The 126476-nt window shown below is 45.4% G+C and overlaps 2 protein-coding genes across 3 annotated transcripts; one reads left to right on the top strand and one right to left on the bottom strand.

The window, feature by feature from the left end:
• The first annotated feature begins 40415 nt into the window (after window positions 1-40415).
• STX3 (syntaxin 3) lies at window positions 40416-107087 on the top strand. Of its 2 annotated transcripts, XM_060261224.1 has the most exons (11): window positions 40416-40750; window positions 88389-88469; window positions 89525-89624; window positions 90603-90677; window positions 94351-94418; window positions 96006-96114; window positions 97241-97314; window positions 98084-98218; window positions 100186-100296; window positions 102010-102124; window positions 103722-104158. In XM_060261224.1, exons 1-10 carry the CDS (start codon window positions 40721-40723, stop codon window positions 102097-102099), a joined length of 873 nt encoding a protein of 290 aa, XP_060117207.1. In that variant the 5' UTR covers window positions 40416-40720; the 3' UTR covers window positions 102100-102124; window positions 103722-104158. The 2 variants fall into 2 exon arrangements, with proteins under 2 accessions (XP_060117207.1, XP_060117209.1); XM_060261226.1 differs by lacking the exons at window positions 100186-100296; window positions 102010-102124; window positions 103722-104158 and adding exons at window positions 100407-100517; window positions 106995-107087.
• Window positions 107088-110055: 2968 nt separating this feature from the next.
• On the bottom strand, window positions 110056-115331 carry MRPL16 (mitochondrial ribosomal protein L16). Its single transcript, XM_060262262.1, has 4 exons — window positions 115136-115331; window positions 113380-113448; window positions 110847-110995; window positions 110056-110733 (listed from the first exon to the last, which is right to left on the bottom strand). The coding sequence occupies exons 1-4, from the start codon at window positions 115185-115187 to the stop codon at window positions 110248-110250; spliced, it is 756 nt and encodes a 251-aa protein (XP_060118245.1). The 5' UTR covers window positions 115188-115331; the 3' UTR covers window positions 110056-110247.
• Between the last annotated feature and the right edge of the window lie 11145 nt (window positions 115332-126476).

Raw genomic sequence — 126476 nt, 5'->3', positions numbered from 1 at the left:
GGTTGAAGGAGCTGGGGATGTTTAGCCTGAAGAGGAGGCGGCTGAGAGGCAATATGATCACCAAGTACTTGAAGGGCTGTCATATAGAGGATGGTGTGAAATTGTTTTCTGTGGCCCCAGAAGGTAGGACCAGAACCAATGGGTTGAAATTAAATCAAAAGAGTTTCCGGCTCAACATTAGGAAGAACTTCCTGAGAGAGCGATTCCACAGTGGAACAGGCTTCCTCAGGAGGTGGTGGGCTCTCCTTACTTGGAGGTTTTTAAACAGAAGCTAGATGGCCATCTGACAGCAATAAAGATCCTGTGAACATAGGGGGAGGTGTTTGTGAGTTTTCTGCATTGTGCAGGGGGTTGGACTAGAGGACCCTGGAGGTCCCTTCCAACTCTATGATTCTTTGATTCTATCGGTCAGTTTCATGCTATATATGTATTTTGAAATAGGAGATGAGGAAAGTAATTGCTTAGTTTGGATGCTGGGCTCTTTTGTATTTGTGGGGGGAGTTTTCCTTTTAAATTGACTCTGACCACAAACATTCTAAACGTGAGAATAATGCTGTAGAACTTATTTTGAGGCAGTGGCAGCCTTTTAAAAAAAGTCTGGTCCATCACAACATCTTCTTTTGTTATCTCATTTCTAAATAACAATGGGGGGAATTCAGGCTGCGAAGCACTGATGTCTCTGCCTCCTCTCCAGCCAAGTGGTCAGCATTGATGCTCACTAAATTTTTAAAGCAGTTTTTGGCAGTGTCCCCCACCCCCTCCGCCAGCAAACTCCTTGACTACTGATAAGGGGGGCGGGACACTAATAGCTACCCCGCAGTAAATTCAGCTGGAAGAGTCTCCTATTTCAAAAGGCATACCCAGTGTGAAACTAACCAATCAGGAGAAACCAATCCCAGAACACTACCCAGGTTTTCTCATTGGTATGTAGAGTATATACACCGCAACTCTCAATAGAAATCGGAGAAAGAGAGAGAAAGATGTAAAATGCAGGCACACAGCCCTGTAGCTAAGTCACAGGAGGAGGGGGCTAGAGGGGGGGCCGTAGGAGGGGTGCCATGGGGGTGAGAGCAAGAAGCTGCAGAGGCTGGGGGCCACCCCTCTCCATCCCCCCTCCAGTGTGATTTAAATTGCATGTAAGCTCCGATTCCCCTTCTACCTTTCCTGGAGCTCAGCCTGCAGTGATCAACTTCCGAAGTTCAAAAGAAGACTGATTTGTATCTCTGTGCTCTCTCTCCATTTCCCTGCTTTCCTGTGCCCTTCCCCAACTGGGAGCAGCAGGGAATGCACATGGCTTGTACATGCTGGCTGGGGGAGACATGTCCTGGCCACTCTCTTTCGTTCCTCCCCATCCCCAAAGTACTCTTGATGCCCTTGCAGCCTGTGCAGTCTAGGAGTCTCTCCTCCCACCCACCCAAGAACTTACTGTTCAGGCTCATGGCAGTGGAAAACAAGGCAGTACATGGAGCCCCCAGCTATCGATGGCCAGACTTAGGACTGCTGGGAGCAGGGGGTGGGGCTGGCTGCTCACCGGACTCACACAACTTTTGGAATCTGCCTGCCCACTCACCCAACTTTACTCAGAGTGCTTCAGGGGAGAGCTTGCCGGTGCCACTACCTGCTTCATGTGTTGAGGTAATTGGGGTGAGGGGTCCTGAGGAGGAGGGGGAATCCAATGCTTGGGAAGGGGGCCTGTAAAATCCACAAGGAGGCTGGGCCCTCTGGGCCCCATAGGGTGCTACGGGCCTGCAGGCACAGCATTTGAAGCAAACACAACCGACTCAACTTCAATGAAAATTAGAAGTAAGCTATGTAGAAAGTCAGGTGAATTCAGGGGTAAAATTTCTGAGGTAATATAGATAACTCTAACGTAAAATCGGTACATGCACAGACTTTAGTTCTTGTATTTCAGGCTAATGAGAGTTTCTTAAACTATTCACGGTTACTTAAAATCTTTAGGTTGAGAGGTTTTTGTTCCAGTGTTTTCCCAAATACTCCAGTACACTTTCTTTCTGACTCTTTTGTTTCCCACCAGGCTATTACACTCTTTCCAGTACCCAAACTCCTTCTCTTGAAACACCATCTTGAGTTTTAACTGACTTTTAAGGTGTCTAAATGCAGTTTCTAACCACACCAGATAGGGTTGCCAAGTCCAATTAAAAAAATACCTGGGGACTTTGGGGTGGAGCCAGGAGACATTGGAGGGGGCAGGGAGCCAGGAGCAAGGTTGTGACAAACATAATTGAACTTCAAATTATTGAACTTCATAATTGAACTTCAAAGGAAGTTCTGGTCATTACATTTAAAGGGACCACATGCCTTTTAAATGCCTTCCTTCAACTGGAAATAATGGAGGATGGGCACCTTCTTGGAGGAGAGGCACTGGATGCTATGTTGAAAATTTGGTGCCTCTACCTCAATAAACAGCTTCCAGTGTCATGGGTGCTGGGGGCCCTGCAGAAGAAGCCGAGCCTGCAGAAGAAACTGTGCCCCTGCCACCTGCACCAGTGCCCCTGCCTCCTGCTGGAGAAGATCCAAGCCCCCCTGCCTCGCCCTCTCGGATGGCTCGTGTGCGTGACCGTCTTCGTCAGGACCTCAGGGATCGGAGGAGGGCGGCACGCTCACAAGCAAGACGCTCCCTGAGCCCTGAGTTTTGAAAGGATTCTGGCCCTTCTAGGAGTGAGGGTGCTTGAGTCTCAGCAGGATCCTGGCTGCCCTCTGAGTCAGCAATTAGCCCAAATGGGCAACAGACAGCAGAGGGCTATATAGCTGTGGGCTTTGAGAGAAGGCTTTGTGGAAGCAACTAGTCACTTAGCTGACGTTCTAGCATCCACTTCGGCTTCTGGACCCCCTGACTCTGGCATTGACTTCTGGACCCCCTGACTTCGGCTTCTGAACCTCTGACCTACGATACCTGGACTGTGATTCGGTTTTGGCGCTTTGGACCCTCCTTGCTACCCAGCTACAGACCTTGGACTGCCCCTGGACTTCGCCTGGCCTGGCCTCAACCCGTGACAGATTGCTTCCACCCCCACAAACACCCATTCCACAGGATGGATGCTGAAGCAAGTGGAACTGCAGGACTGCTGGCTGCTCTCCAAGCCCAGGTACAGCAGCTGACACAGGCAGTAGTGCACTTGCAGCAACAACCTGCGGCCAGTGCTCCAGCCAAGTGCCCAGTTCCCCCACCTGACAGATTTGGGGGTGCTGTGGAAGAATTTCCTGCTTTCCTGGCGCAGTGTCGGCTGTACTTCGAGCTAAGAGCTCGGGACTTTCCCAATGACAAAACAAAGGTGTGTTTCATCATTAGTCTGTTAAAGGGGCAGGCGGCCAAGTGGGCCACACCCCTACTGGTTGAGTCCTCTCCCCTGCTGACTGATTACCAGGGGTTTGAGGCCCACCTGTCTGCTGCCTTCTCAAACCCAGTCCAAGCAGCTACAGCCAACTGGAAAATCAGGGCCCTGAAACAAGGCAAATCCTCAGTGGCTCAGTATGCCACCGAATTCAAGCTCCTGGCCCAAGACTTGGCGTGGAATGAGGCTGCCCAGATAGACCAGTTTACCGAAGGGTTGGCGGAGGAAGCCCTGGACGAACTGGCCAGGGTGGAGCAGCCACCCACGCTCCAAGGACTTATCACCCTCTGCCTCCGCATCGATGGCCGCCTGGAAAGTCGCCGCCAAGCCAAGACCAGAGGGCGCCAGCTCCCTGCGCCATGCCACTCGGCTCCTCTTCCATCCCCAGCTAGTACCAGAAACGAGGGTGAGCCTATGCAGCTTGGAGCTGCTCAACCCCGCCTGACTCCAGAAGAAAAGGCCAGACGCCGCACGCAGAATCTGTGCCGCTACTGTGGCACGGCAGACCACTATGCCTCTGGCTGCCCTGCTAAGCATCGGATACCCGGACTTTCGTTGCCACCGCCGCCAAAAGGGCAGCCCCAGGCGTAAGTGGACCCTCCAGCCTGGGGCGACTAGCTGGGTCCTCCGAACAGCAGGCTGATACCCCGGGCCCGTTCCTGCTACCAGTCAAACTCCGTCTGCCCGATGGACGCTGGCTGTTCTTGTATGCCATGCTGGACTCGGGAGCGGCCCACTGTTTTGTAGATGCCGCCTTTGTAAAGCAGCACCAGATCCCAGTGCAGACAAAAGAGATTCCGACGCTGGTGGAGGCTATTGATTGGCGCCTCCTCCGTTCTGGCCCCGTCACCCAGGAGACCTGTCCCATCACCTTCCACGTCCAGCAGCACCAAGAACAGCTGCAGTTTGATGTCGCCCGCATGCCTCGCTTCCCGCTGATTCTAGGCCTTTCCTGGCTGAAGCTGCACAACCCCATTGTGGACTGGGCCCAGCAGGAACTACGCTTCCGAGACCCATGCCCCTATCTGACTCCTCCCACCACTCTAGCAGCCGGCATCCCGAGTGGTGGTCCTCAGCTCCCTCAGAAGTATGTGGATTTCGCCGATGTCTTTGAAGAGACAGGGGCTGATCAGCTGTGCCATTGACTGTGCCATTGATTTGGTACCTGGGGCACCACTCCCGGTGGGGCATCTGTACCCAATGTCGGAGCCTGAGCTGGCAGCTCTAAGAGACTTCCTGGACAAGAACCTGAAACGCGGATTCATCCGACCCTCAACCTCTCCCCTGTCTGCCCCAGTCCTCTTCGTGAAGAAGAAAAGTGGGGAGCTCCAGCTGTGCAATGACTACCGGGCCCTGAACAAGATCACCATCTGCGACCGGTACCCTCTACCACTGATCCCTAAACTCTTGGATCACTTAAAGGGGGCCCAAATCTACACCAAGCTGGACCTCCGCGGAGCGTACAATTTGGTGCGCATACGGCCCGGAGACGAATGGAAGACCGCGTTTGGGACCCGATACGGGCAGTACAAGCACCTGGTGATGCCCTTCGGACTGACCAGCGCCCCCGCTGTCTTCCAGAGGTTCATGAATGATGTATTCCGGGACCTGCTCGACCGCTTCGCGATCATATACCTAGCTGACATCCTGATTTACTCCTGCAATCCTGCCCAGCACGCCGAGCACGTTCGCCAGGTACTGCAGCTCCTATGAGCCCACGGCCTCTACGCCAAGCTGGAGAAGTGCGAATCTGACCTGCATTCCGTCGAGTTCCTTGGTCACATTGTGTCACCGCAGGGAATACTCATGGACCCCAGAAAAGTGGAAGCGGTCCTGACCTGGCAGGCTCCTCAGAATTGCAAGGACCTGCAGCGGTTCCTTGGTTTCGCCAACTACTATTGGCAATTCATTCCGGCCTATGCATCCCTGACCACGCCCCTGACTCAACTACTCCGCCCCAAAGAACCCTTCCATTGGTCCCCAGAGGCCGATAACGCCTTCTCCACCCTGAAGACTTGCTTCGCCACCGGGCCACTCCTGAGATACCCTGACCCCCAGCTTCCCTTTACGGTGGAAGCTGATGCCTCCAACGTGGCCCTAGGAGCAATGCTGTCCCAGCGCGAGGAGCCGTCCCAGCCACTCCAGCCCTGCGCCTATTACTCACGCCAGCTCACTGCTGCAGAGAGGAACTATACCATCTGGGAGAGGGAGTTGCTTGCGATCAAGGCGGCTTTTGAGGTTTGGAGACATTACCTTGAAGGGGCTCACCACCCTGTCCAAGTGCTCACCGACCACCGGAACTTGGAGCATCTCCAGACCACCCGCCGTCTCAACCAGCGCCAGATCCGGTGGTCCCTATTCTTCTCCTGCTTCGACTTCAGGATCACCTACATCCCCCATACCCAGAACCGGAAAGCCGATGCGCTCTCGTGGAAACCGGAATACGCCCCTGCTTCAACTGAGACCACGCCTGCTGCTCCCATCCTGCCGCCCTCAGTGTTTGCAGTCACCTCTACTTCACCAGCACTCGTGGAGGACATTTGTGCTAGCCAGGCCAATGATCCCTGGGTCCAGCAACACCTCCAGGCACTCCAAGATGGCTCAACAGGCGAGTTCGCGACTCGAGGCGGCCTCTTGCTACACCGCGAACGCCTCTATGTGCCTCCTGGGCCCTTGCGGGCAGAAGTGCTATGCCTGACCCATGACGCGTTACCCGCTGGGCATTTTGGACAGCATAAGACCACCCACTTGCTGACACGGGAATTCTGGTGGCCATGAGTTCGCTCCGATGTTGCCTGTTATGTCAATTCCTGTGACATCTGCCGACGGGCCAAAGACATCCCAGCCAACCCCCCAGGATTGTTACAGCCCTTGCCCACACCCTCAGGACCCTGGGATACCATCTCGATGGACTTCATCACAGAACTTCCGCGATCCAAGGGTCAGACTTGTATCTTAGTGGTCGTCGACCTATTTACAAAGATGGCCCACTTCATTCTGTGCCCGAAACTTCCCACAGCTCAGGAGACGGCCCAGCTCTACCTGCAACACATCTTTCATCTGCATGGACTCCCAGCCCACCTAATCTCAGACCGGGGCCCCCAGTTCTCCTCTCGGTTCTGGCAAGCCCTCCATTCCAGCCTGGGTACTCGAGTGCACCTGTCCTCGGCCTACCACCCACAGACGGATGGTCAGACGGAGCGCACCAATGCCACGCTAGAGCAATATCTCCGCTGTTACACCTGTCATCAGCAGGATGACTGGACCACCCTGTTGCCCCTAGCGGAGTTTGCGTACAACAACGCGGTCCATTTATCCACCCAAATGACCCCGTTGGCTGCAACCTATGGGTACCACCCTCGGTTCTTCCCAGCGATCCTGCCACCCACGAATGTCCCCGCCATTGATGCCTACCCGCAAGAACTCCATGCCAGCCAAGACTTGCTCCGAGAGCAGCTACAGCGGGCCAAGGAGGCATATAAACTGGCTGCAGACCGGAAGAGGCAAGAGGGCCCTCCAGTGCAGCCGGGGGATCATGTGTGGCTCTCAACTCCCTACCTGCGCCGGCCTGGTCGGTCTGACAAGCTGAATGCGCGGTTCATTGGACCCTACCCCGTCATGGAACAAGTAAACCCCGTCGCCTTCAGGCTCCAGTTGCCACCCCACCTCCGCATTCACCCTGTGTTCCATCGCTCCCTCCTTGTCCCGGCTGCACCCCCTGACCCAGCTCGACCTCCTTCCCCACCGCCACCACCACCGATGCTGGTGGATGATGAAGAAGAATATGAGGTGCGCCAAATCCTGGACTCCTGGTACCATCGTGGAGGCCTCCAGTACCTTGTGGACTGGGAGGGATACGACCCGGAAGACCAGTCTTGGGAGCCCGTGGACAACCTTCATGCCCCGGACTTGTTGCAGCATTTCCACCCCGACCATCCCGACCTCCCAGGCCCTTCGACGGAGGGGGGCCCTGGGGGGGGGGATAGTGTCATGGGTGCTGGGGGCCCTGCAGAAGAAGCCGAGCCTGCAGAAGAAACTGTGCCCCTGCCACCTGCACCAGTGCCCCTGCCTCCTGCTGGAGAAGATCCAAGCCCCCCTGCCTCGCCCTCTCGGGTGGCTCGTGTGCGTGACCGCCTTTGTCAGGACCTCAGGGATCGGAGGAGGGCGGCATGCTCACGAGTAAGACGCTCCCTGAGCCCTGAGTTTTGAAAGGATTCTGGCCCTTCTAGGAGTGGGGGTGCTTGATCCTGGCTGCCCTCTGAGTCAGCAATTAGCCCAAATGGGCAACAGACAGCAGAGAGCTATATAGCTGTGGGCTTTGAGAGAAGGCTTTGTGGAAGCAACTAGTCACTTACCTGACGTTCTAGCATCCACTTCGGCTTCTGACTTCGGCTTCTGGACCCCCTGACTCTGGCATTGACTTCTGGACCCCCTGACTTCGGCTTCTGAACCTCTGATCTACGATACCTGGACTGTGATTCGGTTTTGGCGCTTTAGACTCTCCTTGCTACCCAGCTACAGACCTTGGACTGCCCCTGGACTTCGCCTGGCCTGGCCTCAGCCCGTGACACCCAGAGCCCCAGATACCTATGGATCAATTCTCCATTATACCCTATGGGAATTGGTCTCCATAGGGAATAATGGAGTGCTCAGCAGACATCCCTCCCACTTTCTGATGACCCTGAAGCAGGGGAAGGGCCTCCAAACTGGGTGGTCTGCTGCCCCCACCTAGGGATTGGGAACCTAACACCAGACCAGGGATCTCTGCACTCTTTAGCGCTATCACCTTGTTAGACTGGGTAGGGAAACACTTTCTCTTTCTACAAGATCTATCCTCTCTCCTGAGAGTCTCCAACTAACTACCCACTGGTCCTTGCCAACTTTCCCCAGTTCTCCTGTCTGTGTTAATTTTCTCTCAGTCAGGGCTGAATTCCAAAACTGTCAGTACTTCATTCTTGTCAGCTAGGGTTGAAATCAGACTGAATTCTCCTCAGTATCCAGTTCAGAAGTCTTCTTTCTTTCTTTCTTTCTTTCTTTCTTTCTTTCTTTCTTTCTTTCTTTCTTTCTTTCTTTCTTTCTTTCTTTCTTTCTTTCTTTCTTTCTCTCTTTCTCTCTTTCTCTCTTTCTCTCTTTCTCTCTTTCTCTCTTTCTCTCTTTCTCTCTTTCTCTCTTTCTCTCTTTCTCTCTTTCTCTCTTTCTTTCTTTCTCTCTTTCTTTCTTTCTCTCTTTCTTTCTTTCTCTCTTTCTCTCTCTCTCTTTCTCTCTCTCTCTTTCTCTCTCTCTCTTTCTCTCTCTCTCTTTCTCTTTCTTATTAAGTTATATTCTCCCCTTTCCCACGAATAGGCTCAGGGCTGATAACAACAAAAGTTTAAACAAAACTTACAACCATAACAATACAGTAAAACAAAACGGTATATATACCATAGGCGGAAGTTTCCATTGGGCACATTCTATAAATCAGTACAGCATAGACCCAAGGGTGTAATAATAAAATAAGATAGCATCATAGCAAGCAAGGGAAGCCAAGCAGATGGAATAAGGACAGCGGAAGGCCCAGCAGCATAGCTCCATCTTACAGGCTCTATGGGATGGCAGTAAATCAGGTAGGGCCCAGATCTCCATGGGGAGCTGATTCCACCAGGCCGGGGCCAAGGCCAAAAAGGCCCTGGTTGAGGCACATTGAATGTCTTTCAGGCGAGGGACAGTCAGAAGATGCAGTGAAGCAGATCACAGCAATCTCCAGGGCGCATATGGGGAGAGGCAGTCCTGCAGGTATGTTGGTCCTAGGCTGCTGTGCTCAGCTGATGCTAACCAATCAGATATCATGGGAAAGGCTGTTACTCAAGGCTGTCTGGCTCTGTGAAAAATTAACCATTCACAGTCCTTTAGCTGTTTACACAGTACTTCTAAGCTATTAAAAACAAAGTCCATCACACAAGGAAAGCACAAATAAGTTGTTTCTGATTGATGGCTCATTCACACATGCACAAAAAACTTATTGTTTTAGCATATGAACAGATCAAGCTGTGTTCTACCATCAAACTACTGGTTCAATTAGACCTTCACTGCAGCAAGTCTTCCTGGTCTTGGGTAGAGAAAGGTATGTTTCAACACCTCCTAAACAGGATCCTTTATTTGGATAAACAAGGATTGAATTTTGGACTTTCTGCATGTTAGATATGTGCTCCTCCACTGAGCCACAGCCTTCCAAGGCTTGAATGTCAGGATTGCCTTTGTTGAAAATATAAATATAAGATGATATAAGAGTTCCCCCTGTAGTGTTTGATCTCTGATTTGCATTAACAGATTCATAGGTACAAGTTAACACTTAATGCTGTTGTAAAGTGAGGAATAAAGTCAGATGTTTTTGCTTATTAGGAAACTGAATCCTGATAAAACAGAAGTTCTCAGGATTATTAGAAAGGCAGACCAGGGACTTGAAATCTGTCCTGTCTTGGGTAGGGTTAGATTCATCTTGAAAAGCTGAGTTTGCAGCTTGGGAGTACTGCTTGGTGCAGCATTCACATCAGAAAATCAGGTGGCTGTGGTAGTTAGGAGTGCTTTCTCCCCACTTAGACTGGTGCACCAGCTATGCTCCTTCCTGGAACAGTGAGATCTAGCCACAATGATCCATGTCTTTTCAAATATATACTGTACTACTGCAATGCACTCTACTTAGGGTTACCCTTGAAGAGTGTTCAGAAGCTGTAGCTAGTGCAGAATACTGCAGCTAGACTGCAGGCTGAAGCCAGCTACCACATGTATGTGAACCCAATACTACAGCAGTTATACTGGCTACCAATCCACTCCTGAGTCCAATTCAAGATGTTGTTTTTGACCTTTACAGCACAATCGGGGGGGAGGGGGGGCGGAAAGTCTTTTGGGAGCAGACGAGTCACTACATGGGCACAGGAAGGGTTTGCACTGATGTACGACCGGCGTCGCCACAGTGGAGGGGAGTTATGTGGGCAAGGGGCCGCCCAAGTGCCGCTCTGCCCGAAGCAGTGGCGCCTGAGGGCTGTGCCCAAGCGTGGGCGGAAGTGAGGCAGAGCACGGCGTTCAGGTGGAGGAGGGGGTGGAGTTGGGGGCATGGCCAGGCTTAGGCAGCTTCCTGAGCAGTTTGGCCCATGACATGCCCCCCCCCGAGAGGTGAAACTTTAAGCAGGCAAAAATAGCGGCGTGTCCCATTGGCACTTGTTGAAACCAAAAACAAAGGTCACCTCCGCCACTGCGGAAGCTCGCAAACCCCTTAGGGAGCAGCATGATTGCCTCGCCAATCCACTTGTGCCTCGGGCTGATGAGCTCCCTTCCCAGCACCCAATCACGGTTTCCCCCCTCCTAGAAATACTTCCGCTCTGACCTCGCACAACTCAGTTGTTAGGGAGAGGAGTGCGTGGCAGGAAGTTCTGCCGGCGAGCTCCCAGCCATACAGACTTAGAGTGAGGGACAGGCAGGCATGTTGGTGACAGGTTTTGCACTGCACGGTTGCTTTGACAGTATATTTGACTTGTGAGGGGGAGAGGGAGGTTTCTCCCCTTGGGCTAACTGCTCTGTTTCCAGGTCTCCACAGGTTCTGGGCTCCCAGAGACTCTGCATGCGAGGACTGTTGCCTATAGCTTGGTAAGTTCCACTGCCCCCCCCAGCCTCCTCCTCCCCTCGCTCTCGACCACTTGGTGTGCGAGTGTCTCTGGCACTTGAATCAGGCAGTGGGTTCTGGCAGGAGGCATTTGCTGACCCCACTCCCCTGTACTGCTGCTTGCTTGCTTCCCTTGCACGGGGTGTGTGTGTGTGTGTGTGGCAGCTGCCCCGTTGCAGGAAGGTGGGTCAGAGACTGTCCCTTTAAGAGAGTGCCCGGCTGAAAAGCAGCCTGCTCTTCCAGCCACCGCCCTTGCAGGTTCTCTTGATCTCTATCTCCATTTTGCAGGTGGGATTCCTACACAGAGGCTTCCACGTGTGTCACTCCACCACCTCCCTCCCACTCATAAGAACATAAGAGAAGCCATGTTGGATCAGGCAAATGGCCCATCCAGTTCAACACTCTGTATCACACAGTGGCCAAAATACACACACACACACACAGTGGCTAATAGCCACCGATGGACCTCTGCTCCATATTTTTATCCAATCCCCTCTTGAAGCAGGCTATGCTTGTAGCCGCCACCACCTCCTGTGGCAGTGAATTCCACATGTTAATCACCCTTTGGGTGAAGAAGTACTTCCTTTTATCTGTTTTAACCTGACTGTTCAGCAATTTCATTGAATGCCCACGAGTTCTTGTATTGTGAGAAAGGGAGAAAAGGACTTTTTTCTCTACTTTCTCCTTCCCATGCATAATCTTGTAAACCTCTATCATGTCACCCGCAGTTGACGTTTCTCCAAGATAAAGGGCCCCAAGTGTTTTAACCTTTCTTCATAGGGAAAATGTTCCAAACCTTTAATCATTCTAGTTGCCCTTTTCTGGACTTTTTCCAATGCTATAATATCCTTTTTGAGGTGCGGTGACCAGAACTGTACACAGTATTCCAAATGAGTCCGCACCATCGATTTATACTGGGGCATTATGATACTGGCTGATTTGTTTTCAATTCCCTTCCTGATAATTCCCAGCATGGCGTTGGCCTTTTTTTATTGCAATCGCACACTGTCTTGACATTTTCAGTGAGTTATCTACCACAACCCCAAGATCTCTCTCTTAGTCAGTCTCTGCCAGTTCACACCCCATCAGCTTGTATTTGTAGCTGGGATTTTTGGCCCCAATGTCCATTACTTTGCACTTGGCCACATTGAACCTCATCTGCCACATTGACGCCCACTCACCCAGCCTCAACAGATCCCTTTGGAGTGCCTCACAATCCTCTCTGGTTCTCACCATCCTGAACAATTTAGTGTCATCTGCAAATTTGGCCACTTCACTGCTTACTCCCAACTCCAGATCATTAATGAACAAGTTAAAGAGCATGGGACCCAGTACTGAGCCCTGTAGCACCCCACTGCTTACCGTCTTTCACTGCGAAGACTGCCCATTTATACTCACTCTCTGCTTCCTATTAATTAGCCAGTTTTTGATCCACAAGAGGACCTGTCCTTTTACTCCATGACTCTTGAGCTTACTAAGGAGTCTTTGATGAGGAACTTTATCAAAAGCTTTCACTCCCTCAGCTGTTTCTGCCCACCGCTCGGAATGGAGCCCTGTCCATGGCGAGACTGCCCAGCGTGCGCCAGGGAGACTTTTGCATTCTGTTCCGGAAAAATAAAGTCTGAGCTGTGCCCTCTGTTGTCTTTCCTGCTTATCATCTGCTGCACGTTCCCTGAGCAACACCCCCCCCCCCCGGTCAGTGGCCTCTCTGAGGGAATGCCTGGGAGGGTGGGCAGACTTGGGGTTTTTTTTGAGGGGACGGTCTATGAGACACCACGCTGCCTCCCATGTGGCTGGACAGGGGAGGGGAATGCCGCCCCTCAGCCTGCCCAGGCTGACAGCCTACCTGACCCCACAGGGCTGTTGTGCACAGGGCACTAAGGGGGGGCTGATGAAGTGGACTCAGAGTTTTGCAGCTGATGCACTCACACACTGAGTTCTGCAGCCCCCAGGGGAGGTGTTCCGTGCACATGGCAGGGGGCGTCAGGGCAACACAGGGGGACTCTGGGTGGGGGGGGGGTGGTGTCTGCTGCTGGGCTGCTCACTTCCAGACACACATTCCAGCTGCTGTCTATGACAGCGAACTCCTGCACTTGATAGTTCCTGCTTGTCTGCCTGCCATTGGCAAAGTCTCTGACAGCTATCAGCCTCTCTGGGGCGCCTCTCTCCCTATCCCTGACTGTCATGAGCCGCGGCGCATGCTCCAGGACTGGCCAATGGGGGGTGGGGGGTGGGTGGGCTGGCCCTCTCCTCTGGCTGCCTCTGCCTCCTTTGCGTGCCTACACCAGTGGCGTTGTCATGGCAAACATCTCCCTTACGGCAAGCTATGCCTCTCCCCTCCCCATGCTCCAGCATGCCGAAGTCCTTAGGAAGTTTACTAGCAGCGCGGCAGCTATGTCACAGCCAGCCGTCACTTATGTCTGGATTAGGCTGCCCAAGTCTTACATGCCTTGAGACCTGGGTCTCTGTAGGACCTTCTTCTCCCATATGTTTCTGCCTGGGAATTAAGATCACAGGGAAAGACCCTCTTGGCTGTCCCATCAATCAAAGAAGCTTCTTTGGTAGATACATGAGAGATGGCCTTTTCAGGGGCAGTCTCATTTTTATGGGACAACCTCCCCAGAGAGATGCACCTGGCCCCTTCACTTCCAATCTTTAGGAGGCAGCTGAAGATAGTTTTATTGGGATAACATTTGATTAAATTACTAGTGGTCCTAAATTGTGATTTTAATTTTTGTTTTTATATATTTTATGTAATCTATTTTATGTATTTGATCTATATTGTAAGCTGCGTTGAGTTCTGTCAGGAAGAAAGGAAACTAATAAATGTTTTAAATAAATAAATACATAAAATTAACAGACGTTGGATTACCTCTTCTCCCCTGCCTGTCCTGCTTATGGAACTGCAACACAAATACTGATAAGGAACTGGACCTAATGCTTGAAGATCAGCCTAAAGATATGTCTAAAAGTGGAAGAGATGATATGGCATGTTGATGGAAATGAGGAACTATGCATATATCTATACACTGGAATGTACTGAATGTAATGTATGCTGAAATCAGTGAGATTTAAGAGCATATGTTCTCCTTTTGGTTTCTATGCTTTTAGAGTACAGGTTTTTTTAAAAAAAAATTAAATGTTTTATTGAGAAGGAAAAAATGTAATACAACAAACAACTGGTAACCAATAGTTTGTAACCAATGATATGAGAAAAGAAAAATGCAATATTAATTTGTCAAATATATCACATTTGAATACTATATGCAATATGCAATTTGCTATATGCACTACATTACAAGCAGCTTAGCCAACAAAAGCTTCCTTAAATTGTATAACAAGGTATTAAGAGTCATAACAACAGTATTAAAACATTACTTTACTGTATATGGGCAAAAAAAAGAGCAATATCTTTCAGTTGAAGTTAAAAGAAAATCAAATTGGTGTAATAAGCGTTCTTTGGTAAGATCTCTTTACAAGATAATTTACCACAGGTGACCAAAAAGCTTTAAATGATTTCTGATAATGATCTTGGTTATATATTAGAGAGCAGCTTGCAATTTTACCATTCAGGAAGAAATCCCACAGTTTATGTTGCCGCATCAGGATTGTGGATGGTGAGTTATCCCTCCATTTTTTAGCTATCAAAGTTTGAGCACTTGCAAGAAGATTAATTTGATTGTTGTTGAATTGCTAGAAGGGTGAGGCCAATTAAAGAGCAAAGCAACATCTGGAGTTGCAGGGATAGAGCAGCCCATGATTATATAAATGTGGTGAAGAACCTTGATCCAAAAAGCCTGAATCAATGGGCAGTTCCACCAGCAATGGATGAAGTCTCCTGCAGAGCCACATTTCCCCCCTAATATTTCATGTTATAGTTTGAAGAAATGCAGTTTAAGCGAGTTGGAGGTAAGTACCATCTATGCAAAATCTTGAAGGAATTAAAACAAATGTTAAAAATGGGGGATGTCAAGCTTGGTGAATTGTATATGCCCTCCCAGTCAGAATTCTGTATGTGATAATTACAGTCCGTTTGCCATGCAAGTTGGATTTTTGCAGGACTGGAGTAAGTTATTTCAATCAGTATCTTATAGAGTTTTAAAATGAGGCCTTTGATGATGCCAGATTGTGTACTGAGCAAGATCAGAGAGAGATCAAAAGCTGCTTTCTAGTTATTTTTAAAGGAAGCTACCATATGGGAGATTTGGAAATATCTAAACTAAGGGATTTTTTCTACTAGTTTAAGTTCTATTTCTTGCTTTGTGAGAAAGTTTCCCTTTTCAATCAGATCAATAATACGTATCTCAGTATCTCTCCACTTGACAAAAGCCATGTGATCTTGCCCCAGGGGAAACCATTGTTGGTTTTAAAAAGTGGTCAGTAACAACTTAGAAGCTACTGAGAGAGGTTTGTATTTATTCCAGACGTTTATAGATACCCAGAGGGAATCAAAGTTTTTATATGAGCTAGGTCGAAATTTTTCTGGAGTCCAAAATAACTCTTAAGGAGAGAGAGGGGAGGCATAAGCCTCTTATATGGAATGCCATCTTGGGCCATTAAGGGAAGTCATCATCTTCAGTACAGTAGCTAGGCTTGTGGCTGTATAATAAAGGGAAAGGTATGGAAAGTCAAGGCCCCCTAAAGTGGACAGTCTATATAAAGTGGCAGATTTTACTCTTGGAGTTTTTTAAGATAAAAAAAAATTGAAGGAAGGTGCATTGCCAGTATAAGCGAGTTTTAATATTGATCCCTATCGGAAGGGCCCTGAATAGGAACAAAAATTTAGAAAGTAGGAAGCTTTTGCACATGCTAATTTTATCTGCCCAAGAAAAGCCTTGTGATGACTACAATTTCATGTTTTTCTAGCTCTTGAAACATGTTGGAAAAATTATGAGTTAATAAATCTTTCATGTTTGGGGTGATGATTATACCCAGACATCTCCACGGGAAAGTCTGCCAATGATAAAGGGGTGATCAAATGATTTTGTTTTTGAGAGCTGAGGAAATACAAATAGGGACAATGAAAGATTTGTTCAAGTTAACTTTTAATCCAGAAACAGCTTTGAAGATAGGGAAAATATCTTGCAGTTTAGATAGTGATTTTTCCAGATTTGATAAAAAAATTATTAGGTCATCAGCATAAAGACTTACAGTGTGAACTTGTCGACCAATCTGGATGCCATCAATCTGGGGGTCCTTTCTCAATAGTATAGCTAAGGGTTCTATTGCCAAGGCAAATAGCAATGGGGACATGGGACAGCCTTGTATAGTGCCTCTGCCCAGAATAGGTTCTGTTAAACAATTATTTACTTGAATTCTGGCCGAAGGAGAAGTATATAAGGTTTTAATTGCTGCTAAAAATTTCGGGCCAAATTTCATTTCAGTAAGAAGGGTTAGGAGGTATGGGATCTCCACACTATCAAAGGCCTTCTCTAAATCAACAGAGTCAAGAATTGCTTCAGAATAATTTTGTGTGCAGTGTGAGATAATATCTAGGGTTCTCCTTACATTGTCCATCATTGACCTATTTGGGACAAAGCCTGTTTCATTAGATTCAATAAAAGAAGCTATGATTTGTTGAAGTCTATTTGCTAGGATATTAGCAAAAAAAAAAATTCATCACAATTTAGTAGGGCAATGGGGCAATAGGACAATAGGATGCTGGGTTCTCTGCATCCTTATTTTCTTTGAGGATAGTAATAATGATAGCCTCGCTCCATGTATAGGGCATTTTCCCTTGCTGCAGAGAGTGGGGCCTTCAAAATATGTTTAAAACATCTATAAAATTCAGGATGGAAGCCATCTGTGCCTGGGGTTTTATTTGGTTTTAATTGTTGAATAGCCACAAGCACTTCTTCTTCCGTGATTTCCTTATCCATCAAAGAAAAGTGCTATTATTTGCTGTGTGTCCGGTCTTTCCTGCTGGGGAAACTTACATGTAGTCATATCAGTATATGTAGCATAAATCAGGGAGGGATATTTTTCTCTCTCCCTCACTGTATTGTATGGAAAAATTATTTGAGAGTTGAAAGGAGTGAGGCAATGTGTACTACACGGCACACATTTCTAACCCTAATCAATACCACTGAAAGAACTAATTTAGTTTTAGAATTGTTAGAAACCTTAAGCCTGTAGCACATCCTGGACAGGCTGGTGGGTGGCAATTGGATGTATTCCTCATGGTCCACATCTTCCACATTTACAGCCCAATCCTGAGATCATCAGCATAGCCCCACCCAAGTGTAAAACTAACGTGGGTGGCGCTAGTCAGCTTCCAAAGGGGAGAAGTTACACTGGGGGGGGGGACGGAGCATAAGTGGGCATGAGAGACAAGCTGTCATTATGGTGATCCCGCCTGTACGTATGCTATTGGCTCACTGCCAAGGTGGAGTGGGGGGGAGGGAAGGGGCAGCGCAGGACCACAGGATTGACCAGTCCGTTGCACGTGACTGGGAGGGGAGGTGGAAGGCCTGTGCCTGAGAGGCTGGCAACCCCCCATGCTCACCCACTGTTAGAGACTCGTGCCAATGGCAGGCAGATGGGCAGAAGCATGTGTCCCCTGGCTAGCCACAAACAAACAGGAAGTAGAAAGTGCAGAAGTCCGCTTCCGAAGACAGCAGCCAGAATGTGTGTATGGGAATGAGCATAGTCCCAGTCTGCCACCAAGTCCAACAGGCAATTGCCCCCCAACATGTACTCAGCAACCCCCTGTGCCGCCCTGATGCCCCCTGCTGCGTGCATGGAACTCCTCCCCTGGGGTCTGCAGAACTCAGAGTGTGAGGCGCCAGCCATGCATCCACTCCATTATGCCCCTTCAGGTTGTGCTATGAGCATAACAGCCCTGTGGGGTCGGGCAGGCTGCCAGACTGGCCAGGCTGAGGGACGGCACACAGCGCAAGGCCACCCTCCCTCCCATGGGATGCGTGGGGTGAAGCCCCCCTCCCCTGTCCAGCCACGCAGGCACAGCGAGGCAGTTCACCATACCCTCTCCTCAAGAACCAGTGGGCATTCCCTTGGGGAGCCCACTGACAGAGTGGCTGGAGGGGGGGAGGAGAGGGGCAGGGTGGAGTGAAGCACAAGCCAAGCAGGAGAGACAAAGCAATTGCACGCATTAGGTTTTATTGTGCTGCAATCAAGGAGAACAGGATCCCTGGTGGAAGTTGGAAAGTCTTGCAGGGCAGGCTGCACTCGGAGGGGGTGCAGGAACAGCTGGCTGAGTGGAGGGGGAGGGCGGGGTTTGCATCGCCACACGAGAGCCGCTCTGTTGAATCCACACCTGCAAAACAGAGAAAGAGACCCATTGCACTTGGGGGTGAAGCGCCATGCCACTGGCAGCCAGGGTGGTCCTGTCCTGACAGGGGCAGCGAGCGTACACCCTCCTGTCCTGGGTTACAGTGTTCCTGGCTTGCTTGTAATTCGACAGCCACAGCAGCTGCAGCATGGGGCTGTGTCAAAGCCAGAGACTCTCTTAAAGGGACAGTTGCTGACCTGCCTCCCCACAGGCAACAGAGCAACTTCCTGCCAGGGATGGGAACAAACAAAGGGCAGGGGGGGGGGGGAACTCCAGCAGCATGCAGGGGCTGGGGCTACCACCACATGCTCGTGTGTGCTGCCAGGTTCCAGTGCCATTTTTCTCCCCCCACTTTACTGGTTCAACTGCCCCCAACATTCTGTGGCAGCTAGAAGTCAATTAGCATTCTCAGTGCTCATTTAGCCGTTTTGTACGGGGGGTGGGGAACCCCTTCTCTTGCATACCCAAGTATGCAGAAAGCTGAGCCATGCTAGTGGACCACCTTGTTTTGCTCCCTGCTTACACACATGAAGCTGCCTTATACTGAATCAGACCCTTAGTCCATCAAAGTCAGTATTGTCTACTCAGACTGAAGAAGCTCTCCAGGATTTCAGATAGAGGTCTTTAACATCACCTACTACCTGGTCCTTTTTAACTGGAGATGCTGGGGATTGAATTTGGGACCTTCTGCATGCCTAGCACATGCTTAACCACTAAGCCATGGCCCCTTCCTGGAAGTATTCAGATTTTTATGCTATTACTACATCACTCCTGGAAGAAGAAGATAGTTTTACAAGATGACATTACTGCTAAAATTATTGTGAAGCAGTTAGCCTCTCAGACAGTTAAAATGACATCTTTACTAAAAGTTATACAAAGTATTTGTCAGCCATCAATGGAATGTTGAGCTTCAGGATTCCAAGGTTGTTCCTGTGCTCCAGGAGGGGAGTGCCATCTGGTACAATGGTTCTCTCTTTAAACACAATCTTCTAGGCCTTTCAGGGGTCCTTTATGGTTTTTTGAAGGATAGACAGATATTACTAAATGGCTAAAAATAAAAGCTGAAAATGTGGTACATTAAATGGGGAAAAAATTGCTCACAGAACTGTTATCATCATGTACTTATCTTCAAAGAGATAACTCTTCAAATTTAAGGAACGTACAACATAATTTCAAAGAGCATAATTTAAAGATAACAAAGGAACGGCTATTATTTTAAAAACCAGCGCTGGGCAGCCCAATCCTGAGAACCGTCATGTAGCTGCGCTCGAGTGTAGAACTAGTGCAGGTGGCTGCGGTTGGCTCCCAAAGGGGAGACGTAACGCCAGGGAGGAGGGGGAGCACGGCTGGACGAGTAAGAGAGAAGCCATTGCCATGGTGATTCCGCCCATGACCATGCTATTGGCCCGCTGCCAAGGTGGGGGTGGGAGGGAGGGACAGAGTCATACCGGACCACAGGATTCGCCAACTCACTGGATGTGACTGGGAGAGGGGGTGGAAAGCCCATGCCTGAGAAGCTGTCAATCCCCTCACACTCTCCTGCTGTCAGAGACTCTGCCAATGGCAGGCAGATGGGCAGAGGCATGCACAGACAAACAGGAAGCACAAAGTGCAGGAGTTCGCTGCCATAGATAGCGGCTGGAATGTGTGTATGGGAGTGAGCAGACCACCAAGTCCAACAGACACCCCCACACACACCCAGAGACCCCCTGTGTCGCCCTGATACCCCCTGCTATGTGCATGGAAAACCTCCCGCGGGGGTCGCAGAACTCAGAGTTCGAGCTGCATCCACTTCATCAGCCCCCCCTTTTGTGCTCTATGCACAACAGCCCTGTGGGATTGGGTAGGCTGTCAGCCCAGCCAGGCTGAGGGGTAGCAACCCCCACCTCCCCTGTCCAGCCACACAGGGGCAGCATGGGCACAGGGGCACACAGGGGTGGGAATGCGCCAGAGGACAGACCAAGGGAAGGGAGCCAGCAGTGGTACAGGGGAGTGGGGCCAGCAAATGCCCCCTGCCGGAGCCCACTGCCTGGTTCAAGTGCCAGAGATGCTTGCACACCACCCGATCTTGCAAGAGGGGAGGGGGAGGACAGTGGGGGTACGCAGTTGCACTTACCCAGCCATGGCCGACAGTCCTTGCATGCTGAGCCTCCGGGAGCCGGGAACTTGTGGAGACCTGGAAAAAAGAGTAGTTAGTCCTAGGAAGAGATGTCACTCTCCCCCTCACAAGTCAAAGATACTGTCTAAACAAATGCGCAGTGCAGTGCCCTGTCACCAATGTGCCTGTCCCTCGCTCTAAATCCGCATGGCAGGGAGCTTCCTGGCAGATGCCCTCGCCACACGCGGCTTTCCCTAGCAAATGAGTTCTGCGAGGCCAGAGCAGAAGTATTTCTAGGAGGGGGGAAAAGACGATTGGGTGTTGGGGAGGGGGCTTGCCCAGGCTGGGCCATGAGGGAATTGGTGAGGCAATTACACCTCTCCCTAAGGGGTTTGCGACCTCCCACGGTAGTGGGAGCAACCTTTGTTTTTGGTCTCGAGTGCCTAGGGGTTACACCACCATTTCCGTGGACGTAACTTTACGCATCTTGGGGGGGCGTGTCATGGCCCAATGTCCTTAGGGAGCTGCCTAAGCCTGGCTGTACCCCAGACTCCATCCCCTCCTGCGCCGGAGTGGCTCGCTCCACCATACTTCCGCCAACACTCGGGCACAGCCCTCAGGCGTCACTGCTCTCGGGCAGGACGGTGTTCTGGCAGCCCCACGACCACATAAGTCCCCTCCACCGTGGCACTACTGGAGTTACGCGGGCACAAATGCTACTTGCATCAACGTAGTGGATGGTCTGCTCCCAAAACACTTTCCGCCCCCCCCTTAGGATTGTGCTCTAAGTGATTGAACTTTTGAGCCAGGGAATCTCAGTCTCATCTACCTGATAGGATTGCTGTGAGTGTGGAGTTGGCAGCGAACATCAGCTTGAACTCCTTGGATGATGATTGTAATAAACATGCAATAGAGATGGTCAACTGCTAACCTGTGGACAGGGGCCTCAAAGCAAATGGAGAAACGTCGACTGAGGGGTGACATGATAGAAGTTTACAAGATAATGCATGGGATGGAGAAAGTAGAGAAAGAAGTACTTTTCTCCCTTTCTCACAATACAAGAACTCGTGGGCATTCGATGAAATTGCTGAGCAGACAGGTTAAAACGGATAAAAGGAAGTACTTCTTCACCCAAAGGGTGATTAACATGTGGAATTCACTGCCACAGGAGGTGGTGGCGTCCACAAGCATAGCCACCTTCAAGAAGGGGTTAGATAAAAATATGGACCAGAGGTCCATCAGTGGCTATTAGCCACAGTGTGTGTGTGTGTGTGTGTGTGTGTGTGTGTGTGTGTGTATATATATATATATATATATATATATATATATATATATATATATATATATATTTGGCCGCTGTGTGACACAGAATGTTGGACTGGATGGGCCATTGGCCTGATCTAACATGGCTTCTCTTATGTTCTTATGTTCAAATTTACTTGAGTTCATATAATTTACAATAAACATTTGCCATTTATATAAAAAAGTTTTATCCTTGTAACAAGAATTCTGTACTTGATGTCACATTTTTCTTTGGGATTCTTAAAGACCTATGTAATGCCCCAACTATACCATAGTCACCATGAATCCTGTGAGGCTGCTAGATAGCACATGCTTCACTATAGCTCCTTTCAGACAATCTGAGGACCCAACTAGTTGATACGGTATTCTTGGGAATGCCCTGGGGACACCACCACCATTTTACTGCTAGAATTCCTTTGCTTTACAAAAGCTGGGTGAGGGACTGATGTTTCTCAGTACTGTGCCTGAAGAGGAAGAGTGGCCCCTGATAACATGAATGTTGGCCATTCTTATTGCAGCCAATACTATTGTTGAAATATCGAAGAGATCTGACAAAATGCCTCACAGCCTCAAATTTGCATGAATAAACATCTGGAAAATTGGGAAACTGCTTACTCAAAGTAATAATTAGAACAGAAACTGCTGCTTGAGGCAGCATGCAACAATAATCTGGAGGAGGATGGAACTGGAATGGTAAGGAATTGCTAAATCATGCTTTGTGCGTACGCATGAAAGTAAGCTTGTCCTTGACAAGATGTGGTAAGAAAAATCTGTGGAAAAGACAGTTACAAGGAGATGGTGTAAGCAAACTTTTGACAAAATGAATTGAATTAAGAACCAAAAGATTAAGGAAATCAAAATATAAGTGCTTGATAGTTCTGTGTCTAAACTTAAATCATAAATATTATCAAATATATGAAAATTTACATATATTTATTACAAGTTCAATAAAACGAATATAGATCCAGGTGGGCAGCCGTGTTGGTCTGAAGCAAGAGAACAAAGTTGGAGTCAAGTAGCGCCTTTAAGACCAACATCGTTTTATTCAAAATGTAAGCTTTCGTGTGCACACACACTTCATCAGACAATGAAATGGGGTACAGTGAGGAGAGTTACATATAGTTGATGGGCAGTGATTAAGCATGCAAAATAGTACCAGGTCAGACTCTATGCCAAAACAGTATAATTAACAAACTGAAAGAACAACCAGCTTGGTTTAGATACGATTTGTTGTGTTGGACAACAGCAAAGTCAATAAACATGTCAGAATTGAAGAGGGATGGTAGAGTGTCACAGGCAATAAATGCAGAGTCTGTTAATTGCTCTATGGCTCCTCAAGGCTGGGTTAAGCTGAGAACATGTTTTTCTGTACCCCATTTCATTGTCTGATAAAGTGTGCGTGCACACAAAAGCTTATATTCTGAATAAAACTTTGTTGATCTTAAAGGCACGGCCAGCGCAGGGGAGTAAGCCAAGTAGGTAGTCACCTAGGGAGGCACCAGATGCCCCCTCTCCCAACAGAAGGCAGGCTCCATGGACTGCACATGCCGCATGGCTGCTTTCACATTCCCCAGATCCCTCAGGAACATGAAAGCGGGTAGCACCTGCGTAATGCTCTCCTCTGAGCCTGCCTTCCAAGGCAGGCTCTGAGGACTGCACTGTGCAGGCACTACTTGGCCGCTTTTACATTTCCCAGGTCTGTCACACAGATCTGGGGAACATGAGGGAGGCCACCCCCAATCCCACCCAGCCTTCCTGAATCCCAGGAAGGCTGACCAAAGTTGGCAAGGTGCTTCAGCAGCGAGTGCAGTTGGAGCCTGGCTCCATGTCTCCGCTCAGCCTTCCTGGGACCCTGGTTCCAAGCATACCCGCTGCCATGCTACCCCCCACTGGAAGTCAGGGGTAGAAGGAAGGCTGTGCCTGGGGTGGCAGAACCCGCAGTACTGGCCCTGCTTAAAGGTGCTACTCGACTCCAACTTTGTTCTATTCTAAAGCAAATATAGGCCCAAGTTATAGCCTCAATTCAGAATAAAATTGTATATTAATCCCAAAGATGGACCATTATTGACTCTGATCAAATGTGTTTTGGCCAATTGGCCTACCTCAGTGGTCAAGCAATATTGTTACAAAATGTATTACAATAATACAGTCAATTCTTAAACTTAGTCCAAGGTGAGATTGTTTTATAACAGGGGTGGGGAACCTTTTTTTCTGCCAAGGGCCATATGGATATTTATAACATCATTCGCGGGCCATAAAAAATTATCAACTTAAAAAATAGTGCTCCACCGAGGGAGAATGATTCAGGCCAGCAAAATTAATGCAAATAATTGTTTTTCTATTTGCAGTCATGTGGGGAGAGCCTAATCTGGCACACGCACACACACACCTGGCCTGCTGCCCTAGGCAAATGTATAGGTCCAGGGCATTTTTGTAGAAAAAGCCCAGCAGGAACTCAGTAGCATATTAGACCACATTCCCTAATATTAGGGTTGCCAAGTCCAATTTAAGAAATATCTGGGGACTTTGGGGGTGGAGCCAGGAGACATTGGGGGCGGAGCTGAGAGCAAGGGTGTGACAAGCATAATTGAACTTCAAGGGAGTTCTGGCCATCACATTTAAAGGGACTGCACAAATTTTTAAATGCCTTCCTTCCATAGGAAATAATGAAGGATAGGAGCACCTTCTTTTGGGGCTCATAGAATTGGACCCCCTGGTCCAATCTTTTTGAAACTTGGGAGGTATTTTGAGGAGAGGCACTAGATGCTATACTGAAAATATGGTGCCTCTATCTCAAAAAACAGCCCCCCCCCAGAGCCCCAGATACCCGTGGATCAATTCCCCATCATTCCCTATGGGAATCGTTCATAGAAGTGCATGATGGCTCTGGGGGTGGGGCTTCCCCCGCCGGCCAGCTGGCTGGGGGAGGGGGAAGCCTGTAAAACCGTGGGATCCCCCTCTGGGACCTGGGGCTTGGGAAGCCTACCTAATATTAGCATATTAGGCCACACCATCTGGGATAATCAAGTGCACACTGAACAGTTCCAGTAACTTTTCCAGGCCCTGCAGCAATTCTGGCTGGCCAGCCAGGTCCTAGGGAGGCTGCCGCACAGTACATCTGGGCCCTGTGATCCCTGCCTGGCCCTGGGGAGGCTTCTGCACAGTGCAGCTGGGCCCCACAATCCTCGCTGTTCAGCCAGGTCCCAGAGAGGCTGCCACATGGCTTGGTTTGGTCCAGCAACCCCCGAGGGCCACACCAAGTGAGCTCGAGGGCCGTATACGGTCCTCTGGACAGAGGTTCCCCACCCCTGTTTTATAATCAATATCTGTGACCTAAGGCAGAAATATAAATAGGTCTCATTTTAGATAATATGCTGCCATGATCAGGTACACATTCCTTGAATAATGGTTCAGTTATGTACCTTTCTGTCCTGGTCAAAAAAAAATTGGATGTAGTTTGGGTGTAAGTGAACTTTTGACCTGCCATTGAAAGAAAAGGAAATATTTTTTCTTTAATGGACCATTTGGCCAATAGTATCTCAGAGAAGCACAGGAAGGGAGAAACTCACAAAATGCCAGTTTACCTGGTTCAGGGTTGCCAGGTCTGTGTTTGAAAATACTTGGAGACTTTGGAAGTTGATCTGACAAAACACCATCATAAGAAACCAACCAGGTATCAACAATCTCCAGCTGTAGCAGGAACAAAGCTAGGTATGACCAGAGATGCTGCCACCTTTCTCCTTGCCATACTCAGGAATACTAAGAGCCAGTGTTCTTTCTAAGCTGAGTTAGGGTGAGCTAGTTCACGGGTTTTTTAGCCTCCAGCTCACACATTTTTGTTTTAGCTCAGGAAGGATGGCCCCAGAGCATACTAATTTATGCAGCAGTAGCCAAATCACTTGCTTACAACTTTAATGCCACAACTTTTAAAGCTCACAGAATAGGATTTTTGCTCACAAGACTCCGCACTTTAGACGGAAGGGGGAGCATTGCCAACAGCTACCAGGGCCCCTCAGATGAAGATGGGCCTTCTCTCACTATGTAGTAGACTAATCCAATCATTATATGAAAACGAATCACCTGACTATTCTAGGTCTATGGTGGGCCACTAAGGTGATCAACATTCTCAGAATTTTGTCCCATTAATCCTCTTCTCATGGTAGTACTAGTAATTCTGGCTTCCTCCCTGCCATCTCTGAGAAGACCAGACATGCGATCTATCTCAGAAGTGACCATTTTGTCACCCTGTAGTTTAGTTGGTATCTTTAATTCTCATAGGTGAGGTAGTATGATGTGCTCTGTGTGCTTTTACATGATAATTGCTGTTGCTATTGCAGCAAGCTGCTGAATGGTACAAACTGGATTGATTCGTAAATGTAACCAGTCATGTATGGTTGGTCTTGCTCTCATTAGAATCCTGAAAAGAACCTATGAACTATTCTGCAAAACTGAGCCCAGAGTAAGATCTTTACCCAGTCTAGGGTCGCATGGTATAGAGTCCACCCTTCAAAGCAACCATTTTCTCCAGGGGAGCTGATCTCTGCCAGCTGGAGATAACTTGTAAAAGTGGGAGATATCCAAGCCCCACCTGGAGGCGATATCCTATACGGAATATTGTAAATAGATCTCTCTCGGAAGGGCTTTCCCCAACGTCTCTTAAAGAGGTGGTGATCTGCCCTCTCTTGAAAAAGTCCACCCAAGACCCAGTCAAATTGGCACATTACCGGCTGGTCTCGAATTAACCTTTTTGGGTAAAATTATTGAGAGGGCAGTAGCGCTGCAGTTACAGAGTTTTCTGTAGGATACTTCCATCCTAGATTCCCACCAGTTCGGCTTCTGTCCAGGCCATGGGACAGAGACAGTTTTGGTCGCCCTGGTGGATGACCTCCAGTGGCATCTGGATCGAGGCAGTTCGGAGGTACTGATGTTGTTAGACCTCTCGGCTGCGTTCGATACAGTCGACCATCAGCTACTGACCCACCGTCTCACCAACACAGGGATCCAGGGGTTAGCCTTACAGTGGCTCTCCTCTTTCCTTTGCGGCTGGGGACAAAAGGTATCAATTGGGGGAGAATCGACTCAGAGATACACCCTTAATTGTCGTGTGCCTCAGGGGGAAGTTCTTTTTAACTGTTTAACATCTATATGTGCTGTTTAACATCTATATGTGACCCCTTGCCCAGATTGCTCGAAGGTATGGGCTGGGTTGCCACCAGTACGCTGATGACACCCAGCTCTATCTACTAATGGACAGCCGACCTGACGACGTCCCAGTAGACCTGGACCAAGCACTGCAAGCTGTGGCTGGATGGCTTAAAGTGAGCCAACTGAATCTAAATCTGATGAAGATAGAAGTCCTTTGCCTGAGTCATGGCAGTCTGGGTCAGGGAACTCCCCTATCAACTTTTGACGGCATGCCACTGACAACGGTGCACAAGGTCAGAAGATTGGGGGTGCTACTGGAGTCCTCCTTGACAATGGAGGCCCAGATAGCAGCAACTGCGAAATCTGCCTTTTTTCACCTTAGGCGGGCGAAACAGTTGGCTCCTTTCCTTGACCAAAGCGACCTGGCAACAGTGATCCATGCAATGCTCACCTCAAGATTGGACTACTGTAATGCCCTCTACATGAGGCTGCCCTTGTCACAAACTCGGAAACTACAGCTAATGCAGAACATGGTGGCTAGTCTGTTACTGGAGCTGCCCAGGTGGGAGCACATACAGCCGGCGCTGCAAGAACTGCACTGGCTCCCAATAGTATACCGGATTCGCTACAAGGTGCTGGTCATTACCTTTAAAGCCCTTTATGGCCAAGGACCTGCCTACCTGAGGGACCATCAGTCCCCATATGTTCCCCAGAGGGTACTAAGATCGGGAAGTCAACATTTCTTAGTGATCCACGGGCCAAGAGAGGCGAGACTGATGTCTACTAGGGATCGCGCCTTCTCAGTAGCAGCCCCCTACTGGTGGAATCAGCTGCTGGAAGAGGTTAGGGCCTTGCAGGACCTCACTCAGTTCCACAAGGCCTGTAAGACCTTACAGTGGCTCTCCTCTTTCCTTTGCGGCTGGGGACATACTCTTCTGGCTTGCTTTCAGCTGACCCTTGAGACCTATAACAGCAGGAGGAATCCAGGAAATAATGATGCCGGGGTAACTGGATAATACCAAAATGTTATTAGCACCAACTGTTTTAAATTGTTTTATTAATAATAATAATATATTTTTAACTGACTGATTCTATTGCTAATGTGAGATTAGATTTTATTACTATTGTTATTATGACCAGTGTTGTAAGCTGCCCTGAGCCTGCCTCGGCGGGGAGGGTGGGGTATAAATGTAATAAACTAAACTAAACTAATTACTCTCAATGATAGCCAGGGAGCAAGAGCAACCTTAGGTGCATCTGGACTTTACAGAATCTCAGCAGCAGAACATAGAGAGTGTGGCCAGCAGGCAGAGCCATGATTATGTGAAGCTGTGAGAAAAGTAGAGAGCAGAGTCCCTCTGTTTTGCATTTACTTCAGTTTTTTCTACAGTAAAATGGATAGGAAAGAGTTAGCTAGAACCTGATTATGGGACGGAGGAGAACTCCACTCCCTAGGCTGCTCTCCTTTTCTGTTTCTGTCTGAAGAAGCTGGTTGAAATATAGCAGATTGTTACACTCAACAACTCCTGTGAGTAAATTGTTCCAATAAGATCACAAAAATGTGGGCTTGCAAACTCTGTATTTTGGCGGCTTTGTGAGTGTGTGTACATGTCCCTTTAAAAAGCCATGCTTGGAAATGCTTCCAAAGCCTGACAAGGAGACTTGTGGGGGTATAACAAAAAAAGAGGATGAGGAAATGAAGACTGTATTCAGAGGAACTGCACTGCTGTATTGTTTTATTTATTTAGGGAATGGGAAAGTCTCCTGGCTCCACCTCCAAAGTCCCCAGATATTTCCTAAGCTGGACATGGCAGCCCTACTCCAGGCCCCATCTGGAGGCTGGCAACTCTACATTTCCAACGCTCAAACAATATTTAATTACACTGGGTAGCATGTATCTCAAAGAGAGAGGGTTAAAGGCAGGGGTGGAGGGAAGGAGAGAAAAACATCAAGGAGACATTACCTATCCTTTTTTTGCAGAATGTTTTCTGGGGTGACATCCCAGCATGCAGCCATCTGATGACCCTAGTGGACCTTAGACCAACATCCATCAGAGGGCTCGGAATTCCAGGAAGAATGACAAGTAGAAATCCAGGAAGCAGTTCAAGCATCCCAAGACAGGTTTAGGGAGCAGAGCATTTGGAGCAAGACTGAGGTGAAGCAAATAAGCTCAGATCCTCGAGATGTCCACCCATGATTTTGAAGGCATCAACATGTTGGAAGTCTGAGGACAAGAGGATGCTCAGGTCAGTTGCAGTCTCCCCTGGACTGGCTTGGAGGGGAGGAGATTGAATGCTTGGATTGGAAAAGAATTGAATAAGAGGTTTTCAAAACAGAAAGGCTTCCAAATAAGAGCAGTAACTACTAGAGAGGACTAGGGCTTCCTGGGTGACAGAACTGGCTGGCTGTTATATTTCTTGCTTTAAATTCTGTCATGCAGTTCTGTTCCTACCTATTCTTCTAGTCAACCTAGTGTCAAGATCCCTTGCCATTTTAGCATAAACTTTCATGTAGGTTGGGAGGAGGTGAAGGAATATGCTTGCTTGCTTTTGCTATGCTTTCACTTTGTAGCTCACAGAAGTAACGATTTCTACCTTGCAGGCTGGCGCGTCAAGGTCACGTTATCTGTCTGCAAGGACAGCATAGCTACCCACTGTCTGCTATGTGAAAGACTCTGGTGAGAAACGATTCATATTATTTGTGCAGGCTTTTGCACTGTAATTAGACGAGCTGCTTAACGACCCTAGATAAGGTATATAAGACTGGTCACTTCATAGGTGATCCAGTTCTGACACTAACTTGGATGCTACTGATCTAGCTATCAATAAATACAACTTTCTGAATAAACTGCAAGTCTCCTTTAATCGAGGATAGTCCCAGAGCTGACACCCAGTTTACTTTATCTTGTGCACACACCTTTTGATTGAGGCTCATCTGATAAAATGGGCAGTAGGAAAAAACTAGAGTCCAGTAGCACCTTAAAGATGAACCAAATCTGTTGTAGGGTATGCCACAATCTTTAAGGTGTTACTGGACCCTTGCTCTTTTCTACTGCTATAGAAAGACTAACATGGCTTCCCATCCTGATAACTTGGAAAAGCTCTATGTTATGTTGGCCATGAGGTCCTGAGAGCCACCAGAAAAAGAAACCTTAGCATGAATGCTGAAATTTTCAAGAACCAAATATCTTTGGGCATCAACACTAAATCAGAGACCAGCTTTATTCTGTATGATCATGATCACTGACTTCTGTTTGCTTGCTTTTCTGTTCTTTCTAGTGCTAGGCGCAAGTCCAAACATTTTGCTTGTGTACCCTGCATACAGGCATCTCTGCAGATGGGGTAGGGTGGATGGTGGAATATCAACAAAAGCTATTTCCCACTCCCTGGTTACAGGCAGCACAGCTGGGATAGACAGATGGTAGCAAACATTTTGCTTGGACCACTAAGAGGAGGATAAAACAAATGTTATACTGGCCTCTCCAGTGCCAAGTTGTATCTGTCTTCTTCTCCCAATATCTCTACACTGCAAGCAGGTAAGGGGAGAAAGAGAGGCCGTTTTCCCACAGAGCTTACCGGGGAGCGACGTCCCTCTTCAGCGCGCAGCGTCTGCGCGGATTTCCCACCAACTGCTCCACATAACCAGGAGGAGCCGCAGCTTTTGCGTCGCTAACATAAACTGGTTTTTAGCGGTTTACATCTGCGACGCAAAAGTTCCGGCACTTCCTGGTTCTGCAGAGCAGTTGGTGGGAAATCCGCGCAGACGCTGCGTGGTGAAGAGGGATGTCGCTCCGCAGTAAGCTCTGTGGGAAAACGGCCAGAGAAACATAGGACCTAAAGGATGAAACACAAGAGAGTTATGATAAAGAAAGATTTGATATCTCTCAACATCCTTATTTTCCATAGAAGTATTTTGGGGTGTGTGAATTTTTGTTTGTTTGTTTGTTTATTTAGTTCAATTTTTAAACTGCCCTCCCCCGTGGGACAGGGCTCAAGGTGGTGTACACCAGTGAAATCTTTATATAATAATAATAATAAAACTTAAAATCATAAAAATGTAGAACAACAATACATTACCAGTCAGATGGCAATGAAACTGCCAAAGTAAGTCACTGCTGCTTGGGGGAGAGGCAGAATAAGTAGGAGTGCCAGCCAGATGAAAGACTGTCGTTGTCCTCAGCCAAATGCCTGGTGGAACATCTCTGCTTTACATGCCCTGCAGAATTGCATTAAGTCCCTCAGGAAACAGATGTTGTTTGGCAGAGAGTTCAACCAGGTTGTGGCCAGGACCAAAAATGCCTTGACTCTGGTCAAGGACAGCGGGATGTCTCTTGGGCCAGGGACCACCAGCAAGTTCATATCAACTGAGTGCAATGCCCAGGAGAGGTGGTCCAAAGACATATGGGACACTGACCATTTAGGGTCTTAAAGGTTAATATCATAACCTTGAACCTGATCTGGTTCTCCAGTGGACGTCAGTGCAGTTCACAAAGCACAGGGTGGATATGTGCCATGCATGGAGTCCCCATGAGGACTCCCGCATTCTGGATCAATTGGAGTTTCAAGGATAGCCCTACAAAGAGGAAGTTACAGTAGCCCAATCTGGAGGTGACCATTGCATGGATTACAATGTCTAGGTCAGGGCAAGATAAGTAGGGGGGTAGTTGCCTGATCTGGCATAGCTGGAAAAATGCCAGCCTGACAACATTTGAAACCTGAGCCTACAATGATAAGGAGGCATCCAGGATCACACCCAGGCTCTTGACAGTTGATGCCGGTGTCAAGAACATAAAAGAACATAAGAGAAGCCATGTTAGATCAGGCCAATGGCCCATCCAGTCCAACATTCTGTGTCACACAGCGGCCAAATATACACACACACACACACACACACACACACTGTGGCTAATAGCCACTGATGGACCTCTGCTCCATATTTTTATCTAACCCCCTCTTGAAGGTGGCTATGCTTGTGGCCGCCACCACCTCCTGTGGCAGTGAATTCCACATGTTAATCACCCTTTGGGTGAAGAAGTACTTCCTTTTATCCGTTTTAACCTGTCTGCTCAGCAATTTCATTGAATGCCCACGAGTTCTTGTATTGTGAGAAAGGGAGAAAAGTACTTCTTTCTCTGTGTATTGCATTGCCATCAAGGGCACACTGTCAAGAGGCAGGAGATGGCACCAGCCTCCCCAGCCAAAGAACTGCCACCTCAGTCGGATTCAGTTTCAACTGCCTCTGCTTCAGCCATTCCACCACAGCCTCCAACTCCTCAGCCAGGTTTGCTGGGGTGGTATCTGACCAACTGCCCATCAGTAGATATAGCTGGATGTCATCAGCATACAGGTGACAACCCATCCCGAAGCTCTGCACCAGCTGGGTGAGGGGGCTGTTGTGTATGTGGACTAATGTTATGTATCATTAGTGTTCCTGCCTGGCTCATTGGAGCCTGTAGGACTGAACTTGGGGACTCAGGAACAATGGGTAGTAGGATCCAAATCCCTGTTGCCCTGCTCCAATCACAGGCCCCCTGCTGGTTTGAACAATCCAATGGTGCCCTAGTGTGGGAACCTTGAACTGTATATAGTTGGCCCTGTTGACCCAGTAAAGTAGTCTTCTAGTCCAGCCTTTACTATGCTGTTACTAATAAAGAGAGCTATAATCACTGCAGCCATGTCTCCTCCTTGCATTGAACCCACAATATTATAGTGGCGACGGAGGTGGGATCCTGGTGAGTGAACCCCGGCAAGCAGCACCGCACCACACATTGCTGCCTCTGCATCCAGCTCTGTGTATTGCATTGCCATCAACATGGCCGCCACACCACACTGCCTGAGTTCGACGCAGCCTGCCCAGACCTATGGGAGACATGGTTGGAATGACTGCACTTAACCTAAAATTGAGGAGGAACTGGATCACCTCGTGGCACAAGGGGTCTTAGAGCCAGTCTCCAATGCAAGGTGGGAAACCCCCATCATTACCCCAGTGAAGCTGAACGGCAGTGTCTGCATCTGTGCGGACTACAAATGCACAATAAATAGGGCCCTGCAGGACCACGCCTACCTGGTCTTTGTGGTCAGCCATGTGCTTGCTTCACTAGTGGGGACCAAGATTTTAAGAAAATTGAACCTGGCCCAGGCTTACCAGCAGCTTCCAGTGGATGCTGCCCTAGCAGAGACCCAAACAATTGTGACGCACGGGGCGCTTTCCAAGTCAAGTGCCTTCAGTTCGGGGTCAATGTGGCCCTGGGAATCATTCAGAACTTGATGAACTCTCTTTTAAAAGGCATCCCCAGGGTCCAGCCGTTCTTCAATGATGTGCCACAGAGCAGCCACAGAGGAGGAGTTTGCCTTCTGCCTCCGCACAGTTCTCCATTGTTTGGACTCGACCGGGCCGAAGGTAAAGAGGGAAAAGTGCCTCCTGGGGGTTCCTGAAAATTGACTTTTTGGGCTATACAGTGGACTCCAGCAGGATCCATCCGGCACAAGACAAGATCTGTGACACACCAGCCCCCACCAACAAGGCAGAGCTAGAAGCATTTCTCGGCCTCTTGAATTTCTACCACACCTTCCTCCTCCAGAAGGCAGCCATGGCCGAATCCCTCCACCAGCTTCTGGACAACAGGACTCCTTGGGTTTGGGGCCGCCAACAAGCTGCCACCTTTCAGGCGGTAAAGGACCTTATAACTTCAAATAGGTTGCTGGCACACTTTGATGAGCAGCTGCCTGTTGTTTTGGCCTGCAATGCCTCTCCCTGAAGGGTGGGTGCCATCTTGGCCCATCTGCTGCCAGATGGCCACGAGGTCCCGGTGGCTTACTACTCAAGGAATTTGCAAAAACCAGAGCACAACTATGTGCAAATTGACAAAGAGGGTCTGGCCATAGTGGTGGGGTAGAAAAGTTTCATGGCTACCTCTATGGCTACCATCCTGGCAGACCATAAACCCTAGCTCAGCCTATTTGCCCCCAACTGCCAGATGCCCCAGATGCTCTCACCCCAGGTCCTGTGGTGGTCCATCTTCCTGGCTGGGTACCAGTACGCTCTCCAGTACTGGCCAGGGAAGGTGATGGGTCATGCAGTTGCCCTGAGCCACCTGCTGCTGCCATGGGGAGACCCTGATCCTACCCCAGCATACCAGATCCTCCTCTTTGAGTCCCTCCCAGACCAGCCAGTTCACACTAAGGACATTGCATGCCTGTCATCCAAGGACTGGATCCTCTCCCATGTTTTGGACTGGATGTGGAGGGGATGGCCCACCAGTTGGGTGGGCCCAGTTTTTACAGCTTACATATCCCACAGGAACGAACTTTCTGTCCACAAGGGGTGCCTTCTGTTGGGGAGAAGGGTGGTGGGGCCCCTGGCCCTGTGTCAGCGAGTCCTAACCGTGCTGCACAAGACCCATCTGGGGATTGTGCAGATGAAGGCGCTCATCCGCAGCTATGTGTGGTGGCCTGGGATCAATGATGCAATTGAGTCTTGGGTTGCCCATTGCCAACCCTGCCAGGAAACCTGACCGGCAACACCTTGCGCCCCAGTACAACATTGGGAGTCCATCCGCAACCCTACCTGCATCTGGATTTTGCAGGACCCTTCCAGGGACAGACCTTCTTCCTCATCATGGACTCACACTCCAAGTGACTGGAAGTAGTTCCTGTGCCGTCAACTTCCTCCTGAGCTGCCATCAGAGCCCTCCGCTGGGTTTTCACTACACATGGCCTGCCAGACACTCTAGTTTCGAACAATGGGATGGCTTCCACGTCAGGTGAGTTCCAAGACTTTTGTGCCTGGAATCTGATAAGACACATCAGGTGAGCCCCCTTCCATCTGGCCATGAATGGCCAGGCAGAAAGGATGGTGCATACGACTAAGGAATTGCTCCGATGCAAACTGGAGAGCCAGTTTGGTGTAGTGGTTAAGTGTGCAGACTCTTATCTGGGAGAACCGGGTTTGATTCCCCACTCCTCCACTTGCACCTGCTGAAATGGCCTTGGGTCAGCCATAGCTCTGGCAGAGGTTGTCCTTGAAAGGGCAGCTGCTGTGAGAGCCCTCTCCAGCCCCACCCACCTCACAGGGTGTCTGTTGTGGGGGAGGAAGATAAAGGAGATTGTGAGCCGCTCTGAGACTCTTCGGAGTGGAGGGCGGGATATAAATCCAATATCTTCTTCTTCTTCTTCATCATCCATGGGGATTGGAAGGCCTGTCTTGCTGAGTTTCTCTTGGCCCAGCATGCCATCCCCTGCACTGCCACCAGCTGTAGCCTGGTGGAACTCTTAATGGACTGGTGATTGTTCATCCTTTTGGACCAGTTGCACCCGGATCGAGCCCTGGACTTACAAGAGCTGCCAGAGGCGTTCCGGGCACCCCACGGGTTTGATACAGGGGACTTAGTTTACAGAAAGAACTTTGGATCCTGGCCAGGGTTGCCAGGGTTTTAGGGTCAGTCTCCTATGAGGTGACCATGGAAGGCAGGTCCACCCTTAAGCAGCACATTGACCAGCTGAGGTCCCGCGTGGCCCTGGAAGGCAAGGTCAAGGACTACAACCCTGATGGCCAGCCAGCCATTTCGCCACCTCCACCAACTGAGCCAGCCAAATCTGAGGCCCTAGCTTCTGCCCCCAAGGCCGAGCCGGTGGCTACCGAGGACTCCAAGTCACTGCAGAAACTCCAGCATCACTGGCCTCTCTGCTCGCCATGCCTGAAGTGGTGACTGCTTCTCCACCCACTCTGGCACTCAGGTGGCCCATGTGGGAGCACTGCAAGCCTGCCTACCTCTGGGACTATGTATGCTTGCGAATTAGGGGGGGGGGGGGGGGAGGGATGTTGTGTATGTGGACTAATGTTATGTATTACTAGTGTTCCTGCATGGCTCATTGGAGCCTTTAGGACTGAGCAACAATGGGTAGTAGGATCCAAATCCCTGCTGCCCTGCTCCTATCACGGGCCTCGTGCTGGTTTGAATGATCCAATGGCACCCTAGCTTGGGAAACTTGAACTCTATATAGTTGGCCCAGCAAAGCAGTCTTCTAGTTCAGCCATTACCATGCTGTAACTAATAAAGAGAGCTATAATCACTGCAACCATGTCTCCTTCTTGCATTGAACCCTGTTGTGTATTGAACATAAGTTACCCAGCTGCATGGTGATCGCTACTAAAGGCGACCCCCTGGGTCCCCGGATGCAGGTCGCCATTCACCCCGCCCATCAAGATCTGTGGCAGGAAGTTTGACCGACCAGGATTGGCCTGGTCAGAGGAGGGGGGTACTGTATATAAGCAGGGCCCGGCCCGCATGTTCCCTCTCTTGTAATGTGCTACTGAATAAACTATGCTGCCTTCAAACCGTCTTGGTTCTCAGTACATTACAAACCCACTATATTATAGGGGCACATATCGATGTTCTTGTTTAACTCAAATTTTATTATAGACTCATTACAATTACTACCTGTTCCAACAGGTAGGTGTACCATAATAACAAATCAAAAACAACACAATTTAAAAATATCTCAAGTGTTACCATTCCACACCACTTAATATATATATATTTATGTCTATTTATATTTTCTATATTTTTATAGCAGAGGAATAATGAAGCTTAACAATGCTAATTTCCCTAACAGCTTTTTAAAACTTAGTGCCACACGCATTCAATATAACTTCTTCTTCTATATCTTGATTATTCCTTCTACTCTCAAAAAAAAAAAATCCATAAAGAATAAATTCTAACAATATATCTCAGTCCCTGGAGACCTTAAAGTTAAGGTCAAAAAAAAAGAAAAAAAAAGAAACTCTTCTTTTTCACCTGGACTGAATTAAACAAGGAGGGAAATTACCCAGGTGCTCTCACCAGCTGTCCCCACCCAGCTCTTAATTCTGAAAGGAAAATCAATAATTATAAATTATAAGTTCTTCAGCTTTTCCCTTTTCTTGTTGCTTCAATTTCTTTTAAATAGAGTCCATATTTTCTTCCACATTAACATCAACTTCCTCAGTACATACACGGGTTGTCCTTGGAGGGATGAGAGGAGAGCATTCCTTTCTCTTATTAACTCTTGATGTTGGAGCAAAAGGAGTTAACTTGGATAATAGTATCTCACCCGAGGCTGCGTCATATGCTGTAAATGAAGTGGAGCCTTTTTGGACACATAGTTTGCCTGATTGTAGCCATTTATATTTAATTTTTAAGTCCCGCAATTTGGCAGTTGTGTCCTTAAGGTCTCTTCTGATTCTTAAAAATTCAGGAGGGAGATCTGGAAAGACCTGAATCTTTAACCCCTGGTAATCCAAGCCTCCTCTCTCCCTAGCCTCTGCAAAGACTCTTTGCCTCATTCAATAGTCCTTAAACTGCACCACAATATCTCTGGTATAAGACAAATTGTCTTCACATACCTTGCCTACACGATATGCTTTTTGGATGAGTGGAAGAACCTCGACCTCCAGGTGGATTACTTCAGCAAGCCAATTTGCCATGAATATATATACGTCCATTTCTGCTTCCACATCCAATTTAAAGCCTCTAAATGTTAGGCACAGCTCCCGGCTACGAAAGTCCACTGCCAAAACCCGTTCCCTCGCCCATGCATCTGTTGTTATCGCTTGAGCTTTTTTCAACGCTTCTTGTGCCGTCAGGGTTGCTTGCTTACAAGAATTCTCTAATTCATCCAGACGCTGACACACTGGTTGAAGTATAGAAGTTATGTCCTCTCGTATTTCTTGTCTTAGTTTAGACATTGCCTGAAACAATAAATTCACCGTGAGAGGACTTTCTGCAGGTGGTTCCTCACATCTCTCCAAGCTTGCATGGGAGGTGGAAGGCAGTTCCAAGAAATTAGTTAGAGGCTGAAAGCTTTTTTCCTTCTGCTTGGTCTTTTTCACCCCTTTCGGAGGCGTCTTTCAAAAGTTCAAAAATATAATTTGAAGGGGTAAAAAATGATATAACTTTGGAGCCAGCTGGGAGAGCGTTAGGCAAAGGCTCCTGACCGGATATTGGTCAAAGCCACTCCCTCCCACATATCGATGTTAAATAACACTAGAGAGAGGATTGCCCCTGGGGAACTCCACATACTAGTGGGTGCCTAGTTGACTACCTCTCTGCCACCCTCAGTCTTCAGTCCTGAGAACATGAGGTAAGCTACTTCAAGGTTATCCCATGAACTCCTCTATTGGTGAGGCAGTGGGTCAAAAGATCATGGTCAACTGTGTCAACAGCTGCTGTAAGATCAAGCAACAGTAGAGGCACTGACCCCTTTAATCCAACTGTTTACATAGGTCATCTATGGGGGTGACCAGCACCCTCTCTGTCCCATGACTGCGGCAGAAGCTAGAATGGAATGGGTCCAGTGCCAATGTGTCATCCAGGAATTTCTGGAGTTGTTCTGCTGCTGCTCTCTCAATTCCCTTACCCAGAAATGAAAGATTCAAACTGGGTGGTAATTGGACGGATCCATAGGATCCAAAGCTGGTTTCTTCAAGAGTGGTACACCACAGCATCTTTCAATCCCTCCAGCTAGCCCCTTGAACCCAGGGAAAGATTAATGATGTCTATCAGGGGGACATATTCCCTCCCCAGCAGCCTTCACTAGCCATGAGGGACTAAGAGGCATATGGTCGGCCTAACAGCACCCAGAATCCTGTTGGCATTGGCTCAGAAGAGTCAGCTGAAGACATCAAAAACAGAATCCAAAGCCAGCCAAGGAGCCTCCAGTTCACGAACTGTATCAATATTGGCCAGGAGGTCATGTCAGAGCAACAAGATTTGCAGCAAAAAAGTTCACAAAAGCTTCACAGCTGATAGCTGAATTGCTAACATTTTGAGTTCTCTTTGTAAGAGAAGTTCGAGACCTAATTACCCTAAGCAACTGTGCTGTGTGTGAGAGAGCTGCTGGATGCAATGAAGGCTATATTAAATTCCTTAACAGCCTTCACCTCCACCTCATAGGATTTCATAAACGTCCTATAAGATGCTCCTGCAGCTTTGTCATGAGTTTGCCACCAAACTCGCTCTAATTATCTGTTTATTAACCGCTTCTCCTATATGCCACATCCCTAGTAAAAATCTACTATTAACCCTGGTTGGGAAAAAGTCAGGAAGCCATTTTAATTAATTAAGCAAAGGGCCAAGCTAGATATGATGAAAGCATTCTTGTATGAGTACATTCAATAATTCATGTATTTAGGAAAGGGTGCCTGGGTGAAATCTATTTTTAAACAAAAACTCTTGAGAAAGAAGTCTTATGAAATTCTTTTGAACAAAATTGTGACCCAACTTTCAACATATCAGAATGGGCTTGACAAAGTCGTTCCTTGCGCTGAGATGCAAACTCTGGAGAAATGTATTCTCCCCCAACAGGAGATGAGGGGTGGGGTTGCCAGATTCAGGTTGGGAAACTCCTGGAAATTTGGGGATGGAGCCTGTGGAAGACAGGGAACAATGCCAGAGTCCATCCTCCAAAGCATCCATTTTCTCTAGAGGGGAACTGATCTCTGTAGTCTGGATATATAAGCTATAATTCCTTAGGATCCCCTAGTCACACTTGGAGGCAGGCATCCCTACCCTACTATAACAATATATGATCCCAATATACTGTACAATTTTAATAAATTTCCCCAAGAAGATCAGAGCAATTCTTCACTTTCAGGCTTCTGTAATGAAATTACTTATAATGTAACAAAATTTTGTATAGCAGCATGCTCAATACAGAAGCAGATGACTAGGTCTTCAAATAACTGACATCCTCTATTGTGAAACGTATACAAGAATGTTGGATTATAATGGCACATGAAAGTCTTTTCTGTTAATCTTGATATTATACATGGTCATTTTTATTGTTTTTATTGATCTTTTTGAGCTGGTCTTGTATAAACTAAACTGGACATGTTAAATATAGTGAAATGCAGATTCTTCCAAAAGAAGGCAGCCCTTCTTGAACAAGATGACTCTCCACCTGTGTCCAGTTGTTCTACTATTCTCTTAAGCACACAAAAATAATCAATGTAATGATTTGTATTTAGAAAATGTTTTGAATAATAAGAATAACAGCAAGAAAACTTTCTGCTTGGATCGGTGTTAGTCCCCTGTTCCTTTTTTTCACTGTCTCCTGTGCCTGTAACTTTCTGTATAGGTGTCAGCACTGATCTGCATCAGAAGATTTTTCCCACCCCCGAACTTTTTCTGCAGACTCCCCTTAATTCTCCCAGTGGAAACAAAGCTCTTGTAGCGGCTCTCACATGTGTCTGATCGTAGTTTGCCCGCCGCTACTAACTCCCTTTATTTTAAAAACGTTCTGTTGTATGCTTATCGGGGCATACCTGCTTGTTCTGCAATAGATTTATTATTAAAACGTGTGTCATCAAATCGTTATTATGAAAGCAGCAACCACCTCCACCTAAAGGTCACTTTCTTCATGGTCTCCCAGTCCTCAAACATCCACTGTTTATGTTTTCCATAAGGTGAAACACACCGGTCAAGGAGGCTGTCCTTGGGCGCTCCATAACAGGCGTGACGGACAACCACCCCCATTCTTGGCCAGGCGATATCTCTTTAAGAAGCTTTCGGCTCAGGTAAAGGAGGAGGTGCCTGCCGTTGCCCCTCCCTCCCTTTCTGTATGTCACTGTGGATTAGCAGCTGCGGGCAGCTCAGCGGCAGAGGATCAGACCACATACTCACAGAGAGACAGATTTAGCTTTACCGGGCGGGGGAGGGATGCATGTGGAGTTTTTCCTCCCGTCCTGATGAAACTCAACCGCTCCTCCTAGCGAGCGCGAAAAGGAGGAGGAGGAACCGTCTTATTTTTGCTCTGCGTCGGGACTCCACTTCCTGGAGGAGCCCTCCCTTTGAGGAATTTCACCTGGGATCCCTGGTCCCCTACAGACAGGAAGAGCAATAGCAACACCTGTCCAAAATGAAGGACCGGCTGGAGCAACTGAAAGCGGTGAGTGCCACGGACCCCATTCATTCCTCTGGCTAGGGTGGGGTCCCCGGGACGCACTCTCTTCACGGCGAAGAAGCGGGGCGGGACACTTTATCGGTTTTACAGCTGAATGTTGTTACTTGTAACTGTGTGTGGGATTTATTATTGATGCCATGAGGCAGGGCTGCAAGAGTGCTCGGTTTGGGAATTATTAGTGGCAATGAGAGAAAGGAAAGAATTAAGTCTTGCCATGACGGCTTTAACAGTCTTGTGTGGGGGTTATATTCTGTGTGTGGGGGGGGGTCACCTCCTTCAGTGATGATCTGCTGCTGCTTAGTCCATCCTTAATCTTACCTTTCTTCATGAGGAAAGGTGAGGTGGACATTTTGCCCAAGGTAAGAGTAAAAAGAGTGGGAGAAGGGGGTAGTGGGAGAACTGTAATCCAGTGGAGTTTAAAGTTTCTTTGCCACAAGGGCTGGAGAAATGTAGGTAGAACTGCATTCTCTAATTGTTGAAAAGGTGGGGAAGCTCTTTCCAAATCCTACACAATAGCAAGTTTTATGTTTGTAAAAACATGCACTTCTGAAAGCCAATGCTGGCTACTTATCAAACGGAGAGGTAAATGTGCATTCCAGTTGCATGCACACCAATGTATGTGTCAACATAGCACAGATCTGGCTAGGAGGCAGAGGGAAAAGAAGGCAGCTGTAGGCTTTGGAGGAAGTTTACTAAGACTTAAACGAGGAGTGGGTTTTATAGGATGTTCTTGGAAGAGGCTAGTTGGTTCCTTCTGTTTTCACCCACTTCCCACCAAATGTTTCATTAAGATCAGTAGGCTGGTAACTTCCTCCTTCTGGTTTCTTTCCTTGTGACACTCCTCTTCTTCCCCACCCCATGCTCATTAAAACATATGCCCCAAGATACAGTTGTGTAAAATGTCTTTGAAAGAGTTTGGCTAATCTAGGGGTTAGGCACTGCTATATCTTATGTAGACCTCCAGTTTAATGCTTTTTATTTTACTATTCCATGCCTTGTAATTGTAGGGGGACTGTATAGTGCCTGCAGATAATCCTTGTTTCAAGGTGCTGTTCCTTATTGCAAGCTCTTGGGTCACTGACAAGCATGATGGATATCCCTCATCTCAGAACATGACAGTTTCTGAGATGAAGCATTTCAGTACTCCAGATTTTCTTAGTTTTCAAATATAATCTGACAGTCTAGTCTAAAATACACAAGCTTTGTTTGTAAGATAGGTTTGCTTGCAATTTTCCCAACTGTTATTATGAACAAAGCTCTGTGGTGCCACTACAAAATTGGTGCCACTACAAAATTGGTCACTCTGTGTAGGTCCACTGCCTCTCTCAGGTTTTGTTGCCAGAAAGTGCTGTTAATTCAACATGTGTCAGAGTAAGCAGAGGCCTAGACATACTTCTCCATTACAGCCTCCTGAGGTAACTTTGCTCATCTCATAGAATCATAGAGTTGGAAGGGACCTCCAAGGTCATCTAGTCCAACCCCCTGCACAATGCAGGAAACTCACAAACACCTCCCCCCTAAATTCACAGGATCTTCATTGCTGTCAGATGGCCATCTAGCCTCTTTTTAAAAACCTCCAAGGAAGGAGAGCCCACCACCTCCCGAAGAAGCCTGTTCCACTGAGGAATCGCTCTAACGGTCAGGAAGTTCTTCCTAATGTTGAGCCGGAAACTCTTTTGATTTAATTTCAACCCATTGGTTCTGGTCCTATCTTCTGGGGCCACAGAAAACAATTCCACACCATCCTCTATATGGCCTTTCAAGTACTCAAAGATGGTGATCATATCACCTCTCAGCCGCCTCCTTTCCAGGCTAAACATCCCCAGCTCCTTCAACCTTTCCTCATAGGACTTGATCTCTAGACCCCTCACCTTCTTCATCACCCTCCCCTGGACCCGTTCCAGCTTGTCTATATCCTTCTTAAAATGTGGTGCCCAAAACTGAACGCAATACTCCATGTGAGATCTTACCTGAGCAGAGTAAACCGATACTATCACATCACGTGATCTGGACACTATACTTCTGTTGATACAGCCCAAAATTGCATTTGCCTTTTTAGCCACCGTATCACACTGTTGACTCATGTTCAGCGTATGATCCACTAAGACCCCTAGATCCTTTTCACACATACTACTGCTAAGACAAGTCTCAGACTTTTTCAGATGACTGTCTTCCATTTAAATGGGCATACTGTCTTTATGCTCAGATAGAGAGGGTAGTTTTCTTTCATCTTCTGCTTCCTGTCACAATGAGCCCCCCTCCCCGAAATCAGTTGGTTCTAGACTGTTGCCTAATGGCAAGGAAGGATGCTGTAGAAACTGAGCTGGCTGTGCCACCTTGAAGCGATGGTCTCTCTTCTGATCTTGCAGATCAAATGTAACATCTGGGTTAGCCAAAGTGAAGAATGGGAAAATACAGGAAGTGGCCTAAAGCCACAAGAATTACTTAATTTATGAGGGGAGAGGTGTTAAACTATGCCTGGAAGCTGGAAAGACTGCCTTAAGTCTACAAGACTGGCTGAGGCAGCATGATAGTGGTGAGAATGCTCAGAAGCCGCCTCCAGATTCAGGATTTTCTTTACAAATGCCAAAGGCAGCTAAAATAGATTATTGGTTTATGTGCCATCTGAATGAAGGGTAAGCTCTGCCCTTGAATGGAAGAGAAAATATAGATAGAATGTATCTGTCTCAAGTTACATAACATTTTATTTATGGGATTTTTATTTAGTTGCCACTCACCCAAAGGGTTTCATGGCAACTTACAACATTAAAACCAATAAGGTAAAAACAACTTAAAACAAATATAAAATATTAACATTAAAATATTCAGATATGTGGCTGTCAACATACCACTATTAAAACAGCCCAAACGCATGGTTACCCTCCAAAGGCCAACTTAAATAATTCAGCTTTGCATGCCCTGCAGAAACTAAACAAGTCTGGCATGCACTCTTGGTATCATCCAAGAGTGCATTCCACAGGATAGGGGCCACAACTGAGAAGGCCCTCCCCCTGGTGACATCTAACAAGCCATCCTGGGGCCAGGCACCTGCAACAGGCCCTTAGATGATGACCAAAGAGAGAGGCGGCGGGGGGGGGGGTGTTGTAATGTGTTACCCTATGTGGTTGCAAAGGTCTCCTGATTTTGTTGGGGGAATTAGCAAGGAGACTTAGGCTATGCAAGAGTTGGATAAGCAGGATCTCCACCTATGTATACTGAGATTTTTCCCTCAGTAGAACTCTCAAATGAACCAGGCTGTAATTAATATTTTTAATTAAAGAGAATTAAAGAAATACAATAAAACATATTAATTGGAGAGCACTCTATAAACATACAAGTTCGGAAAATAAAAGGTAGTACCTTTATAGAGTCAAAGAAGTGAACTTTTTTCATGGGACTATATTTACCTATCCAAGGAACAGAGATCCAAAAAGAAGGGTGAGCAAAATGAACCACCGTTTCACTCAAGGAAGGAGAGGCGCCCAATCTCGTGTTGGGCATGTAAGACAGTGAACATCCAAACACACACATACACACAATCACACAGTTACACCATTGAACAAAGTGTGGCTTGATATACCCTTTGGACTGTGATGCGATTGTGCCTAGAACAATGCTGTGATGGTATTTGTGAAACAACGTGTCAGAGCAAGGAAGCTTCATAACTTTCCTAGCAATTGTAAATGCAATGTAACATTCATGTGAAAATGTCCATTGTTTTTGGTGACCTCCAATAGACAGAATAAGACAACTATCACACAAAGGATTATGAAATTAAAATGGTTTTTACTAGGTGCTTTTTAAAGGAAAACCACATAAGGAAAGGATAGGTAAGGTAGGGAGTTGATTAGTTTTCTATCCTTTTCTAGAAATTAATCTTTGGCATTAATGGCTTTAAATAGGGAAGGGAGCTCCCAGAAATTAGACTCTTTTCACAATGCACCTTTAAGATCACTTTCCCCAGACAAACTTCTGGTCAGCGTTTGATGGCACACATTCCATGTGACTGTAGGACCTATTTTGATCCTATTGGCAGACCAGGAAAGAGTCTAGCAGGGGTAGGGAATGTTGGCTCTCCAGATGTTTTTTGCCTACAGCTCCCATCAGCCCCAGCCAGCATGGCCAATGGCTGGGGCTGATGGGAGTTGTAGGCAAAAAAAAATCTGGAGAGCCAACATTCCCTACCCCTGTGACTCTGTGAGATGTAGCAAGAAGGTTGCCTGTCATCACCTTTCTTTAGGTACCAGACTAGTCATTCTGAGGGAAGAGTCTAGACATAACAAATGGGAGAGGTAATCTCATAGCCCTCTTGACATTGAGGGCTTTGAAGGTTAACACCCAACATCTTGAATTGAATCTAGAGACTAATTGGTAATAAATAAAAGTCACTGCAGAGGCAGGGAACATGTGGTGCTGGTGGAGGGCTTTTCAGCAGATTCCACCAACATCAGTGCACAAATAATTCTCCAGTTCACATGAGATGGGACTCTCCTGGCCACTGCAGGTTGTTTGCAGCAGGGTTAAAAAAGGACAGATATTTGACAACCTAGTAACTTATGGTGAAGGAGCTGCTGAGCGTGCTCTCATTGAAACTTCCTTGATAAGAGCTTTGGATTCTGTTGTATTGGCTTTATTTTTCCAGTTCAGCTGATATGAGTTAAACAGAAGTGTCAAACAGATGAGGTCAAACTTCAGGTTTCCCAGGCATTATGGCATATCTTGCTCCCCACCCCCCAACACTTCTGTGGTGGAGCCCTTGCATGTCCTGTTGACCTAAAAGTAACTGTGCTGGATTGAAACTCAACCAAAACCCTATGTCAGACTTCAGCTGGGTGGATGGAAGAGGTCATGGCCCAGAGCAGGGCTCTGTAAAGTTTCAAGTAAGTGCTTTTTTCCTTTGACATTCCAGGAACGTGTCTGTATTAAAACTTTTGCAAAAAAAACCCCCAGCAGTATACAACTGGCAATTTAAAGATTAACAGATTTATTGTGGCTCAAAGTTGAAATTACTTCAGTCCCACTTTGTCAGATGTGTGAATTGTTAGCCTCAGATACATACATGCACATGGAGACAGTTGTTAAATTGTAGAGGTCAGAATAGCATGAAATGTGAGTGGTAATAAAATCTGTGACATTCCTGTAGAAAGCTCAGATGTATGCAATGTGAGCACAAGTTACTGTTCATAACTGGAGTAATTTGTTTCTCTCACTGCTTTTTGGGAATGTAGACATTTTTATATCAAATCTTTGCTTGTTTATTGTCTAACATTGACTTTTTATGGTTGACACACTGAAGAAACATTGGTGGCAGGTGCTGCCATATGAATGCCACCACAGTCCTGCTGCTGGAGTAAATAAAACCAGTCTTTATGGAGAGGATAAACAGAGAACAAATGTATAAATATTCAGAAAATTGGTTCTAGTCCACAAAAAAGCTTACGCTACAATAAATGTATTGGTCTTTAAAGACGGTGGTAATCTGTATTGGGACTAATTTGAACAATGTATAGAAAGTCTCTTTGCACTCAGGGTAACCCAGATTTTGTGCCTAGGGAAGCCGAATTCTGTAACTGAATTCTGATGCAAACATTGCAAGTACTGCTCTGGACCATAATCTCTTCCATCCACCCAGCTGAAGGCATCCAAAATCATACCCATGCTCTTCACAGTTGTGTTGTGTCAGTAACACCCCATCAAGAGCTGGGAGTTGGATCCTTAACCCTATCAATAATTTTTGTTGGATTTAATTTCAGTCTACGCTGCTTTAATCAGCCAGCCACAGCACCAGACTTCTGGCTAAAGTATCTGGGGTGGCATTCGCCTGGTCATCCATCAACAGGTACAGCTGGGTGTCATCAGTGATAACCCAGCCCAAAGCTCCAGACTAGCTGGGCAAGGGGGCACATGTAGATGTTGAATAACATAGGAGAGAGGATTACCCCTTGAGATACACTGCATACCAGAAAGTAAGGTGGTGAAACTCTCTTCCTGAGCACCACCCTCTGTCTTCGACCATGAAGAAATGAGACCAGCCACTGTAAGGCTGTCTCATGTATCCTCATGCCAGTGAGGTGGTACGTCATAAGATTGCAATCAACTATATCAAATGCTGCTGTCAGATCAAGTAATAACAGCAGCGCTGACTCTCCTGAATCCATGTGTCTTTGGAGCTCATCTTTGAGGACAACCAAAGCTGACTCCATCTCGTAGCTAGGACAGAAGCTGGATCCAGGACAGATTAATCTTCCAGAAGAGCCTACAGCTGCTTGGCCATTGCTCTCTCAACTACTACAAGTCAGGTGGAGAAGGATTGAAGGCCACTGTATTGGACTATGATCCAGTTGAGCTTCTGAGCTGGGTGATCAAAGCAACATAAGACTTTACAACCTATGTATCGTAATACATTTAACTTTTCTTAATGTCAGGCACCTGTTGACAGCTGGCAAATTCATAATGTAAGACAAGCAAGACTTGGGACTACAAAACCTACAGCATCACCTAGTAAACCTCCAAAGCAGAGTGGGGATTTAAATCTGGTTGTCTGACCCTCTGGCTTCTCTATGCTTGTTCTGTAGACCTTTTATTTCCTTGAAGGGCATTATATCTATGCCATATTTTTCAGCTGTACTGTGACTGAAATGTAAATTGCCTTTGTGTTTTTTGCTTTGCTTAAAAAGAGGAGGCTTGCTTTGTATGAGTCTTGGCTTTGCAAAGACCAGCGTTGCCAATCTGCTGTGCCCTGCTCTCTGGAAATGACCACTCTGCTCAGAAAAATGTGTGAGAGCTGGTTGGTTTTTCTGTCTGTATCGAAAAATCACTGGGGGCAGGGCAAAGAGAAGGAAGGAGTGACAGGGGTTTAGTCAGGATTATAAAGCCATCAGGCCAGAGAAGAGGAGATAAAACGCTTGGGAGAGAGAAGAGATTAATTTTATTTTTATTCCTCGTGGACTCAAGTCCAAACAGACAGAAAAAGTGGGAGGATATGCAAGCAGGAGAGTTCTTAAAGGGAAGGATGAGAGGGGGAAGCTTTCTGGAGAGCAGTTCCTGGACACACTTCCTGAAGGAAAGGCTCTTCCCAAGAGGTGATTGGTTTTTAGGGAGGGGCAACAGACTCCATCCATTTCTGTTTTGGATATAGGTCCTTTTCATTCTGATCTTTGACTGATACAACTACTGTTGAAACCAGTGCACATTAACCACGTGGGTGCCACATGCAAACCCCACACCACTCTCACATTTTTTTAGTACTGTAGCCAGGTAAGAGTTATACCAATTTTGTTTGTATAGACCAGGTTTATTCTGTAGATTTTACTAGAAAACTTGGACTGTCCCCACTTCCCTGGATTTCCATTTAAAGATTTTTTCAGAACCAACCAATTCTGTAAGTGGTCAAAATTACTACAGGGGAAAGTGTATGTGGTTAACCATCTAAATACAGCTTGCCGCTCTCAAACGTCTGATGTTCGTATCTTGTGGCTCTCAAACATCTGGTATTTATTCTATGTGACTCTATGTAAAGCAGTTTGGCCATGCTTGGTTTACAGGGTCACCAGACCACAGAGTCAAAGGACAGTATATGTGTTAGAGCCTCCAGGTGGCACCTAGAGATCTCCTGCTTTTATGATTGATTTCCAAATGATCAAGATCAGTTCCCTTGGAGAAAATAGCTGTTTTGGAGAGTGGTATTAAACCCAGCTATTGTTAATGAATGAGCTCTGGGAAAGGGCAGGCCTTTTTTTGTAGCAGGAACTCCTTTGCATATTAGGCCACACATCCCTGTTGTAGCCAGTCCTCCTGGAGCTTACAGTAGGCCCTGTAAGCTCTTAGAGGATTGGCTACATCAGGGGTGTGTGGCCTAATATGCAAAGAAATTCCTGCTACTAAAAAAAAAAAGGCCCTGGAAAACGATATGTGTAAATTGTACTCCAATTAGGGTTGCCAATCCCCAGGTGGGGGCAGGGGATCCCCCGGTTTGGAGGCCCTCCCCCCACTTCAGGGTTATCAGAAAACGGGGGGAGGGGAGGGAAATGTCTGCTGGGAACTCTGTTATTCCCTAGGAAGATTTATTCCCATAGAAAATCATGGAGAATTGATCCGCAGGTATCTGGGGCTTTGAGGGGCTGTTTTTTGAGGTAGAGGCACCAAATTTTCAGTATAGCATCTAGTGCCTCTCCCCAAAATATCCACCAAGTTTCAAAAAGATTGGACTAGGGGGTCCAATTCTATGAGCCCCAAAAGAAGGTAACCTTATCCTTCATTATTTCCTATGGAAGGAAGGAATTGAAAAGGTGTGCCGTCCCTTTAAATGTGGCCAGCACTCCCTTTGGAGTTCAATTATGCTTGTCACAGCCTTGATCTTGGCTCCACCCCTAATTTCTCCTGGCTCTACCCCCAAAATCCCCAGATATTTCTTGAATTGGATTTGGCAACCCTAACTCCAATGCTGACTTTATTCGTTATTCAGTCAAATGGAAAAACCTTTAGAAAAAAAGCATGGAGACATTTTGAGAAATATAGCAGCAAGATTACCAGTGGTAAAACATATGGCTTAGAAACTGCTGGCTAACTATGATTTTTGATAAAATAGCACTCTGTAAGCAGTTGAAAAGAGAGGAAAACACTTTCACAGGTTCTTTGTTCAGAAATGGTGCTTGTTAATAAGTTATTGGAACAAAGTGAAACCAAAAGAGATGGCTCTAATAACTGTCTTGAGATATATCTGAAAGTTGTTAGGAATGCATATTAGTCTATTCCAGTGGTCCCCAACCTTTTTGGCACCAGGGATCAGTTTTATGGAAGACAGTTTTTCCACCGACAAAGGGGTGGGGGCGATGGTTTCGGGATGTTACAATTGTGCACTTTATTTCTGTTAGTTTGGTGTGGTAGTTAAGTGTGCACACTCTTATCTAGGAGAACTGGGTTTTGATTTCCCACTTCTCCACTTGCAGCTGCTGAAATTGCCTTGGGTCAGCCATAGCTCTCACAGAGTTGTCCATGAAAGGGCAGCTGCTGTAAGAGCTCTCTCAGCCCCACCCACCTCACAGGGTGTCTGTTGTGGGGGAGGAAGGTAAAGGAGATTGTGAGCCACTCTGAGTCTCTGAAATTTGGAGTGGAAGGCAGGATATAAATCCAATGTCATTGTCAATACTGCAGTTTACCACTCTGCACCACAGGGTACATGCATACTTTAAATTAAAAAAAAAGGCTCCAATGCTTCCAGCAGTTAAAAAAAAACTTGATGAAATGATATTTTAGACCACTTATCTTCTGACTTTGCGGCACCAGTGTAGGAGGTGGAGTAAAAGATGGCTCTGGTGATGCAAACTAATTATGGTATAGAGATAGAGGGGAAGGAAATGGAAAAAAAGCCACTGGTGATATTGATGGTGCACAGCATTCTTCATGAGATGAACGTGCAAACCCAAAAGGAGCTGGAAGCAGAGATACACAGCCAGACAGTGAATGTAAAGAGCAGAAGAACTGTCTGGACCCCTCAGGAGTAACAGCTACCAGGCTAGGTGGGACAGGTTGGAACAGTTTACCAGAGGCTGAGTTTTATTGATGTAATTTTTCACTCCTCCAGATAAAGCTGGCATAACCTAAATGCATGCTCAGAACACACCAAGGCCACAATGCCTGGCTAAAAATCTGCCATGGTGCTTATAAAGTTGCTTGACCAAGATTTTTAAAAATTCCGTAACACCCCTAATTAGGTGGTTAGCTGTGGCAGAGCAGGGTCTGAGGAAGTGTGCATGCATACAAAAGCTCACGCCTGGATAAAACTTTGTTGGTCTTAAAGGTGCAACTGAACTCAAACTTTGTTCTACCCTTAATTAACTTATATCTACGTTTATCATAGATAATGTTTTTATTCTGCAAGCTGCTTTAAAAGCAAAGTGTAGAACTTCATATTACCAGTAGTTCCTGGGCTTGTTTTCCTGGCAGTGTTTTTTTTAAAAGAACTGGTGATTTTCATTTGGAACACAGCATGGAAGATCACCCTCTTTAAGTCAACCACCCCCTTTAAGTCACAGCCCCCAAAGTTGGATATGAAGCAGAGAAATAACGAGGTCCACACAGACTTACTGGTTTGAAGCGAGATTTACTTTATGGTACCATAAGCAGAACCCAGTTGGGCATGGGCCCCCAAAATGACTGAGTTAAAAGCATTCTACATACAGACAGTTTTATTCACACAGAAAACCAGCAGGCAGGCATACAAGCTTATCTGATTTCAAAGGGTCCTGCCTCCACTAAATTCCTCCCTGGTAAAATTCCATGACTAAGTTTCCTTACTTATCTATCACAGCAAGTCGCCTGTAGGAGGCTGTTTCTCTTATCTAATCTTACAGTTGGAGCTCACACCCGCTGGGCGGTAGAGTCAGTTTCTAACGGCAGTTTTAAAACAGACCCCTTAGTTTGAAGACAAAGCATATTTTTACCCAATATGATAAATATTATTATTATTGGGGGTATTAATTATTTAAGGGCTGCCCCTTCAGATTCTAAGCTGCTTTTCCTCTTGGTGAGAGGAAGATATCTACATTTGGGTATCGATTGGGTTGTACTTGTTGAGTATGACAAGGTGATACTTGATTTTTTTGAATAAGATGTGGGTGGGCTGTGGCTCACAGTGGGATTGTTGCCATGGGCCCCTAGAAGGCCTTCCTGCCACCTTATTTGAAATACGTGCAACCAGGGCTTTTTTCCGAGCAGGAACGTAATTCCGGCTTGCTTGGTGTCAGGGGTGTGGCCTAATATGCAAATGAATTCCTGCTGGGCTTTTTCTACAAAAAGGCCCTGTGTGAAACAATGGTGACATCAGGGGGGGTGGCCTAATATGTAAATGAGTTCCTACTGGGCTGTTTCTACCAAAAAAGCCATGCATGCAACAGGTTGCCTTTATATTTAGTCAGTACATTTGTTTTCTCCTTCCCTTCCACCAAAGTCCTTCAGGCCCAGTGGACTTATTCTCTTCCCTCTTCTGCTGTATCCTGACACCAACCCTGTGGAATGGGTTAGGTTGAGGGGGTGACTTGCCTGGGGTAAACCAGCAACCATTAAAGCAGATTAGGGATTTGAGTTTGTTTCTCCCAGATCCTAGTTCAACACTCTAACCCAGGGGTGTCAAAAATCATTTGTTAGGAGGGCCAGATCTGACACAAATGGGACTTTGTGGGGCTGGGCCATGCGTGTCATAAAATGTAATGTTAGGTAGCAAAGATATAAACTTTATAAAGCAGACAGACAAACACAATTAAAGATATTATTTTAAAACTTAAAATACAAACATACAAACTGCTTTTTTTTTAAAACGGAAAGTTGGGGGAATAGTGAGATTTGGCAATACAATTTTTTAAAATAACACATCAAGAAAAAGCAGAAGGATCACAGCAGAAACTAGAAATATAAAATGCTCTGAGCCTGGGAAAACAATGAAATGGCATTGCAAACTTCTCAGATTGGCAATTGCTCTCTAGTATAATATCCCCCTTTGGCTGAAGGTTCCCAGATTACTCACTAGGTCAGGTCCATTCAGCAGAGACAAGCTGGCTCAAAGCATCAACCCTTTAGGGTTTGTAGAATCTTTCAGGCTCAAGTGACGTATTCTACTGGAGACAGTTTTCCTTTTTCCTTCCAAGAAGGTCAGAGCGCCTGCTCCGGCTGCAATGCCACTGAGGATGTTCTCTGCAGCTGAGAATGAAACGTCTGGAAGGAAAACTTTCTCCAGTAGAACATGGTACTTGAGCCCGAAAGATTCTACAAACCCTAATGATGTTACCAGCCGTGAAAACCTGAAATCTTTGATAACATCAACCCTTTATTTGCAAGGACACAGCTCCAGGAAGCCTGGGCTTCAGCTGTCTGTATAGGAACTTGAAAAACATTGCAGCACAGACAAAGCTGCAAGGAAAATGTGGAATGGATCTTCCATCTAGGTCTCTGGGCCCTATCTATCTGGACACAGAAACCTTAATGGAAAATCCACTCCATGTTCTCCCCACAGCTTTGATGGAAAGTCTGTTCCATATTTTCCTTGCAGCTTTGTCTGTGCTGCAGCTTGAAAAGACAAGGCAGAAAGAGCAGGGAACTAAAAGAGAAGGGAACTTTGTCAGCCTTGAAGCTTCAAATGATGAGGACAGGAGGGGGGAGGGGGAGAACAGAGCCCTGGGGGCCTGATTTAAAGCCCTAGGCAGACTGGTTCTGATCTGCAGGCTGGATATTTGATGTCCCTGCTCTATCCTATTTTCCATACTACTTAGATTCATTAATGAGAGGCAAAGACATTCCATGCTTACTTAGAGGTACTCTTTATTATATAACATTTTGATTTTTTTTATTTAAAAAAGAAGGGGTGATACCAAATGGATATAGGCAATTCCTCATTATTTCTTTTGAGTTTTGCCGGAAGTTAGAGCAAATTAATCCCTTCAAAAGAAGTTAGAATTTGAAAGGGAATAAGTGGTTGTGGTATGTATTGGAATTCTTGGCGTTTTTCATGATCAGTAATGCTATCGTTGCTTTTGATATATGACAGTTCTATGAATTAATGTCCTCCAAAACATCCTATTATTAACTGTCTTGTTCAAGTCTTGTAAACTGAAGGCTGTGGTGTCCTCTATACCAGGGGTCCCCAATCCCCGGGCTGTGGATCAGTGCCGGTCTGTGGCCTGTTAGCAACCGGGCTGTGAGTTGTATAATTATTTCATTATATTACAATGTAGCAATAAGAAGACGACATTGGATTTATATCCTGCCCTCCACGCCAAATCTCAGAGTGGCTCACAATCTCCTTTATCTTCCTCCCTCACAACAAACACCCTATGAGGTGGGTGGGGCTGAGAGAGCGCTCCCAGAGGCTGCCCTTTCAAGGGCAATTCCTGCTAGAGCTAAGGCTGACCCAAGGCCATTCCAGCAGCTGGAAGTGGAGGAGTGGGAAATCAAAACCTGGTTCCCCCAGATAAGAGACTGCACACTTAACCAACACACCAAAATGCACTATTGTATCATCCCGAAACCATCGCCGCCGCCCCCCCCCCCCCCCCCGGTCAGTGGAAAAATTGTCTTCCACAAAACCAGTCCCTGGTGCCAAAAAGGTTGGGGACTGCTGCTCTATTCCATCAATCAATCTCATGTTGAGTCTTCGTCTTTTCCTGCTGCCTTCAACATTTCCTACTAGGGTTCCCAACCCCCAGATCTCAGTGGAGGTTCCCTTGCTTTTCAGGGCTTCCATCCACTGCCAGCCAGCTAGAAGAAAAAGAAGACTGCAGATTTATACCCCGCCCTTCTCTCTGAATCAGAGACTCAAAACGGCTTACAATCTCCTATATCTTCTCCCCCCGCACAACAGACACTCTGTGAGGTGGGTGGAGCTGAGAGGGCTCTCACAGCAGCTGCCCTTTCAAGGATAACTCCTGCCAGAGCTATGGCTGACCCAAGACCATTCCAGCAGCTGTAAGTGGAGGAGTGGGGAATCAAACCCGGTTCTTCCAGATAAGAGTCCGCACACTTAACCACTACACCAAACTGGCTCCAAACAGATAGGCCGAACAGATAGACAGGTCCTCGACCATATAGGGCTTTAAAGGTCAAAACCAACATCTTGAAGCAGACTCGGAACACAATAGTGCAGCTCTTTCAGCACTGGTTGCATGTGCCCCCATCGAGGGAGACCCATTAACAGCTGTGCTGCAGTGTTCTGCACTAGCTGTAATTTCCAAGTCAGGGTCAAGGGCAGCCCCATGTAGAGAGCATTACAGAGATCTATTGTCGAGGTGACCATGGCATGGATCACCATTGCTAAGTCATCATGGTCTAGAAAAAGGGCCAGCTGCCATGCCCGCCGAAGATGAAAAAAAGGCAGATTTGGCAGTGGCTGCTACCTGGGCCTCCATAGCTAAAGAGAACTCCAGGAGCACTCCCAAGCTCTTGACCTTAGGGCAGGGGTGGGGAACCTTTTTTCTGCCAAGGGCCATATGGATATTTATAACATCATCCGTGGGCCATAAAAAATAATCAACTTAAAAAACAGTGCTCTGCCGAGGGAGAATGATTCAGGCCAGCAAAATTAAAGCAAATAATTGTTTTTCTATTTGAAGTCATGTGGGGGAGAGCCTAATCTGGCGCGTGCGCGCATACACACACACACACACACACACACGGCCTGCAGCCCTAGGCAAATGCATAGGTCCAGGGCTTTTTTGTAGAAAAACCCCAGCAGGAACTAAGTAGCATATTAGACCACATCCCCTAATATTAGCATATTAGGTCACACACTCATAAGCATATTAGGCCACACCATCTGGGATAATCAAGTGCAAACTGAACTGTGACAGTAACTTTTCCAGGCCCTGCAGCAATTCTGGCTGGCCAGCCAGGCCCCAGGGAGGCTGCAGCACAGTACATCTGGGCCCTGTGATCCCTGCCTGGCCCTGGGGAGGTTGCTGCACAGTGCAGCTGGGCCCCACAATCCTCGTTGGCCAGCCAGACCCCCAGAGAGGCTGCCACATGGCTCAGTTCGGCTCAGCAATCCCCAAGGTCCACACCAAGTGACCTCATCCCTGCCTTCGGGGCTGGTATCAGTGGCACCCCGTCAAGTGCTGGCAAACAAAACTCCTTTCCTGAGCACCCTGAGTCAGATAGAGAATCTCCATCAGGCTTGATTTGATCTAGAACACATTTGTCTTTATGGCAGGCCACAGTATCCATAGAACTACCCTCCAACACTACATTTCAAATGATTCCACTCTCTTCCTGTTAGCTTTCTTCATTGTCCCACTTTCACAGCCATAGATATTAATAGGGATATACAATGGCATACATTATCTTGATCTCAGTCACCACCAGTGACACATCCTTATATTTAAGAATGGTTTCTAGCTTCTTCATGGCTGCCCTTCCCAAGTCTCAGATTCCTTCTGATTTTTTGGTTGCAGTCTCCCTTTGGGTTGATGATGGAGCCAAGGAATAGAAAGTCTTTTTAGCAATTTCAGTTTGTTCATCATCAGCCTTAAAGTTTTGGAATTCCTCAGTAACGATTACGGACGGACGGAAGGAAGGAAGGAAGGAAGGAAGGAAGGAAGGAAAAAGCCAGAGAAAGCCTTGCCTCAATTGACTGAGGGAGGAGGGAAAGAGCCAGAGAAAGCCTTCCCTTGATTGTCTGAAGGCTCCTCCCTCTTCTTCACTGGAAGGAAAACAGCCAGAGACGGGGGTGGGGGGGATGGCATCCCATAGCAGTGGACCAGAGAGAGAGAGATAGGAAGGAAAAGATTGAAGTCCTGTGCTTAATGCCAACAACGTTATCAAAGAGAGTGTTGGTCTGAAGGGTATCACTAAAGGCCTTTGAGGGAGAACTCATTGGGGCCAGTTCCAGGTTGGTAGGAAATTCCTGGAGATTCTGTGGTAGAGTTTGAAGAAGGGCATAGGAGTTAGGGTTTCAAGAGCAAGATCTGCCAGACCCAAGTTTTTGCTGTGGAAGCTGACTGTGTGATTTCAGACCAGTCACAGATTTTCAGCCTAACCTACCTTACAGGGTTGTTGCAGATCAAAGGGGAGGGTAGGAGAATGATGTAAGCTGCTATGGTTCCTCCTCCCACTATGAAGAAAGACTGTGCTTTTCCTAGGTAGAGGCTTCAGGGTAGGGGGAGGCAATGGAAAGCTGAAGTCAGAGGGGCAGATAAAGGAAAGTAGATAGAGTTGCCAAGACCAGGTTAGGAAATTCCTGGAGATTTAAGGAGTGGAGCCTGGAGAGTGTGGTTTTTGGGGAGGGGTGGACCTCAGACAGGTACAATTCCATACACTCCACCCTCAAAACCTGCAATTTCCTCCTGGGAAACTGCTGTTGCCAATCTCCAGGTGAGGGCTAGAGATAACTCAGAACTACAGCTGCTCTCCAGATAGCAGAGATCAGCTCCACTTGAGGTGTGGGGGAGTGAATGCCTTCACTTGGGTGGGTGGGAAGACAGCAAGAGTGGGGGGGGCACACACTCAAAGCCTCATTCTAGAGCCTGACTGTTGTATTTTTCTTCACAATGGGCCTTATTCCTAGTAGCTAATAATACACTTTCCCTGTAAGAGGCATTACATGGTGCTCTTGATTGCTGTTTTTCGGATATGCGTGCAGGAGTTGGATGACTAGTTATAAGCATAGTTTCCATGACCTGGGGCCAGGGGAATAGTGAGACAGCATAACTTGTGGGATGAGCTCAGGTGATATTTCAGGTAGCTTTTTTTTCTTCCTGAAAATGAAACAAGAGTTCAGTGCAATGTAAATATGAGTAGGTTTGCCAACAAGTCTGAACAAAAATGTCCTGTCTCTTTAATAGAAGCTTAATGTGTAGGAACCGGCAGTTGAAATTGTGACAGACGGGGTAAGTTCTGCCTCTCCCTCAGACCAACCAATGAGGACTTTCAGAATGTCGGGAGAGACAGTTGAGAATAGCAGTTAGTAGAGGGCAGCTTGGGCACTGAGAGGGGTAAAGGAGGAGGATGTCTGACAGAGTAGATCTGTTCAGAAGAGCAGCTTACAGCAGGCTGAAAATAGTCAATTTGTAACTAAAGATTCCCAGTTGCAGATTTCAGTTCAAAAGTTCAATAGAAGTGAAACATTACTACTTACACCTTATTTTCCTGAATGTTATGTTCATACTATAAATAAAAGTTCACTTCTTGTTTTGGTTTAACCCTGTGGGCTGCGTGTCTAAAGAAAAGAAGCACACAAACACAATTTAATATATTCATCTATACATATTTTGCAGGATATGATTAAAGGGTGGCATTGAGTGTTTGAGCACAGCCTTAGTCATTCTCTCTGTGTGAGGGCTTATTATTAAAAGGGGCTGGGCTACCCAGTGTCTGTGGATGTCTCTGGGAGTGAGAAGGAAGACCTGACGCGTGAAATAGTTATGGTTCCCTGTATCTTTTAAAACAGACAAGAAGGGTGGTGAACGTAACAACCTGCCATTGAGCCTGAGAGAGAATGGTTGCTGAGGGTTGTAGGCATGCTGTGTTAGTGGAAAGGGGAATCACGGAAGCTTTCATGATATGGAGCTAAATAATCCTCTGCAGTGCTTTCATACACTGAATAACACACTTTCAGTCCACTCTTAATGCACTTCAGTGTGATTCTTTGCAAGTGGATTTTGCCATTTCTCACAATAAAATCCAGTTAAGTGCATTATTAAGCCAGTGTGAAATCACAAGCTTCTATTAAAGAGGCAGGGCATATATATATAAATTTTTGGAGGCTGTTGGCAATGTCAGTGTACCTGTGAAAATGATGCATGTGGGTTGTTCTGCAAATCGCTTTCCATGTTGTAATTATTTATTTTATCTATCCAGTGGTTACTTAACCTAGGCCTTGCAGTGTGGTTCAGGGGTTCTAATCTTGGTGTTTCACTCGAAGTGTTCTTAGTTTAATATAGTCTCTTTCTCTGTGATACATATATAAGGTTGGCTGACTGACTCTCTAAATCACATCAGAGCTGTTTGGCCTATTCTGTCAAAGTATCAATGAGAAGTATTGGTTACCAATTAATCCACAAACCAAAACTTTGTCTAAAAGAATAAGATCTACAATTATTTGTTTTCCTTATAAATCCCTGCCAGATGACCAATGAGCATTTTGTTCTCAGTGTTTTCTTGTGTGTTGAGTAATGTTCAGACAGAGAAAAATCTGGACTAGGTCTGTTAAGTAAGCATCTGGAAGTGGGAGATAGAAGGCAGCTGTTACAGTGGCTGTTTGGCTGATTAGAACATGCAAAGTTCAGCTGTATGCCAGTGAAGATCAAATACATCTGTAGGAGTGTGCCCCCCCCCCCAAGCTTTCAAATGTTGACTTCATCTCAGTTGGTGGGTGGAAGTATTTGCTGTGTCATGCAATTCATGTCATCAGTGAACAAGTTATGTTTTCCCCATTTTCTTGCCTTTTGTTGACTATCAGTTCTAACCTTTTCTCATTATGGAGCACCTTTGGTTTCTGTTGACATCATTGTTAATAAAAGTGATTATTGAAATTGTTTGGATTGTGGCACAAACATTAATCTTCTGCAATATCTCAGGTATCATTAAAGACACATTTGCAGGCTCTTCATTATCTTTCCCGGTGGTTTAAAGTCTCTCTCTTGGCTGAGAGTTACCAAGAAGCCATTAGCTAGAACATGAATCAACCAGGGCATTTCTTAGGAAAAGCAGGGGTGTAGTCACTTGTAGGTCAGACTTGCATAAGGCTTGTGGCCTAGGATGTCTGTTCAGAACAGCGGTTTTGGGCAGCCACTTCAGTTCTGACAATGACTGTGTTATGAAAAGTTAACCGATGACTGACTGGTTTTGGATGATATGTTCTCTTTTGGACACCAACTCTCATAAGTTAGGGGATGTGCAATAGGTAGACTGATCTGGTGCAAACTGCCTTGGCACACAGACAGTACATTAACAATACCTTATAACTGTGCTGATGCCATATTGTGGAGAGATCCTCTGTGTTAACCAAGCATGTGTGCAGGTTTTAATGTATTTGTGTGCTCCCAACCAAATATTCTTGAGGCAGTTCATAGTAAAATGCAGCTATACGTTCAGCAAAAGATTAGATTGATACAAGTGGAGACCAAAATGTCAGAGGAAAATGCCCCCCAAAGTTCCAATTTCCTTCTGCCCATTAAGCAGGAGGCCTCTGTTCCTTTGAGTTCCCATCACCCCTGTGGGTACATAACTATCAGTAGGAAGGGTTACCAAAGGGACTCCAAAGGGTTACCAATACAAATTAAATGGCTTATTGGAAGGCACCATTGCATCATACACTACCAAAGCAAACTGAGTAAGGTGCATGATATAGGAATACATATGAAATAGGGTTGCCAACCCCCAGCTATGGCCTGGAGTTCTTCCAGAATTATAGCTGATCTCCAGAGTACAGAGAAAATGATAGCTTCAGAAGGCAGACTCTATAGTATATGGGGTTGCCAATCCCCAGGTGGGGGCAGGGGATCCCTCGGTTTGGAGGCCCTTCCCCCTCTTCAGGGTCATCAGAAAGCGGGGGGGGGGAAGGGAAATATCTGCTGGGCACTCCATCATTCCCTATGGAGACCAATTCTCATAGGCTATAATGGAGAATTGATCCATGGGTATCTGGGGCTCTGAAGAGACTGTAGAGGCACCAGATTTGCAACACAGCATTCAATGCCTCTCCCCAAAATATCCTCCAAGTTTCAAAAAGATTGGGCTGGGGGATCTAATTCTATGAGCTCCAAAAGAAGGTCCCCCTATCCTTCATTATTTCCAGTGAAGGGAAGGCATTTAAAAGGTGTGTGGTCCATTTAAATGTGATGACCAGAACTCCCTTTGGAGTTAAATTATGCTAATCACACCCTTGCTCCTGGCCCCACCCCCAAAGTCTCCTGGCTCTACCCCCAAAGTCCCCAGATATTTCTTGAATTGGACTTGGCAACCCTATTAAGTTTACCATCTATAAATTCCCCTCCACAGGCATTGTCCCCAAATCTCCAGGAATTTCCAAGTCAGGGGTTGGCAACCTTATGAAAAATAATTGGTACTAAATCATCATCAAGATGTGTGTGGCTTCAGCAAATAATATGGCATTACAAGAACAGGCAGTGCGTAAGCATGATGCCTTGGTAAGCTCCATTCATGCCGCCCCTCCCACCCCATTGAAACCACAGGGCCCCTTGACCTCCCAGAGCTGCCACCCCCCCACCAGCCAGACCCCCCCACCACCTTGGCATGGGAGAGGGTGCCAGCACAGGAGGGCAAAGCGATGGCAGAGCCCTCCCCCTGCTTGGCTGGGTTTAATAGTGAAGGATGGAGCCATGACAGAATTAGATGAACCAGACTCTGCCCTCACAGAGATACATCACTAAGGGTGGAGGAGGAAGGAATGGCCCCCCCCCCATCATGTCACCCGCTGTCTAGCCCCAGGAGCAAGGGCTGTCTCACAGAGCTCCAGGCCCATGTCAGGTCAAAAGCAGAATGTCAGCCCCTGCCCACCACAAAGCAGCCAAGCCTTGAGACCTGGCTGAGCCAAACATGCACTAGCTCCACCCCAGACGGATGCTGCACGTTGAGGTTTCTCTGGTAGTGGGGCTAGGTGGGGGGAGGAGGGGGGGCAAGGGGTGGGGAAGGATAGAGGAGACAGGGCTATGTAAGGGAATGAGCCTGACAGGCTGAGAAGGAGATGGCTGGGAGCTCCGCAGTGGAGAAAGAGAGATATCAGAGCACCAGCAGATTGAAGAAGAAGGCAGGTGGAGTAATTGCCTTCCCAACCATTTCTGAGGTCTTGGGGTGACTCCAAAAAGGTGTGTAAAGAGGGAGAACTGCCCAGCAATGGCGACCAGTAAAGCACCCCAGGAGTGGAGGTGGAATGTGACACATAATCAAATTGAGAATACACTTGAAACAACAAGTTCCATGAGTAAGTCCGATGCATTTTAGCAACTCTAAAACCCTAACTATTAACTGCCCTTCTAGTTATAGCTCGGTTTGGATCTATCAAGGTCACTATCGTCTACTCAGACTAACAGCAGCTCTGCAGGATCTCAGACAGAGGACTTTCACATCACCTATTGCCTTGTCCTTTTAATTGGAGATGTCAGGGATTAACCCTTGGACCTTCTGCATGCCAAGATAAGACTCTACCAAAATCTGGGGGAGAAACCTAGGGAGGGGAAGGAGCTCAGCAGGGATGTGATGCCATAGAGTCTGTCCTTCACAGCTGCCATTTTCTCCAGGGGAACTGATCTGTATAGACTGGAGATCAGATGTAATTCTAGGAGAACTCCAGCCCACACCGGAAGGATGGCAGTCCTGCAAACAGCCAGAGGTGCTTCCTTATACATGGAACCCAGTCCTGTGCAATTTGGTTGCCTAAAGAAACCAACAGCCTTTTCATTGTACCTCAGCAGCTGCTTATCGTAACTCAGTTGACAAAGTTAATATTAAAACAATCACAAAAAAATAAATTGAAAAAGTCCAACAATCCATGCTTCTCCTCACCACATAATAGCAGGTAAGGTCAAACATTGTTTGGGTTATCAGATGTGAAAGTCTTCTGTAGTAAAATTCCGCTTGGGCACTGAATACAAGTTTTCTCTCGACATTGTGGTATTTGTCAAGTCTTTACAGCTGTTTGTGGTTAGATATTCTTCACAGACTGCACAACAATCATTTGATGCTGTATTACTGCAGTCTCAGCAAAAGCCACAATTTCTGGTGGTAAACTACACAAAGTCAGGACCTGAAATTCATTTTGTTTAGAGATAGGGGCTGTAACTGTGCCATTCCAGGGCCAAAAATGTAGTGGATTAACACTGCCAACCATCTGTGAAAGCATCTGTCACAGAGAAATGCACACACAGAGAAAAAGCTAGGTATACTTGTCATTATGCAATGCTCCTTCGTGCCTAGGTTTCCCATGCCAGCAGTAAATGACAAGGGATTGGTCAGGCCTTTAAGCATAACAGTGGATTTTCATATTCTTCACAGATTAAAGAAATGCTTGTAACTTTCCCAGTGTAATTGGATGGGTCATCACTGCCTGTTCAGTCTGGAGAAGAGGAGGTTGAGGGGGGACATAATTGCTCTCTCTAAGTATTTGAAGGGCTGTCACTTAGAGCAATAGTCCCCAACCTTTTTGGCACCAGGGACCGGTTTTGTGGAAGACAGTTTTTCTGTGGACGGGGGTGGGGGCATGGTTTCAGGATGATACAACTGTGCACTTTATTTTGGTGAGGTGGTTAAATGTACAGACTCTTATTTGGGAGAACTGGGTTTGATTCCTCGCTCTTCCACTTGCAGCTGCTGGAATGGCCTTGGGTCAGCCATAGCTCTTGCTGAGCTGTCCTTGAAAGGGCAACTTCTGGGAGAGCCCTCTCAGCACCACCCACCTCACAGGGTATCTGTTGTGGGGGAGGAAGATAAAGGAGATGCAGAGGGATGGATGGGATATAAATCCAATATATTATTATTATTGTTGTTGTTGTTGTTATTACATTGTAATATATAATGAAATAATTATACAACTCAAGGCCCGGATGCTAATAGGCCATGGACTGGTACCAATCCATGGCCCAGGAGTTGGGGACCCCTGATATGGAGGACACCCCACAACCTTCAGTTTACAAGACTTGAACAAGGCAGTTAATAATAGGATGTTTTGGAGGACATTAATTCATAGAACCAGTACCGGTCCATGGCCCGAGGGTTGAGGACCACTGACTTAGAGGAGGGCAATGAGCTGTTCCTGTTGGCATTAGAGGAGACGACTTGTAATAATGGGTTTAAATTAAAGGTGGGAAGGTATTGACTGGATGTTAGGAAAACCTTTTTTTACAGTAAAAGTTGTTCAACAGTGGAATCAGCTACCAAGGAAGGTGGTGAGTTCCCCCTCACTGGCAGTCTTTAAGCAGCATCTGGACCAGGGGTGGGGAACAGTGGCTCTCCAGATGTTTTTTTGCCTACAACTCCCATCAGTCCCAGCCATTGGCCATGCTGGCTGGGCTGATGGGAGTTGTAGGCAAAAAAATATCTGGAGAGCCACTGTTCCCCACCCCTGATCTGGACGAACACTTGTCAGGGATGCTCTAGGACCACAGGTGGCCAAACCTGCTTAATGTAAGAGCCACACAGAATATATGTCAGATATTTGAAAGCCACAAGACACAAATGTCAGATGTTTGAGAGCTGGAAAGAAGGAAAATAGATGGGGGAGAGAGGAGGAAGAGAGAGGTGGAAAGAAAGCAACTTTAATTTTAAATGCATCCTCCAAGCCACTGGCTGTCTTGGCTTGGCAAAGTACTTAAAGAGACAAATGTGGTGAGGGCTTCGAGATACAATGAGCTTTTTCCCACACAGCTTACCGCGGAGCGAAGTCCCTCCTCACCGCGCAGCGTCTGCTCGGATTTCCCACCAACTGCTCCGCAGAAGCAGGAAACTGAGTTTTAGCAATTTACATTTGCGACGCAAAAGGCCCGGCACTTCCTGCTTCCGCGGAGCAGTTGGTGGGAAATCCGAGCAGACGCTGCGTGGTGAGGAGGGACTTCGCTCCGCGGTAAGCTGTGTGGGAAAAAGCTCAATATGTATGAAAGAGCCACAAGTGGCTCCCGAGCTGCAGTTTGGCCACCCCTGCTCTAGGCTGATCCTGAACTGAGCTGGGGATTGGACTAGATAGCCTGTATGACCCCTTCCTGCTCTATGATTCTGTGAGTCGGGCCCTATCATTTCACATAGCTGAAGGTTCTGCTCCAGTTGCCGTTTTCATCTAACTTGGAATAGAATTGCTCCTCAGTGTTATCACCAGTTCAAAATATATCTTGACTGGCAGCTATCTATGGTGTTTGAAATGGCTGGCTGTGCTGTTTATGGTGTCCCAGCATACATGCATATGTGACTGTACACATTTTATTGTTGTTGCTGTCAAGTCACAACTGTCTTATGGCAACCTCTTATGCAGTTTTCATGGCATGAGAGTTTCAAAAGTGCTTTCCCACCTCTACGTCATGACCCTGGTATTCCTTGGAAGTCTCCCCAGGGACGTAGCTAGAATTTTTCTTTGGGGGGCATTTAAGTAAGTCGGTGCACCCCCTCACACACACACACCAGTCACCCACCCAGCTCCTCCACCTGTTTTGGGCACGAGGAGTGCAGGACGCACCAACAGCAACCCGGCCCTACCTGCCTGCCCTGTGCCAGGAAGCCCTGCCAAGCTGACGTATCAGCATGACTGCAGTGGACGCCAGTGGCTCTGTGTGTCAGGGCAGGCAGGACAGTGGTGGGATTGGGCTAGGCTGGGGCTCAGGAGTGCATGCATTGAGTGCAGCCAAGGCAAGCGGAGAGCGGCAGGAGAAGGAAAGATTGCTGCCTTTTGTAGGTGCCTTCTGCCCTTTTATGCACCAGCTCCACTAGCTGCCTTGGCTGGGAGCATAGGGAAGTGTGCAGGCATGAATCACAGGGGGTTGTAAGCTATAAATAGGCTGTAGTCCTCGACTCACCTCCAGATGGTGGTGGGCTCCTGGAGGTAAAAGGCTGCAGTGATGGCTCAGCATGGTCACAATGCTGACTGAAAAGTCAGAAGGGTAGTATGCCTTGGGTAGTATGTTAGGGGTGGGGCTGAGCCCCAAGGGGCCGCACCATAGCTACAGGCCTGGGTCTCCCATCCAAATACTAACTGGGGTTGGCCCTGCTTAGCTTCTATAGTCTGATGAGATTGGGCTAGCCTGGGCTCTCTGTGTCAGGGCATTTGACACATAGGCAGTAGAAGTGTAGTATGGTCTGCTCTCCCACAATGGAGATTTGATTTCTAGAGACTCTGGGGAAAGTGATGAACCTCAAATAGCTGAAGCAGCAGTATCTCACTCTTGGGAAATACCTTGTTAAAAATTTTAAAGGCAAAATTAAGGATGGTGATGAGTTGCCTGGGGCAGGGACAAAAACCGGAACTTTTCTTGGTAAGTAGGGATGGTAGTACCATATGGAGCCTGGCATTTCATAGAGATTCTACAGCAGTGGAGAAGGAAGAAGTGGATTACGCTGAGTTTGTGTGCTGTGGGAATGGTGGGCAGGAGGGCTAGAGATACTAGAGTTAGTTTGTGGGAATTAGTACCTGAACCTCCTTTGGCTCCTGATTATCCTTAGGAAACATGGGAGAGGCTGAGCACATCTAGCAATTCCACCACGGAGCATTATAGGCTGATGCCAAGCTGCATTGAACCCTTTCAAATGAACCCAAGGCAGATAATTCAGTCTCATGGTTAGAAAGCCATGGTTCCATTGTCACGCTAAGCAAGTTCTTATTTATACCGAAAGAGGCAAATATGTCTTATTGGACTTTTAATTACTTGTAGACATTCAAGAGCCTACTTTTGCACTGTGACCAGTGTTCCCTCTAAGCTGAGTTAGCATGAGCTAGCTCACAGATTTTTAGCCTCCAGGTCACACATTTTTGTCTTAATTCAGGAGAAATGGCCCCAAAGCACACTAATGTATGCAGTAGCTCACAACTTGAACGCTAGTAGCTCACAGCTTTAATACCAGTAGCTCACAAAGTAGAATTTTTGCTCACAAGACTCTGCAGCTTAGAGGGAACATTGGGGTACATTCCTAACTCTTGGCATTTTGTAAAGTCATACATAGCATTATTGCAACCATTTCTGTTGGTTTGCACCTTTGTGTTGTCTCTGGGATGCTGCTCTCTGGGGCCCTGCAAAAATGCTGCTAGTTTAGCAGCAAGGTGTGATGGCAAACTATAGAGACATTTCTCACTATGCTTACAGCATTTGCACTCTTGCTCTAACATGCGGTGTGTCCAGGAAACAGCTATACAATGCAACCAATGAGGATTTTTAAAAACTTACCCTAAAATTGGCTGTGAGAAGTACAACAATAAATGTGCAAAGAATTATCAGGTTTTAGTAGTCTTTCATTTTTCAATAACAAAATGTTAGACTTTAACTAAATGTCATTCTCTTGTATAAACCATCCCTCCCCTAATGAGAGTGTCAACTTGGAGCTGCCTGCCCTCTACTTTGGGCCTAGTGAAGCTGGAGAGATGGTGAACAAGAAGTAGGACATTTGAGTGCTACCTCCCGCACTGTTGGATGCTAGCTTGCACCTACAACCTCTCGTCTTGTGTTTATTTCAAGATGCACTGGTTAAATTGCAGTTCTAATCCCACTGCATTTTTTTACTGTGTTGGATTGACTTAATCCATTTTAATTATGTAAGTCGCAAGCCACTTTTAGGGTTCATTTGATGCCAAAGTTGGAATAAAAATTAATTAAAAACTGCCCCTTGGTATGTAAAGTGGAGATGCCACATTGTAAGGTTGAATCAGTTGACTTTATGGCATCTCAACTCTGTAAACTATGGAACCTGTAATAAATTCATCTGCTATTAGAAAACATTATTACTTTTTTAAATTGGGGCAGGTATTGTCAGCTAGGAGATCATACTCAACTTTCTGTTCTGACAATAGTAACTAGTCATGTAGCTCTGCCCAGATGATTTCTTCAGTACAGTATTTCTGGTGTTTTCACTGTGGTATGATGCATGCAGACTGAAACAATTAAGGTGCTGGGATTACTTTTATACGGCATTTTTAAACTTTCTGGCACATACATGGTGCAACACAGTGCTGCTTTACTCACTTCTACTACTGTTGGCTACTTTGTGGAAGTTTGGCTGTTGACTTTATTTATGAAATATTTTTACTAGATCACCACCACTCAACTAGTTTCCTAGCTAATTGCTGCATCCGGGCTTCCCATCAATAGTTCACTTGGTTAAAGGGAATCCAGATGATGCTCCCAAACTGGCGCACTCTGATGTTTTCTGCATTGTATTTCTGACAAGCAAACTCATATTCTGAAAGTCTTGTTGGTTTTTAAGGAGCTACTGGACTTGAATCTAGCTGTTCTGTTGCATGGCTACTGTCTGGAATTATTTTCAAACTTCATGTGTGGCAAACCTTTTGATTCTGAATGGAACTTCAATGCTACGCTCTTTAGTATAGTCTTGAAAAATGCTAGTGATGCATCTAACGGTCCTCCTCTCAGGATCCTGTGCTCGCCCCTGGGGGTGGTTGGGCTCCTGGGCATCAGTATCAACCAACAGTGGCTGCTTCCCGAGGCCTCAAACACCAAGAAGAAGGCAGTTGCGATACTGGTTATTCTTCTGTCCTGTCAACAGCTCAACATTGAGAGGGGTCTCTTTTCTCTCTGGGCAGTTGCACCCCAAATCTCTTGAACCAGCCGTGAGTTTCATGACTGGCAATCCTTTTTGGCCAGGGTTTCCCCACTGTTTATGTACAGAATGCCCCACCCTGCACCCCCAGGGGGCTTTCCCCTCTCCCCCCAGGGGGCTTTCTCCCCCCCCCAGGTGAATCTTGGTTTCCGGAAGCCGGGTCAGGCAGAGGACAATGCAGGTGGTTCACTGCTTCTTCAGCCCTTTCTTCAGTGGGCCCGATGGCTTCCAGCCTTTCTTCCTTTTCCTGATGGCCGAGATAATCCAGTGGCAGAGTTTTGACAGAGCCTTGTCCTGGGGGTAGGTGAGGATTGGGCTGGGAGTGGAACCAGGAAACAACATCCTCAGCCCCCTGGGATGCCCACCGGCCAAGATACATTAAATGACCAACATCAGCTAGGTAGTCTTGTTTGGTTTTTTGCGCCTATGGAATCACAGCATCTCTTTGAGAACTGATTGCAAGATTAGCTGGCTCATGAATAGATAATAAGTACACACTGAGATACCTAAGTAGTACGTCTCAACTCAATTTCATTTTTATGTGCCTTCTACAACTAGTGGTGGCTGTGGGGAGGTGTCCAGCTGTAAGAAAGCCATCTAATTGTGTAAAAATGAGTATAATAAAGCAAATGGACATAGCCAGATTCATTTGGACACCTTTCAGATAGTTTACCAAATGACTAGTTCTTTGCTTGTGACAGGGCATGTTAGCTTAACTTGCAGGAAAAGTGGCTGGGTTAATGCCCTACCATTTCCTTGCTGCATTGACATTTTAAAGTGGTACTGTCAGGTAGTCCCTTCAACCATTATTTTAATATATCCTAGGATTGTAAAGAGGAAAGAGATAAGGAAACTTTTCATTTAAAAGCTAATTAAAGGGAAGAAGGAAAGTATGAATTCATAAATTGGAAGAGGGGGGCTTGGTTTTGGAAAGGTTTTAAAAATATCTCTAGTCCATTGGTGTGCAATGCTAAAATAGCTTGCTTGACATAATTGTTTTTTAATGGTAGGGTTGCCGGGGAGATCTGCAAATTACTAGAAAATCAGTTGCACTTATGCTGGTAGCCTGAAATAAGCAATTTAGTCCTAATGCACTGAATGGACTTACTCCTCCTGAGTAAACATACATAGGCCTTTTATGCACCAGTGGTTTTCCTCACTTTCACAGCACCTCTCCATCATGGTATCTTTGTTCTGCATTTCCCTGCCACCCCTCCCCTCACACTTTCACCTTGCATGTCTGATGATGATGATGATGATTATTATTATTATTATTATTATTATTATTTCTACATTGATTTTCATCCCTTCAGCTCTCAGTTTACTTTCCATTTGCTGTTTCCCTGGCTTTTCTGAAAAGTAGTTTTGTGACTATTTCCTTGCTCCTCTTCCAAGCCAGTGGTAATTCGAAAGTATACAGTTTCTCCCACCCTTGGAGGCAACTTCCCATTTAGGTTGTTCTGCCCACTCTGCACCTTCTGCCATCAAAGGGATTTGCTACATTTCCACAGGGCATCTAAGACAGAGATGTTCTGCTGGGCATTTGGTTGAGGACGGTGATGGAACAAAATGTGGTCTGGCACTCGCATCCCCTCTGTTCTCCACAATCCCCTAGGAGGCTTGTGGAAGTTGAATTTTTTTTTTTTTGCCATCTTGGAATGAATTGTTTTATTGCTGATATATCTATTATGGATTTTATTTTAACTTAATCAATTTATTGTATTTACATCTGTTGTAAACTGCCCTGAGCCCCACTTGCTGGAAAGGGTGGCCTAAAACTCTAATAGAAGGAAGGAAGGAAAATGGATGGGAGAGGGAGGGAGAGGTGGAAAGCAAGCAACTTGAACTTTAAATGTATCCTCCAAGCTGCTGGCTGGCTTGCTTGGAGAAGTGATTTAAAGAGAGAAAGGCCTTCTCTAAGCTGGCAAAGAGGGAAGTGGATGCTTTGAGAGCCAATGTGTATGAAACAGCCACATGTGGCTCCTGAGCCACAATTTGGCCACCCCGGTTGTGGGTTTTTGTTTTTTTTTAAGTTGCAGAATAAATACATCAGATGGTGTAAGACTGGTGTGGATGGCAGGCACAGAAATCTGAAGTTAAGTTTAAAGGCCTGACTGCTGAGATTTTTGTTGTTGTTCAGTCGCACAGTCGAGTCCGACTCTTTGCGACTCCATGGACAAAGTCACGCCAGGCCCTCCTGTCTTCCACCATCCTCCGATGTCTGCTCAGATTCATGTTTGTTACATCAGTAACACTGTCCAGCCATCTCATCTTTTGCCATCCTCTTCTTCTTTTGCCTTCTGTCTTTCCCAGCATCAGGATCTTCTCCAGGGAGTGCTCCCTTCTCATTTGGTGGCCAAAGTATTTGAGCTTCAGCATCTGACCTTCCAGTGGACAGTCTGGGTTGATTTCCCTTAGGACTGACTGATTTAATCTTCTTGCAGTCCAAGGGATTCTCAAGAGTCTTCTCCAGCACCACATCTCAAAAGCATCTATTCTTCTGCGCTCGGCCTTCCTTATGGTCCAGCTCTCACAGCCATACATTACTACTGGGAATACCATCACTTTGACTATATGGACTACTGATGTCTCTACTTTTTATTATACTGCCCAGGTTTGCCAAAGCTGTCCTCCTAAGGAGCAAATGTCTTTTAATTTCATGGCTACAGTCACCAGTGATCTTGGATCCCAGAAATGTGAAGTCTGTCACTACTTCCATGTCTTCCCCTTCTATTTGCCAAGGAGTGATGGGGCCGGATGCCATGATCTTAGTTTTTTTGATGTTGAGTTTCAAGCCTACTTTTGTGCTATCTTTCACCCTCAACAAGAGGTTCTTTAGGTCCTCCTCACTTTCTGCCATTAGAGTAGTGTCATCTGCATATCTGAGGTTGATGTTTTTCCCAGCAATCTTAATTCCGGCTTATGCTTCATCCAGGCTAGCATTCCACATGATGTACTCTACATATAAATTAAATAAGCAGGGTGACAATATACATCCTTGTCGAACTCCTTTTCCTATTCTAAACCAATCAGTTGTTCCATGTCGCATTCTGACCGTTGCTTCTTGACCCTTATACAGGTTTCTCAGGAGACATGTGAGGTGGTCTGGTACTCCCATCTCTTTAAGGACTTGCCACAGTTTGTTATGATCCACACAATCAAAGGCTTTAGCATAGCCAATGAAGCAGAAATAGACATTTTTCTGATACGCCTGTGCTTTCTCCATAATCCATCGAATGTTGGCCATTTGATCTCTAGTTTACCTCTCCGAAACCCAGCTTGAACTTCTGGTAGTTCCCGATCGACATACTGCCAAAGCTTAGCTTGTAGGATCTTTAACATAACCTTGCTGGCATGTGAAATGAGTGCAATGATGCGATAGTTTGAACATTCCTTGGCATTACCCTCCTTTGGGATTGGAATATAAACTGATCTTTTCCAATCCTGTGGCCACTTGTGTTTTCCAAATTTGTTGACATAATGTGTGCATCACTTTAACAGCATCATCTTTTAGGACTTTGAATAGCTCCACTGGGATACCATCATCTCTGCTCGCTTTGTTGTTAGTAATGTTAGTAACATATGTTCATATGTTCATATATATGTTCAATGCTTTCTAAAGCCCATTTGACTTCACACTCCAGGATGTCTGGTTCAAGGTCATCAATTTCAGTGTCATGGTTGTCTGGGACATTGAGATCCTTCTTGTATAATTCTTTTGTGTATTCCTCTTCCTGATCTCTTCTGCTTCTGTTAGGTCCCTACCATTTTTGTCCTTTATCATGGCCATCTTTGCACAAAACGTTCCCTTGATTTCTCCAATTTTATTGAAGAGATCTCTTGTCCTTCCCATTCTATTATTTTCCTCTATTGCTTTGCATTGTTCCTTCAGGAAGGCCTCCTTATCTCTCCTTGCTGTTCTCTGGAAATCTGCATTCAGTTGGGTGAATCTTTCCTTTTCACCTTTGCCTTTCGATTTCCTTCTTTCCTCAGCTATTTGTAAAGCCTCATCAGACAGCCACTTTGCTGTCTTGCATTTCTTTTTCTTTGGGATGGTGCTGATTGCTGCCTTCTGTAGTGTCACGAACCTCCATCCATAGTTCTTCAGGCACTCTGTCTATCAACTCTAGTTCCTTAAACCTATTCTTCACCTCCACTGTATATTCATAAGGGATGTGATCAAGGTCAAACCTGAATGGCCTAATGGCTTCCCCAGTTTTCTTCAGTTTAAGCCTAAATTTTGCGATGAGTAGCTCATGATCTGAGCCGCAATCAGCTCCGGGTCTTGTTTTTGCTGACTGTAAGGAGCTTCTCCATCTTTGACTGCAGAGTATATAATCAATCTGATTTCTGTGTTGCCCATCAGGTGATGTCCACGTGTAAAGTCGCCTTTTAGGTTCTTGGAAGAAGGTGTTCGCTATGACCAGCTTGTTCTCTTGACAAAACTCTATTAGCCTTTGCCTGGCTTCATTTTGTCCTCCAAGGCCAAACTTGTCAGTTGTTCCGGTCACCTTTTGACTTCCTACTTTGGCATTCCAGTCCCCTATGATGAGGAGGACATCTTTTTTTGGTGTTAATTCTATAAGGTGTTGTAGATCTTCATAGAACTGGTCCACTTGAGCCTCTTCTGCATTAGTGGTTGGGGCATAGATTTGTATTACTGTGATATTGAATGATTTGCCTTGGATACGGACCGAGATCATTCTGTCATTTTTGAGATTGTATCACATTACTGCCTTCCTCATTCTCTTGTTAACTATAAAGGCCGCACCATTTCTTCTACGGGACTCTTGCCCATAATAATAGATGTAGTGATCCTCTGAGTTAAATTCACCCATTCCCGTCCATTTTAGTTCACTGATTCCCAAGATATCGATGTTCAGTCTTGTCATCTCTGGTTTGACCACATCTAGCTTACCTTGATTCATAGATCTTACATTCCACGTTCCGATGCAGTATTGTTCTTTGCAGCATCGGACTGTTCTTTCACCATCAGACAATCCACAGCTTCCTTTCGACTTTGACCCAGCCGCTTCACTCTTTCTGTGGTTACTTGAACGTCTTCCCCAGTAGCATATTGGGCACCTTCTGATCTGAGGGGCTCATCTTCCAGCGCCATATCTTTTAGCCTTTTAGGATACTGGAGTGGTTTGCCATTTCCTTCTCCAGTGGATCACATTTAGTCTGGGTTCTCAGCTGTGGCCTGTCCATCTTGGGTGGCCCTGCATGGCATAGCCCACAGCCTCATTGAACCGTGCAAGCCCTCTCGCCACAACAAGGCAGCAATCTGTGAGAGGGGACTGCTCAGTTACTCCACAGTAAGTTATGATGGCAGAAGTAAGTTATGATGTAGTCTTCCTATGTAATGATGGAGGCAATGTGGCATTTAAATGCAGGAATAGCACTGCATTACATATTGTGTGGAACCACATATATGATTTCACTTCTAGCACTTTGTGGTAGAGCAGTTTCTCAATAGCACAAAAGGCCTTTTATTTGGAAGCAACTTTAAGGCTCTAATGGTATTTCTACATTTGCTTTAGGTTTCAAAGTTCAATTTTGGCTCCTTCCATATGGATAATTAGCTCTGCCGTGCCTTCAATTCTGCAAGTTTTTATTTCAAGCTTCAGCACAATCACCCCCCTTCAAGCTTTCCTCCATGTCTCTGCTTCCCCATCCCCCACATTTGAAACAGATTTGGTCACTGTGTGAATGGGAAAGTGCAGATTCTTGGCTTTCTCTGTCCACATCAGTGCCATTTTACTACCCTATCCCCTTATTCCAGCAATTCTGCCCCTTCTTGCTACCAGTAGGCTTTAAAAAAAATTGGTATATGCTATGGCGCAGAGTGGTAAAGCTGCAGTACTGCAGTCCTAAGCTCTGCTCACGACCTGAGTTCGATCCCGGCAGAAGCTGGGTTCAGGTAGCCTGCTCAAGGTTGACTCAGCCTTCCATTCTTCCGAGGTCAGTAAAATGAGTACCCAGCTTGCTGGGGGGAAAGTGTAGATGATTGGGGAAGCCAATGACAAACCATCCCATAAAAAGTCTGCCATGGAAACACTGTGAAAGCAAAATCACCTCAGAGTTGGAAATGACTGGTGCTTGAACAGGGGACTTACCTTTACCTTTTATGGCAGTATAACTACTTCTGAGTTTTAAAAAGCCATTCATCAGAGGGGGAGGGAGATCATGGCAGGAACAAAGGAAAGCAACAGAGGACACACACAACCCATGCCCCGTGCATGATGTCTCTATGTTTGCAATACACACAACCCATGCCCCGTGTTGCTCAGATGCCTCTATGTTTGCAAAAGCAATGGGTGAGTCAAAGGGAATTGTCTGCATGTGCAAGCAGCCTTTGTGATAAACGTCACTGAGTTGTGGGGAGGAGTCTTAAGTATCTAGAAGAGTCTGAGCTGGCTCCAAATGATTATTTCACAAAATTGTATTACTTTGTCTATCAGTAGAGGTAAAGATTTTAAACAGGGAGTTCCTTTCAAAAGGTTGCCCTGTTAGTTGTTTCTCTGACTGAATGGGGAGTGGGGGAGTTCATCCCCCCACCTTGATTTTTACATTCAGTGACTCAAACCTACAATTAAATCTGAGTAGGAAGAATTTCTGTTGTGAGTTTATGTGACGATAGAAGCCAGCTGTGTGACCATCTCTACAGAATACTGTTGCTTAATAAACTGTTAAGGAAATAAATCTCTGCAAAAGGCATCATTGGATAACACCATTTTTTTTTCTTTCTAGACTGCGTAGTGACCACTTAGGAGAGCCAAATTGAATCTGACATGGGGAAAAAAATGATTAAACTTGGTTTTCAGCTGTTCCATTCTGTACATGGTCATCAACCTTAATGAGTTTTATTGTCCTGTGGTGTTTTCATGCTCCCTCCCTGGCATTTTTTTTAAAATAAACTTCAATATATATTCTAATAGAGTTGGAGTCATTTTTACTGCAATAACACTGAGCTGAAATCTGAAATGAAACTGACAAAATTGTGGTTGTTTTTTTCCTGGTGTCTTTGAAGATCTATTTCTGTACTGCCAAAAGGAAATACTTTGTGTAGATTTGCTTTCTTTGCAGTAGGTGTGGTGCTCACAATACCAGTCCCCAAGACTTCTTAATGACTGACCTTAGCATCTGTTTGATTCATGACATGCACAAGATTAATCAGTTATCCATTGAATCAAAATAATCAAGTAGTCTATATGTTCCAGAAGTCAACGGAAGGCAGAATATTTCCTATAATAGTAGTCATTCACATTTACTTAATGTGTATATTTATACCCAGGCACGTTTTCTCCCCGTTGGGGACTAAAAGTGACTTACAACATTCTCCTCTCCTCTTTTATCTTCATGACCCCGTGAGATAGGCTAGAGAGAGTAACTGGCCCAAGGTCACTCAGAAAGCTTTTGTGGCAGAGTGGGGATCTGTACCCGGGTCTCCCAGATCCTAATCCAACGGTCTAACCGCCACACATTGCTACCTCTTAATTTGTTATTACACTCTTCAAGCCCTCAACCCAAACCCTTCTCTGAAACCTGGGCAGGACTGGCTTGCCCAGTAGGCAAACCAGGTGCTTCCCTAGGGCCCTGGGTATGCATTTTACCGACCTCAGAAGGATGGAAGGCTGAGTCAACCTTCACCCAGCTTCCACCAGGATCAAACTCAGGTCGTGAGCAGAGAGCTTGGACTGAAGTACTGCAGCTTTACCGCTCTGCGCTATGGGGCTCTTACAGCCAGCATAGGGAAAGGTTAAGGAATTATTTTTTGGCACCAGTGGGAGAAGGGAACACACATGTACCATATAAATCACTGACCACTATTTGCATCATTATATATCTTTCTTTGCCTTTACACCAAGGTTTGTAAATACAGCTCCTACAAGAGCTATGAAACTAAGGGGGAATCCTGGCTCCCTCAGCTCTTGCACTCTCTTTCCCCACTCTAGATCTCTGGGTTACCTCCATGGTGGTGGTGAAGAGCTTGCAAGTCTGCATATTTCCTCCTCCTTCCCCACTTTACACATAGGGTTGCGAAGTCCAATTCAAGAAATATCTGGGGACTTCGAGGGTGGAGCCAGGAGACATTGGGGCAGAGCCAGGAACAAGGGTGTGACAAGCATAACTGAACTCCAAAGGGAGTTCTGGCCATCACATTGAAAGGGACGGCACACCTTTTCAATGCCTTCCTTCCATAGGAAATAATGAAGGATAGGGGCACCTTCTTTTGGGGCTCATAGAATTGGAACCCCCGGTCCAATCTTTTTGAAACTTGGGGGGTATTTCGGGGAGAGGCACTAGATGCTATACTGAAAATTTGGTGCCTCTACCCCAAAAAAACAGCCCCCCCAGAGCCCCGATTCCCGCAGATCAATTCTCCATGATTTTCTATGGGCATAAATCTCCATAGGGAATAATAGAGTTCCCAGCAGACATTTCCCTCCCCTCCCCCCGCTTTCTGATGACCCCAAAGCGGGGGGAGGGTCTCCAAAATCGGGGGATCCCCTGCCCCCGCCTGGGGATTGGCAACCCTATTTACACGTGGTGGAAATAGTCACCTACCTATGGGTTAGCACTCAGAGGCTGACTGAGGTCCAGATGCTAAGCATACTTACTCAAGAGTAAGCCTGTATTAAGTTCATCCTTGACTTCCCGGAGCTGCACAATATAGATAGATAGATAGATACATTTTATTTGTATCCCGCCCTCCCCGACCAAGCGGCTCAGGGCGGCTAACAGCATAAAATTCGATACATACATTGTATAATAAATAACATTTAAAAACAGTTAATTAAATCCATAAAATTCTAAAAACATTAATACATTTAGTGCTATTCCATCAGTAAGTTTAGTTGGCAATTTAGTAGTATCAGCTGGTGATACCACATCTGGCTCCTGAGGCACAGTTTGGCCACCTCTGATCTTAAGCATGTGCACTTGCTGAACTTTTCTTTTATTCTCCCTGCATCCAAAGTCATTTGCAAACAAAATATCCCAGGCAATTGCTAGAAGGATGATGAAAGCAATTACATTTTCTGACATTTCCTCTCCCAGCACAGGATGGGGTACCTGAGCACTGGGATATTTAGTATTTGCAGCCTTAGTTCTTCCATAGAAAAACTGATGTATGTTTTTAAAACAGACACAATGGGCCAGCGTGTACTTGTTTTGCAGCATTTGATCTTCCAAAACCAGGGCCGGATTAACAATTAGGCCAAGTAGGAACTGACCTATGGGCCCCCATGCCTTTAGGGGCTCCAGGTTGGCTGCTTCTTCCAGTTTCCCCCCTACTTGCAGCCCTCCCAGCCTGCACGCACAGCCAGTAACTGAGCCGCTCTTTGCCTGACTTGCCTGGTGCAGCTGATGCTGCTGGTATCATTGCCAAGTTTGCCTCTCTCTGCTTCTTTCCCACAGCTTTGTCAAAGGGGCTTTTGAGAAGGTGCCTGCAGGCTGCAGTGGGGGTGGGGGGGTGGGCACTCCAACTCTGAGATAATTTGCGAGGGCTCCTCCAAGATTTTGACTGCCTAGGGGCCTCCACAGGGTTTAATCCGGAACTGTCCAAAATTGAGGTTTTCAAATCACTTAGATGTTGTTTGAATTTGGTAGTGGGATAAGAAGAGGTGATCTAAGTTAGATGGGCTTAGAAGTAGTAGCCGTGAGGATGGAACGGTTTGTTTAAAATGTCTACTTCTTGCACTGCAAGCACAATACACTCCTAATCTCTGCTGGTGGAATCTTCCACCAGAGTCAAGTTTGCTGAAGTTGTTCAGTCCTGATAATAATCCTTGTGACTTTAAGGCTGATTCCACACTAACCTTGCTCCATGCCAGGCTTCTGTTTCTCTCTGGAGCAAGCTACCGATTTTGAACCAGCTGCTCTGTGCTGGCTTTTTGCCCCGGGGCAACCTGTGATTTGCTGCACCGCAGCATAAACCTGAAAAAAAAAAAACAGGTTTACGCTGCAGCGCAGTAAATTGTGGGTTTCCTTGGGGCAAAATGGCGGCACGGAGCAGCTGGTGCAAAATTGGTAGCTTGCTCTAGAGAGAAAAGCAAGCCTGGCATGGAGCAAGGTTAGTGTGGAATCAGCCTAAGAGAATTAGCCCAATTGGAAAAGAAAATTACGTCCTGCCCAGGACTTTGCTTGTGTCAGGATGCAGCCCAGTAATCTGTTTTCAGTGTAGGTAGGAGATGTCCTGGGACATTTTTTAGAAAAATACTTATAAACATATATAAATACACTTTCCTTTTCCTAAAGCAACTGTAACTTGTTGCTATTCCAGGTAAGATTGGAAACATTGGTAACAGTTGTTGCTATACTTACGCTGGCATTTCAGTAGCAAGTAATTTCACTGCTAGAAAGGATGATTGTTGTTAGTATTAATGAAAAGTGGTTGGGAATCCATTGTACTTATTTAGAAGTAGCAGATGTAGGGGAAATGTAATTTGTCTCAAAGTACAATTTGGAGTTATACTGTGTACTAGTCAAGTTGATAGGAATGAAGATAATTTGAGCAGTGGACTCTTTGTTTTATTTATAGCTCCACCTATTATTGTACTGGAACAAAAAACTCCAAACTTTAGCTGTACTAACTTTTACCTTTTTAGAAACAGGGGCACTACATTCAAGCAGGCTTCCTTTTGTTGAATGCACCTTCTCTCCCTTTCCAGCTTCCTTCCCTTTGCCAAGCCTGCTGTCCTCTGTCTGCTTGTCATCTTTCCTGAGCCACTCAAGATGTGCTGGGCCAAAGGACAGAGGGTTTTGTGGAGTACGCTGAGCAGCTGTAATGCAATTAAACAAGGATGCCAGCCATCTGACCTGGTTTTCATCTGGCCAAGAAATAAATCATGCATGAAGAGGAAGGCAGAACTGGTGTGCCTTTCCTCCTTCATATCTGTATAAAATGTTGGTCTCTGCAAGCAAATAGAGAGACTTTTACCCTTTCTAATTCAGAAGGAGTTGAATTAGGGGAGAATCATGGCAAGGAGGTGCATGAGAATACAGAGTATCATTTTACATATGCAGACAGGAAAGTAGCTGTGTGTTGATATCAGGAGAGAGGAACATACTGTAATAGTGTACACAAAAATATATTGTTGCAATGGATAGGGAGTTTGCTGGAGGAGTGATGGCAAGGAAAATTCAAATGAGAAATGCTGAAAGGGCACATGTATTTATCTGAGCACAGGTTGGATTGTGCCTGGGTGTGGGAGAGCAGGTCATCCTCCCTTCTGTAGCCAACAGCCAGTTAATATCTTTTGCTGTGTATATTCCGGAGCAGAGGCGAGATTAGCTCTGCTCTTACAAACACAGAAGGCTCAGTCACCTTTCAACTAATGTGACCTCTGATCTCCATATTGTGAGACTCTGGAACGCTTCAGAACCTAAGTTGCTGAGCCAAGAAACTGTACTGGATACTTATAATTTAAGATGGTTTCGCTGGCTGGGCTCTGTCGCTTAAAAACAACAAACTTTTGCACAATTGGAGAAGGAGCAGGGCCAGTATCAGCATAGCCTGAGGTGGGGCAGCCCAGGGCTTCTATAGATCCTACAGCTGCTGCTCCCACCTGCATGCCTGTCCTGTGCACCCTTCTCCCCTCCCCACCTGCTTATGAGCCCTGCTGCTGCCCAGGGGAAGGGTCACATGGGTAGAACAGATGGTGGGTGGGCTCTGAGGGAGCAGGCAGTGGAAGGATGCAGGATCGGATCTACATGTGGTTTGAGGGGGGGCAAAATTTTTAAAAATTATGCCCCCTTATGGGCCTATTCTATCTTATGGGCCCATAGAATAGAATGGACTCCGTATCCAATTCGGCGCCCCGCCCCCCGGCGGCGCCCAGGGCAAGCACCCCCTCTGCTCCCTCCTAGATCTGGCCCTGGAAGGATGCACAAGTGGGTGGTGGGCAGGAAGAGGTTGCACATGGGGAGCAGCGTTGACAGCTCCTGGTTGGGAAATACCTGGAGATTTGAGGGTGGAGCCTGAGGAAGCAGGGTTTGGGGAAGGGAGGGACTTCAATGGTGTATAATGCCATAGAGTCCAGTTTCCAAAGCAACCATTTTCTCCAGGTAAGCTGATTTCTGTTGCCTGGGGATCAGTTGTAATAGTGGGAGATATCCAGCTACCACCTGGAGGTTGGCAACCCAGTGGGGAGGCTCTTCAAGCATGCCCAGGACCTTAAAAAACAAACAAACCTGAAACCAACCCCAAGAAAGGGAAACCCAAATTTTGTTTGTTCCTTCCCTATATGAGCACTTATAAGTATAGTGAGATACTGGGACTTCAGTCCCTATGCTCTGTCTTCCTCTTCTAATTTCCTGCTGAACCATAATCTCAGTAATCCTTTGAAGGCAATGGCAGTTGCAAACAACCCCCTGAGAAATGGCACTACCATCAACATTCTTTTACACCCCTCAGAAGTTTAACTGGCTTCTTGCCTCTGACAACACTCTCCAATTTCCCCCCTAGAATTGTTCTTTACTCAGGAAGGTAATTTGATGGTAACTCTAGTTGGAGTAGTGCTTTAAATCCTGCATTAGCAGGTGTCATGAGTAACAACTTGGTTGAAGGAGGGAGGGGTTGGGGGGAAGAAATCTTTTAATTCTAGGTCACAGAAAATGTTTTCTGCGGCTGCATTAACTTGCTTCTCCAACAACTATGCCAGAGTGTAAACTAGACTCTTAACTGACTCAGCAGAATCCCATCAAATGTGGGAGCACAAGGGCTGCAGTCAGGTGACAGGCTTAGTGGGTTTTGCTTCACTTTTAATTTTAACTTTTTTTTTTTTTTTGCTGGAGAGTTTTATCCAAACATCTACCCTTAACCCACCGCACCATGCACTCACTCCATGGTTGACCATTCAGATTATTGCTGCAGCATCCTTTTTAAATTTTGTTTTCATGCATGCACAGAAGATCGTTGATGACATATTGGCTCCTATTTGACAACTCAGCAATCCCTCCATCAAGTACTATGATCTCATTGGTTCCTATACAACTGTAGTTTTCCGCCAGAAATCATTACCCTTCACACTCATCTTTTAATCTTGACTGTCAGATTGGTCAACATTAAAAAAAAAAAAGGATGATGATGATGATGATTATCCTCAGGATAATTCTTTTGGACTTCTCATGTTTAGCCTGCAACTGTGTTTGAAGCTTTTCCATCAGAGGAATACTGTGATGTGGCTTGGAGTAAAGTTCCAGGGGTGGGATATGGCAGTCGATATGGGAGCCTAAGTAGGGACTATTTCCATTGCTTCCCCCCCCCCAAAAAGGAGAAAGTGTTTATTTTATTTAATTTGTTGCTCAAATACAATGCCCTTCCAATCCCAACAAAATGTGTCTTCCAATCTCAACGAAATATTGCAGTGTATAAATGCACAGTGATACACAACCCTTGTGCAAAGATCCAATGATGTGCACATTGCTAAATTGGGCGGGGAGGGGGGGGGGTTAAAGCAAAAAGAGCCCCGAGGTGCAGAGTGGTAAAGCTGCAGTACTGCAGTCCTAAGCTCTACTCATGACCTGAGTTCGATCCCTGGTGGAAGCTGAGTTTTCAGGTAGCCAGCTCGAAGTTGACTCAGCCTTCCATCCTTCCGAGGTCGGTAAAATGAGTACCCAGCTTGCTGGGGGGAAAGTGTAGATGACTGGGGAAGGCAATGGCAAACCACCCCGTAAAAAGTCTGCCGTGAAAACGTTGTGAAAGCAACGCCACCCCAGAGTTAGAAACGACTGGTGCTTGCACAGGGGACCTTTCTTTTCCTTTTCTTTTAAAGCAAAAACAGAACAGAAAGTTCTGACTTCCCAAATGGCTTGATTTCACAAGTTAAGAGTTTAGACATCTGGAAGTGTGGGGTGAAAAAACTTACATCCATAAACCCCAACCTTTCCACAGTGTCACAAAACTTGCAATCGGGCACAGTGACAAAGGGGTGGTGGTGGGGGGAACAACTGTGGAACAGAATACAGATGATGCTGTTTGAATGTGCCTTTTCAATCCACAGAGTAACAGGACATCCAATCAAACAGCTTGTCTAACTGCACCCAAGCTCTCTGCCTTCCCAACCTTTTGTCCTGCCAGGCTTCAGTTTCAACATGTTCACACTTAGCCATTTCTCAAGACCCCTGCCACATATTGATGACACACTTCATAACTGTCATCTTCTAATCATATTCTCGTCTCCTGCCCCATTAAGTTGGATCTGTCAGTAGATGGGCTTGGATAATGTGTTGATGGGGTGTGAACTGGCAGAGACTGACCAAGAGAGAGATCTTGGGGTCGTGGTAGATAACTCACTGAAAATGTCAAGACAGTGTGCGTTTGCAATAAAAAAGGCCAACGCCATGCTGGGAATTATTAGGAAGGGAATTGAAAACAAATCAGTCAGTATCATAATGCCCCTGTATAAATCGATGGTGCGGTCTCATTTGGAGTACTGTGTGCAGTTCTGGTCACCGCACCTCAAAAAGGATATTATAGCATTGGAGAAAGTCCAGAGAAGGGCAACTAGAATGATTAAAGGGCTGGAGCACTTTCCCTATGAAGAAAGGTTGAAACGCTTGGGACTCTTTAGCTTGGAGAAACGTCGACTGCGGGGTGACATGATAGAGGTTTACAAGATAATGCATGGGATGGAGAAAGTAGAGAAAGAAGTACTTTTCTCCCTTTCTCACAATACAAGAACTCGTGGGCATTCGATGAAATTGCTGAGCAGACAGGTTAAAACGGATAAAAGGAAGTACTTCTTCACCCAAAGGGTGATTAACATGTGGAATTCACTGCCACAGGAGGTGGTGGCGGCCACAAGTATAGCCACCTTCAAGAAGGGTTTAGATAAAAATATGGAGCACAGGTCCATCAGTGGCTATTAGCCACAGTGTATGTGTGTATATAAAATTTTTTGCCACTGTGTGACACAGAGTGTTGGACCTGATGGGCCGTTGGCCTGATCCAACATGGCTTCTCTTATGTTCTTAATGTGGATCTTTTGACATAGTCTCTTTTCCCCAGCAGTCCCATCCAAACTTGGGAAATTTGTTCCTCCTGATGCTAGAGGATCTTCATGGACATGTGTGAGGGAGAGGCTGCTCTGAAGAAGGGGAAGGGGGCAGTTTTGTCCCTCCTTTGGTCAGTTAAGTTGTGCTTGAGGAAGAGACAGGGTAGTGATTTCCTCAGTGCAGTCCCCTCTCCAGCACAGGGAATCAGCTTTCAAACATAGTGCTGCTTGGTATAGAGGCAAAGATCAGATGGCCTCATCCAGCCCATTATCTCATTCAGTATTGTACCATAAACAAAGTTTTAGTCCAATGGCACCTTTAAAACCAATGAAGTTTTCTTCAAGGTATGAGCTTTTGTGTGCAAGCACACCTCCATAGGTACCATGTACCATGTCAGCCATCTCAGCATGAAGGACTTTGCTTCCAGTTCCTAGATTGTTGAGATCCATCTGTTATAAGCACCATATGTTTAAAGTAAAGATACATGAAATCTTTCTTTAGCAGAATAATTGTTCTCAGATGTATAATAAAAGGGTGTCTCTTTTGGTTGTCTCTGTTCTTCCCGCTCTTGAAAAGTTTTAACTGTGAAGTATGATTTCCTAGTCAGCATTCCTTATAGTATTGGTAAGCTGTTTGTTGACCCCAGTGCAGCCCCTTCTTTGTAACCTTTCTCCTTAAGGCAGGATGAGTTTTCTGAGGGTGCAGTTTGTTTAATTTATGTTGCTCAGCTAGCAGTGACTAATTAAGTGCTATTTTAAGACCAGGCACTGAGGCCCAGAGGCAGCGCTGTATAGAGTGTGGAATTATGCAGACCACAAGGAGACCAAAGCAAAAGAAGAATTTGAGAAAAATCCACTTTGGGTGGGAGGAAGAGGCTACTGTTACTGTGAGGTGCTGCCTGATAAAAACGGAGTACCCCAGTGCAAATAAAGAGAGAGGGTCTCCTACTTCTGTTAAACAAAATGGAGTCCGACCGAAGACAGGCCAAGAAAACACTCCATCTAAACAGGTGGAGTGGACCCAGTAGAGAGCTTGTTTTGGTTGGTGCCTGAAGTCTGTGTCTCAGCGTAGTCTCACCCATTCCCCCTCCAGCACCTCCACCCAAACGGGATGCATAATAACATGGGAACTGCGGGTAAGTACTACTCTCACTCTGATCTTCTGCTACTTGCCAATTGTCTCTTCCTCCAGCCTATCACCTCTACCTTGCTAACGCCAATCAAATGCATAATTTGATTGATCCTACCCTTAAAGGTCTTTGATCCCTTTCCGAGTGTCAGCCAAAAACCGGTAACAAATTATTCAATAGCTTTGAGTTTATCACCCTAGCAAAATGGGCGAAGTTTCCCAACATAGCAATTCAAGATAGTCATCAATGGAACATCAAAATCCCTTGGTAACCAACGACCCCCATCTGTCAAACCCCCATATAGTGTGGGTCAAAAACCCACCTCCGTGTGCATTCTGTAGGACGCCATTTGCAGTCTGTACCACCCGTTATGCTTGTAATTGGGTCGATAGGGTGCGTTATGCTGTTCCACGTTCCTCTCCGTGTACTTTCCATTGAATGGACGTCTCCTATTCTGGATCAGGTGAATATTACCTGCTTCAACAACCCTTGAATTCCTCTATTGATAATCTCTATTTTCTTATTCTCTGGATTGCTTGTACAAAGATCTGTGTGTGTGTGTAAATCCTCTTGCTACATATCCTAAGTAAACACTATAAAAATACAATTGCTTGGACTATTCTTGGCTGAAACCCAAACTCCGTATCATTGAAAGAAAAGATCTTCGCTCCTAAATTCGCTCTACCAAGTCTCTTAGCTAATTTCCCCATCAAAAGTAAGAGACTTAAAGCATTGCTTGTAACACTACATACAGCTCTTGCAAGGATGTCTTGTCTAAAGAACTGCCAGTTCTGTTTCTCTGAGTAGAAGAGTGCCAATGTTTAGACAGACTTGATTTCCTACTGCTTCCTCATTTTATGTACTACCACTTAGTTTATTCTGGTTTGTTTCACTAGAAGTGTTGCAAACTGCCCATGTGTCTCTCTTTTTCTAATTATTGCAGTTGCATGCCTTTCTCTCAGGTTTGTTTACAAAGGTCAGACCCATAGCTGTAGTGGGGAATCTCAGGGCCATGTCCCCTCACTTTAGAGCCATGCCCCTCATGGTTCAATGGCAGAAAACAGGTTTCTGAATATTTAGTTAATTGGCACCACACTGGGCCCATGGTTCGCCTTCTCCTGTGCCTTCTTTTGAATTGCCGTTCAGTTCAGTTACCTGTATTGGCATTAAAGGCGAGATAAAAGGGAGGAAGGAATGAAAAAAATAGATGTATACACATATGCATACAAATAGATAAAACATGCCAATGTGAGTCAAGACAAAAGAACATTCTAAAAGGGTCTAAAATCTGTACAAAAATAATTTAAAAGTCAGTCTGTCTAATACAAATTAACATTACAATACATTATTGCCAGTCCACATTCCACACCTCCTTCAGCTCTGCCTCCCAACCAGGTTGTGGGAAGTGGCTTCAACATCTGCATGGCTCCTTCCAGCCTCGCTTTCTCCCTCCGCTTGCCGACAGCAGTAGGCTGTCTTCAGCTGTTCCTCATCTGTATCATGTTTCATGTCCAGCACTTAGTAATATCACTTCATCCTAAGAACCCCTTAGCCAGAAAAGGCAGCTGGAGCCCAGCAGCTGACTCTGCCCTCCTTGACTGGCACCCACGAGGTAGTCAAGACAACCACAGCCAGCAAAGGGAGGGAGAAAGTGAGGCCAGAAGGTGCCATGCAGGCATCAGAGCCACTTCCCATGGCCTGGTTGGACAGCAGAGCTGGAGGAGTTACGTAATATGGACTGGCAGAGATTGGCACTGTGTTGGCACTCAGGTAGGAGATGGGCTTGGGTACTTCATGGAATAACTTCCTTCTGACTTGGCTAGGCTCTGTGGGGTGGGAGACCGGGGATTGCTTTCTTTTTTTCTCTCTGGAGTGGTTTTTCTGTCTCTTTTAATTCTTTTTCTCCTGAATTGTAGCAAGGCATGTGTTGTGATAATGTGATCCCAGTGGGAATGGAGGCGGGTGGAGAGAACTATTATTATTTAATCTATTTTAGTTCCCCACTTCCTGGTCCCAGCGCCACAGGCCCTTCCCCAGCACCACTAGCCAAAATGTTTCTTAGTGGGTAACTAGGGTTGCCAGCTCTGGCTTAGGAAATTCCTGGAGATTTGGGGACAATGTCTTGGGAGGGGAGGGAGCTCAGTGGGGGCGTAAAGCTGAAGCTGTGAAGCTGCCGTTTCCGCCAGGGAACCTGATCTATATAGTCTGGACTGGAGATCAGATGTAGCCCTACTGGGAGGTTTACAATCTTACGGGTAGCCAATGTAGGGATGCCAGCCTCCAGGTGTGACCTGGTGATCCCCCAGAATTACAGCTCATCACTAGACTACAGAGATCAGTTCCCCCGGAAAAAAGGACACTTTGGAGGGCGGAATCTGTTGCATTGTGCCCTACTGAGGTCCCTGTCCTCTGCAGGCTCCTGCCCCAGATTGCCAGGAGTTTCCCACCCTGGATCTGGTAACCCTAGCCCACCCGTCTCCACCTGTGCCCAGGGGGACCTGGCAACCTTAAGCCAAGGAGTAACCAGGCCTGCAACCAGGACTTTTTTTCTTAGCAGGAATGCACAGGAATGCCATTCCGGCTGGCTTGGCACTAGGGGGTGTGACCTAATATGCAAATGAGTTCCTGCTGGGCTTTCCCTACAAAAACCCCTGTGTGAAACAATGGTGATGTCAGGGGTGTGGCCTAATATGCAAATGAGTTCCTGCTGGGCTAGCCCTGCCTGCGACATACTGGTGGCTAGTTGTGTCTTTGCCAATGAAACAGTTGTCATGCACCCTGTTTTCCTTCCCTGTCTTTCAATCGTTTGTTCCTTTCCTCAAAGCGTGTGCAAGCTACAGAGTCCAAAGTGTATTGGGGGATGAGACTAAGTGCACATGGTATGCTACATGGGCCTGATCAGCTCACTGGAAACTTCTCTGTTTCTGTTGGCTTCTACTAGGAAGAAGAGTGTAAATGTGCTATCAGATATTCTCATATTAAAGTATGCAGTCTTTGAACCCTGCTCTACATAAACCTGACTTTCCTTTGCTGGTTAAAAGGCCGTTCCACTGGTTCTTTTTATTTGCTTCCGGCTCAATCATGATAGTTTTTGAAAAGACTGCTGTGAGCCTAGGTCTCCATTGACCTTCTGGGTTCGGTTTTGCAAATGAGTGTTTATAGTGGGTGGGGGGAGCTAAGCAAATCACTTCTTCAGCGTTTATAAGTACATCCAAAACAGTCTGTTGCAAAGCAGAACCAGGCTTAAAGGAACATGTGTAAATGGGGATGTGGAAAGGAGGACTGCCTTGAAGATTTGAGGGAGTGTCAAGCATAGAATGGAAATGAGCCTCACGCAGTCACTTCCTTCCCCTGCGCCCTAGTGTCCAAATAACCATTCAACTTGATAGCTTTGGGCTCATGGCATGAACCTTCTTTCCCAGTCATCTTCAAGGGCTCTCCAACCTTCCTGCTCTTGTGCTGAGGCTGGCAATTGACGCCAGCTTCCATGCATGACTTGGAGCGTTCGTATTTTTGTGAAACGAGTCCTATAAGCATGCAAGCCTAAGGAAGCCTTTGTGGGAAATGGGAATTTGGCTAGTGTTCTGTCGCTTTTCAGTGAGACTGTGTGCCTGGACCCATTGAAAACTTGGCAACACCAGAAGCATTTCCACAGGAATCTGACATGAGGAACAGGAGTTCCATTTCAAGAGGGTGAATTTTTGTACAGACTGTTTATGCTTTCTAATTGAGTCTGCATTGTTTTGGATCTTGTATAAAAGTGGGATTGTTCCCTTATAGATTTTGAGAAACTTTCTTGTTCATTGTTGTTGATTATTTACTGTGCAGCCTGTGTTTTCCCTGAGCCTTGTGCTGGAGAGCCAGTTTGGTGTAGTGGTTAAGTGAGCAGACTCTTATCTGGGAGAACCGGGTTTGATTCCCCACTCCTCCACTTGCACCTGCTAGCATGGCCTTGGGTTAGCCATAGCTCTGGCAGAGGTTGTCCTTGAAAAGGCAGCTGCTGGGAGAGCCTTCTCTAGCCCCACCCACCTCACAGGGTGTCTGTTGTGGGGGAGGAAGGTAAAGGAGATTGTGAGCCGCTCTGAGACTCTTCGGAGTGGAGAGCGGGATATAAATCCAATATCATCTTCTTCATCTTCTTCCTTTGAGGCTGGGACCAGCATCAGTCACTATGTCTAATAATAAATTGGCTAGCCCCTTTGTGGATGATGAAAGCCAAATAAAAGGGTCACTCACAAACAAGGTAGGGAATCGCCTCATACTAAGACTCCCCAGTCAGGCAGAAAAATTAAATTAACTGATATTTCCATTAATGCAAGGGCTTCCTTATATGGACCAGTATTTTCCCCCTCTCTCCTCCTGCAGCAGCCTAAAATTCCCCCTGCAGAAGGGAGGAGGCAGAAGTTTTTGCGTCTGCAGAAATGTTAATCAGTGTGTGCTGAAATGTTACAGATGCACTGGCATAGAAAGCTGGCTAAGTACTATGCATTAAGCTTCTGCCAAGTAGTGTTTGGTATCTGGCTTTCATCTGAAGGCTGGATCCGACATGCATGCGTGCATTTCAGTGGCGTACAGGGAATTATATTCTTGGTACGGGTGAAGTACTTTAAGACTTGTGAATTCATTCTACAGGAATTGAATGTTTCCTTCGCTAACAGGTAGGACAAAGGATGATGAATCTTGGTGCAAGATACGTCCATGTGATTATTTTCTTCCAACTAATGCCACCTTGTTCCTTTACAGAAACAGAATCAGGATGATACTGATGATGATCTGGAAATTGCCATCGACAACACAGCTTTTATGGACGAGTTCTTTGCAGAGGTGAGGAGATGCAGGGAGATGAAAGAGTAGCCTTCAGGTTAAAGTAAAGTGTAAGGGATGTAGAGGCCTGGATTCAGCTTCTGTCACACCATGGGAACCTCCAGCTGTCGAATGGGAAACAAATGCTTTCTTCTTTCACTTAGTCAGTTAAAGTTATGGTTATGATAATATGTGCTGAGAGCTGTGGTGTTTCAGTAGGCAGAGTTAGGAGTTCACATTCTGTTTTAGAAACTGAACAGGGAAGTGTCAATATCCATGTGAAACCCGGGAAAGCTTTTGTTTAGTGGCTTTTGTTTCCCTATGGTTGAAAGATCTATATTCCATTTATTTGCACTGGTGTGCAAATAAGTCTTTAAGCTGCAGTTTTTCAGCAGGGCTGGACAAACACTTGTCAGGGATGCCCTAGGCTGATTCTGCATTGAGCAAGGGGTTGGACTAAATGGCCTATATGGCCCTTCCAACTCTGTGATTCTATGCCTAATCTCTAAACAAAATTTGGGATTTCATTCTGTTGTAAAGAGATCACCCCAGTGCATATATCAAGGGGGACTGTATAGAAGTGATAGGTTAGTGACATTTTTGAAAATATTTTACAGATTACTAGTTAGAGAATCCTTTAAACATCTTCATGTAGCAAAGCATTTTAGTGGTGGAATAGTTGGAGATGAAAATAAATGAAAGAGGTAGACATTTAAACATCTTTGTTTTGGGGAGGGTCATCTGCCATTGTAATTGAAGATCTTTCCCTGAGGTAAAATGTACAGAGATGCTACACATTGTGCTATCAACTCTTGTCTTTCTAACTGACATCTCATATTTCTGTTTTGTGGTAGATGGTTACATATGGCGTCTTTTCCTCTGGAGCATGTGCTGTTTTGAGAGATGTCTTTCCTTCAGAGTGATGCAGCTGTTGTTTGCTAACCTGAACACATGTGTTGGCGTAATTTTTAGAATGAGATGAAAGTTTCAAGCTAATGCAGCGGGGTGGTCAGCTCTGGCCTCTCAGAGTGCCCATTTCAATGTGTTCATCCGTTCACCTTTTCATCTCTTTACAGATTGAAGAAACACGGCAAAATATTGATAAAATTGCTGAGAATGTAGAAGAAGCAAAAAGACTGTACAGCATTATCCTGTCTGCCCCTATCCCTGAACAAAGTAAGATACAGACTCCTTAGCAGCATGTTTGTGGACTTCCTTCTTCTCTGAGGGATGGAGACATTGGGAGAAGAGAAGAGTAGGGTTCGTGAAGATGTCAGGGCCCCGAGGGCTTCCCTCTGTCAGTGATATAGTGCTTAGAGTATCAGACTAGGAGACCCAGGCTCAAATTTCTGCTTGTTCATGAAGCTCACCAGAATAACACATATTGCCAGTTTAATTCGCCCCTCACAGTTGTTGTGATGATTCTGAGGACAGGAGAACCTAGCGGGTTTCTCTGAGCTCCCTGTGGGGGGAAGTGGAATGAAATGGAATGAAAGAATAGACCTCCCCAGCCCTCTCCTGTCTTCCTGAACAGCTGGGAGGTGTTGGCTCAGTCAGGATTTTAAAAGTCAGTGGGCTATTTAAAAAGTCAGGGGGCACTCTTTCCCATCCACTGTGGGGTTTGCCACTTCTCAGAAGCTTTCTGGGGTAGGGGCAAAATCTGGAGGCTCTGAAAGTGGCCAAGTTGAAGCAGCCATCTCTAAAACTTTGTGGAGTTGAGAAGAGACCACACCTTGCATGCAAGCAGAGGGTTTTCCTTCCACCTCCCTCTCCCCCACCCTAACACTTTGCAGTCAGCAGCTCCATCTGTCCCCCCCACCCCCCGCCCATCCTTGGCTCATTCCATACAGTTTCCTCCACTTCCCGCTACTCTGCCTCCCTCCTCTCCACCTGCTACTTTTGCTGCTGCAGTGCATAGTACCCTGCTCAGATCTCCCAGTTCCGACCTCTGCTGATGGTACTTCAGTGACTCAGCCATGGTAAAAAGAGAGAGAGAGAGCAGACTGCCCCCCCCCCAAATCAAGGGGCCCTACCTTGAAGTCAGGGGGCAGTGCCCTGACGGGCCCCCCTGTGGCTACAGACCTGTGCTGGCTTAAGGATGTTTGTGGCTGTTTTTATACCTCCCAAAGCTAATGTTTTTCTTGTGTTCTGCAGAGACAAAAGATGATCTGGATCAGCTCACAGCAGAAATCAAGAAAATGGCGAACAGTGTCCGAAACAAACTTAAAAGTAAGAGCCACCCTCAAGGGTTCTTCATTGTATGCCTCAGCTCTTACCGAGGGTGTCTCTTTACTTTGCACAAGAGACACGATTGTTGCATGCATACCAAGGTATCTTACAGCAAACACATGAAGCTGGGTGACATCCTCAGTTTTTTTAAACACCTGCAGATGCAACTTAAGGAGTCCTGTCCCAATCAGGTTTTTTGTGTGCAGGAATACAGATGTTCAAACAGGTAGATCACGGGTGTCAAACTCATTTTTCCTGAGGGCTGGATCTGACATAAATGAGACCTTGTCAGGCTGGGGGTGTGGTGTGGGGAGATTGTCTGCCTGGCTGCAGAAGCACAAAGAAAGTCCAGCCCACGCTTCCTGGACAGCCTGGGAAGAGTATGGTGGGGTGGGAGGAGACCTTCCTTGTGCTTCTGCAGCTGACTGCAAAAGCAGAGAGAAAGCCCAGCCACCCCACACCTCCAGGACAGCCTGGGAAAAGTGCAGGGGGAAGAGAAGATCTTCCCTGTGCTTCTGCAGCCATGGTCGCAGAAATGCAAGGGAAGCCTAGGCATCCCCCACCTCTCCAACAGTCGGGAGAGATGCCGGGTGGGGAGATCTTCCTCCTCTGGAAGGCTGCAGAAGCATGAGGAAAGCCCAACTGTCCCCACCTCTCTGACAGTCAAAGAGGCGCTGGGGGAAATATTCCTCCTGCTTCTGCTGCTGAGTCTGCAGAAGCAAGAGGAAAGCCCAACAGGGCTGCGCCTCTCTGACAGTTAGAGAGGCATTGTGGAGAGGGGGGAGGTCAGTTGCTTGTAGGCTGGATCTGAGCCCTTCAGGGGTTGGACCTGGCCCACAGGCCACCTGTTTCACACCCCTGGATAGTATCACCTGTATTTTGCATTAGATTTCAGAGAAACCCTGAAATAACCTAGGGATGCCAATTCCCAGTTGGGGGCAGGGTATCCCCTGGTTTGGAGGCTCTCCCCGCTACTTCAGGGTTAGCAGAAAGTGTGGGGGGAGGAGGAAATGTTCACTCCATTATACCCTATGGAGACCAGTTCCCATAGGGAAATGATGCGGAATCAATCCGTGGGTATCTGGTGCTCTGGGGAGGGCTATTTCTTGAAGTAGAGGCACTAAATTTTCACCACCCAAATTTCAGAAAAATTGGACCAGGGGGTCCAATTCTATGAGCTCCAACAAGAAGTTGCCCCCATCCTCTGTTATTTTCAGTGAAGGGGAAGGTATTTAAAGGAGCTCAGTCCCTTTAAATTTGATGGCTAGAATTCCCTTTGGAGTTATATTATCCTTGTCACAACATTGCTCCTGACTCACACCTGGCAACCCTGTAATAACCCAGAAATTTGTGTCTGCCGTACAGGCTCGTAGCTAGAAAATTTTAAGGGGAAAGCTCCAGAGCTGACACAAGGGAGGGGGGAGGCTGGGTGCGTGCACAGCCTGGGCGAGGAGGAAGAGGGAGGGGCAGCTTCTGGCAGTGCAGTGTGAGAGAGGGGTGGGGCAGGCTGCAATGAGGTAATGGGGAGGTAGTTGTGGCGTGTGACAGCTGCTGTTTCTTTGGCTTGCTTTGAAAAACTCAGTCCACTTATTTGCTAGTGCATTTTGTGCTCCTGCGTAAGTCAGTTCACTTACTATAGTGGAGAGCTATCCTACCTGTTGCTCCCCTCTGCAGTGCCATATAAAAGGTGGAGCTATCGTTAGTGCCATCTCTTTCTTAGAAATTGTATCCCAGATGTTTTTGGAGGCCAGCTATCTTTATTACCTTCTTGTTGCTGACCCATCTCCATTCACCAAAGAAATTGGCCCTGATAGTCCAGGGAATGTCTAATCTTTCTCAGCGGCAACAAGATTACTTTGAGAGAAATGAGACATTGCTTTCATTTTTGTCTTATTTCTCTCCAAGTAATCTTGTTCTAGGGTGCTTATTGTTGCTATTCTAGTGGAACTCTCTGCTCTTATCAGGTATTATTGGCTTATCCTTTATCTGTGTTTTGGATTAGAATAATAGAATCATGGAGTTGGAAGGGACCTCCAGGGTCATCTAATCCAACCCCCTGCACATAGGAAATTCGCAACTACCTCCCCCTAACATTGCTTTATTGTGTTAATTTTTAATTAGTCCTGTTTTGTAAGATGCTTTGCACATTCTTTCTAATTGAAAAAAACAGGACAATTATATTTTAAATAAATAAATACCAGCTTTATATTTTCCTTTAGGAATTTTCTAGATGGGATTTTGGGTCCAATTTTCAGTTTGCCTTCCTTCCGTTGTCTGCTTTCAACAATTGATGGATTTATTTACTTTATTTATACCCTGCCTTTCTCATCGAGGCACAAGGCGCATCGCATAGTGAGACATTTGATGAGCAAGGCGACAGGGCTAGGATTACGAAATTAGAAATAGTGCATGACACTCAGCATGTTGACTGCTTTATAGAGATCTGGGAAGCAGCTATAGGACTTGCTACAGGTGAAGCAATATAATTTATTATTATTATTCCCCCCATTGGGGCTCACGGCGGAGTACATCAAATATGCAATAAAACAATCAAAAACAGCTAAAATCATAATAAAATCAGTTACGGCATTGAGCTCAGAATCTAATCAGCACTTTACATGCCATATATTATGATGTTACATAATCCGCTGGCCCCCGTCAGTAACAAACAGTCCGAATAATGATGAATTAGCAATACTATATTAATGGCATAATTTTTTCACCACTGATGATGGTAGGACATCATGGTACAGCAGGGGAGGCCAACGGATCTAACAAATGGATGCCCGCTGCCTCATCCAAAAGCCTGGCGGAACAGCTCCATTTTACAGGCCCTATGAAAGGCTAACAAGCCAGGTAGGGCCCGGATCTCCGTAGGGAGCTGATTCTACCAGGTCAGGGACAGGACCAAAAAAGTTCTGGCCCTGGTAGAGGCAAGACGGGCATCTTTTGGACTGGGGATGGTCAAAAGATCTTGGGAGGCCGAATGATGCGGCCTCCAGGGCATATATTGGAAGAGACGGTCCCGCAGGTATGTTGGTCCCAGGCCACACAAGGCTTTAAAACTCAAAACTAAGACCTTGACATGGACCCGATACTCTATAGGCAGCCAGTGCAGACTGTGGAACGTCGGCCATATGCTCACCCGTACAGGTGATGCAGTCAGCAGGCAAGCTGCCACACTCTGCATATATATGGGATATGGAATGGGCTACATGCATTCCACAGGACACTAGGCAGATACCACTAACTGCGCATGTCTAATTTATTTAGCTCCCCCTCCCCCTTGACTTTTCTAGCAAGCTGCTGGACAGTCTTTTCATGAGACTTTTCTTTGCCCATCTCTTAAAGGCTAATACTCATTTGCAGTTTTCTTTCCTCTGCTAGTTTGTGAGTTAGGCTCAGGCAGGGCTTTTTAAAGTTCTTGATAAATGGTGCATCATGCTTTGGCAAGTGTATTTAATCCTGTATGCTCTTAACTTGGACTCCTGTTAAATTTTCCTATATGCTAATGGACCCTTATCCATTCTGGACCTTTTATATTCAGTGGCTGAAAGTGTCTTTTGAGTGCTATGGATGGTGTCTTTACATGCAGTTCAGTACAAGTCTATATGCAACATCCTCAGATACACTTGCACTTCGTAACATTGAATTCAGCTCCCTGCATTTACAGGCATGGAGCGGAACATTGAAGAAGATGAAGTCCGGTCATCAGCAGATCTGCGGATACGAAAATCCCAGGTAAGCAGAGTGACAAGTACATACAAATAGTTTAGCTGTATTGGTCTGCAGTAAAACAGATTCAATGTTAGGTGTCTGATGAAGGGAGCTTTCTCAAAAGCTTATACGCTGAAACTCTTGATTAACTACATACAGGTAGCAAGATGCATTTGCTTGCAGATGCAGAAGGAAAGGGAGAGAGAAACGTTTATTTCTTGGATAGTACAGGTGGTTAACTGTACTATGCTGATGATTTTATCTTGGAAGTCAAAATCTCAGGGTTGAGCTATGGTTTTACTGAGAGAAGCTTCTCTCCACATGCTCAGAAGCATTCATTTCCTATATTTAAGAGCTCTGGCATCTTAAAAACTAGTTCCAAGCTATAGTGTTAACTCAGATCAAGCCTTGAAAGCAAGTTTTTTTTTTAAACAGAGCCAGGTTTGGGGAAGAGACATAGAGAGAGAGAAGTAATGGTTTCTGCCCAGTATGTAGAGTGCTCAGTAATTGGCATGTGCCTTTCAGCCTGGGAAACATGAAGAGAGACACCTGAGAATACTCTGAACATTCCACAACGTCCTTCTTTCCTTAATATTTCTTAATTTGAAATGTTTAGAGCTGGAAGGGTTTTTTCCTTGTTGAAATCCACATTAGTAGATGACTTTCAGTTCCTCAAAGGTAAAAGTCTCATATTACACTAGCAAAAACTTAGGGGGAGGGAGTTGTGTCATTTTTAATGTAAACTCTTGAGGGCAGAACTACGCATTACCTGTAGATCTGTGAATATAAGGGCAGTGTTTGTTTTATAAACTGTACATGCAGCAGTTGGAAAGGAGAGATTGAAGGGGGCTTTTAACCCTTTACCCCAGGGGTCCTCAAACTTTTTAAATAGGAGGCCAGTTCACTGTCCCTCAGATTGTTGGAGGGCCGGACTGCCGTTACTGTACAAGGCTGTGGGCCGTCAGTTCTCCGTCTTCTGCATCTCTCTTCCTTCCCCACACCACACACCCCGGCCTGGGAACTCACCTCACCTTGGTATCACCTCACACTCTGTCTCCGCTGCCCCAGCCCAGTGCCGGAAGTGTGCGTTGCTAGCGCGAGTTTAGGTCGAATGTCACTTCCGGTCTGATTTTGCCATAACCCGGCGGGCCGCATAAACGTCCTCAGCGGGCCGCATCTGGCCCGCGGGCTGTAGTTTGAGGACCCCTGCTTTACCCTTTCCTACCAAAAAGTGCCTCCATTGAACTATATTTACCATTGCAGATATTCTATTACTGGGGTAAAAAATAGCTTGGGAGAAAACTTTGGGTGGGAGAATGACTGAAGGAGTAAAAATTAAGTGCCTCTCTCCCTAAACCTGTTTTCTTCGTTGCATTACAGCCTCAGTGGTTGCATTTAGTAAACACAAACTAGTTTTAAAGAATCGTAGATCTGCATGTAGTAATAAATCTACCCTAAAATTTCTTCACGTTTCAAAGGATCAGCCTTAAGTTTACAGTTACTATAACTTAAAGCCCAGTGAACATTATTGTACTCTTCTCTGTAGAGCAGATCAGACTGTTAGAATGAAAGTGTTAGGAGCTCTTGTGACGTCATTTCTTCTGTCACCAGCATTCAGTTCTTTCTCGAAAGTTCGTTGAAGTGATGACGAAGTACAATGAGGCTCAGGTCGACTTCCGGGAACGGAGCAAAGGAAGGATCCAGAGGCAGCTTGAGATTAGTACGTATATTGTGTTTGCTGGCTGGCTTTGGCCTTCTCTTCTGCTAGAGCTGCAGAAGGCTCCCTGCTTTCCCTTCAAGGCTCTTTTCTCCTGGCAGATATGTTAAATGCTCTCTGGTGCTCCTTATTTGCCGTTGGTGTGGCATTCCACTTCTTGATGTTTATTTTCTGCCATGCACTTAAGACTGCAATAGGTACTCACAAGCTGGGTGCTCTCAGAGTGGTTTTGGAGACAGTTTGATCACTAATGAGCAAGTCTCCACCATAAAAGCTTCACTGCAGAGCCTAACTCCCATAGCTGTCACCATCCCATCCTTCTGGCATCAAGGCAACATTTTTTTTACATAGTTCTGTCTTCCAAGTCTATTTTGTCAGCATTAAGAGCTGAAGAGTAGGATACATGCCATCATCATTACAGACTTTTACAATAAGGCTTTTCTTTTACACTACTTTAGCTGTACACAGAGCAGTCCTGTTAGTACAGGATAATTTCATAGAATCTTAGAGTTGGAAGGAGCCATACAGGCCCTCTAGTCCAAACTCCTGCTCCATGGAAGATCAGCCTAGAGCATCCCTGGCAAGTGTTTGTCCAGCTGCTGCTTGAAGACTGCCAGTGAGGAGGAGCTCACCACCTCCCTAGGTAGCTGATTCCACTGTTGAACAACTCTTACTGTAAAAAAGCTTTTTTGAATATCTAGCCGGTACCTTTCTGCCTTTAATTTAAACCCATTATTGTAAGTCCTCTCCTCTGCTGCCAACAACCCCCTTCCCTCCTCTAAGTGGCAGCCTTTAAAGAGAGCAATCATGTCCCCCCTAAGCCTCCTCATCTCCAGACTGAACATTCCCAAGTCCTTCAACTATTCCTCATAGGGCTTGGTCTCCAGTGACAGGTGCCCATTTTTATGCAAGAATGGTGCAGTCATGAAATGCATAGCCCCCTGGTTATAGACTGAAATCTCACTGGTCTCGTGACCCAAGTTAACCATGCCAAAATAAACACTGTTAACTAATAAAAACCATCAGCCCATTTCCTAGCCTGGTGTATTTTACAGCTTATATTGAGTGTTTGTTCTAATATATGTCACTCTTTTTTTTTCTAACCCACCCTCCCTACCCCGGGATACAGCTGGGAAGAATACAACAGATGAGGAGCTGGAGGAAATGCTAGAGAGTGGGAATCCTGCAATATTCACATCCGGGGTAAGTGCCACTGAATAGTGCTGCTTGGTACTCTGAGGGGAGAATAGACTAGACCAGAGGTGTCAAACTCATTTGTTATGAGGGCCAGATCTGACATAAATGGGACTTTGTTGGGATGGGCCATGTTGGGACGGGCCATGTGTGTACCTATGTAAGATTAGGTAGCAGAGATATAAACTTTATAAAGAACACAGACAAACACAAGTAAAGATTTTTTTTTTTTAAACTTAAAACATTAGCACTTGGTCTTAAAGGCGCTTTCTTTGTAACTCTCCTGTGCAATCCAGGAAACTGGGCAGAAGAAGCTCTGGTTCTTTCCTTCCTTCCCCAGGGGAACAGGAGGGGGAGGAGGCTCAGCCAATAGAAGGAAGAGAGGCTTGGCTCACTAGCTCTGCTGTGCAATAGAGAGAGCCTGGCAAAGCAAGGGGTGATGCAGAAGGAAGCAAAAGACAGGAAGAAGGAAGCAGATAGCCAGTTACTTGGGGGCCTGATTTGGTCACAAGGCTGCATGTTCAACACCCCTGGACTAGATGATCCTGAGTTCAAGGCATGGGTCTATGGCACACAAGTTTCATGGGTTGGAGATACACAAATAATAAAAAAACCCAGCAGATTTTGGATGGGAAGCAGGAACAGAAAGGTGTATGCAGGTAAAGAGGCTGGTGTGGAACATATGACGCTTAAGGTGCTGAAAGTTTCCCAGTGTCCACTTGGAAGTGGATGGTTTTGATGGCTTGTTTACAAATAACAGTCTTTTGGTTTCTTCTAGATAATGGATTCTCAGATTTCAAAGCAGGCATTGAGTGAGATTGAAGGGCGGCATAAGGACATTTTGCGGCTTGAAAGTAGTATCAAGGAGCTTCATGACATGTTTGTGGACATTGCCATGCTGGTGGAAAACCAGGTAATAGAGTTATTCACTAAAGACAGATGGGCAGGAATGCATAAGCAGCTTGGAGAAACTGAGCAAAAAGCAAATGTGACAATCCAAGGAATCTGGTGGGCTGTTTAGTTTAAATGATGGAAAGCAGTGCTGTTAACTTGAAAGGGCAATGCACAAATGGAGAATATTCCAACCTATAAAATGGTGTCATAGATTAGAAGACTAGTATACTTTAGGGTTCAAGTCCACAGATTCTCACTCTCTGCAGTAAGTATTTGACTATTTATCTGAGTCACCATGGCTTGCCTGGGCAGGGATTTTAATGTGGGCCTCTCAAGACCACATTAATCATCATGTCTACCCTACCACACTAGCTCTCTTAAGCTGAGCGCTGATGGGCATGAGACTGGGAAACCAGCCGCTAAAAAGGGTAGGTAGTCCAGGACAAATGATGTTATAACTAGAATCTAGAATTTATTTTGCATAAATTATTTTGCTTCTGCTAGTCATGGAAGGGAACACGCTTTTTGGGCTGCTAAGCTATTAGCTATCTTGTCTTCAGAGATTTTACACAGACTATTCAAGCCTATTTTCACAGCCCTAAGGCCTATAAACTTGATTCCTTTCTAAAAAAAAAAAAGGAAGTTGGAGTTCTGCACTTGACAATTAATAGCATCTCTGAAGGATGCAACAGCAGAGCAGACACATTCCTGGGTACACATTTTGTATCTAAGGATAAACAGCGGAAGGATGGCATAGGGTGGTCCTGCAGACTTCTTACTGAATTTTTGCAGTCCCTTAGGGAAATTCCTTTTCCTGCTGTTAGCTGTTCTTTTCCCCACCGCTTCATGGGAACACCTGCAGCCAACATGGGCAGGGGGAAATGCCTGTGGTTCTCCTTCCTTTCCTGGATTCAGATGGCTCTGTTGTGGAGTTGGCATCCATTTCTCTAGCTGGCATGCAGCCTGCCCGCCTGCATCAAAGTTTCCCTGTAGCGTATGAATTCAGCAAAGCTCTTCCTACATTCTTACATTCAGATAAATTCAAGAGAGACTTGTGAGAATGGAAAGAAGAGAACCGTATATGTGTACAAGAAGAGAACTGTATATGTGTACAGTTGAAATATGGAAGTGCAGAGGAAAGAGAGCATGCTGTGGAGAGCAGCAGGGAAAAAAAATAGTAGGTTAATGGAGAATGGGTTAAAGGTGGGTCTTTTCTGGTCAGTGGGACGGTGTGGCCCTCCTGAATTAAAAACATAAGAGTGTTTCTTGGTGGCTTTAATATTGTTCCCCTGGCCCAGGGCTGCTTTAGTAACTGGGGTGAATAGCCTGGCTGAACCTGGATAATTGCACTTAAATGATTTGATTTGCCAGTCTGATAGTCTGAGGGTGGGTTGGTAGCTTGTGAAGTTCTTGATTAAACCTGATCTCTTGGGCTACAGAAGCCAGGCTGCTGGCTGTGTTCTTAACTGATCACCTTTTCCTTATTATCACAACCAGGCCTTTAGAGATGCCTGTCAGTTTTGGGTCAGAAATACTCTGCTTAGTTTTACTTAGGTTTCAGTTCCAAACTCTAAGGCCCCATTTCTTGTTTTCTGCTCACAATGCAATGCCGAGGAGATGGCGTTCAAGTCAAACCATGGTGAGTGTTTGTTTTTAGAACTTGAAAAGGGTGTGTGGGAAGGATGCATGGATGAATTAGTGAGTGAAAGGAGCCATTCAGGAGAGGGTGACAGCAGTTGGAAATGAACTCTGAAGAGGTAGCATAGAAATTTCCTAAATAAATAAATAAGTGAAAGCGTGGCTTGTTTGAGGAGAAGACAGATTTCCAAGATGGGACTACATGGTGGGGAGAAGAAATGTTGGATACTGGTAGAATTAGGGGAAGGGAACTAAAGAGATTTCCCAGAACTGTTCTCTCTAAGTCAATAGGTATTTTCTAAAATATATGCTTTCATCCTCCCCATTTTTCTTCACCTACTTTCACAGGGAGAAATTGTAGATAATATAGAACTCAACATGATGCACACAATAGATCACGTAGAGAAAGCTCGTGAAGAGACTAAAAAGGCCTTGAAATATCAGAGTAAGGCACGCAAGGTGAGCCTCTCCCATGGACTACCAGCTTTGCGCCATCAGCTACCAAGCTGTTTTACATTTTCTGCTTCTGCCTCTTTGTTTTGCTTCCACCACTTCACCTCTTCTGCAAGGGAGCTATGATTGACCGCATAGAGAGCAACATGGACCAATCGGTAGGCTTTGTGGAACGGGCTGTTGCTGACACCAAAAAGGCTGTCAAATTTCAGAGTGAAGCACGGAGGGTGAGATTAACCATTCAGAACCCACCCACCTCTTCTCCTTTTTAGATCCCACCCCAGTGCTTTTAGAGTTGTATTGCTTAACTCATATTGTACTAACTGTTGAGTCCCTACATTCCTGTCAAAGTAACAATTTAACCTTGGCCTAGATGCAAGATCTTTCCATCCCATCCACTTACTGTTCTCCAACCCAGTCTGTGACCCATTATAAACCTCTTTTCATTTCTGCAGGGAACCATATGACTAGCTAGCACTGTGAAGTGCTGCTTCCTCATTGTGCTTAGACACTACCCTTGATTACACTTTGTTCTGCCAGTGTGAGGAAGGTCTCTTCTTTCACAGTTCCTGAATTCTTTAGGATGCTAAGAACCCGAGCATCAAACTCATTTAGTGGGTTAGCCTGGGTTATGAGTCGCACTGCTTTGGGTTATATTTTTGTTCTTTTGTCACTGTTTGTGTGCCAAGCTTCATCCTCATTTAAGAAGAAGAAGAAGAAGATTTTAATACCTTGCATGCAAGTTTTGGTATAGCAATCAGTATGGAGTAGCAACTGTTTCCAGTTGCCTGGTCTCTTGTGCCTCTAAGAGCTGAGTGACAGGTTGAAATTAAATTGGCAAAACTTTGTATGGGGAAGTGATGTGGCGGCTGTATGTTTGGAGCTGCTAAATGCATAGGTGTTCTGCTAGAAGACAAGAAGGTATTCTGCTAGAAGGCAGCGTGGAATGGGTTGTACTCTCAGTGCTTCCACTTCTCCTTTTCCTCCTCTGAGAGCTGAGGAATTAAATTGCTGAGAGCATCCTTCACCCCTTATCAATCTATTTTCCTTGCCTTGCCTTGCCTTCAAGGAGCTCAGAGCAACAAGTGTAGTTCCTCCCTTCTGCCATTTCAGCCTCATAACAAGTCTGGGAAGACGGTACACATGCACTCCCTACAGTTCACTTTATTGCTGAAATGTGGTTAATTTGAGGGACTTGGGGAAAGGCAACTGAATTGTTGTGATTTTGGGGGTCAATCATTAAATGGCTCTTTCTCTGGTTTCAGTTATACTTTTTAACGGTAAAGTATACCCAGTAGCTGCTAGTTAATGACAGATAAGAGATCTTGTTTTTCAGTACTCAAGACAAACTTAGAACACCAAACTTAGTTAAGTTCAGTTTTAAGACCACAGTCTGTATTCAGTCTCCTTTAGCCAATGACACCACAGGGCCAATCACACATGTGCTCTACATTCATTATGTAATAGCTTGCAACTAAATGTGTGACCTCCCTCCACTGAATATATTTGAGTTTGCCCGGCATAATGTGTTTGATCTTCTATGGCTATTCCGGCTCACGTGGGTCATTGCATAACATTTCAGTTCGTCAAGAGACAAACATGCAAATGTGAATTGGCCTTAACTGGACTGCAAAGCAAGCTACACACCAAGTGTTCAGACTCCCATTTTCCTAATTTATGTTATTACTTATTGTAGGTTTTTTTTTTCTCCTTTTCTAGAAAACAATAATTATCATTGTGATAGTGGTTGTCTTGCTGGGAATTGTAGCTCTGATTATTGGACTTGCAGTAGGTCTGAATCCAAAGTAGCCCACCAAGCTGCTGGCTCTGAACCGTAAGTAGCTTGGGGGAGCAGATGGGTACTCTATATCTTGACTATTTCCTCAGCCTCTTCTACCCCTTTTGACTGTTCTTAATATCTCTTGACCACTGGTGAATGCTGAGACACTAACAGTTGGGGGCTATGATTGACTTGTCTGACCTCAAAGTCCAAGTTAATTTTACACTGAATTTTTAAAAAGAGGGAATGAGCAATTGGGTTGTATTTGCCTACAGATGCTTTTCCAGCAATGTGTGGGTTAGAGTAGGAAGCAGCTATCCTGAGTCTCCCAGATATTGTGACCCAGGACAGTGATCTTCAACCTGCAGATCAAGATCTTCAGATCAGTCACAACCCCCCAAACAGTTGCCTCTTTTTGGAAATACCAGCTGCTGACATGCCTGCAGGGAGTGCTGTGCGTCATGCCTCTTTGTGTGCAAGCTGATCACAGCAGAATGGTGAAATGAGGAAACTCAGTGGTGGAAAGGATTCCTTTTTTAGCACAGGCACTTTCAAAGGCCCTGGCTTCTACTTCTTGTGTCACTTTTTGAAAATTTATTCACAACAATTAACACTCATGTCACATGACTTTTCATGGGGCAGCCTGCTAATGCTTTTGCAGCTAACTGGGGCTTATGCTCCTGCCTATAGTTAAAGTGCATCCCACATATGGAAACTCTGCAGACAATTGGTCGTAAGGAAGAAAAAAGAATGCCTTGATTACTTGCTTCATTATCATTGTTCCTTTATTAATTTGACTTCACATAATTTATTTGATAGTTCTACAAAAATGGGGCTTTCTTGAAAAATCTGGTTCTTGCAATCTGTCCTTCATTCCTGAGGTTTCAGCTGAAACCAGCCAGAGTACTGACATTCTCAAAGCTTTTTCATCAACCATGAGTGCTAGCAATATTGTAAGAAATCCAGCTTCTTTAGAAGGGAACAACTTGGGTGTAGGAATGCTTGCTTTGATGTTTCAGCTTATGTACTCCAAAATGCCTTAGTACACTTGACCTTTGCATGTTGCCTCTTGAGCTTTTGATTATGAGCTGTCTGTTTCTTACAATTTGGGGTGCGATGTGTGTGATGGACAGCATTGGTTCAGCCAGATAGAGGCTTGCTAGAGATGCATGTGATTCCTGTAACTTCTTCAGCAACCTTGGATAGAAGTCACTGAAGAGACTTCTATCCAAGGTTGGAGAACTGGGTTCGATTTCCCACTCCTCCACATGAAGTCTGTTGGGTGATCTTGGGCCAGTCGCAGTTTTCTCAGAACTCTCAGCCCCACCTACCTCACAAGGTACCTGTTGTGGGGAGAGGAGGGGAAGGCAATTGTAAGCCACTTTGAGACTCACTCAAATTAAGCATCTCTAATGTTCCATGACCACTTCCTTTCCATTGAACTGACCATAGTGTATGAGCTGAAAGGCCTAGTGGGAAATATGGAGCAGCAAGAGAAGTGATTGTTTTCCTGCAAACTGCACAGGGGAATGCTGATTCCCATGCCAACTGTTCCATAGAAATTTAAGGCATTCCCATGATAAAGAAAAACTGGTTGCTCATTCCCAGCTGAGAATTAATTTCCCCCACTTGGTTCTCCTCCTTCCTACAGACACTCCTGAACTCTCCTTGGACTGGTAGCAAGACCTTCCCTACTGATCCATCACATCACCATTCTGTGACCTTCCCTTGCCTACCCTCCAGCCTTGCCTCCTTGGATTCAGTATGAATTTGCTTTGCAGGAGGGATCCGCCTGCACCAGCGCTACTTGTAAGAGCCACATGATGCTCTAACTCACTCCTTGAATGAAGCTCCACAACCAGAAGATTCTAATGTAATTTATGCAACCAGAAACTAATGAGACCTTGTGACGTCCTGGAGGGAACCCCCCATAAAATCTGCTCCTTGCCTATCCTTCCCTACCTTCCAGCTACACCTGCTGCCTCCAGTTCAAGTTCTTCGTGATGTCATTTCCTGTTTTTAAGCTTCTGACCTTTCAGAATTTTCTCCAATTCCAATGGAACGAACCTTAAAAATGTTTGGAGATAATATTGCCTACCTCATCATATTTAGTTCTAGCATCAGATTTAATGTTTTAACAGGTTTGGCATCTTTTTTGAGTATACTAGAGACTGTTACTTGTTAAAATTCCCAATTTTGGGGGCTTAAGGATGAAACCAGTGCCTGCCACATACTTGCTAAATACCACTCCCTTGTAGTGAGGCCAGCTTTCTACTGTCTCGGAACAATGGCCCAGATCTTGCAATGCTTACAGAGTTGAAAAGCCTGCCAAAGCCACAGTACACACTGCCCTACCAATACCAAGGGAGTGGCCAAGTGCAAGAAGTAGTGTTGGGTACTTAGTCATGTAAAATATTTTATTACATTTGCACCAAGCCAGTCTGGGGAAGATGCAGACAGTTCAGATGCACAACAGCTCCAGGCATGGAAGCAGCAGGGGTCTTCAAGCCAGTGTACCCAAACCAGGCTAGGAATTGTATCCCTCCTATGGAATGTAGCCATGAGAATGTGCTGCCAGTGGTAGCATGATAATTTTCTAGATCTGAGCTAGAAGCATTGTGTCTTCTCAGGTCAGACAAATGAGCATTGCAGTAGAATGTCTGTGCTTTACGGCACCTGCAACTGTTGTGTATGTGGAAAGAAAGCTGTCCTTGAAGGCAGACTAGTTCATCCAACATACTGGAATATAATCATTCCTGAATGGGGTGCAAATCATTCCCACTTGTGAGTGAATACCTGTGTGGTGCTGAAGGTGTGATTTATGTCTGTTTCCCACAACCTGCATGTGTATGTGTATATATATTTTTTCAGGCTGAGAATGTGAAGAAACAAATAGCCAGGTTGGCTTTGTAGTGTTACATTTTGCGCCAAGGTTTTCCATCTACAGCCACATTTTATCCATCACACAAACCACTGATTTATAAATGCTTATTGAGTTTACAGGCTATAGAGATAAATAACAAATTAGCTACTTATTTTTATTTTCTAACAATGTAGTCTTAGATTTTGATCTTGCATTATAAAATTCCTCTCTAAGGTTTGTTGTGTTAACCACATATGACTTTTCATGTGTGTGTAAAAAACACATCCTACTATATTTCTGTTCACCAGGTCTATGGCCACATTGCTTGGACCTCAGCAACACTTGTGTTAGACTTCTGCAGATGCCAGTCACAGAAATGGGAGTGTGTGTGCATAAAAAAATGTAACTTTATTTTCTTTAGCAAATTAACAGAGGTGGGAGCTGGTTTCTAATAGCAAAATCTAGTTGTGGCTGAAAAGTTACAATCCCTGTTCCTTCCCTGCATGGCCCCTGCACAGGACGGAGATGTTGACCTTCATCAAGTCTGATTTTACCTGAAGGGGACTCTTCTGTATTGCAGTTTCAGCATCAGTAGCTTTATTGTTTGAAGCTATTCTTTTTTAGATTGGAAAGCTGGAGGTTTGGGAATATATGGGAGAGATTCCTAGGGTTTGAGGGCTTCAGTTTTTGTGGCAACAGTTCCTAAATGGGAAAGCTTATTTGTTAGTCCTGCTATAATCCAAGGGAGATTAGAATTAAGAATGTGTCTCCTGGAGGTGATAATAACATGTTCACGATTACTAGCAAAATCTGGCTGGTCCAGTTGTGCTTCTGCACTAGCAGCATCATTCACATCTACCCAGCATCTAAATTGTCTAGTTGTGATTCTGTTCATGATGGACCTTATGATCCACCTTCCCCCCCCCCTCGATAGAGTGTAACAACACCCCTGGCAGATGCATTTGTTTGACCCTACTAGCCACGCAATGGATGGAGCTAAGAGAGGGGAATTTCTCATACCGTCCTTTTCTCTAGGCCATGACGTCTTAATTGGGAGGTGGCAGTGCTATTGTGTGGTCAAAGAAATGGTGAAATGACTACCTGTGAGATGTCATGGTATCGGTGAGGGGTGTGTGCTTTAAAAAAATGTTGAACATGGAATTTCAAGATATTGAGCTGCCCGTGGACAGCAGGATCCTATGAATTTGATCGTCTCTAAACTTTTTTTTTAAAAAAAATGAAAACTGTATTTTTAAATTTAAAAATAAATGAATTTATTCCAACATTATTAGCTGTAATTGAATAAATTTCAGGACATTAGGGGTTGAATCCAGACTGTATTTTCCATCAGTAGAGCTGGACTTCCCTGCCTCTCTGCTCCCACTGATCTTTACAAAATGGGATGCAGGGTGGGGGGGGATCCTGAGGAATGATATGGGGGGTGTCTGCAGTGGGAACAGGGAATTGCCAGTTTAGTTTGGATCCAATCCACAAGCCTTTGCACTAATTGTGAGGGGTGGTGTGTATTTCCCTTAGCCAATTTATGGCTTTGCAGTGCCTGAGTGGCTGGGGGATTGCTGTTAAACACACACAGGTTTGGGGAGATACCTTAGGACCACAACTGGAATACACAGCCTGGCTGAATTTTATTTTCCTTGCCTGTAGTAGCTATACCAAGTCCTTTAGGGAATATTAACGTAATGGTGGTGTTCTTCACCTAGCTGTAGAACCTGCGCACTTCTTACATCTAGTTTTAGGACCTGTACTTACTTTTACTCCAGTGGACCTAAAATGGAAGGGATGCTTCTGCATTGTTCAAAAGTGGAGAACTGAAGAGACAACTGCATTAACACAAAAATGTAATGGAACGCTTGAGCTCCATCTAAACCTGTGAAAGAACAGTCTTCATGACCCTCTAACTCCCCCACTTTTCCTGAAGCTTCCTGTAAACTTTTTACTTCTACAGCTTACAAAAGATAAGGTTTTCCTCTTCCCCAGTCCATTCTGATTACATATGTCTGAGTATACTATTATTCATTTTTTCCCCCTCTTGCTGAGCAGAAGAAGATTATGATCATGATATGTTGTATCATTCTTGTCATCATCCTGGCCTCCACTATCGCAGGTTTCATTGCCTGAGCACCTGGGTCCTATTCCCTTGCTACTTGCCTCAGGTGAGTTACACAGAGGTGTATAAGCACTATTTGTATGTATTAATTTCTGTGTCACCTCTTGGCACTCAAGTACACTGGGTCTGATGCTGTATGCTGTTTTGTGTCACTCCTTATGATCTTATTTTGCCAACTAGGCTAGTAAACTCCAGCCATGGTGTTCTAGAATGCCTTATCAGATAATACAAAAAAAATATATGCCCGATTTGGAAGGGAAGGAAAAGCAGCATCACCTCCATGCTGAAAAAGAGCTTGCTGAAAAAAATGCACAAACATCTGCATGTAGAAACTGAGTATTAAAATGAGCTACGAGGACTGAAAGTATCTCTTGGGATAATGAAAGAATGACCTGTGTTGTTCAAGGTTCCACAGTCCTAGTTGCACTAGACTACTAGTCGTCATTGCGCTAGAATACTACCAGCTCTGCATCTTTTTGCCTACTAAATTTTATGCCTCTTCTTTTCTCCAGGGTAGCTTTGCGAGATGGCTTCTCTTCTTTCACTTTCTTTGGGTCTCATAATCTCCACCACTTCCTCTTCATGAAGAGGTTGCCAGTCATTTACCCTTCAAAATGTTTTAACTGAACATGAAAAAGGGGCAAAAGGAGCCTGAACAAGGGTCTCAAATTAGAATACAAGCATGGAAGTCCCTGAGATGAGTATGTGTGGAAGCAGTTACAGCAAAGGGGACACATTCTTCATTTCTTGCTCCAGTCAAGCTCCATTTTCATTGGTTCATTTTCTTCAGTGTCTCAAAATTCTTATTGAACGTCCAGTCTGTTTATGTTGGCTCCTTCTGCCCAATGGATCACTTCTGTAATGAAACCAAATTCTTCAAAGAGCATCTTCATGTACTTAGTGGACAAAGTTAACCACTTACCTTTTGCTTCATGGCCTGTATAAGCTACTCTTAAGATAAGGATGGAAAACCTCAGGTACCTGGTTGCCTATGAATTGAAGACATTTTCCCAGTTGTGCATTTTCTATGCTCAGACTATGTTGAAAGAAAACTGCATCTTAATGTAGTCGTACTTGGTGTCCTGAAAGTGTAGACTTGAGCTTCTCAACAAAGGTATTCCAAGTCCATACCTGCTAAGCAGTGTTGCTGTGCAGGATCCTGCCATGCTTGTGGCTCTACTCCCATAGCTATATACTAGGGATGGGCACGAACTGAAGCATGAATCACAATTCATGCTAAAAATGGCAAATTCGTGGTTCATTCTGAACTGGTTCAGCTGATCCCACCACATCCAAACAAGAACATTAACTGGCTTCATTTTTTCCAGACAGCCTGGTGCCAACCCTGCATTTCTTGTCAGTTTCCAGTTAAACTGACTGGAAGCGGCAGTTCCACTCTCCCTGGTAGCCTGCACTTCTTATCACTTCCCAGTGAAACCTCTGCTCTTCCAGCCCCTGCACTTCTCATCAGTTTCCAGTGACCCTGACAAGGAGCACAGGGGCTGGGAGAGCAGAGCTGCGGTATCTAGTCAGTTTCCAAGCTTCCTGGGAGTGAAACCAACCAGAAGGCTTCCCTTTCTTTCCCCAGTTCCTGGGAGAGCAGTTTTATTGGGGCACCTGCTTTTGCACCAAACTTGGAAAGCAGGTAGAGGAGAGTCAGCTGAAGAGTTTGCTGCAAGTTTGGCATCTCTAGCCCACTTGGGGGCTGTTCTACACCTTTCCAAAATGAATGGACCAACAAACCATGAATTGTTTGGGAAACTGAAAAAAAACATTAAATGAAACGAACCGCTGAATTGAGCAGCCCATTGACCCACAAAACAAAATGAACCACCATTTTTGCATTCTGTACCCATCCCTACTATATACATATAGGCTGTTCCTTCTGCTGTATAAGAGTCAACAATCATGAGGCTCAAACTACAGCCAACTGTAGTGGAGTCATAATACAGACACCCCCAGTTAAAAACACTAATAGGTAACTGGGCATCAGTTGCACTAACATGTATAACTTGTACAAAGATATGTACTGCACTTCCTGAATATATTTCTCATGTACTGGAACAAACCTTGTCACTGTATATATCTTTAAAATATATTTATGAATGACGTTGAGGTTTTCTTCTTTTAGTCTCTTCCTGATAAGGGTGTGGCTGGAACAGAAGTTCCTTTAGTCTGGCCAATGATGTATCATGTGATTTCTTGAAAGGTGGGGAAGACCCTCTGGTTTCTCCCCTTCATTTTGTGAACTGGCTACTAAGTAAAGAAAATGAGAACTTCATAAATGCACAATGTTTCATTCTTCCTTGTGACGATTCAAAGGAGAAGCACTTATTCAGATTTTCTCAACTGTGGCTTATATATCATCACTTGCTGCTGTACAAAACACATGGTCTGTTGACAAAAGAGCCTCTTGAATAATTTTTTTTCCACTGACCTGGTGTAATAAGTATGACAGACTAGATTAAAGAAACTGTTAACATGCCACCTTAGATTTTTCTCCTCAACCCCTCTTCCAGCTTCAGGTTGGGGGGGGGGGAGGGAATGAGCTCTTTTTGAGTTTACTAGAACCTTCCAGAAAGATAAAACTGTCCAACCAAACCACCCTCTTTAGTGTCTTGTAATTTGTAACCTGCTGCTGTTTAGTCATTGGGCTATCAGCTGGGCTGCCAGGAGGCTTAAATTCTCTGCCAGCACAAACGTGTTATAGTATTCTAATGAAGGCCATATCACCCCTCCAACATTGCTTTAAAAAAAAGCAACAGCCACTAAGAACTTGTAAAAAAGTCTGTTTTTACAACAGTAAAGCGCCTAAACCCATGTCTGAATATTCCAGGCAAAGATATTTCTTCTATGTAAAGGAGAAGTTACTGCAGGAAGACTCCGTTGTCCAGGAAGACAAAGTTGTGCAGAATTCTTCATGCACTGTAAACAACCACTTCTGGCAGAAGTTCCTGTGGTCTTGCATGAAACACTAAAACAGGCATCTATGACAGGAAATATTTATTCACCCAAAACCTATTAGTATAATGCAGCGTATTTTCATATTTTGCACAGCTATTTGTTTTTCAAGGGAGCCCTTTGCTTAATCCATTAAAAACCTTCTGTTTTATTTTATTAAAGCTTCAGAGCAGTCCATCTGTTGGCATCACAGTAAAAGAGCCTCTCATTCATTTCTACCTTTTTTTATACTCTGTCTGGTAAAAAGAACTTTCCCCAATAGCGGCCCTTAAATCGTAAGTCATAGGGGCTCAGGTATTTCCTCATCCCTAGCATATTGGATGTGATAATGCGTTCAAAAGTCCATGGATTCTGGTTGTTTTGCCTCCTCTCTTCTTCTCTGTCCCGCATCTCCTGCAAGGACTCTCGGCTGACTGCTATGGCTGGGAAAGGTAGCTTTTGGGCCACTTGGGTTAAGAAGTACTCTACCTCACCAAATTCCACATATCCACCCACTTCTACTATGAGACGGCCTGCCTTCACTGCTGTCACATAATGGTCAATTGCACCTTTGCCACCGCCCATCCGCTGTCCCAGTCCTTTGCGAGTGATGGGCTTGTAAGGGGCAGGCACCCTCCAAATAGCAAACATTGTCCTGGGATTGATGTGCCGGTTGATAGTCAAGCGTACCATTTCAAAGTGACCCCAGCGAAGGTAGCCGCCACCCATAGCCTGCAAAAGCAAGGAAGAAAAAAAACATGAGGCTTACAGTTCAGGGACAGGCAAAGATATCATTTCTTCTATGTAAAGAAGAAGTCATTGAAGGAAAACTCACTGTCACTCACCAGAATGCCATACTGTCCTTCAGTGAATTCTGTGGCTTCTGTAGATGGGCCACGGATATCACGTAAATTCTTGAACTCACGCCTGGCTTTGGGTATGCTTGGGGCTCTCTCTATGAACTTTAGTTTGGGTTTTTCAGGAATTACAATGCCTGGAAGGAAGCAAGCAATTGCACATTCACTTCAGTAGTCTCCTGCCGGCTTTGTTCAGGTTTTGGGACTTTAGTTTCCGCATCAAAACTGTGCCTCCTGCTTGTCACCTCTTGTCAGTTTTATATGGAAGCACCTGAGGCAATGATATCTGAAACATCCTCCCTCAGATCAAATCAGCCAAATCAACCAATAATGGCTTCTGCTCCTCCACTAAACAAAACTGGTCAGATAATCCAAAAGTAAAAAAAAAATACTTAACTTTCCACCCCCAACAGCCATTTTCAAAGTGACTTACAAATAAAATAAGAACAAATCAAACATCACTCCCAACAGCAGAGGGAGAGAAAACAATAAGAAGGCAGAAAATCATAGCAAGCTAGAATGAACTCAGATTTTCAATCAGGATTTGCCTGGCACCTCCATAATAGTTCAGGCACCAGCCAAGCATTTGGAAGGTTCAAACATATGTTAGGAAGGCCCTATCACCAGTCACCAGCAGCGGGAAGTGTGTGTTTGTGTGTGTGTGTCCAGAGATTGACCTGCAATAATGAACTATGTGTGTGCACAAGTTCATTAAGAAGAAAGTTTTTTCTGGTATCTAGGCCCAAGCAATGTAAACTTTACTGACGAGAACTAATTGTATATAACTGTACTAAAAATGAACTAGACGTCAGTGTAACTTTTGTGCCACTGGTGTAAGATGTTCATGATAACAACCTCCAGTCAACAACCTAATCAGTGCAAAGGCAGCACTGAAAAGCATTGATTTAAAGAGCATCACAGTGATCTAGCCATATTATGGCCAGACCAGTTTTGTACTCACTCCTCTCTTCTGGAGACTAACATAGGCAAAACTAGTACCCTGGAGATTGGGGTGGCTTATTAATGTGTATCCTGGCCCTTATTTGGAAGTAAGTCCCACTGATTTCAAGTGGAAAATATTTTTACAAAGACTTGTTTAGGACTGCAGCAACAGTAATGATTCCTCTTTTTGGTCCCTGAGATTAATTTAGAGCTATTATTCACTTGCATTAAAACAGCATTCTGAGATAGTTTTATCTCTTTCTGGTAAACATGGAAAATGTAGCTCAGATAGTAGCTAAATACTGTTTGTGCTAAATACAAACACAGTAGCGGTAGCAAAAATAACAATGTGGGATGCTGCTCCAAGCTTTCCGACATTTTGTCTCCAGATGTCAAATTTTGTTTTGTCACAGTATCAAAAAATCAGGGATGGAGAAAACTCAAATCTACATCTGGTAAGATCACCAGTATACTGATGAGAACAGTAATTGCAGGGCACAGGAATGGTTATTTTGCTTTGGCAAAAACTTTCATAAAATGAGGTTTAAAGAGCCACATATTTTAATGTATTTGCTAAAAAAAGGCAACTAGCCAACTTTGCATCTCTTTTTGTATAACTGTATTTACATGCAACACTATAATAGCATAGCATCACCAACAAATGTTTCATTTACTACACTGGGCAGCACATTTAACACATTTCATGTCCCTCTGGAGAAGTGTACCAATTCAGTAATGCTCAACACAAGAGCTGTGTATTTCTAATACCAGTCACCCTCCATAGTGCGGTGTTTGCATATACCTATAAAATAGAGAGTGCTTTCAGATTTGATAGTCCCAATCACATTTGGAAGAATAAGAATCTTTAACCCAGTCTCCTATTTCCCCTTACAGGTCACAGTGTGGCCAACACTGGCAGAATGGTCCCCTCTATTTAAGTGAAATTCTAAAGCAAAACTCTTAGTGTCAGAAACATCACACACAATCTATGTGCTAGATCAAGAAATCCAGCAGTGGGAATTTCATGTGCATATGTGCCTTATTTAGTAGAAGGCTACATTTAGTAGAAGGCTACATCTCTGTGCACGGGGGCTTTACTGGGAAGGGAGGAAGAAGATGAATAATCTCAACATAACTGACTTTGACAAATATTGCAGACATTCTTGTTAAGGGATAGCCAGAAATGGGTAACACATGTGGTAGCAAAATTCTGTGTATTAGCTCTTATGAAAAGGAATTGTGTGATTTAGAACTTATTTTTATGTACTTTTAAAAACCTGCTTTCTACTTGCTTCAAACTGGTTTGTCCTTGGACCGTAATAAAGAATTGATTGATTGATTGACTTTGACAAATACCTCTCAAGAGTAAATATGTATTTTTGAAACCATGCTACATTATCTGTCCCGTTCATTATATTTTAAGAGAATGGTTAATTAATGATTTACTTTTGCACTGTCTGTACAACTATTTAGGGTGAATACCATCTATGCTTATCTACCTCATCTTGATCCAATTAAAAACAGGAACACAAAACTCATTTCATCTTTTGTAAGTAACCTCCCTCATCTATCAACATACCACTATAATCTGGGGGAAGTGCATACTTCTTCTTCAAGCCAGGAATAACAATGTTGGTGCTACTGGAGCCTAGAAAAAACAAAGAGAAGAAAGACATAGCATCTAAAGTTAGTACTATGCAGAAACTGGTACAAGAATATTGATCAAACATTCTACCTCTAAAATGCTAATAGTATTCTCTAATAAAATAACAGTGAGGTACTGTCAGAAAACCAAAAACAAATGGATGAAAACCTGTCATTTGCTTTAATACGATGAAAAATACCATATTTTGTAAATAAATTAAGAACTCATGAGAGTAGAATAAACACAACAGCAAATTGCAATATAATGCCGTGACTCCACTGAAGGAAGAACCAACAATATAGGGCTCCAGAGGTATCAAGCCCAGTACAATACATAATAACCCCTGGCACAACTATATTTCAATAAACAGTATTTTCAGATATTCCATATCATTAAAAATGATTTATCTAAGGCTCATACAAGCACAAAAGATTCATAAACAGATTCATACACATAGTACAATACAGCACAAAACTTCATAACTACAATATCACAATACATGCATACACCAAAAAATCCAAGACCACCATGCTCAGTCATTCAAGTCCAAAAACCCTTGTGTAGCTAGGTGATCGATATAAATTTCCGGTCATCTGACCAGTGATCGATATAAATTGATCATCTGACCAGTGATCGATATAAATTTCCGGTTTCGATGTCCTGATCTACACCTGTTTTATTTTCCAAGAGGAAAAATTACTATAGAAATGGAATGTCCAAGCCTCTTGCATTTACAGTCACAACTTGCTTCATTCACCAGCAGGCATGGTGTATCTGAAAATACTGTTTATTGAATTATAGTTGTGCTAGGGGTTATTACACATCGTACTGGGTTTTGGGTTTGACCCCACTGAAAGCTGCAATATATGCAAATATTTGTAACAAGATAATCCATTGTATCCTACAAATTGTATCCTACAGATTATCCTAAATACAAGAATGAACAAGATGCACCCATGCTGATGATGAATTACCAGCTATCAGACAAATTTCCAAAAGTAAGTGAATACTTCCAACCACAGAAAGAGAAGCAAGGCAGAAGGGACACTTTTGTCCTACAGACAAATTAAAGCAGGACATTTATTCCTGTAACAGTTATGGAAGAGATTTAATTTCAGTACATGCAGATTCCGACCCTGCCTTACATGTTGCACTCTTAGAAATAATCTAGTCTACATAGCAATTATTAAAAGTACTAGAGGGTTGGCTGCTGTATCTGAGCATTCCAGGCATCATCGCCAGTCACACGTCAATTCCCCAACAGATCAACCCACTTTATTCAGATGACAGGACTACCAAACAACAGGACACCACCTATAAATGAAAAGTTCTTCCCCGCCTTTTAAATTTCATATTGCAGATCCGGTTTCCACGATCATGTTTATCCTTTTTTAAGATGGCAGAGAAATCGCATTGCCAAGCGTTAGCTGTTGTGCAATGCGGACACAAGGGCAGGAGAAAAGTTTTGTGTTCTCTCAGCCTCCACACAAATATCAGAGCCAGACCCATCCTCCTCCAGGGAGATTTACAACAGGAAAATGATGGGAAAGGAAGAGGCTGATCCGCCTCCCATCTCCACGACCCCAGGCTGGTCCTGATCCAATTCGCCACCTCGCCGGCTGCTGTTTTTTAGAAATGCAAAAGCCATGACTTGCAACGCCTCGTTTAACAAGGCAGGACGGATCCTGACCTGCTGATTTGCTAGAAGCAGCGAGTCTTGGGCGTCTAAGCTGCTTCCACATAATAGGAGGACAACAGCCGGCTGGCGAACCGGCGCACTACTTCTGCCCAGAATTAAGGTGGCTGAAAAGAAAGGCTTCCAAAAAGGAAAGAAGCGAACGGAGGCGGAAATCAAGACAGGGTTGTGCTCACCCTAATCCGACTCTGACTGCAACACTTCCAGTGAGGAGAGAGCGGGGAAACGGGACGGAAATAGTTCCAGCAATTAAAAGAGCCCGGGAACAACCGAGGCGAGTGAAGAAGAGTTCCGCGTGAGCAGATCGGAGAGCCATTCTGGAAATATCCCATTTTTTCCCCAGAGCTCATTAGTGACATATGAAGGCGACAGCTAGGCGTTCCTGCTCGCTCCTCACCGCGCATCGAATGATAACCTGCCTCTGAACTCGGAGGTTCAAGTTTGTTATCATGGCTAGTAGTTCTAGAACCCCTTCTCCATGATAGAGTCCCACTTTTTCCTATGTGTGGACCTTACACCCACTCCCAGGGCGGTTAGCGGGAATAACGAGAGAGAGAGAAAATTGGAGTAATCTTAAACAGGTCGACTCAGAAGTAAATCCAATTTTATTGACTGAGTTTTAGTCCCGGGAAAATGTTCTTGTTTGTTTAAAAAACAACAGAAAAAAGGAGAAACAGCCCTCCCCCTTCAACAATTAATAAAAGTGAGAAGAAAGTACGTATAAAGTAGAAACACAAATACCGCAACAGTGATCTACACATAAGATTTGATAAGATTTCCAGATAATTAAAAATAAGTCCATAAACAGTTGTACTCTATATGCCCTGGGATGAAATGCTGATAAAGTTGTAAGGTCCTCAATCCATTGATTTAAAGGGGGTGGGTGGGCATTTATCTCTCCAGTGTTGTAATATAAGCCTTTTAGCTTTAGTAAAGGTACAGAGGGTCCATTTTGATGACTATTGTTTAACCTTCAAGAGACAGATAGTTTAAAAGTACAAAAATCATTCTGGGGCTAAATCGAATAAAAAAATCAATGAGCATTCTAACAAAATTGGTTTGAGTAACAACGTACTCCCAGAAAACCCGAATTACTGGACATACCCAAAGCATATGTTTAAAGTGCACATCTTTTGAGTTACAATCATGCAGAGTCCAGCACTAGCTGGGAGGATGGGGCAATTCATCAAGTTGAATAAGTCAAACCAAACTGAACAGTTAGACACTTTACTCAATGCTTTACAGTTACTGTGATGTCCAACATATCCTAAACATCATTTTTGCTGAATAAATCACAAGATCTACAGAGAGCAGGTATAAACTTTGCTTTGGCAAAATAGGACAATCTAGCTCTTTATTGCATTCATTCCCAAGACTTTGCATATCATATTAATATCAAATATTTATAAACTACTATTGTAGGTTTTGTTTTCAGCATCAGTTGAATTAGAGTTTCCAGGAGTAAAAGGGTCTCTGAGCCACTTAACGCTACAGGGCCAAGTTTAGATACTAACATATTGCAATTGTAAATACTGCCATTCGACACAACTTGATACATTATTTCTAGACCTCAGCTGAGAAAATGACAAAAATTCATCATCAGAGACTATCAATTAATCCATATCTGTCCAAGTTTTATATATATTTTCTATATAAAAATATATTCCTTCCAGTTGTATATGTGATCAGAAATGCTGTGTATATGTAATAGTGTTCTTCCCTGGCTTACTGGAGCCTGCAGGACTGAGCTTGGGGACTTGGGAACAATGGACAGTAGGATCCAAATCCCTGCTGTCCTGCTCCAATCATGGCTCCCCTGCTGGTTTGAATGGTCCAATAGCATGCTAGTGTGGGAACCTTGAGCGTATATAAGTTGGCCCAGTCTTTAGTCTTAGAGTGCAGCCCTAAACTATGCTGTGATGAATAAAAAAGAGCTATGATCACTGCCACCTCGCCTCTTCATTGCATCAAACCCACTATATTATAGTGGCGACAAGGATGGGATCCTGGTGAGCGAGCCCAGCAACTGGCACCACACCACGCATTACTAGCTCCGTGCATTGCATCGCCATCGCTGACAACATGGCCGCCACACCAGGAACAGTTCCAGAGTTTGACACCGCCAGCCCTGAGCGATGGGAGACATGGTTGCAATATCTGGAGTACTACACTGAGTACCACGAGGTCAGTGGGCTCAAGAAGAAGGCACTCCTACTCAGCTCTTGTGGCATGACCACCCTGGAGCTGGCTCAGGGCCTCATGGCACCCACTTTGTTCAAGGAAGCAGCCTTCGAAGATATCCTCTCGGTGCTCGCAACCCATTTTGCACCACAGCTTCAATTTCTCCAAGTGTTTCCAGTGGCCCAACAAGCCCATGGGAGACTACGTCACCGCCTTGTGCTGGCTGGCACTCTGCTGTGACTTTCCCCGGCCGTTGGAGGCTCTGAGGGACTGGTTCATCTTCAGCTTGCGGGAAGAAAAGCTTTTCTGGAAGCTGATGGGGAAAGATGACACTGATCTCAAAAAGGCGATCAAGGAGGCGACAGCGTACGAGAAGTTGCGGAAGGCGTGACCGACAGCCACTGCACATCAAGCCGCATCCTCATCATCCAATTCAGATGACTCGGGGAGCTCCACCGTGTGGCCCCAAAGCGCCCGCTGCCATGTGCGACCAAGACTGCGCCTGCCCGAGAGTGGCAGAGAGCCCTATGAGCGCCACTCCTGCAAGTTCTACAATATAGTTTTTGCTCAAATACCAGAGTGTCCCTACATTGCTGGCAACATGAGTACATCACTTCCAATATGTGCTGGAAGTGACATCATGGGCAACAATGCTGAGATGCTGGTGTGGGCTTCCTTTGCTGGCACCATGCCCCCTTCGACTCTGGTCCAAATACAAAGGTATATCAGTAATTAGCATGTTAAAATTTAGCATAATCATAAATGTAAAATATTTAGGAACTAATATTGTAAGAATTAATGTTAATATGACATCTGGGCACCATTAGAAACACCCATAAGCAAATACAATCCATGATATATTGTCTCCCAGTGGCATCAACTCAGACTGATTCCTCACTAGCAGTCACTCCACCCCCCGGGCTTTTGCTTTCCTCAGATCAAGCGATCTGTTAAATAGTGAGTTCGAGGCAGTGGAAGGGCTATCATATAGAGCAAGGGTGTCAAATGTGTGGCCCAAGGGCCAGATCAGGCCCTGGAAGGGCTCCTATTAGGCCTGCGAGTAATTCACTGTCATCTGCTTCCTTCTCTCTCTCTTCCTTCCTTCTGCATCACAGTTCGCTTTGTCAAACTTGCTCAGTCGCACAGGAGCTATAGAGCAAAGCCTCTGTTTTCTCGGTTGGCTGACCAGTACATGAAGCAACATGTACAAAAGCTCTCAGTGCCCAGCTATTTCATGTTTTCCTCTGGGTCTTAGGCTCAAAGAATTTACCATGAGATTTCTGTAATGAATGTCAGTAAATCAAAAGTAGGTTTGCAACTGACAGGCACATACCTGAACAACACCTGAACAGCATACTCAAGATTGCTACAACATTGACATTGTCTCCAGATTTTGATGCAGATAATTCAAAGCAAGGGGTGTCAGTCATCAGAAACTGTTAAACAGAATATCGCAAGAATGCTAATCTTTTAAATATTTTTTTCAAAAATCTTTAATTGTGTTTGTGTCCTTTATAAAGTTTATATCTTTGCTACCTGGCATTATATTTTATGACACACATAGCCCGGCCCAACAAGGTCTAATTTATGTCAGATCTGTCCTCATAGCAAATGGGCTTGGCAACCCTGATATGGAGGATGGTGTGGAATTGTTTTCTGTTGCCCTAGAAAGTCAGACCAGAACCAGTGGGTTGAAATGGAATCAAAAGAGTTTACAGCTAAATATTAGGAAGAACTTCCTGAGAATTAGAGTGGTTTCTCAGTGGAACAGGCTTACTCAGGAGGTAGTGGTCTCTCCTTTGGAGGTTTTTAAACAGAGGCTAGATGGACATCTGACAGCAATGCTGATTCTGTGAACTTAGTGAGAGGTATCTGTGGATTTCCTGTGTTGTGCAGGGGGTTCAACTGGATGGCCTTGGAGGTCTCTTTCAACTCTGTGATTCTATGTCAGTAGGATTTCCAAATGCCCTCTGGCCACAAGTCAGGGGTAGGACAGCCTGCTCCAGGTTGGGAAACTCCTGGAGATTTGAGGATGGAGCTTGGGGAGTACAGGGACCTAAGTGGGACACAGTGCCACAGAGACCACCCTCCAAAGCATCCATTTCCTCCAAGGAACTGATCTCTGTATTCTAGAGATGAGCTGTAATTCCGTGGAATCCCTAGGTCCCACTTGGAGACTGGCATCTGTATGTGAGGTTTCCTTGTAGTTTAGGTGGTGGGTGGGCATAAAACAGATTCTAAAATGCACCAGTAGCTAGAGACAAAGAAGCAAACAAAATGCTCCCCGAAGTGAACAGGTATCAGTACTAACTGAAATATGTAGGGCCTCTTTGTAAGGCAAAACAGCAGCAGAAGAAAAAAATAGTGAAGTCGTTATAGCAATCGAGCAAAAATTAATTTGAGGTGCTATGCTAAGTGAACAGTCAATTGGATAATAAAGTGGAAATCCCCAGAGCAATTAGTGGAGATGAAGACGGATGCTGCTAAATACCGTAGCACCAGCATTCTGCTTTGCCTGCTGAGCAGAGGCAGATTAAGAGTACGAGAGCTCCAGCATTTCTACAACCCCGTTGGGTTACTGGGTAGCTCACAATTATATCAGAACAAAAAATGTTAATTTCTACACATAGCGGATGGCAAAGCTGGTCATCTACTGGGGCGCAAAAATTTCCCATGGGTTGGAGGACAGCAGAAGGAAGGGATCTGCCTCCTTCCTCCCTTGCAGTCTGGTGCAGGTGATGGAGGAGTTGCCGGTTACTCTTCTTTCTGGCACAATCCAGGCTGCAACTGTTCTCATGTTTCAGGACTAAAAGGGGAAGGGGAATAGTTTCTTACCTGATAGTAAACTACTCAGTTTATTACCTGATGGTAAACCTGATGTTAAACTCATGAGTTCCCCCTGTCCATTTTACAGGGTTTTTAAAATGCCATGAGGCCCCTATCTGGCATAGGCGTTGCAGCATTTTAAAATCACTATAAAATAGCCAGGTGGTCATAGTGGCCGCCAGGCTTGGTTGGGCTCTGGAGAGGGAGTGAGGGAGGCTGCATGGAGAAGCAGCTGCCTGAAGGTAGGGGAGAGGCTGCAGTGGGGAAAGGGGTGTATGTATTACTTCTCCTCAGCCCCAAGCTTCTTCAGCTGCCCAGCCCCATCCTTTCTGCTCCAGCAAGTTAATTTATTTTATTTAATTTTTTTTATTCTCCATCTTTTTTCCCAATGAGGACCCACAGCACCTTCCGTTGTTTTCTTCTTCATTTTCTCCTCACAACAACCTGTGGTGGAGGTCACAAGTATAGCCACCTTCAAGAGGGCTTTAGATAAAAATATGGAGCACAGGTCCATCAGTGGCTATTAGCCACAGTGTATGTGTGTATATAAAATTTTTTGCCACTGTGTGACACAGAGTGTTGGACTGGATGGGCCGTTGGCCTGATCCAACATGGCTTCTCTTATGTTCTTATGTGAGGCAGACTAGGCTGCGATTGTATGACTAGCCCAAGGTCACCCAGCGAGATTCCATGGTAGAGGGCTGGTGTGCTGTAGTAGTAGTGTGTTGGACTTGGGCATGAGACAGCTGGGTTCAGTTCTCTAGCTCAGCCATGGAAGCCTGCCAGGTGACCTTGGGCCCATCACAGTCTCTCAGCCTAACTCATGCCCTGACTTGGATAGCCCAGGCTAGCCTGATCCAGTCAGATCTCAGAAGCTATGCAGAGTTGGCCCTGGCCAATATTTGTATGGGAGACCTCCAAAGAATACCTGACACTGGCAGGAAATGGAAACCACCTCTGAAACATCCCTTGCCTTAAAAAAAAAACCCCAGGTCTAGATTGCCACCTAGTGGTGTATAATGTTAAAAGAGCTGAACCAGGGGAGGCTAAACTTCCTTAAGAACCACGTAGAATAAGCATCAGATGTTTGAGTGCCGCAAGGCATGAATGCCAAATCTTTGAAAACTGGAAGGGAGAGAAGAAAGAAAGCAAATAAATGGGGGGAGGGAGAGGTAGAAAGAAAGCACCTCTAACTTTAAATGCGTTCTCCAAACTGCTGGCTGACTTGGCTTGAAGAAGTGATTTAAAGAGAGAAATGTCTTCTTCCAGGTAGTTACTGAATATGGTGACAATATGCTGACAAAAGCTCTATGGGTTGAATTTCATCTTGTTATGAAACTGATTGTCCTGAAGGAGGTCCAAAAAAAATATTTAGGTAGCAGGTACCCGAGTTCGCTAATCAGTTCTCATTCCTCCTCCAGGCCAATGTGTCTCAGTATACTGAATTTGTGAACATATGAAGCTGCCTTATACTGAATCAGACCTTGATCTATCAAAGTCAGTATTGTCTACTCAGACTGGCAGTGGCTCTCCAGGGTCTCAAGCTGAGGTTTTTCACGCCTACTTGCCTGGACCCTTTTTAGCTGGAGATGCCAGGGATTGAACCTGGGACCTTCAATTTACCAAGCAGATGCTCTACCACTGAGCCACTGTCCCTCCCCTTAGCCACTCCTTATGCTAATTTTACTGGTGTATAATGTTGATGAGGAGCTTGATCTGTTCTAGAGATACCAAATCAGAAATACTTTATAAATATTGTCCAGACAATTTGTCCTAGGGTGTCCGAAATACATTTTAGACTTTGCAGGATGACTTTTTCAATTGGAACTTGTTAATCAAATACAGGCTCGGCATAATGCACAAGAACTGGACATAGTCTTCATGCAGTGCAGATTTTGTTCACTTTTGTTTTGAAAAAAACTTAATTTCACTATTAGAGGGATAGGGTTGCCAAGTCCAATTCAAGAAAATATCTGGGGACTTTGGGGGTGGATCCAGGAGACATTGGGGGCGGAGCCAGGAGCAAGGGTGTGACAAGCATAATTGAACTTCAAGGGAGTTCTGGCCATCACATTTAAAGGGACTGCACATCTTTTAAATCCCTTCCCTCCATAGGAAATAATGGATGGGGCACCTTCTTTTGGGGCTCATAGAATTGGACCCCCTGGTCCAATCCTTTTGAAACTTGGAGGGTATTTTGGGGAGAGGTACTGGATAATATGCTGCAAATTTGGTGCCTCTACCTCAAAAAACAGCCCCCCAAGAGCCCCAGATACCCACAGATCAATTCTCCATTTTTTCCTATGAGAATAAGTCTCCTACCCTCCCCCTGTTTTCTCTCTCTCACTCTCACATATGCTTAACTATCTCTGCTTGCTCCACAACAAGGTCTGGAAAGTATAGGGGCCACACTGCTCTCTTTTGCACACACACTCACTTGCTCTGAAACAAAAGCAAAACAAACGGAGGGACTGCACTCTGACGAGGTCTGCTGTTGCTAACCCTTCCCCATAAAGTACTTCCTGCTTCCTGCTCCAATTTAAAGATATACACACATTTTAAAACCGGACCTGTTTGCAGGTCCTGCTGGAGATCTAGAGATACATGGTGGCTGTGGGGGAGGGACTGGCTGGGGGCGGGGGGAGGAGCCTGTAAAACCGGGGGATCCTCCACTGGGACCTGGAGATTGGGAAGCCTATAGAGGGAAGAAGAAAACAAGAAGATGATGATGATATTGGATTTATATCCCTCCCTAGACTCTGAAAGTCTCAGAGCAGTGACAATCTCCTTTTACCTTCCCCTCCCCCCCAATGTAAGAAAAAGTCCCCTACTTTTCATACACATGGACATCGTGATCAGGGTGCCTGGAGTTTTGACTTGCACACATCTGCTCTAAGAAGTGGACTTTGCCCACTGTTTCTAAGGCTTGTGTGGATACTATAAGCCTCAGCTTTGCAGCAGCATTCTACATCTCTAGATGGGTGTTAGCCAGAACTACAGACGAGCTTCCAGCCGCTCCTTGCGTGCACATTCTTGGCTGTTGCAGTGGAAGAAGCCACGCCACCGTGAACTGTACAGGCAGTTTCCAGCCTGTTTCCATGAACCAAAGGCTAACACCACCAGAATCCAGCTTGTTTTCCTGACTCCATTACAGCAAAGCAAGAGACTCACGTATCCAATAGCTGCTTCAACTTTTGCATAAGGCAATCAAGCTTATCTTAAGCATGGATCATGGCAGATTGCCTAAGCTTTTATCCAACGGAACCCAAGACAAAGGCTGGTGCCAGTAAAGATGTAAAGAAGAGGAAGAACAGCTTCACCTAGAGCCAGAGTTCTTTGTATAAATCGGGTGTCACCTTAGGTAACAATTTGGCCCTCTATTGTCACCTTTAGATAAGTTTGGATAGCTTGTTAATCACTTCCATCCCAATACCTCCACCCATGCCTTGCCCTAATTGTCACCCTGGAGCCTCCCCCTGGCCCATTGTTACCTGGAAACCCAATCAGATATCCCGAGCCAAGTCCACTCATTGACCAGATATGGGTATCCAATCAGGTGCCCTGAATAGACTGGCCACTGCCCACTGCCCACTGCAGAAGCCAAGCCCCTATGGTTACTTCGGAGCCTCCCCTTTTTCTGAGGCCATGTACTAGCTGACCACCTGTCATCCGTCCCCGCACCTCCTACCCCCTAAGGGTTCAAGGTAGTCCTTATAACCTCTGACCAAACTCCCCACATGTGCATCTGACAGTACCACATACCCCACTGTTAGATACGCCCGGCCCCCGATACCTGATCAGTTGAGGGTCCATCCCCCATCTCCTTTTTTGTCGCCATTGGAGCCTTCCTTGAAGACTACGATATGAAATTATTATCCTGTTTGTTAATCCTTGTGTTTACCCCTGTCTGTTTCTATCTTATTTTTATTAGGACTGTATGTGCGTTGTGTGACTTTGTATTCTTGTATGTTTGTCTTTATTTCATAATAAACCTTTTTATATTATAATATATTGTCTTGTTATTGGGTAACTTCCAAAGCAGACACCTTTTGTATACATAGGTTTTTGATCTCACTAAAAGACAGATGGCTCTTCACTCAAAATCCCCCAAAATCCTATTTTTAGGGCAATTTGCTTAACACCACAGACACCCTGTGGGGTAGGTGGGGCTGAGAGAGCTTTTACAGCTGCTGCCTTTTCAAGGACAACTCCTACGAGAGCTATGGCTGACCCAAGGCCATTCCAGTAACTGCAAATGGAGGAGTGGGGAATCAAACCCGGTTCTTCCAGATAAGGGTCTGCGCACTTAACCACTACACCAAACAGGGAACAGGAACACATGTAGCATGCGGGGGGATGAAAGTCCACGGGAGTCCAGAAAGAATGGTTGTTTGTTTTTTTAAAAAAATCATTTTAAAGCCACAATGCAGAGCTTTACTACCTTTAACCTTGTTAATATTTACAACACTTTAAAACAGTTACTCAAGTATTCCCAAGATCTAGTGTTCCTTGGCTCTCAAAAAAGATAAAATAAAAATAAAATTCACTCTTAAGTTCCAAAGAGGCAGACTTGTGCCAGACTTCACGCCACTGAGTAGATGGCCTACCACCATTGCCACCACATAACACTCACTAATGCAAAGTTGTGCTTTGACACTGGGGAAATGCAGTGTCTCTGACAGCAGAAGCACAACAACTGTGAAGGATCCAAAGCATGATTGTTCAAGCCCTTATTGGTACCTGTGCGGATGCCATATTGGAATTTAACATCTGCATGCAGCTGCTGGAGGAGATTACGCTGCAGACTGGAATGCAATATCATCAATAAGCTGATGTCACGCACTTAAAAATAAAAATGATCCATACATAGTATTCAGTTCTTTGTGCTAGTTGTAAATTCAGTTATGGGCAGTAATAAGAAGCAATAAATTGAAGCTAAACCCAGATAAAATGAAAATATTGATGTTTGGGGAGTTGAAGAATCTTCTACCATATAGAGTAAATTTTGAGTCAAGCGATACCTTTAAGACCAACAAAAGTTTATTCAAGGTATGAACTTTCATGTGCAGGCACACTTCCTCAGAGACATAGAAATGGAAGCTAACAGTTCATATATGTATAGGCAGATGCCTCTATATAGGTGAACAGCAAATTAGCATACAACTTAATGAAGATGTTTTGACATATGCAAAGACTAAATAGCAATAAGAAGCTAAGTTTATAGGTCACAATATGTTTGAATTTAATTATAGGGGGGGGGGAAACAGTGGAACAGTAAATATGTCAAAGTAGAGCACTAATGTGTAAAAGTATACTTCTTAATTGTTAAGACTAATTGAAACTCTGTTGTTATGGTCTATTGTACCATATAGTTAGAGGAGTTTGTTCTGAGCTTTTTCCTTTTCAGAAACTGATGGGGACTTAGCAGGGTTTTCTCTGAAGCTGCACTTACTATTAAGAATGTACTGCCCAGGAAAGCTTGTCTTGCATCTTTATATACTTTCCCCATATAACTGAAACTTGGCTGCTTGGGAAGCTTTGCTTTTAGTTGGTTTGTCTTTATGTTACTGTTGCTACTGTATTATGATGCATTTCTTTTGTATTGGGACTTAAGTATTTTTATTTAGTTATATAATTCTTTGTATTTTCTGCATGGAAAGGCATTTAATACATTTTAAACTCATTTTTTCTAAGCTCTTCTGTAACATCATGGTTGGGAAACTGTGGCACACTCTTTGTGGTTGTCAGTTGGATCTGGTTGCTGACTGTAATAATAAAACTGAACTGAACGCTCTTTGTAGAATTGCTTTAAGACAACATGGAAATTTCAGCTTGTTCAAAAATTTAACTTGTGCAAAACACTGCTGCCTGTATTTTGTCTGAGGTTTGCTAGTGAGTTAGGATTGCCAATCCCCAGGTGGGGGCAGGGGATCCCCCAGTTTGGAGACCCTCCCCCCGCTTCAGGGTCGTCAGAAAGCGGGGGGAAGGGGAGGGAAATGTCTGCTGGGAACTCTATTATTCCCTCTGCAGATTTATTCCCATAGAAAATCATGGAGAATTGATCTGCGGGTATCTGGGGCTCTGGGGGGGGCTTTTGTTTTGGGTAGAGGCACCACATTTTCAGTATAGCATCTAGTGCCTCTCCCCAAAATACCCACCAAGTTTCAAAAAGATTGGATCAGGGGATCCAATTCTGTGAGCCCCAAAAGGTGCCCCTATCCTTCATTATTTCCTATGGAAGGAAGGAATTGAAAAGGTGTGCCATCCCTTTAAATGTGGTGGCCAGAACTCCCTTTTTAGCACAATCATGCTTGATCTTGGCTCCACC

Source organism: Heteronotia binoei, chromosome 21 (assembly GCF_032191835.1).
Source record: "Heteronotia binoei isolate CCM8104 ecotype False Entrance Well chromosome 21, APGP_CSIRO_Hbin_v1, whole genome shotgun sequence".
In the NCBI taxonomy this organism is placed as follows: domain Eukaryota; kingdom Metazoa; phylum Chordata; class Lepidosauria; order Squamata; family Gekkonidae; genus Heteronotia; species Heteronotia binoei.
Note: the sequence above shows the minus strand (reverse complement) of the source record. Positions and strands in the feature narration are given on the sequence as shown.

Coding starts and splice junctions, on each gene's coding strand:
- STX3 (XM_060261224.1), top strand. CDS start 40,721: ATGAAGGACCGGCTGGAGCAACTGAAAGCG. Junction 90,678..94,350: donor TGTCCGAAACAAACTTAAAA/GTAAGAGCCACC, acceptor CTGCATTTACAG/GCATGGAGCGGAACATTGAA. Junction 96,115..97,240: donor CCAGAGGCAGCTTGAGATTA/GTACGTATATTG, acceptor CCCGGGATACAG/CTGGGAAGAATACAACAGAT.
- MRPL16 (XM_060262262.1), bottom strand. CDS start 115,187: ATGTGGAAGCAGCTTAGACGCCCAAGACTCGCTGCTTCTAGCAAATCA. Junction 110,996..113,379: donor ACTTCCCCCAGATTATAGTG/GTATGTTGATAG, acceptor GCTTCCTTCCAG/GCATTGTAATTCCTGAAAAA. Junction 110,734..110,846: donor AAGGACAGTATGGCATTCTG/GTGAGTGACAGT, acceptor TTGCTTTTGCAG/GCTATGGGTGGCGGCTACCT.